We start from the raw sequence: 144,179 nt of genomic DNA on the forward strand, positions 1-144,179 counted from the left end.
CCTAGGTGGTATTTACATGCGTGCAAAATGGTGCCCTTATTCGATAAGTACTTATTGGAATAACACACCTAGGACCATATTTTTTTATGGTTGTGCATGACACTAAGGTAAAAACAATGTTTAATTCTTGATCGACCATACAAAGCATATCCGATGGGAACAATACTTTGCATGCACCTCAACCTAGGTGGTATGGACTTGTATGCAAAGTTGCACAGCCATACGATAAGTACTTGTTCGAATAACATACCTAGGACCATGTTTTTTTATGGTTGCGCATGATACTAAGGCAAAAACGATGTTTAATTCTTGATTGACAATACAAAGCATATCCGATGGGCACAATATTTTGAACGTACCTCAACCTAGGTGGTATTGAGTTGCATGCAATGTGGCATGCCCATCCGATAAGTACTTGTTCGGATAACACATGTAAGAGCGTGTTTTATTATGGATGAGCATCACATATGTAAAAATGGTGTATAATGCTTGATCGAAAATGGAAAGCCCATTCGATGGGCATAATACTTTGCACGTGCCTCAACCTAGGTGGTATTGACTTGGGTGCAAAGTGATGGCCCCATCCGATAAGTACTTGTTTGGACAACATAGCTACGAGTTTGTGAAGTTAGTAGTTTTAAAAAAGGCGTGATTCAATGGATAACCAATTTTGAGTAACAATTGACATTAGAAAATTATTTGTGAGGTTAGTAGTTTCAAAAAACTCATATTTATTATGTAAATAGTTGAGTCTATTTATTATGAAAATAATTGTGCTTAGGAGGATATTTATTGATCAAAAGAAAGAGAAGGGTGATGTTAGAAAACTATTTTTGAGGTTAGTAGTTTCAAAAAGAGCGTGTTTATTATGAAAACAATTCAGTATAATATTATGAAAACAATTGAGTATAATTACTTGAAAACAATTGCGCTTAGTATGAAAGAAAGAGAAGGGTGAAAGGAAAGGAAAAGGAAAAAGGCTAGTGAAAAGAAAGAAAAGAAAAAAGGAAAGAGAAGGGTAGAAAAGAAAAATCTTAATTTTTCCTAATTCATTCTTATCTCAATCAATTGGACGAAGAAGGAGAAAGACGAAGAATTAAGGAGAGTCTACATCCTATCTACAAAACCTTCAGCCAGCTTAGCCAGGTATGAAGAATTTATATTCATGTTTCCTTTTCTTAAATATTTAAAAAAGACAAATTGAGAGAGAAGAGAGAGGGGAAAATAATATTTTTGAGAAGGAGAGGGAGGCCATGGCCGACGGAAGAAGCAGGGATGATAGGAAAAGAGAAGAGAGGGGATGGAAGAGAGGAGGGGAAGGAAGACAAGAGTAGTGGGAGGGAGGGCGATGGGACCGAAGGAGACATGATGAAAGAGGCGACGGAAGGAGGGATGGGATGGGAGGGGGCATGACGAAAGGGACAACGAGAGGGAGGGGGCGCGATGTAAGAGATGATAGGAGATGACAGAAGGGATGATAGAAGGAAAGGGGGCACGATGCAAGGAGGGATTGCATCCCCTTCCCTTATTCCTTGGTGGCCGCGGCCGCCAGGGAATTAGGGAAGGGGATAATAAACTCCCTCCCCTCTCGGGTGGGCGATGTTGTGGTGATGTTGCGGTAGGGATGGACAATCGGACAGTGGGTGATGGACAATTGGATGGGTGGCGATGGACAATCGGATGGTGGGCGATGGACGGACATTCGAGCGATAGACGGTCGGGATGGCCGAACAGGCAATGGATGGCGGGGAGCGACGGACAATGCACGGGGATTGACGGGCTAACGAGCGATAGTGACGAATGGACGATTGGGCAATGATGATGACGGATGGGCAATTCGGCGACGACAGACGAATGGCGATGACGACGGGCATTCATACGATGCATGACGAACATTCGGGCGGCAGACGTAAGAGGCACATGTGTGACTTTAGGTCATGGTAGTGGAGGGAGAGGAGGAGGTGGGAAGAAGTTGGGATTGATGAGTGAGGTAGAAGTGTCGTACTATTTAAAAATATAAGAAAGAAAGAGTATCAGAAAGAGATCTCTTACCAGTGTACTATTGTCAGTAAGAGATCTTGGGAAAGAGAATGTTGTGCATGTTCAGGGGTGAGGAATGGATAAAATAATATAGGATGGAAGAATGTTTAGGAGAATGTTGGGTTTTTTGTTTAGGAGAATGTCGGCCCTTTTGTTTGTAGTTTAAATTCAAATCCTCCCGCACCTTTTGTTTACACTTCAAATTCAAATCTCTCGGGCAAATTTTCTCCTAAACTCTTCAAAAATTTGAATCCTTCTCATTCCGATTCTCACTTTCCTCTCCTCTTCTTCTCCTAATCGATGTTTTCCTCTCCCAATCTACTTCCCTCTTGATCTCCTCCTCCCCTAATCGACGTCCCTCTTGATTATCATCAACCCTAAGAGGTAGAGATTTTCCTCTCTCCTCCCCTTACTGCCACTGCCTTTCGCTCCAAACCACCACCCAAATATCCATCGACCTCTTAAATTTTCATCGCTTAAATGTCTGTCGCCCACCCGAATTATCGTCTCCCCTCCATCGCCCACCCGCCGTTAGGAGTGGGGATATTCCTGCACTTGCCATTAGGGGCTTCGCCCACCTGCCGTTAGGAGCGGGGATATTCCCCCACCCATTGCTGTAAGGGGTGTCACCCACCCGCCGTTAGGGGCATGGATATTCTCCCTCCCCTTATTTCCTGGCGATCGTGCCTACCATTAGGAGCGGGGATATTCCCCCACCCATTGCCGTTAGGGGTGTCACCGACCTGCCATTAGGGACATGGATATTCTCCCTCCCCTTATTTCTTGGCGGTCGTGGCTGCCAGGGAATAAGGGGAGGGGCATTATAGGGGGAGGGGGATTATAAGGGGAGAGGTTAATTAATTAGTTAGTTAAATAAATAAATAAATAATTTGTTAGTTAATTAATTATTAGTTAATCGAGTGAAAAGGGGAGAGGGAGGGGCTAATTAATTATTAGTTAATTTGAAACTAATTTTTTAAGTTTATAATTTTATTTTTTATTAGGTTGTATGTATTATTGAATTTCAATTTAAATATTTTTAAATAATGTATTTATATTTTTATATTTTAATTTATTTTAATATAAATATATATTTAAAGTAGTTGAATATATTTAATTTATTTTAAAATATTTTGCTAAATTAAATATACTTTAAATATATATGAAATGAATAAAATTTGTTTATAACTCTTGTGTTGGAGGCAACTTATTAAAATGTATATATATATATATATATATATATATATGCATATATATGTACACACACACACACACACACACACACACACACACACGCAAACACACACACAGAGTTATGGATAAATTTGACCAAGGAAAAAGGCATAAACATGTGTGTGTGCTTGTATGTGTGGCAATAGTATAGTAAAATATGGTGTGCATAGGGCCCAAGGTTGAGGTGGAAGGGCATGACCATGTGCCACCCTTCCACGTAAGAGGACCCATAAGGTGTGTTGTACATAATCCATGGTAGTAATATTATACAATGTTAAGGTGGCGTGGCACCTCCATGTGCCACCTAGATGGTCCCACACCTGCATTTAGTGAGATATGGCACAAAGTCCATGGGAGAAGTAATATAAAATAGGTGGAGATGGTTATTATATTGGGTTATTCCCTCCATGTAGGATAGACCTATGTGGGGGAGGTGTAGATAGTCCAAGAGTGCAAGTTAAATAATGGGGAAAGTAGGATGAGGTGGCAAGTTTCCTTATGCCAACCCTCCACTTGTCCTCCAAGATGTTTGAACGTACTACAAAATTGGGAGGAGATCAAGGGAGTATTGTAGACTTGGGATATGGGGGTTGGTATATGTGGAAAAATGAGGCCAAGGGTTGTCGCACACAATTTAGATTGCATAACCGCCAAGCCCACATGGGAGACTCTTCCACACACACCAAGCATGTGGGAGGATGCATTTGTTGGGAGAGACCCCCTCACTTGGCTATAAAAAGAGGGGGCTATTCCTTGATGGGACACACTCATTCTTGTAAAGCCACCTAGCTAGTACTTTGATTTCTTCCCCCCATCCTTCCTTTCAAATAAAGCATGACCCTCTTCCCTTGATGTCTCCTTCTCTACATTCCACCTCCCATCATGTATATGCTCCTCTTTCCCCTCTCCCTCTCCCCTTGTACCATAGTATCTCTCTTCATTCGCTCCCCTCTTAGTCCCTTTTCCCCACCCATGTTAATGCTTCTTCCCTCATGTTCCCTTTTCCTCCATGGCCTATGAGTGTCCCCATGTCTAGCATCTAGCCTCTTGTCTTGATTTCTTTTCTAGTTAATAGAAATGGTGTGGCTGCTGGGATCGAAATCTCCAGGGCTAGTGGTGTAAAATCTATTACTTCTATGATGGGGTGAAGTTTTGCGACATCTTCCGTGTGTGGTTCTCTGCTTCTGTGCCTCCAATTTGCGTGGCTTGTGCTCACGATTGCTTGTCTCTGCGGCTGCAAAACTTCTCTACTTTTGTGCGCCTTCTACTCGCAGTTCCTGCACATCTTCTGGTTGGTGGATCTTTTTGGTCATATCTATAAAACTGTAACATCCGCACCTCTGGGTTCCTGCGCACATCTTCTAGGTACACCCGTGCATCTCTTGTCTGCAACTATCGCTTCGCGCGTCTTTTGGTTGCGGAGCGCATTCGCGCGTCACGCATTTTTTGGTTGCCATGGGCTTCTGTAAAATAGTAACACAGGGAGACAGAACTCGCACCCCCCTCTTCTCTTCTTCTCCTTCTCTTTCTCCCCTTCTTTGTAATATGCCCCTTCTTTGTTTGATCTTTCTTTCCTCTTCCAAGAGGGATGCTTCAATTTCCACCAGACTTATCGATGATTCAAGGTGAAGAATTAGTGATACACTGGGAGGACTTTGATTTCAATTCTACTCATTGTGCGGTGATCGAGCTACTTGCTACATCAGAGGTAATTAAAAGGGTGTCCTTCTTTGAAGGGTGGGATGCTCCCCAAGCTTGGGGGCAGATTTGGTGCATCTGCCTATTAATTCGTGTGGATAAGCTCATCTTGAATGATTTCTTCTTGATCTCACCACAAAGGTTTCTAGGGCTCGGCTATGGTTGTTAATGTATTTGGCTATCTCACAGCATCGTGCACATCATTTCAGCCTTGTAAAGCCTCTTGGCTATTCTCGACATCATTGCCACAAGCCTTGTAATACAGATCAGATTTTATATATTGCAGTTTTATCTTCTTTGTACCTCATTTTGAGCTTCAAGTTGTAATTCTTTTTGGTCTAAAGATAAACTATCAACAAAGGATTGCAAGTTTATTTGGTGCTGAACGTCTTGCTCAAGTATTGAATTCTCCCCACCCTCTCCTTCTACCTATCTTGGACTATCGAGAAACTTGGGATGTCTGAATTTTAGTCTTGGTGTGATGACATCTTGGATCCTTCAATTTGACAGAGCTTACAAACCTTTGACCAAGGCTGTTGGTGTGGGTGTGAAGCTCACTTCATCGAGGGGTGAGGTGTATTGTTATAGCAAGTCTACACTTGCAAATACTTGCAACCAAGTTGAGTACTCGGCACTCATTTTTGGGCTACAAAAGGCACAAGAACATCACGTCAAGCAACTTGAGGTACAAGGAGATTCTCAACTAGTGTGTGAACAAGTTAGTGGAAGGTGGAAGGTGCAGAGCGAAGGCTTGGTTCCATGACATCAACAAGCTTTGGAACTTTTCAAACAATTTGAAGAGGTAAAAATTCAGCATATCCCTCAAGCTCAAAATTTAGTTGCTGATTTTTTGGCACATGAAGTTTGTACTTCAATCACTCATGAAACAAGTGGAAGCACCGCCCCAACAAAGTCGCAAGCCATGAATGAGGGTGATCATTTGTCAGGAATGCAAAGGTTGTGGTCATCATGAAATTAAGTGTTGTGCATATTTGATACGAGTTCACCGCCTTTGAAACATCATCAGAAAGGTCCTTAAGGACACTGCTCAAAAGAAGGATTCCAGACCGCACACCCCTTGAAGAAATAACATGGTGACTACAAGAACTGGAGGAAGCTGAAGGTGATGTGCAAGCTCTCCAACTATTGTCATTTGTGATGGCATTCTTGTTTGCCTTGATGAACAACCTCATGGAGTGCCGTGTCTCTAACCCTCGCTTGTAAATATGGATGAAATGTCATGCCTCGACCAATGAGGATTGGTCCTTTCAAGATTGTCTATGAGCTATTCTATGCTGAAGATTCTTCCAGTATAGTATTTTACAATACCCCAGTCACACCCTACCCTGCCTATGTGTGCTTTGTGGATGTATCTACACTTGATTTTTAGTTCAAGCTTCCTCTTTCCATTGTTTGCCAATAGATAAGCCTCATTTTGCCTCTCTCTTTTCCATTTTCCAAGCATGGTAGACATTCTTGTGTTCTGTGGATGGGTTGAAGAAAATCCAAGTGAGTATCTTGTGGCCTTCAAGCGCCGTTGTGTTTCTCTCAACTTTCTTACTGAAGAAAGATGGCTGTTGGTTCTTCCCACATTTCTAGAGGGTTTGGCTCAAGTGTGGTATGAGAAGCAGGCCGAAGACGTTTGCCAAAGTTGGATAAGGTTGACAGCAGCTATGATTAAGTATTTTGACAAAGAAGAGGAGCCGGAGAATGTGTACCTGCAGGTGGCAACAGTCAAAAGGGGAGACGGTGCATCGATATGTGGATCGAGTGACCGTGCTCCTAGATCGTTTAATTGCCATGCAGGAGAACAATGCCAGATTTTGAGTTGGAATGACTCAGCATGTGCTGGGCTACCTTGTAGTAGGAGTAAGTGATTAATTTCGCCTCAAGCTTAAATGGGAGAATCCAGAAACCATGGTGCTAGCACAAGAGATGGCTCTGAAGTTTGAAAAAGTACAATCTGACCTCGCTTCAAAGAAGACAATTGTCCCTCCACAGCCCCCTTTGCTCTGGCCACAACAACCTGGGGGGTCCAACTCAGGGGCATACCCCCACCCCCCATAAGGGATGTATCCACTACCTCCACCTCAAATGTATGGTCCTCTCTTAGATGCTTACCCTCAATAAGGTGTATATCCTCACCCTCTACTTGGAAGATTTCCCCAGCCACGCCCATGAGCCCCCATCCTTCCTACTCCCTCAACCCCTCCCGCTAAAAAGGCCCCTCCTGCCAAAGAACCCAGAGTCAATGACCTAGCCAAGGCCTTGAATGAGATCTTCAGCTTGAGATGGTGGGCATTAGAAATCAAGCCACTCGCCCTCCAAGAGAACGTGCCAATGTTGTATGCTATGAGTGCCACCAGAAGGGGCATTATCGCACCAAATGTCCCAATATTCCAAGGGTGAATCTTCTAAGTGAATGAGGCTCCGAGGATTCTGATGTAGAGGTCCTTGACCTTGGGAAGAGAAGTCGTACCACCTCAGACCCCTCTCTAATAGGCTGCCCTAGGAAGAAGGTCTCCTTCTCAGAGCCCTCAGATGCCGAGATGGCAGACCCACCAATAGAGAAGGCTAAAAGATCTCAAAGGAGTAAGTGGTCACCCTCGGATTTCCCTATTGGCTCAGGGCAAGAAGACTATTTAGTTGTTCAGGACCTTGCTCATCGGCCTTTGAGCATCATGCTTCCTCAACTAATAGCATTAAGCCCTAAGGTGAGACGTGAGTTGTAGCAAGGGATCTCAACAAGGAAGAGAAGGAAAAAGGGAAAGGTACGAGAGGTTTCTTCTACTTCTGAAGAAGTTGATCGGCACCCACATACAGTAGATATCATCATAGATAACTGCCATGTCAAAAGTGTGTGTGTTGATGGGGGAGTGCATGTAATATCATGGCCCGGGTATCATGGTGCCCTATATCATGAAGAAGTTGAATTTGAAATGCACAAGGCATTGCTCCACTCGAATCAAGGTAGCGGATGGGGTCGACGACTTGCCACCCTGGGAGTCATCGAGGATTTTCCCATCACTGTCAATGGATTGACCACCATCATCAATTTCTATGTAGTGGACATTGAAGATATAGGAGAGATATAGGCAGGAGTTACCCAGCCATACTCGAGAGACTGTGGTTGAGAAAGAGTGATGCAGTCAGCTATTAGAAGACAGGACACATGTCTTTTGGTGCTTCAAAGGAGAAGATCCTGGTGCAACCGAGGAGCAAGACAGTGATACTCTCTCATCCTCAGTGTCTGAGTCAATGGAAGATTCAGACAGGGGAAGGAGTTCTTAGAGGAAAAAGTTTACATGATGGAGGTGTCTCTGACCCCAACACCAAAGGTAACAGCTAGTCCTCAATATCTTGAATCTATGCTTTCCCCAAACCTCACTCCAAGTGAGAAAGATGAGATCCTAAAAATGTTCAAAGGTTTCCCTGACCTCTTCGCAACTAGCTACCACCACCTTCGCCATTTGACTGCCATAGAACACAAGATAGAGCTAAAGCCTGATGCCAAGCTAGTGGCTTAGAAGTTTCAGAGATTAGGGCCCCTACAGACCGACACTTTTGCGCTCAGAGTTGCAAAAGCTTGTAGAAGCTGGGTTTATTATTCCGGTTCACAATACTAAATGGGTTTCACTAGTGGTAGTCATCCCAAAGAAAAACAACAAGTGGCAGGTCTGCATCGACTATAAAAAACTCAATGTGGCCACCAAGAGGGACCATCACCCTCTGCACTTTCAAGACCTCATTCTTGAGAAGGTAAGTGGTCATGAGATGTATACTTTCTGTGATGGTTACTTCGGGTTTTATCAAATTAGAATTGCTGAAGAAGATGTGCTTAAAACCAGATTTGCCACACCCTAGGGGACGTTTGCATTCAAAGTAATGCCATTTGGCCTCACCAATGCTCCTGCTACCTTTCAAAGATTTATGCAGCTGGTGTTCGTTCCATATTTGGGGGATTTCTTGGAGGTGCTTTTAGATGATTTCTGTATATTCTTAGCATGTAAGGAGCATGTCGTGAAGGTTAGGTTGGCCTTCCAAAGGGTCAATAATGTAAATGGTAGTCTCAACCCTGATAAATGCACCATTGGAGCCACTCAAGGGAGGTTACTGGGACATATTCTCTCATCCGAGGGCGTCAAGCCTAACCTCAAGAAGGTAGAAGCCATCCTCAAGCTCTCCCCACCAACAACCAAACATCAGGTACGCTCATTTGCTAATCTAGTAGGATACTATCATCACTTCATTGATCAATATGCTGCTTTGACGCGACCCATGACTATGCCATTAAAAGATGGGGTTGATTTCTCTTGGGATGAGGATTGTGATCATGGGTTTGCACAAATCAAGAATGCTCTGGCTTCAAAACCCATTCTACACAATCCTGATTGGTTAAAGACTTTCTATATCAATCCTGGGTTTGGTGAGCATACTTTGGTAGGTATTCTTCTCCAGCAAGGGGAGGATCGGTTCATGTATCCTATTTGATTTGCTACTTGACAATTGCTCAAACTGAACAATGCTACTCTGAGGCTGACAAGCATGCCTTGTCTTTGGTGTTATGCATTAACAAATTTAAGCATTATGTGGCTGGGAAGTCCTTTATAATAATATCTAGCAATGGTCTTGCAAAGCAGGTTGGGCCGGTTGGCCAAATGGTTGGCAGTTCTACAAGAATATGATTTTTCTTTCAAAATTGTAAAAGGGGGTTGTTCCAACTTGAAGAATGCTTTGATTAATTTAGAGGAGTGCCTTGATGTAACCATTGTAGCAACCATAGAGGTTGGGGATCCATGGTATGGTGGTATCTACAGGTTTCTGACCGCTTTCTCTTTCCCTCCAGAAAGTACTAGCTATGAGAGAAAGAAGATCTGTAGAGATAGTAGGCGCTACATGCTCTTTGATGGAATATTGTACCGTCAAGGCATGGATGGGGTACTAAGATGGGCCATTGATGCAGATGAAGTACCTAAGGTATTGAAGCATTATCATAATGGATTTTGTGGAGGCCACTATGCCGGTGACTATATAGCTAAGAAGATTTTACATGCTGGATACTATTGGTTGACCTTGTTTAAGGATTTCACTATGTATTGCAAAACCCGTGAGCCATGCCAATTCTTTGGTAGGAAGGATTTGCGTCCTGGGAAACATCACCCAATGATGTCCATCCATCTGTTTCAGAAGTGGGGAATAGATTTTGTCGGGCCCTTGCCCATGACTGCTCGCAAAAAGAAGTATCTTTTGGTAGCCACTCAGTATGTCACTAAGTGGGCTGAAGCTACCGCCCTCTCTGCTGCAAATGGTAAGGCAGTTTCAAATTTCATATTTGAAAGTATCTACACAAGGTTTGGGACACCCATGGAAATAGTATCTGACCATGGGAGTCCATTCTTAAATGAAGGAGTGGAGTTGCTCATGGATCGCATGGGTATTGATCACCGCACTTCTAACATCTATTATTTAGCATACATGGGTCAAACGGAGCAGACCAATGGCCTCCTTTGTAAAACCATGGGAAAAATGGCCACAGGGAACAGGAGCCAGTGGGATCGGATGGTCACTGAAGCTGTGTGGGCTTATAACATCACGCATAAAATGTCTACAGGTCACACTCCTTTTGAGTTGGTGTACAGTAGTGAGGCAGTTTTACCACTAGAGATAGAGATTCTCGCCTTGAGATTGGCACAAGAACAGACGATGATAGAATATGAACATGAAGAGGCCAGGTTGGTACAACTTGAGAAGTTAGATGAAACCCGACGCCTTGCACAACATCAAACAGAGATCCAAAAGAATCGACAAAAGGCCCACTTGGATGCTAAGATTCACAAGGGATGGGAAAGACACTTTGCTGAGGGTGATGTTGTGCTATAGTTTGATAACAGATTAGACCACCAAATGGATAAGAAGTTCCTGCCACTATGGACTAGTCCATAAAAAGTCATCAAGGAATGTAGCAATGGGTCTATACAAGTTCAAGAGCTACATGAGCCATATGGCAAGAAGGTGATCAACAAGCGTTATCTCAAGCCCTTCTTTGTGCATGATGGTCCCATGCATGGAAATGTTATGGATAAATTTGACCAAGGAAAAAGGCATAAAGATGTGTGTGTGCTTGTATGTGTGGCAATAGTATAGTAAAATATTGTGTGCATAGGGCCCAGGGTTGAGGTGGCAGGGCATGTCCATGTGCCACCCTTCCACATAAGAGGACCCATAAGGTGTGTTGTACATAATCCATGGTAGTAATATTATAAAATGTTAAGGTGGCATGGCACCTCCATGTGCCACCCCTCCACCTAGGCGGTCCCATGCCTACATTTAGTGAGATATGGCACAAAGTCCATGGGAGAAGTAATATAAAATAGGTGGACATGGTTATTATATTGGGTTATTCCCTCCATGTAGGATAGGCCCATGTGGGGGAGGTGTAGATAGTCCAAGAGTGCAAGTTAAATAATGGGGAAAGTAGGATGAGGTGGCAAGTTTCCTTGTGCCAACCCTCCACTTGTCCTCCAAGATGTTTGAAAAGATTATAAAATTGGGAGGAGATCAAGGGAGTATTGTAGACTTGGGATATGGGGGTTGATATATGTGGAAAAATGAGCCCAAGGGTTGTCACACACAATTGAGAGTGCATAACCGCCAAGCCCACATGGGAGACTCTTTCACACACACCATGCATGTGGGAGGATGCATTTATTGGGAGAGACCCCCTAACTTGGCTATAAAAGGAGGGGGCTATTCCTTGATGGGACATGCTCATTCTTGTAAAGCCACCTAGCTAGTACTTTGATTTCTTCCCCCCATCCTTCCTTTCAAATAAAGCATGACCCTCTTCCCTTGATGTCTCCTTCTCTACATTCCACCTTCCATCATGTATATGCTTCTCTTTCCCCTCTCCTTCTCCCCTTGTGCCATAGTCTCCCTCTTCATTCCCTCCCCTCTTAGTCCCTTTTCCGCACCCATGTTAACGCTTCTTCCCTCACGTTCCCTTTTCCTCCATGGCCTACGAGCATCGCCATGTTTAGCGTCTAGCCTCTTATCTTGATTTCTTTTCTAGTCAATAACACACACACACACACACACATATATAAGAGAAAAAAAAGGAAGTATTTTTTGGACATATACCATTTCACCACCTAGGCTTTACTCCTTACATTATTTCTTGCTTAATAATTAGTTTATTTTTATAATTAAATTATTTTATGTTAGTTTAAAATTTCATCTTTAATTATATTACCTTAGTTTATAATTTATGTCCTTACATATATTTTTTATTTCATTAGTTTGTATATATATTTCTATTTAAATCAAAATTAATGAATTTAATATATAATTGTTTTGTATTTTTGAATTTAAGTTTAAATATCCTAAATAATACATTTATATTTTTAATTTTTAATTCATTTTAGATTAAATGTATATATAAAGTATATTTAATTTAGTTTAAAATATTTTGGTAAATCAAATATACTTTAATTATATATGAAAAGAATCAAAATTTGTTTATAACTCTTGTCTTGCAGGTAACCTATTAAAATGAATATGAAAAAGAAATTATTCCTTGCCTTTTTTTCGATTCGACGGTTGGTATAGCTTAGATTAGCATAGATTAGTTTATCCATAGAGGAGAGAACTCCAAAAAAACCAATCAAAGCCATGCTCAGAAATTACCAACTAGTTCCTAATTGGCATCAGTCCTATGTTTACATGCGGTTTAACACTCATAACACAACCCTATGAACAAAGTTTCAGAGATGGCAGATGACAGATCAGAGTCAGAGTTTGAGTGGGCACAATGTAATTGTTAATCATGGACACATCATAGTTCTATGTTTTCTCATCTCATTGTAAAGCCTTATTGGCTATTATTTTGTAATTTATGTAGATATATTGAGCCTTGTAAAGCCTTTGAGGCTATTTTTGATCATCCATTCAAAGATTTTGTTAAATGGACACACACATAATTGTATCAGTGGACACATTACAGCTTGGGCACATTATAGTATGATGGGAAAAATGCATTGTCTTTTAGCTTGGGCACATTATAGTATGATGGGTAGAATGCATTGTCTTTTAGCTTGGGCACATTACAGTATGATGGGCAAAATATATTGTCTTTCAGTTTGTACTTTAAAGCCTTATTGGCTATTTTATTGAAGCACTGTATCTAAAGTCTTGTGAATTATTTTTCATGTAGGGTTTTCAATTATTATGGAGCACTCTCAAGAGATTAGAGCTTTTGTCTCTAGCACCACCTTACATTTCAATGGGAAAGAGTATGCCTCTGATAACTTTGAAGGGAAGTAGACTCACATGCACATGGGAAGAAAAGTTAGGTTTCTCATTCAAGAAAAACTGAGCTACATCTTATAATGTCGAGGAAAGATATGGAGCGAAATGAGGAGCCATGGAATGCAAGCTTCTTTAAAAAAGATACAACTTCTAGCATGGTTGTGGTGCCTTATCCAAAATGGATGAATTCTCACACACAGTGAGAAGGGAAAAGGTTTCAATAGCGATGTCATGGAACTAAAGAGCCCATTCTTAGATATTTTTGTGAAGTTTTCACAACCTAATATTGGGGGCTATCATTTTATCTTATCAAGAGGTCTAAACAGGTTCGCAATGCCACCTCCTTCACCATCAAACTTTACAAAATTACAAACTCCATTATAGGCTCTTATGGATGAATGGAGTCCATTTTTGAATGCAGAGGCAAGTAGGTTGCGTCAAAAGATTATGGTTGAGTACTTTAAGACATCATCACTCAAGATAGACCATGAATTCAGTCAAGAGCAGGGAGGGCACAAGCAAGATGAGAGGGATGCTAGTTTTGTTCAAAAATAGAGAGGGCACGAGAAGGATCAGATGGATGCTAGTTTGGTTGAGAAACAAAGAGGACAAGAGTAGGATGAGAGAGCTCCTAGTTTGGTTCAGAAGCAGCCTTGAAAAGAAGCTCCACATCAAGGGTTTGCATGCAAACTGTTAGAGATAGAAACAGAAGTAGATGTTGCATTCAAATAGAAAAATGAAGATGCAACACAACCATTGTGGCCTAAAGAAATTCAAAAGATAGAGGAAGAGGAAGGACGACGAGAGCCACGACCACGTTGGTGCAACCTATGAAAGGAAAAGAAAGATGCAAAATATAAAACATTAATACTACGAGGGCCACAGTTCCAAAGGCTACTTTGAGAAGAAGACAATGTTCCTCCGTTTAGAAAGTACATATAAAAGATAAACATGACACAATTCCAGAGGCTACTTTGAAAAAAAGGCAACATTCCTCTGCTCAGAAACTTCAGGTATAAGAGAAAGAGAAGGACAGAGAAAATATAGAGGAAGAAGAGTCAGATCAAGAGGTTGAGCAAGATCAAGATGAGATCATGTCAATAAAGAATCTCAATCTGCATCTTAATGAGACAATCACAGAAGATGATGTCGGATATATATGGGGACAAAAGCCCTATGTTATGAATGCTTGAGATGTGGAGTCAGCAACAACTATTTTTACCAATAATAGGAATCTTGATATATCTTATGTGATGTAGATATTCAAGGCTTTGGTGGATGGCAAGAAACCCGTTGTCTCTAATGTAGTCTTACATCCAATCATGTTTAGTCGAAATATAGGTAGCCGTGATAGTGGAATTATGTTTGAAGGACCTACCCATCTTAAAGAGACTTTCAGCAAATTCTTCACACAAAGACTTCGACAAATTCCGCATGAACAGGATGAACAGGCAAATTCTAAGAAATTTTTGAAAGAGGCAAAGAGATTTTCTATTGCATGGTAAATTTGAGCCGATTGATGGTCAACATTATGCATATGCCTGTAATGAACTTGCCAGATAAGCAAGGGACTCCAAAAGACTCACTGCAGAGAAAATTTCAAAGGTTCTTCCGTTCAATTTTTATATGGACACAATATGTATTTTTAAGCATCCAACAAAATATTTGATTGAGTCTGAAAGACTGAGTCATGATATTTTTGCAAAACATAAGATAACCTCGACATCGGAAATCTTAATGAAAGTGAGGTGTCTATGGATGACACTTGGTTCTCTAGCAACACATTTAAAAAGAAATGCCACAAAAGCGAATGCAAACACATTAGTTAATTTTTATACATGTTTAAGTGCAGTCGTACCAAGGGGAAGTCAAGAACGGGAAGAATCTCTCACAAGCTTCAAGGTAGTGAGAGATAGATATGTAGACTACACAAGTATAATTTTTTGACCTGATGAGGTGTTTGAGAAAGTTGTGGTAGTTTGCTATGCATACAAGAAGGGTGAGGTTACTTATGATGGTCCTTTGTTACAATCACAAAAGTCAAAGATTGAGGAAAAGAGGTGACAGCAAGAATGTGGAGGCCCGTAAAGTATTTGTCGGATAGCTATGTAACAATGGCAACAGAGAAACTCCTCAAGAAAGAATGGTTTTTTGGTAGGAAGGAAAAAGATCATTGCATGGAGGAGTGCTTCAACATATAGGTGAAACATGATGCAGTGGATAGTGCAATTAGATATTTGCTCACAAAAAAAGATATCCCTACTGGTGAATGTAATATTGACCCTAATATTGTGAAGCACATAGCCACTTTATCTGTAGCTAAGGAAAAAGCATGGGCACATAAGTGGATGAAGAATCAAGAAGTAGTCACCTCATGCATGAGAGCCCAAATCCCACCACAGGTGATTGCATATGTTGAGAAGCTTGTGAATGAGCATAAACTGAGAATAATAAGTGCAGTCAACCATGGCTTTCAACTCAATGTGAACATCACTTTAGAAATTAGAAAGCTTGTAGCGTACAGGGGCATTTCAGATGAGGACTTTTTAATTGATGAAAATAGTTGGGATAAGCCCCAAGTATTCTTTATTAATGAGGTTTCTTCCAATGATATTCACCAATTCATCGATAGAATACTGTATACCACCATTAGTAGAGATGGAATTTGCAATATTGTTATTTTTGTCATTAAAGAACACAAGGAAGAGATACATAACACTTTGCAGAAAGTTTATGCCTATGATTTCAAGATCTACAATGGTGGGTATGCATCCGAGACAAGCAAGAGAGAATGTGGATAAAACATCCAATTCCTTGAATCATTCCTCTTATGCATGCAGAGTTCATATCCTGACCAGTCTCTACAACATAACATAAGGGGGACCTCCAAGAGTTTGCGTCTCATGCTAGAGGAGAAATAAATCCACAGGTCCTCTCATCATCAAGTGCACTCCAAAATCTATGAATGTCCTCCAAAAAGCGGAAGTTTTTTGATTACTATGCTGGAATACTTGCAACCACCTCATTGGGGAGGTCACCTCATTATGGATGGGATATCTTTTTGAAGATCTTCTCAGAAAAGGATATTCCACTAATATTATTGAAAGAAAGGCTTGCATGGCACACTTCCACTTGCAAGCTGATCTAATTGTCAGCTATGAGAAAGAGGTGGAACATAAGAGGATTGGAGATGATGACATGGAAGATCTTGATGGCTCCTAGGATAAAGACGAAGGTGATGCACAGATGATTGCAAACAATGACATGGATGATCTTCCGAGCTCACAAGATTACACAAAGAAATCATGGACACATATCCTAGTATGACCCTTTACTTTTCTTTTACAAGCATTACATTTAATATTTACATTTCTTTTACAAGGATAAAGACGAAGGTGATGCACATATGATTGCAGACAATGACATGGATGATCTTCCTGGCTCACAAGATTACACAAAGAAATCTTTTGTATTTTTTCTAGACAAAAGAGGGGAAGGAAGAAGAAATGAGTTCATGTGGATCTAAAATCAGGAAGGCCACAATATTTCCTTCAAGTTTAATCGATATGGTGATTGCTTGAAAAACTAAAAGTGAAATATTTAAGACAATAAAAGGATCACTGAAAGACTTTCCTAACATAGAGAGTTAACTACATTGCTTATATGGGAACTCAGAGCATATGATGATGGTGCACCTCACGCGGAAGAATTTTGAAGATTTGTCTAAGCTACAAGAAATAGGAAGCAACTTTGATGTTCAAGTTGTCATTGGACAGCAACCTCAATATCTATCATTTGGTGAAGAAGAGTTTCAAATCCTAAGATATCGAGGGAAAGAGGTTAATGATAAAGTTATAATGGCCGCCCTCAAGTTTCGCACTCAGGTTTAATACAAACTTTATCTTGGCTTAGTATTTATATATTGATTAAATCTAATGAGCTAGTGTTTGGTTAGTTTTTGATGCAGTATAATGATATCTTGGTTTCCTCTAAATTTTGGAAATTGTGTATATGTCATAGATTCCCTGCTTTCTACATGGCTCAATACTAATAAAAAGTCAATAGAAGATATCTGCACATGGCTGCAATCTCTCAATATGGACAATGTTCAATTATCATTTTTCCATATTATGAGGCGTAAGTGACACCACAACCTCATATTTACTTTTGCGAGAGGTAAGATGAAGTCAAATAATAAAGATTCTTAATTGGCCATGCAAGAAACATTGGAGTTTGGTGGCTTTGGACCTACAAGCCAAGAAATGCTATTTTGCCAATTCAATGGCAAGATATCATGGCAATGTGTTAGCATAAATATACTCTTAATGCATTGTAACTTTCGTGGTACACTTACTCTTAATGCATTGTAACTTTCGTGGTATGTATCTTTGGTGATGCACTTATTCATTCCCTTGTATGTTATGATGGATAGGTTTACATCAAGGTTAATAAGTGCAATTGTATAAGTTACAAATTATGATGGTGACTTGCAAGAAGCAATGGACTTACAATGATGCAAGGTTGTAGAGAAAAATGATCCATACAGTTGTGGGTGGAGAGTGTGCTACAGCTACAAGTTGCTCCTTGATGAAATATTTGATGTGAAGGGCTCACAATCCTCAATGTCTACATATTCTGATGCATAACTATATACATTTGTGGTTCATACCATTCGATTCGTAATTGCTCAATCTCTAAATAAAGTAATTGAGACACCCAAGTCTGTATCAAAGACTCTCGAGGAATTAGAGACTCAATATACTCCCAATCCATCACAGCCTTTAAAGGAGTATACTCTTGAAGCATCACAATCGAGTCCAGCCACCACAAAAGTAGAGATTCAATATATACTCGAGGAGTATAAACCCAAAGCATCAGAAGGGAGTCCATTCGCATCAGTAGAGACTCAATCTACAACCAAAGAGTCACACCATTTGTGGAAGTTTATGCCCAAAGCATCCAAGCAAAGTCCATGAGTGGAAGTAGAGATTCATTCTATGCCATAAGCATCACAGCCTCCCGATGAGTCTATGCCCAAGGAATCACCATCTATCCCACACTCAAAAGCAAAGATTCAATACATGCTTGGAGAATCACAACCTCCATTGGATTCTACTCCTAAACCATCACAACCGACTCCAAGCTTGGAAGTAGACAAAGTCTATGCCCGAAGGAAGAGTCCATATATGCCTAAAGCATCAAATCCTTGAGAGAAAGAGTCTACCTCTAAAGCATCACAATGGAGTCCATAGCAAACATTATAATCCACTTCATTGTGAAGCTTTATGATGGGGTTTAGCATGTACATGAGTTTTTTTTCAAGTAGAAAAAACTTTATTGGCAAGTGATGCATGTAAAAGTGTAAAGTCACAAAACTTTGTATTTGTGATTTTGTTGCTCATAATGTTATTTTGGTTGATTTTCTTATCTCATGATGAGAATCTAATAATTATATCATGCTTGTGTTCCATCACTTTATTTTATAGATTTCAATGTACTCAAAATCTATTGTCTCACATGTCTCGCATTACGATCTTGCATCTGCAGCATCTGCAAGTCTAACTTATTATATACAATAAATATCTCATGATGAGAATCTAATAATTATATCATTCTTGTGTTCCATCACTTTATTTAATAGATTTCAATGTACTCAAAATCTATCGCCTCACATATCTCACATTACGGTCTTGCATCTATTACTTCACATAATCTACTAGTCTAGTGTTCTCCAACCATCATCTTAGTGACATATCAACCTCTCCCAATTCTTTATTCTAAATCTTTCATCTCACATTATGAGTCTGTAGTTCTATAAATCCCTCGCTAGTCGTTCGTCTTCTACATCTTGCCCACAGCCTTACAACCAAACAATTCTTCTAGTTTGCTCTCATTACCTTCCTCATCTCCTCAAGCTTACTCCTTCCATCTTGCTTGTAGCCTTACAGCCAAACACTTCTTCCACTTTGCTCTCATTACCTTCTTCCACTCCTCAAGCTTACTCCTTCCATCTTGCCCGTAGCCTTACTCTGGAACTCGAGTCTACTCCCATTATCATTCTTGCACTCATCTCATAGCCTTACTCTCAAACTCTTCTTCCATCTCGCCTTACTCCCTCAATATCTCTTATTCCTATGGTCCATATTCTCATAGCTTAAAGCTTCATGGATCTTTCAATTCGGTGGAGGAAGTGATTAGCACCAACAAAGATTGGATTGCCAAGAATGAGGCAAACATAGAGCAGAGAAAGAGACAGCAAGCTCCATTAACCCAAGACAAAAATGAGGAGTTTGCTACTCAGAAGCACCTAGAGAAGGAGGAGAGAAGAAAAATCAATAGGTCTACTAGCAAAATAGATAGATTACTTTCATATAGGAGAGAGCTAATAGACTATCTAAGTGAGGTTACTTCTCGTGTGGCTCGTTATGGGAGATTTTCACCCTAGGAAGCGCAAGCCATACAGAATCAAGAAAGCTCTATACAGAAGAAATTTTATAATTCCTTGTATTTTGTATTTTTAACTACATCGATCATGATGAGATGGTCTCAATGGGTTGAATCTAGGATATCAATGGCAAATATTGATGCCTTCCAGTGAGAGGCTTATTGTAACTTTTGGTGGTAACACCATTATAAATATTGTGAGAGTTTGCTTAATATTGTAACTTTTGAAGGTGTTTGTTAACACCATTGTAAATATTATGAGAGTTTACATCCTTATGTTTTGAAATGTCTATACAAGGTTTGAAGTAGACATTTAGACTCATTATGCTTTAAATGAGAAAGAATATAGTTTTACAAAAGTAAGCCTTACGTTTTCAAATGTCTAGACAAGGTTTGCATTAGACGTTTAGACTAGTTTTGAAATGTTTTTGCTTTAAATAAGAAAGAGTATAGCTTTGCATAAGTAAGCATTATGTTTATAGTATTGCAAGAATCCAATTATAAGACTGTATTAGATAATTCAGGAAAAACCCAATTTTTAGAATGGCAGTTTTGGAAGAAATTGTAGCTCCCCTCAATGAAAAAATAGGAGAAATATGTGAAAATAGACTAGATAGCCATTCATGAAGTGTGAAATATCAACTACACTCTCAAATAACAAATAGAATATCAGTGTCTAAACTACGTTATCATCAACAAAATAATAAACTTTGAAACCCATTTGAGTTAGATTCATCTCGTGAGCCATAGTGATGTTCAAAAACACCTTCATAATAGCGAGTCTCTGGAATTTCCATTGATATTGAGACTCACTTTTGTTGTGAGCATTCTCATTTAAAAATATCCAAAACACCATTTAAAAAATGTAGAGTGTAATTAATAACCATGAGTATTGCAATGAAAACGCACAGGCTCTTTAACTTAGTAAGATATGTAGTTGATGGAAAATCAAGATATGTAGTTGAGGAGAATGAATGCAAGATATGTAGTTGATGGAAAATCAATGGGCAATGACAAGCATTTGATGTAATTTAGGTGGCAATGACAATCATTTATTGTGCACTTTCAATGTTTAGACTGACTAGCATTATTGTAAAACGATAACTTTACATGTCATGTTGATTACTCATTGCAAAGTAAAAAAGTACACTTTAGGATGAAAACATAACAACTTGTTGATACACCATTGAAATTCCTGAAATATATCATGATTCTAAAGAAACTCTCAATTTCTAGCCCCAAAGAGAATGGCACCAGAAAGATAATTCGGGAAAAACCTAATTCCCAGAATGGCAGTTTTGGAAGAAATTGTAGCCTTTCTCCACGAAAAAATAGGAGGAATATGTGAAAATAGACTAGATTGCCATTCATGAAGTATGTAATATCTACTACATTCTCAAATAATAAATAGAATATCAGTGTCTCAACTGCGTTATCATCAAGAAAATAATAAAATTCGAAATCCATTTGAGTGAGATTCATCTCGTGAGCCATAGTGGTGTTCAAAAACACCTTCATAATAGCTCTCTAGAATTTCCATTGATATTGAAACTCGCTTTGGTGTGAGCATTCTCATTTGAATGCAAAATATGTAGTTGATGTAAAATCAATGGGCAATGACAAGCATTTAATGTAAAATTAGGTGGCAATGACAATCATTTATCATGCACTTTCAATGTTTAGACTGACTAGCATGATTGTAAAAGGATAACTTTACATGTCATGTTTATTACTCATTGCGAAGGAAAAAATACACTTTAGGATGAAAACATAACAACTTGTTGATGCACCATTGAAAGCCTTGAAATAAATCATGATTACAAAGAAACTCTCAATTTCTAGCCCCGGCGGGGAGAATGGCACCGATGCCAGCTCTGCACAATCCATTGGAAAGAATGGCATGAGGGACACTCCGTCAAACTCCATTATGAATGTAGTTATGAACATGTTTGCATATTATTCACACACAACAATTATGCGCCAATTTACACAGCTAGAAAGAAAGTAGTAATTTCCATAAGTAATGATTGCACAAAGAAATACAATTTTATTATTCAAAACTCATTGTAGCTCCTCTCCTACATGTATATCATTTATGGATTCAATACAAATATGACCATATTCTACAATATCTATGTTCATCATGGGGTCATACCAAGGTGGAAAGTTAGGAGAAAATACATAACTAATGTTTGGCTTTGCATACAGTATTTTTATTGCTGTTAATAAACCCTGCCACATTGCCATATTGAACATCACCAACAATATGCACCATATACTTCATAGGGATAGTAGGGTCCTCTTAGATGGAGTACTTATTTAGCCTTGGATGAACTTGACATAATTCCTTCCAGTCTCTGTAGGAGTACTTGTCACCTCCATAATGGAGAATAGTAGTCCCTATCTTGATGAAGTCATGCACAAACAAGCCCAAGCAGCACCTATAATGGTTGACTCATGCACCTCGAAAGTCACATTTTTGATCCAGAACACTTCGTTGATAGGGATAGGTAACTTTGGTGGTCTGAATGGATCTCGTTCTGGTATGTACCTACTCAAGCATGATTTGAATGCATATCTCTCTACATCAAAAAAGACAATTCCAATTACCTACAACAACAGTTATATAGACTTGAGATAAAATGAAAAAACACTTTGACATCTATACCTACATGGAAATTATGCATTCTGTAGTTGGTTTATGTAGGCCTTAGAAATGTGTTTCTTGATATAGAGACCTTTGTACCCTAGGTCTATAGCTAATTGAGAAACTTGCATAGCATTCATGCTAGAGAGTTGTGGAGCATTCCTTAAAAGTCTTATTTGGGATGCATTGAGTTCAAGCACCTGGCCATCACCACCATGGGTTGACTAGGTTGTACACCCTTTGGTTCTGTATTTTCACCTATAGCCCTCTCTCTTAGTTGATCTACAAGAGGAAGATTTCTTGTTTTATATTCCATTCTTGACCATGCATGACTTTCCTCCCCCCATTCATCAATTACTTTCTGGACAAGGTTGAAATCCTTATGCCCCTCCATCACAGGTAATTGTCCATAGCGATCATGCTACGCACATCTTTAGCCTCATTGAGTTGTAGTAAGTAAGGCATCAACTCTCCTCTAAGTAGAGTATTATCATCCTTGTCTTGTACATCAAACGTTGAATAACACAAGCCTTGTATGGGGAGTCATCAACAAGGATTGTCTTTCTTGCATCACATCCAAATGCCTTTGAGATTTTTGCTAAGGGTCTGAACATTGCCTCAACACCAACCTTGTCGGGCCTATTTATCCTCGTCTTACTATAAGTGTAGCATCCTTGCTGAGACCATATAAAAAATAAAGGGAGGCTCTCATTTGCATAATTTTGTAGTCCTACCATATCAAGTACGTTATGCTCCATTGCAGTTGACTAGATACGTACATTAAATCTTTGTAGCAAGATTCTAAGGAATTCTATGCACCCAAGATGAACAACCGTATAAATATTTTTGTCATGCATAATAGATGGATGTATTGGCGACTTGAATAGGTAGTGACTCAATAGCAAGCCATTCAAGTCTAATATGATTGTTATTCTTGGCATATCCAAAGAAATTGTATGTGGATGTAGATCCAAATTCTCCTTGAAGTTGCTAGCTTTTGACTCATCCAAATTGTTAGGTGCTACGTTTTCATACATGTTTGCAACAACAATAAGATTATCTAGTCTTATCCCCAATGTTGAGATAGTATGTTCATCCATGTTCTCTTCTAAAAGTATAGGATTAATGATATTCCTTGCAATTGTCTCCATTTTTGTGTTATGTTTTCTTCTATACCTCCTGTATCGATCGCATCATTAATAGTCCCCATTTTGGATGGTATGTTGTCCTCTACATTGATAGTCCCCATTTTGGGTGGTATGTTGTCTGCTACAATAGCACCTGATGCACTCCTTGATGATGCCATGCTTCACAACCGCCTCTTCTTCATACTCATCATCCTCATCCTCATCCTCATCCATTGGTGTTATTCTCCAATTATTCGCATGAGGTTGTGGACAATGGCACCAGTGCCATTCATTACATGGATTGAAGAGAATTGCACTTAGAATGCCATTCCCCATTCTCCATGTGATGAATGTCAATAGTTCCATTCTACCCACCATAATTTGATTATTTGGAGAATGGCACCAGTGCTAAACTTCACAACTTCTTATGATCTTTTGGAGAATGACACTAGAGTCATCCTCCATGTAGACTTTTCACAAGATGTCAATAGCACTAATGCTAATGTTCATGTGAGTTTGTAGAGAGTGGCACTGATGCCATTATTCAGATGCCAAGGTTATCACGTGAGATTTTTCTCATAAAAAAATTGGAGGAACCTTAATAAATGATGATTAGAGATTGGTATTCGTTCCATTTCCCACAACATATGATGGTTGGACAATGGCAGCAGTGCCATTCTCCACAACATCATATGATTATTTGAAGAATGTTACAAGTGTTATTCTCTATTCTCCATGTGATGAATGACACTGGTACCATTGTCAACAACACCATATGATTATTTAGATAATGGCACCAGTGACATTCATCACATGGATTTTTGAGGATGGCACCAATGCCATCCTCCATCCTCCATGTGATGAATGGCACCAATGTCATTCTCTAAGTAACCACATGATGTTTTGGAGAATGGCACCAGTGCCATTATCCTCAAATTCATTTGAGCACTAATGCCAATCTCAATGGGAGTTTGTAGCCATACTCCATGAGAGTATGTGAAGAATCCTGCATGAGAGTTTGTGGATAGTGGAATTGGTGCCATCCTCCATGATGTTGGTTCCATTCTCCACAACACATGATGGTTGGAGAATTGCACCAGTGCCATTCTCCACAATATCATATGATTATTTGGAGAATGTCACCAATGCTATTCTCTGCTCTCCATGTATTGAATGGCACTAATGTCATTCTCAACCACATCATATGATTATTTGGTGAATTGCACTAGTACCATTTCCCACAACACCATTAGACTTTTTGGAGAATGGCACCACTGACATTCATCACATGGATTGTGGAGGATGGTACCAATGCCATTCTCCATTCTCCATGTGATGAATGGCACTGATGCCATTGTCAAGTAACCTCATGATGTTTTGGAAAATGGCACCAATGCCAATATCCTAAAATTCATCTGTGAAATAATGCCGATCTAAATGGGAGTTTGTGGAGAATGGCACCCATGCCATACTCCATGAGAGCTCGTGGAGATTGGCAGTGGTGTCATCCTACATGACCTTGTGGATAATGACACTAGTGCCATTCATCCCATGGATTGCCAAGAATGGAACAAGTTCCATTCTCTAGATATCAAAGTTATCCTACCAGTGGAACACAAAACATGATATCAAGGTTACCACATTAGAGTCTTCACAAATAATATGTATAGGAACCTAACACATGATGACTATAGAATGGTAGTAATGCCATTGGTGACAACACTTTATGATTATTTGGAAAATGGCACCAGTGACATTCATCACATGGATTGTGGAGGATGGAACCAATGCCATTCTCCATTCTCCATGTGATGAATAGAACTCATGCCATTCCCCAAATATTCATATAGTGTTGTGAACAATGGCACCATTGTCATTCTCTAAAACTACATTTGATCTTTTGGTGATAATGGTCCACTCATGATGGTAGGATCATGGTTCTAGTGTCATTTTTCAAAAAATCATTTGATGTTGTGTAGAATGCCCATTATCATGCTAGTGGAACATAACACATGATGGCTAGAGAATGGCACTGGTGCCATTGTCCAAAAAATCATATGATATTATGGAGAATGGCACCAGTGTCATTCATCACATGGATTGTGGAGAATGGCACCAATGACAATATTCATGCTCCATGTCATGAATGGCAGTAACATCAATCTCCATTACATCATATGATTCTTTGAAGAATTGGCACTAGTTCCATTCTCCACAATTTCATCTGATGACCTTGAGAGAATGCCAGAACAACATATCTCCATGTGAGTTTGTGGAACCAGTGACAATTACCGCATGGATTGTGGAGGATGGCACCAATGCAATTCTCTATTCTCCATGTGATAAATGGCACTGATGCCATTCTCCAAGTAACCACATGCCAGTTTTGGAGAATGGTACCAGTGGCATTCTCCTAAAATTCATCTGAGAACTAATGCCAATCTCAATGGGAGTTTGTGAAGAATGGCACCAGTGCCATTCCATGAGAGTATGTGGAGAATCATGCATGAGCATTTGTGGATAGTGGAATTGCTTCCATCCTACATGATGTTGGTTCCATTCTCCACAACACGTGATGGTTGGAGAATGGCAGTGGTGCCATTCTCCACAACATCATATGATTATGTTGAGAATGTCACTAGTGCTATTCTCTATTCTCTATGTGTTGAATGGCAATGATGCCATTCTCAACCACATCATATGATTATTTGGTGAATGGCACTGGTACCATTGTCCACAACACCATCTGATTATTTGGAGAATGGCACCAGTAACATTCATGACATGCATTGTGGAGGATGGAACCCGTTCTATTCTCCATTCTCCATGTGATGAATGGCACTGGTGTCATTCCCCAAATATTCATATAGTGTTGTGGACAATGGCACCAGTACCATTCTTTAAAACTACATCTGATGGTAGGATAATAGTATTAGTTTCATTTTCCAAATAATCATCTGATGTTGTGTAGAATGTTCATGATCCTACTAGTGGAACATAACACATGATGTGAGGTTATCAAGGTACAAATTATTGTTGGGATTGTTGTGGTCACCTCCCTATCTGTATTAGAGTCTTCCCAAATAATATGTATAGGAACCTAATACATGACAACTATAAAATGGTATTGGTGCCATTGCCCACAACACCATCTAATTATTTGGAGAATGGCACCAGTGCCATTCATCACATGGATTGTGGAGGATGGAACATGCCATTCTCCATTCTCCATTTGATTAATGGCAGTGGTGCCATTCCCCAAGTAACCACATGATGTTTTGGAGAATGGAATTAATGCCATTCTCCTCAACTTCATCTGACCATAATGCCAATCTCAATCGGAGTTTGTGAATAATGACACCGGTTCCATACTCCACGGGAATATGTGGAGAATCCTGCATGAGAGTTTGTAGATAGTGAAATTGGTGCCATCCTCCATGATGTTGTCAAGAATGGCACTAGGCTCATTCAACTATGGATTTAAGAGGATGGCACCAGTGTCATTCTCCAGGTGCCAACGTTGACACATGAGAGTTTTATCATAGGAAATTTGAGAGGAACATAACACATGATGGTTGGAAAATGGTAGTAGTTCCATTCTCCACAACAGAGTGGTCAAAACCTTTTCCATATAGTGATAACCTATGAAGAGTTTTATGGCCAAATCTTTTTCTTATGGTGGAAATCGGTTGCATGAGGCCAAAGGATTAAGCCATGGTGGCAAATGCTCAAACATTTAATGCCATATGATCCAAATATTATGGCCCTAAGGTTTGAAAAGGTCTAAAAATCTTAGGTCATAATGTCCAAAAATTAGGCTAGATGGTGTGACGCCAAAAATTGATATTTTTAATTTGGCATTGGTATTGTTTTTCTCTATGTTTGATAAGATAGCCTAGCGGCTCTCACTTATTTCTATTTTCTATGATATTGTATGGGATGGAGAGGATGAGTGGAATGGCTCATTGTAAATACCATAGGTATGAATTATAAATACCTTGGTATGGGGTAAGAGTTATTTGTGTATGGGATATTATGAGTTTTTTAGAAAATAGGAAGAGTGAGTCATATAAAGAGGTGGGCTCATGCCCATGTGTTCCAATAATATAAGAGAGGCCACATGCCAAGCGTGTGGAAGGCATGTGGAAGAGTGTGAAGTCAAGAGGAATCCTTCTAGAACTCCTATGTGGAATAAGGAGGATGTGGACATGTGGAAAAGAGAGGGTCCCTATGGGCTCCATGTGAGGAGACTCTTGACTTTCTTAATATTTTAAGAGTCTTGAGCATCTTTTGATGGGACACATGGCAAGAGTAGCCAAAAAGGACATGGATGGTGACATACGTGCTTATGTGATTGATGGGGAAAGGAATCTACAGGCAACAATTGTAAATGGGTAAAGGAGGGTAACAAAATCTCTATAAAAGGAGCCCTCCTCTCCCTTGTTCATCAGAATCTCTTCTACCATTAGGCCTTATGTTGCTGTAGTTCTAGTCTCCCCAAGCCTCTTCCATGAGCCTTCTCTTCCTCTTGTAGATATTCTCTTATGTAGACTCTTGAGTCCTCTCTCTAGTTTATTCTCTCTCTATGAGTAGTCTTGGAGCTTCTGCTCCCTCGTGTATGTATGAAACCTCTTCTTCTCCCTTGTGTTTGTAGTGTTGAGATGGATTCTCACTCTATTTGTAATGAAGGTTACTTTAGGTTCTCTCTCTCTTGAGTGTCTCTTCCCTTTTCTTTCTTTCAAAGCCTTAAAAGTTCTTTCTATTCGGCTGCTCACTGTGCACACATAGTCCATTTGTTTCCTGAGCCACTATGCAAACTTCTTCCTCTCTTCTAGGCGAAATCTATGAGGGGTGGATCGTTGATGAAGGTGGAGTCTTAAGGGAGCATCCTGCTCAGGCGAAATTAGCCTGGGTGGAGGGTAGTTTTCATGATAGTTTGACCCCCTGTTAGTGTTTTGCTAATAACTTTCTGCTCGGTAGTCCGATTGTAATGAAATTTATATCAGCGCGAAGCTCTCTTCAAGGCGCATGTTCTTGAATAATCAGATCTTGAATCAAATACAGCTACAAAAAGTTATGAGTCTCTGTGTTTGACAGTCTGTTTTCATGATAGTTTTTACCCCCTTCTAGTAAACTGTCCATATCTCTTCAACCATCTGTCTGTTTTCAATGAAACTTATATCAGCGCGAAGCCCATCTCAGGGCGCATCTCTTTGTGTACTTGAATCTTTGATATCGTGTTTCTACTAAAAGTTATAGAACTCTGTGTCTAATGACAGTTTGTAGAGTGTTTTGAGCTAAGTATAAAGGTGTCTATGAAGGAGGTGCAATGTTTCCTCGGAATCTACCCATCCGACCTAATCAGCCCCTTCAAACTCCTCGATATATATCAGTTCATGTCATGATGAGATGCAAGATCTTCTTTCAACAACGTATCGCTCTTCTCTTTGGTGTAGACTGGCTCGCTGAGATTATGGCCTCTGCTGATCCTTTCCTTCTCCCTATGCTTAACTACAACATCACTTGGGATGTTACCATCTTCATTCTCATCTAAGGGAGGAAAGTATGGTGTGGTATCTTGGCATAAAAGCTTCTTTCTGATGTCTCATTCTCGATGATAAGTATCTTTGGCAGTCAGTTCGAATGCTACAGGAAGTGAAGAGGTGCGTGAAGTTTATTACCCCCAACTTCATGTCACATCTTTTGGTGGAGACGCCAGGTACGTTTGGTATTGGATTCATCCCACCTTACTAAACGGTCTCGGGTATACTTGATTGCATGTTATGCCTAGAAGAGGCATGTGTTTGTATGAGATAAAGAAGATGCCTGGAAGATCTCCGTTAGAAGAGATTGCAACCCGTTTAAGAGAACTTGAAGATTGTGAAGGTGATGCTCAAGCTATTCGCACAGTCACCATGATCATATCCTTTATGTTTGCATTGTTGAATATGTTAGTGAATCGACAACGCCGGCAGCAGGCACAATGATAAATTGGGGATTGATCCATGCACTGGCAGCTTGGTGTGAAGAAGAGTTGAGTCTTTCGGTAGTTTTCGACTATAACAGTGGAGTGGTGATTCTTAATAATTTCGACTTCTTTTGCTATGCAAATGATGAAGATTACAATATCTTGAAGCTTTTATGTGCACTTCCTATTGTGAGAAGGGTGATTCTAGAATGCATGTATACACAATGTTTTCATGGTGCTGGTTGGTCACTTATTTTTGAAGATTTTGTTGAGGATCACATTGTGGAGGGTTTTCAACAAGTGGTTATGCATAATAAGTTGGTCTTGGTATACTAAGGCTCTGTGGGATCTTGTTCGGATCTTGTTTGGGATATTATTTGGATCTTAGTATTTCCTTTTTGTGTTTCATCATGGTGAAGATTCCAGTGTTTCGAGGGACCCAAGGGGAGGACCCGGAGTCTTATCTTCGGGATTTTGTTCGAGGATGCCGGCTTTCTGGATGGTCCATGAAGGATCGGGCGGAGATTTGGCCTGATTTTCTTGAAGGTGTAGCCTTGAGTTGGCATGAGACCTTGCTGAACTCTACCAAGGAGGACTGGGACCAAGTGGTGGCAGCAATGAAGCAGAGATTTGGGGCAGTGGAGTCGCCAAATTCTTTGATGTTGCAGTTGGACCGGTTCTGTCAAGGAGAGGGTGAGTTGGTCTCTGCATTGGCAATCCGATATGAAACTTTATGGACAAAGTATGAAAGGGTAGCTTTGCGAGCTGTGGCATCTGCATCATCGGCCCCTCAAAGTCTCTCAGGGATGGAGCACTTAAAGATGAGCAAATTTGTTATGGCTTTAGAGCCTCGTCTTCGCTCAAAGGTAATGAGTAAAGATCCAACAACATACGTGGAGGCACTTTGCATTGCGACCAAGAAAGAAGCTTCTCTAAAGATTGAATCCTCTTTTGTGTCTTCAACAGCTTCAACTTCTAAGGTGGAGGTAATGGGCACTTCTCAGGTACCAAAGTCCTCTGAGTTAGATCATAATATCTCCCAATTGATGGCAGAGTTTGCTGATTTGAAATTGCATTTGGTTAATGCACGACAACCTAGAGCACCAAAGAGTGAAGATAGGCCTCGAGATAGGAGTGGGGTCACTTGCTATGAATGTAATGAAAAAGGTCACTATCACCCCGAGTGTCCTAGATTGAGAAAGAAAGAAGAAAAACAAGTATCCTTGTTAGAAGCTTCTTCAGGGGATGAGGAAAGAGAGGTAATGATGGCTAAACGGGGGCGTGGTAAAGCAAAAGAAGAAGAAGAAAGCAAGGAAGAAGTAGATGAGGAACATCAGGAAGAGGAACACCGTAGTAAGAAAAAGAAGGCATCTAGAAGGAGAATTAGCCAGTCAGACTTTCCTTTAGGACAAGGAATTGGAAGCTATGACTTGTTGTCCGACCTTAAAGAAAAGGAAGCTCATATCACCTTTGGTCAATTACTTGCTCTGTCTCCAAAACTATGGAAGGAATGGGGAAAACTAGTAAGCACAAGGGTGTCAAAGAAGAAAAAGAAGAAAAGTGCCAATCCTATTGTTCAAAAGGTAGATATAGATGTTGGTGATGATGTACCTATGGTTGATGTGATCATTGATGCTCAAGTGATTTCTAATGTGTACATTGATGGAGGTGCATCGATTAATGTCATGAGTGAGAAAACCATGATTGATGCTGATTTAAAATACTCTAGTACTACCTCTCCTTATCGCATCAAATTGGCTGACAACACTAGGGTTAAGACCTTGGGAGTTGTGAAGAATCTAGAAGTGGATGTATGTGGAATTTCTGTGCCGACTACTTTTCAGGTGATCCCTACCAAGCCAGATGCACGTGCCTATCCATTGATTTTGGGAAGGCCTTGGCTACGCAAGCTGAAGGCTGTTCAAAAGTGGGATACTAGAGAATTGATTTTGTAGGGAAATGATAAGAAGGTGCGCTACAACATCAGAAGCCGCAAAAAGGAAGTTGTCAAGGAGGAGTCTTCAACATCAGAGAGTTCAAGCTGTGACTTAACCGATGAAGAAGAAGAGACAGGGTGTAGCTTCGAGGAGTCCAACTCAGAGGGTGAGGTGGAAGGAGTGGCCTTTGGTCTTTGTCTTGGTGCTGATCGGGATGAGTCAGGAAGGAACAAGGTGGTGGTGCAAGAAGATCCTGTAGAGACACTTCATGTGGAGGATGTGGAGCACATTAAACGACGCCAACACAATGAAGAGCTTCTTGGTGATTCTCTATCAGGTAGTGAGAAGCTCCAGTACTTAGATATGCTAGATGATTTTCCATGTCTCTTTGCAACAAGCTATTCACAGGTTCGGCCAGTCTCTCTTGTGGAGCACAAGATTGAGTTGAAGCCAGAAAGCAAGCCAGTTGTGCAACGCTTAAGGCGATTGGGGGTGATCCAAGCTGAGGCACTAAAGAAAGAGGTAACACAACTACTTGAGGTGGGATTCATCTTTTATGTTGATGATTCAGAATGGATATCTCCTGTAGTTGTCACACCAAAGAAAGGAAATAAGTGGCGAGTTTGTGTGGAATTTCGTCCTTTGAATGCATGCACTAAGAGGGATCATTTTCCTTTGCCATTTCAAGATGAAATACTAGACCAAGTAGCAGGGCATGAGATGTATTCTGTATGTGATGGGTATTCTGGATACTTTCAAATTCGTATTCGGGAGGAAGATCAAAAGAAAACATCATTCGTCACACCTTGGGGAGTTTTTGCTTACAGAGTGATGCCTTTTGGGTTGACCAATGCACCAGCTACATTTCAAAGGTTCATGAGTCAAGTCCTAGAGCCTTACTTGGGAAAGTTCATACGGGTGTTTTTGGATGATTTTTGCATTTATTCTCAGCGCATAGATCACATGGAGAAGTTAAAGATGGCCTTAGCTAGGATTGATGAAGCAAAAGGGTGTCTAAATCCTAGCAAGTGTCATTTGGCTCAAACAAAAGTAGTCTTGTTGGGGCATATTGTGTCTCAAGAAGGCCTGCAAATGGATCCTGACAAGGTCCAAGCAATCATGGCATTGCCAAATCCTGAGAGTGTCACTGGTGTTCACAGAATTCTAGGAAAGAGCAAGTATTATCAATGCTTTTGTGATGATTTCACAGAGATAGTGCATCCCATGAAGTTGTTGACAAGAAAAGGAGTTTGTTTCCAATGGGGTGTGGAGCAACAAGAGTCTTTCCAGCAACTTAAGGAGGCCATGAGTAAGGGCCCAATATTGAAGCCCCCTGATTGGTCTCAAGACTTTTATGTAAATCCAAGTGTATCTTTGCATTCAGTTGGTGCTGTATTGCTACAAAAAGGAGAGGCAAGTAGAATGTAACCCATCTATTATGCCAGCCGACAGCTTATAGATGTGGAAACAAGGTATGAAGAAATGGAGCAGCAAGCTCTCTCTTTGGTGTTTTCCATCAGAAAGTTTTGCTTGTATTTATTACCTCGACCATTTTTCTTCCTTACTTCTTAGTCTGTGTTAGCATATCTAGTTTGCAAGCCTAATCCTGGGGGGAGATTTACAAAATGGTTGTCAGAGCTTCAAGAGTTCTCTTTCTCTTTTGTCATTGAAAATACCACTAGGTCCACTATGGCAGATTTGCTCACAGGGCGGGAGGATCTAGGAGAAGAAAAGAAATGTAAGGAGAACATTAAAGATGAAAGGGATACACCATCAACAGCTTTTGTTTTGTATTTTTATGGGGCTTTTAGTCCTTCATGCCAACAAGGAGCCGGGGGGATAGTCTTGATGAATCCTGAAGGTCAAGAGGTATGGGCAAGAGGACAAGAGTTTCCAGGTATCACAACTAACAATGCAGCTGAGTATAATGCTTTGATTCTTGGTTTGGAGGGTTGTCTTCAAAGTCAAGTTAAAGAATTGGAAGTAAGAGGAGATTCTCAGCTTATTATAAAGCAAATGCAAGGGCATTACTAGACAAGAAGTCCTCATTTGAAGGAGCTTAATCAAAAGGCTATGGTACTATGTAGTCAGTTTGATTTTTGCAAGTTTGTTCATATAAACAGAAAAGAAAATCAAAGGGCAGATGAGTTAGCTAAAGCCATTGTAGTGCCAGACCGGGGGGTGGTTTCTTGGGTAGACACTGGATGGCCAAAACTACAAGATGTTTAGCAATATGTGGAAGAAGGCATGTTTCCTCAAGGGTTAACTCCACAACAGAAGCAGAGATTGGTTACTTTTGGCCATGCCTCCATAAGGATGTATATGAATGTCACGAATGGAACCTATCAGCTTGAGGACATTGATGGCATGGTGATACCCGGATGCACCAATGAGTATCACCTTAAATTCTTCTATGCTCAACCACCTTGAGGGCCAGCAGACCCTCTCTGTACTAGAGAGGATCTGCTGGGCGGGGAAAGATGTGACGCCCAAAATTGATATTTTTAATTTGGCATTGGTATTGTTTTTCTCTATGTTTGATAAGAGTTTGAGTATCAAGTGACAGCCTAGTGGCTCTCACTTATTTTGATTTTCTATGATATTGTATGGGATGGAGAGGATGAGTGGAATGGCTCATTGTAAATACCATAGGTATGAATTATAAATACCTTGGTATGGGGTAAGAGTTATTTGTGTATGGGATATTATGAGTTTTTTAGAAAATAGGAAGAGTGAGTCATATAAAGAGGTGGGCTCATGTCCATGTGTTCCAATAATATAAGAGAGGCCACATGCCAAGCGTGTGGAAGGCATGTGGAGGAGTGTGAAGTCAAGAGGAATCCTTCTAGAACTCCTATGTGGAATAACGAGGATGTGGACATGTGGAAAAGAGAGGGTCCCTACGGGCTCCATGTGAGCAGACTCTTGACTTTCTTAATAATTTAAGAGTCTTGAGCATCTTTTGATGGGACACATGGAAAGAGTAGCCAAAAAGGACATGGATGGTGACATACGTGCTTATGTGATTGATGGGGAAAGGAATCTACAGGCAGCAATTGTAAATGGGTGAAGGAGGGTAACAAAATCTCTATAAAAGGAGCCCTCCTCTCCCTTGTTCATCAGAATCTCTTCTACCATTAGGCCTTATGTTGCTGTAGTTCTAGTCTCCCCAAGCCTCTTCCATGAGCCTTCTCTTCCTCTTGTAGATATTCTCTTATGTAGACTCTTGAGTCCTTCTCTCTCTAGTTTATTCTCTCTCTATGAGTAGTCTTGGAGCTTCCGCTCCCTCGTGTATGTATGAAACCTCTTCTTCTCCCTTGTGTTTGTAGTGTTGAGGTGGATTCTCACTCTATTTGTAATGAAGGTCACTTTAGGTTCTCTCTCTCTTGAGTGTCTCTTCCCTTTTCTTTCTTTCAAAGCCTTAAAAGTTCTTTCTATTCGGCTGCTCACTGTGCACACATGGTCCATTTGTTTCCCGAGCCACTATGCAAACTTCTTCCCCTCTTCTAGGCGAAATCTATGAGGGGTGGATCGTTGATGAAGGTGGAGTCTTGAGGGAGCATCCTGCTCAGGCGAAATTAGCCTGGGTGGAGGGTAGTTTTCATGACAGTTTGACCCCCTGTTAGTGTTTTGCTCATAAATTTCTGCTCGGTAGTCCGATTGTAATGAAATTTATATCAGCGTGAAGCTCTCTTCAAGGCGCATGTTCTATATAATCAGATCTTGAATCAGATACAGCTGCAAAAAGTTATGAGTTTCTATGTTTGACATTTTATTTTCATGATAGTTTTTACCCCCTTCTAGTAAACTGTCCATATCTCTTCAACCATCTGTCTGTTTTCAATGAAACTTATATCAGCGCGAAGCCTATCTCAGGGCGCATCTCTTTGTATACTTGAATCTTTGATATCATGTCTCTACTAAAAGTTATAGGTCTCTGTATCTAATGATAGTTTGTAGAGTGTTTTGAGCTAAGTATAAAGGTGTCTATGAAGGAGGTGCAATGTTTCCTCGGAATTTACCCATCCGACCTAATCAGCCCCTTCAGAATCCTCGATATATATCAGTTCATGTTATGTTGAGCCGCAAGATCTTCTTTCAACAATGTATCGCTCTTCTCTTTGGTGCAGACTGGCTCGCTGAGATTATGGCCTCTGCTGATCCTTTCCTTCTCCCTATGCTTGACCACAACATCACTTGGGATGTTACCATCTTCATTCTCATCTAAGGGAGGAAAGTATGGTGTGGTATCTTGGCATAAAAGCTTCTTTCTAATGTCTCATTCTCGATGATAAGTATCTTTGGCAGTCCATTCGAATGCTGCAGGAAGTGAAGAGGTGCGTGAAGTTTATTACCCCCAACTTCATGTCACAATGGTCAATATTTTAACCATATAGTGATTAATCTCATGGATTGACACAATGGTTCAGGTCTGATTCCCTAGATGTCAATGTTGTCAAAAATGATGGTTAGAGAATGGCACTGGTGCCATAGTCCACGACACCATATGATTATAATATTGAGATTGACACATGTGCCATTAATCACAAGGATTGAGTAGAATGGCACCAGTGCCATTCTCCATTCTCTATGTATGAATGGCACTAGTGCCATTCTTCAAATATGCATATGATGTTGTGGAGAATGGCACCAGTGCCATTCTCCAAACTTCAACTCATATAGAATTCAAATTATTTCATGTATGTCAAATTATCACAGATGATGGTTAGAGAGTGGCACTGGTGCCATATGATTATATTCACAGTGGCACCTATGCCATTAATCACAAGGATTGAGGAGAATGTCACAAGTCCCATTCACCATTCTCTAGTCTCCATGTGATGAATGGTATTGCATTGAGGAGAATGGCACACATGGTTTGAGGAGAATGACACACATGGATTGAGGAGAATGACACCAGTGCCATTCTCGATTTTGCATGTGATGATTGGCATTGGATTGAGGAGAATGACACCAGTGCCATTCTCCATTCTCCATGAGATGAATGCCATTGGATTAAGGAAAATGACACACATGGATTGAGGAGAATGGCACTAGTGCCATTCTCCATTCTCTATGTATGAATGGCACTAGTGCCATTCTTCAAATATGCATATGATGTTGTGGAGAATGGCACCAGTGCCATTCTCCAAACTTCAACTCATATAGAATTCAAATTATTTCATGTATGTCAAATTGTCACAGATGATGGTTAGAGAGTGGCACTGGTGCCATATGATTATATTCATAGTGGCACCTATGCCATTAATCACAAGGATTGAGGAGAATGTCACAAGTCCCATTCACCATTCTCCAGTCTCCATGTGATGAATGGTATTGCATTGAGGAGAATGGCACACATGGTTTGAGGAGAATGACACACATGGATTGAGGAGAATGACACCAGTGCCATTCTCGATTCTGCATGTGATGATTGGCATTGGATTGAGGAGAATGACACCAGTGCCATTCTCCATTCTCCATGAGATGAATACCATTGGATTAAGGAAAATGACACACATGGATTGAGGAGAATGGCACTGGTGCCATTCTCCATTCTCTATGTATGAATGGCACTAGTGCCATTCTTCAAATATGCATATGATGGTGGAGAATGGCACCAGTGCCATTCTCCAAACTTCAACTCATATAGAATTCAAATTATTTCATGTATGTCAAACGTGGATTATTCTTCAAATATGCATATGATGTTGTGGAGAATGACACACATGGATTGAGGAGAATGACACCAGTGCCATTCTCGATTCTGCATGTGATGATTGGCATTGGATTGAGGAGAATGACACCAGTGCCATTCTCCATTCTCCATGAGATGAATGCCATTGGATTAAGGAAAATGACACACATGGATTGAGGAGAATGGCACCAGTGCCATTCTCCATTCTCTATGTATGAATGGCACTAGTGACATTCTTCAAATATGCATATGATGTTGTGGAGAATGGCACCAGTGCCATTCTCCAAACTTCAACTCATATAGAATTCAAATTATTTCATGTATGTCAAATTATCACAGATGATGGTTAGAGAGTGGCACTGGTGCCATATGATTATATTCATAGTGGCATCTATGCCATTAATCACAAGGATTGAGGAGAATGTCACAAGTCCCATTCACCATTCTCCAGTCTCCATGTGATGAATGGTATTGCATTGAGGAGAATGGCACACATGGTTTGAGGAGAATGACACACATGGATTGAGGAGAATGACACCAGTGCCATTCTCGATTCTGCATGTGATGATTGGCTCAAAATATTCATATCATGTTCTCTCTCTCTCTCTCTCTCTCTCGCTCTCTCTCAATTGGTCAAAACCTTATCCATATAGTGATAACCTATGAAGAGTTTTATGGCCAAATCTTTTGGTTATGGTGAAAATCAATTGCATGAGGCTAGAGAATTAAGCCATGGTGGCAAACGGTCAAAAATATAATGCCATATGGTCCAAATATTATGGCTCTAAGGTCTAAAAAGGTTTTAAAATCTTAGGACATAATGTCTAAACATCAGGTTAGATGGTCAAAACTTTAGCCATATATTGATTAATCTCATGGATTACACACAATGGTTCAGGTCCCATTCCCTAGATGTCAATGTTATCACAGATGATGGTTAGAGAATGGCACCAGTGCCATTGTCCACCACAACATATGAGTAAAATATTGATATCGGCACCTATGCCATCAATCACAAGGATTGAGGAGTGTGGCACCAGTGCCATTCTCCATTCTCTATGTATGAATGGCACTAGCGCCATTCTTCAAATATTCATATGATGTGGAGAATGGCACCAGTGCCATTATCTAAAGTTCAACTCATATAGAGTTCAAATTATTCCATGCATGTCAAATTGTCACAGATGATGGTTAGAGAATGGCACTGGTACCATTGTCCATCTCTCTCTCTCTCTCTCTCTTGGTCAAAACCTTATCCATATGGTGATAACCTATGAAGAGTTTTATGGCCAAATCTTTTACATATGGTGGAAATCATTTGCATGAGGTCAAAGGATTGAGCCATGGTGGCAAATGGTCAAAACTATAATGGCATATGGTCGAATTGTTATGGCCCTAAGGTTTAAAAATGTCTAAAAATCTTAGGTCATAAGGTCTAAAAATCAAGCTAGATGGTCAATTGAGGAGAAATTCCCTATGTGATGAATGGCATTAGTGCCATTCTTCAAATATTCATATGATGTTGTGGAGAATGGCGCCAGTGCCATTCTCCAAACAATGCCATTCTCCAAACTTCAACTTGCCTTGTGAAAAAAATTTAAAATTAGGCGGGGAATTTGAATTTAGAATTTAAAACTTTCTCAAATTTAAAAATTTAAGTTCAAAAAATTATAATGTTAAAATGGAACATTTCAATTTTGAATTTTGCATTTGCAATACAATTTCAATTTGAAGTTGAGAGGTCTCTCTCTCTCTCTCTCTCTCTCTCTCTTTCTCTCATGCAACTCTCACGCCGCTCACGCTCTCTCTCACCTAGAGAGAGCGAGAGGGCGAGAGAGAGAGAGAGAGAGAGAGAGAGAGAGAGAGAGAGAGAGAGAGAGAGAGAGAGAGAGAGAGAGTAGTTGCAGAAAAGAGTAGCTTTTAGAGAGAAGGGAGTGTAGGAGGGAGAGGAGAGCATCATAGGAGAGGAGAGCATAGGAGGAGGAATTTGATGAAACCAAGTCGTAGGATGAGAGTCAAGAAAGCAAAATCCCAAGATGCCAAACCTACGTAGTATCGATTCACCTCTTGCCAGATGGATCGTTATCGCCTTCCTTCGGTTTCTAAACTTCTTGTGGATTGCACGTACGAAACCAGCAGCTCTCAAATCTCGTGAAGATTTGACATGACAAGCAGCACATATCGATTCCGAACTGTGGATGCAGATTTCGAGAGGAGGATGACGATGATGAATTTCAAGAGCAGGCTGGACAGAGGTGCGAGAGGCAATGGAGGCAGCCTGGGGATTACGGAGCCCGAGGGCAGAGATGTGATGCAACTTCAATGCTCTCAAAATTCAAGATGTTGAATTTTGAGAGCAGAATGACGATGCCGTGAGCTTGGATGATGAATTCGAGAGCCAATTTTAATTCATTGAAGGGAAGCGTGGATGACGAAATTGAGATGTTGCTAGAAGTTGCAAGGGGAGGCCCCGGGCTGCGTCATATTAGAAACAGAGGTCGTCATCGTATTAGAAAGAGAGGCCGTGCAGGTTTTGACCTTGGAGGGAGAGGATGAGGTAAGGTCTTTTGATTTTTTTAGGGTTCTTTTTTTTTATCATTGCTTTTTTTTTTTGCTTTCGTTTTGTTTTCATAAAACATTGCCTAAACTAACAGTGGGCCTACGCTTGGGATTTGAGCAATCATAGTGGCCACTAAAGGAAAATTCAAAATATTATTCTTCAAGCTATGTTCAAGAGTAATACTTGGACCCTCATCTTGAAAAATCTTTGACTTTGCCTCTTAAGAGGTGGATTACGGTAATTATCCAAATTGATTACCACTTCTTTACACTTTCTCATCTAGTCATCGAGAACATTTGGACACCTCCTAGAAACTACTCCTCTCTTGGTAATACTCTTCTAGTTGTCTTTCTAGGAATTTTTCCGGCTTGTTGTTGCTCATCTAAATGTTGATCCTCCTAGGTATTGGATCTCTACCTCCACCAACTTAATGGAACGGACTACTCACAGCTCTCCAAGGCATAAACTATCCTTTTAATTGTGGAAAAGTACCTATGGATAGATGCCAAGTACAAAATATTCAAGCTTCCTTGCCTTAATTGCATGTAGCCCAGAACAAAATTTTGCTTATATGATGGCTACGTGCACCTTACTAGGCCACTGAACCCACTATACTCTTGTTCAACTTCACCCACTAGTGGTATTCACCATCTTGGCCTGATAAGATTCATGCACTCCGTGAGTAGCTAATTCAGCATTCAATGAGTTCCTCAATTGAGAATGCTTCTTACACACCCCTTGTACTTAAAATCCCCTCATGCACAAAGCATAGGTGCTAGTGAGTGGAGTGGATAGGAGGATCCTCTCTAATGGAATTCGTTCTCTTGTGGTTGGTACAACCTTGCTATCTATAAAACCTAAGTGGGAGAGCCTCTAATGGACTTCCTTCTCTTGTGCTTGGTACAACCTTGCTATCTCTAAAATCTAGCTGAAGTCAATCTTAGGGTATTCAAACTTAACAAAGTGTCAAGGTTTGACTCAACAAAGTATCAAGGTTTGATTGAACAAAGGATCAAGGTTTAACCATTGTAGCCATCCATTGACTTCCCCCTTGTGACCAAGGGGTTTGTATTGATGGAAGTTTTCAACTATAGTGAGACACTTGCTCCCATAGCTCAAATGAAGGCAATACCAATGATAATTGCAATGGTATCTTATTCAAAGTGGAGATATCAAGGACATTTATATGAGAGAAGCCACCTAGATTTTGAATGTAGGGTGACCAAATGGGGAAAGTGTGCATAGTCTCAGAAACATTGTATGACTTGAAATAGGCCCCTTGAGCATCATACCAATGGATCTATGACTCCTTTGGAAGAATCATCTTGATATAGAGTGCATAAGATGTAAACATCTATCAAGAATCATCTTGATATAGAGTGCATAAGATGTAAACATGAATCTTCATTCAAAGGGGCCCAAGAAATAAATGATGATTTTATACATTGATGATTTGATCATAAAACAACCCACTAAAGGGATATTAGGTTCTTGACCATGATTACACTAGCTCACCATGTCAATGATATTGATATCCATGTCACGGTAAAACCTAACCGTTCCAAAATTCTTGATCAAAACCCTCATCCTCATTCTCACAATGTATATCTCATAGAAATTAGAGTATCCAAACTATGCAAGTAATTAATGAAATATCACATGCAATGTAAAAATCTGATTATGTAGAAGATTAAAGAGAAACTTACATTAAAGGAGGGGTGGCCCTCTCTCTCTCTCTCTCTGTGTGTGTGTATATATATATATATATATATATGAAATTCTTACCAACAAATAATACCTACACACAAACAAATGCAAGGTCATGATGATGGTGGAAATAATTCATGCTTTAGAAAAAAGTTCTATCAAAATACCAAAATTTTTAGGGACTCATTCATAGATTCTAGAGATTGGCACTAGTGCCATTCTCCAAAAACCCATGAGGGGATTGGCATCACTGCCATTTCTCTATGTGGGTTTGGGGAGAATGGCACAGGTGCCAATTTCCATAAACCCACATGGAGATCAGCACTAGTGCAATTGTACATAGGAAAGCTAGACTCATATGGAGAATGGCACCGGCACCATTCTCCACAATCCTACATGGAGAATGGCAATGGTACCATTCTCCCCCACTTCAGGGACATCTTTGTTGATCTTATGAAATTTTGCACAATCCCACATGTCTCCCCCACTTCAGGGACATCTTTGTTGATCTTATGAAATTCTACACAATCCCACATGGAGAATGGTACTGGTGCCATTCTCCATAGGAAAGCCGGACTCACATGGAGAATGGCACCAGTGCCATTCTCCACAATCCCACATGGAGAATGGCACTGGTTCCATTCCCCATAGGAAAGCAAAACTCACATGGAGAATGGCACTAGTGCCATTCTCCACAATCCCACATGGAGAATGGCACTCGTTCCATTCTCCATAGGAAAGCCAGACTCACATGTAGAATGGCACTGGTGCCATTCTCCGCAATCCCACATGGAGAATGGGACTGGTGCTAGACTCACTTGGAGAATGGCACCAGTGCCATTCTCCACAATCCCACATGGAGAATGGCAGCGGTGCCATTCTCCCCTGCCACAATGACATCTTTGTTAGTCTTATGAAATTCTTTGGTTGTAGTTTGTTCATAATTAACATCCTATAATTGTAATGAGAGGGGTTGGCTATCAGATGCGGTGACAAGGTCATGATGATGGTGGAAATCATTCACGCTTTTAAAAAAAGTTTTATCAAATTACCAAAATTTTAGGGACTCATTCATGGATCTTGGAGATTGGCACCAATGCCATTCTCTAGAACCTACTAGGGGAATGGCATCAGTGCCATTTCTCTATGTGGGTTTGGGGAGAATGGCATTGGTGTCATTCTCCATAAACCCACATGGAGATCCGCACTAGTGCCAATGTACATAGGAAAGCCATACTCATATGGAGAATGGCACCAGTGCCATTCTCCACAATACCACATGGAGAATGGCAATGGTGCCATTGTCCCAAACTGCAAGGATGTCTTTGTGTTGAGATATCAAGCTCTACTCCCGATATATCTCCTGGGTGACTATGATTTATGTCACCGCCTATGTTAGTTGTACTTGTGGTGTAGTTAGACTACCACGTATGTTTTTGGTTTGGGTTCACATATGAACCACGTATTCTAGGTTTCGACATATAGGGTATTTCCCTCTTCTATTGTATTGTTGTTGTGTGCAAAAGTGAAGAAAGGCTTCACCCTCCAACCTTGTGTCCTCTCTCTTTTGTGTGTTGTGAAGAAAGCTGAACTTGAGTCTCCTATCTCTCTCCCTCATTCTTTACATGGTATCAGAGCCTTGTTCGTGGTAAGGAGCTCAAGAAAGAAAGCCAAGTTTGTGGTGTCCTGGTAAGAGGACCAGTGTTGCTTTCCTATTTCGAGTTTGGGAGCAAATCTCTGCAGGTAGCACAGCCAGAAGTGCAGGAGTGCACTGCTTCAGATTGAGAGGCCCTTTCGGGGCCCGTTTTGAGGCCTTTTTGAGAGGCCCTTCGCGGTGACTTTATTTTTTTGATTTGAGGCCGTTTCGGGGCCCGTTTTGAGGGCGGAAGTTCTTCGCAGGCACTCAGAAAAAGGCCCTGTTTTTGCTGTGCGACCACTGCACGCGGTCAGTCGGTGGAAAGGTGCCACAGAAATTGCATCGTATGCCTGTGTGCAGAGATATTGGGAGTTGCAGATTCATGCCTGTTGCCTGTTGATGCAAAATCGTCACTAGGAAGTGACTGTGTGGTGAAATACCACTTTCGTCAGTGTTGCAGATCTGCCCCTGTGAGGCTTTTTGAAGAAGTTTTACTATTTGCCCTTGTGAGGCATTTGCTGTGTTTACAGGTTGCTGCTGCAATTCGTGATTTGTAAAATGTCTGAGAATCTGTCTACCATTGTCAGTGAGAAGCTTGACAAGAACAACTTCCAAGCATGGAAGTTCAGGATGACAAACTTCCTTATGGGAAAGGGAGTTTGGGATTACATCAGTGGTGAAACTACAGAACCAGTTTTGGGTGCTGCTCCCACTCCTGCTGAATTGAAGGCCTTTAAAGAATGGCATGAAAAAGCCAGAAAATGCTTGTATTGGCTGTCTGTTAGCATTTCAGATTCTATGATTGTGCATATACAGGATGTAGAGACACCTAAGGAGGCATGGGATACATTGGTGAAGCTGTATAGCACAAATACCAAAGCACGAAAGATGCAGCTAAAGCAGGAGTTGCACAATGTGCAAAGGAAAAATCTGAATATAAATGAGTATTCCTTGAAGGTGAAAGGCCTTGTAGATTCTCTTGCCTCCATTGGAGCACCTGTTGATGATGAGGACTTAGTGTCCGTGACCTTGAATGGTCTTGGGAAAGATTATGCACAGTTTCGGACATCCATTGGAGTCCGTGAAACATTTCCTGATTTTCAGGAACTTATTGCTCTCTTGCTGAGTGAAGAGCAAAGGAATGGTGGTTCAGCCACCTCAACGTCTCAAGAGACTGCTTTCTACTCGAATACAGGTAGAGGCAGGGGTAGAGGAAGAGGCCGTTTTGGTGGCCGTGCAGGAAATCAGAACCAACAGCAACAACAGGAAAACCAGTCCTATGGAGGAGGACGTGGTAGTTCTAGAGGCAGGGGGAGCCAAAGAGGCCGTGGTTCATGGCAAAGGAACCAGCAAGTAAATAGCAGCACAGAATGCTATTATTGTGGAAAGCCTGGACACAAGGAGAATACATGCTATAAAAAACAGAATGACATCAAAAGTGGGAAGTTGCAGCAAAGCAACTATGCATCATCAAGTGGGCATGGTGATGACAGAAATGAGCACCTTTTTGTGATGCAGCATATGGTTAACTCCATGTCAGGAGATGCTGCAGCTTGCAATGATGTTTGGTATGTTGATTCAGGTGCCTCTAACCACATGACCAGTCATGGTGAGTGGTTTCATGATGTTAGAAATTTGGATAAGCCAGGTTATGTTGAAACAGGTGATGATACTGCGCACCCAATTACGCAGGTTGGCAAAGTGCCATTGGCTATGCAGGATGGCAAAACGAAGTACTTGGCAGATGTACTTCATGTTCCAAAAATCACTAAGAACCTGGTTTCAGTTGGCCAGATGGTTGAGCAAGGTCTGCAGGTTAGATTTAATCCTGATGGATGCTTCGTTGAGGACTTGAAAAATAAGTGCCGCTTGGTTGCGAAAGGCAACAAAAATGGCAGAATGTTCACCTTGGATGTTGATATGCCTGAGGTGAAAGCTGCTATGTTTGCGCATGGGAGAGGTGTCATTGCAGATATTGAGATATGGCACAAGCGCATTGGGCATGTGAATATACAAAGGCTGAAATCTATGCAAACGAAAAACATTGTTGCAGGTTTGCCTAAATTCAGAGTTGAGGGAATGCAAAAGGTATGTGAAGCATGCCAAATGGGTAAGCAGGCCAGACATGCATTTCCCAAAAATGCTAAGGTGAGCAGAAGACCTTTGGAAGTGATCCATTCAGATGTTTGGACAACCAAAGCTGCTTCTATTGGTGGATGCCATTATTATGTGACGTTTATTGATGACTACACTAGGAAGGTGTGGATTGATTTTATGAAGCACAAAAGTGAAGTGTTCAGCCATTTCAAGGCTTTTAAGGCCATGGTTGAAAAAGAGAAAGGTGTGCATATTAAAGTGCTAAGATCTGATGGAGGGGGAGAGTACTTTTCAGAAGCTGAAATTCTTTCGCTATGGCTTGTTCATAATTAATTTCTTTTAATCGCAATGAGAGGGGCAGATGCGGGGACAAGGTCATGATGATGGTGGAAAGAAGTCATGCTTTAGAGAATAATTTTAGGGAAATAATTAATAGTTTCACAAAAAAATTGTATAGACTCATTCATGGATTCTGGAGATTGGCACCAATGCCATTCTTCAATAACCCACTAGGGGGTTAGCATTGTTGGTAAACTGAAAGGAAAGCAAAGAGTGGACACAAACTCAGAATACTTGCATTATAGAATGAAGAAGAGTGAGGTCCTTAAGTAGGCACCTCATACATGCTCACTGACATCACTGATGACTTCAGAGCTCCACAATCATCTCCTCAATCTGCTCCTAGATTCTCTCAATCATCCTATGTGGATTTCCACCAGCTAATTGTGCTTATGGGCACCTAACTGGGCCTCTCGCACTCACACATAGAAACCAAGGTGTGCCTGAGGCATGCACCTTGAGATATCCCAACATACCCCCCCTCAAGGGAATGCCTCAGGCTATGTCAAGGATACATCTAGTCTCATAGTTTCTCATGCCATCTCATGGTGGTCAAGGATAAATCTATGGCTAGGTTCTCATGCTAGCAAGGGTTCCCATGGAACAAAAGGGATACTAAAAGACCTTCCAATGGTTATCTCCCCTGCATGTACATGCACACAATGTCTACAGGAGGTACTGTGACGCTAAAAATTGATATTTTTAACTTTGCATTGATATTGTTTTTCTCTATGTTTGATAAGGGTTTGAGTATCAAGTGATAGCCTAGCGGCTCTCACTTATTTTTATTTTCTATGATATTGTATGGGATTGAGAGGATGAGTGGAATGGCTCATTGTAAATACCATAGGTATGAATTATAAATACCTTGGTATGGGGTGAGAGTTATTTGTGTATGGGATATTATGACTTTTTAGAAGATAGAAAGAGTGAGTCATATAAAGAGGTGGGCTCATGTCCATGTGTTCCAATAATATAAGAGAGGCCACATTCCAAGCATGTGGAAGGCATGTGGAGGAGTGTGAAGTCAAGAGGAATCCTTCTAGAACTCCTATGTGGAATAAGGAGGATGTGGACATGTGGAAAAGAGAGGGTCCTTATGGGCTCCATGTGGGGAGACTCTTGACTTTCTCAATATTTTAAGAGTCTTGAGCATCTTTTGATGGGACACATGGCAAGAGTAGCCAAAAAAGGACATGGATGGTGACATACGTGCTTATGTGGTTGATGGGGAAAAGAATCTACAGGCAGCAATTGTAAATGGGTGAAGGAGGGTGATAAAATCTCTATAAAAGGAGCCCTCCTCTCCCTTGTTCATCAATCTCTTCTACCATTAGGCCTTATGTTGCTGTAGTTCTAGTCTCCCCAAGCTTCTTCCATGAGCCTTCTCTCCCTCTTGTAGATATTCTCTTATGTAGATTCTTGAGTCCTTCTCTCTCTAGTTTATTCTCTCTCTATGAGTAGTCTTGGAGCTTCCGCTTCCTCTTGTATGTATGAAACCTCTTCTTCTCCCTTGTGTTTGTAGTGTTGAAGTGGATTCCCACTCTATTTGTAATGAAGGTCACTTCAGGTTCTCTCTCTCTTGAGTGTCTCTTCCCTTTTTCTTTCTTTCAAAGCCTTAAAAGTTCTTTCTATTCGGCTGCTCACTGTGCACACATGGTCCATTTGTCTCCCGGGCCACTATGCAAACTTCTTTCCCTCTTCTAGGCAAAATCTATGAGGGGTGGATCGTTGATGAAGGTGGAGTCTTGAGGGAGCATCCTGCTCAGGTGAAATTAGCCTGGGTGGAGGGTAGTTTTCATGACAGTTTGACCCCCTGTTAGTTTTTTGCTCATAACTTTCTGCTCGGTAGTCTGATTGTAATGAAATTTATATCAGCATGAATCTATCTTCAAGGCGCATGTTACTATGTAATCAGATCTTGAATCAAATACTGTTGCAAAAAGTTATGAGTCTGTGTGTTTGACAGTCTGTTTTCATGATAGTTTTACCCCCCTTCAAGTAAACTGTCCATATCTCTTCAACTGTCTATCTGTTTTCAATGAAACTTATATCAGCGCGAAGCCCATCTCAAGTGCATCTCTTTGTGTGTTTGAATCTCTGATATCATATCTCTCTACTAAAAGTTATAGGCCTCTGTGTCTAATGATAGTTTGTAGAGTGTTTTGAGCTAAGTGTAAAGGTGTCTATGAAGGAGGTGCAATGTTTCCTCGGAATCTACCCATCCGACCTAATCAGCCCCTTCAAACTCCTTGATATATATCAGTTCATATCATGCTGAGCCGCAAGATCTTCTTTCAACAACGTATCGCTCTTCTCTTTGGTGCAGACCGGCTCGCTGAGATTATAGCCTCTGCTGATCCTTTCCTTCTCCCTATGCTTGATTACAACATCACTTGGGATGTTACCATCTTCATTCTCATCTGAGGGAGGAAAGTATCATGTGGTATCTTGGCATAAAAGCTTCTTTCTAATGTTCCATTCTCAATGATAAATATCTTTGGCAATCAGTTCGAAAGCAGCAGGAAGTGAAGAGGTGCGTGAAGTTTATTACCCCCAACTTCATGTCACATCTTTTGGTGGAGACGCGGGGTACGTTTGGTATTGGATTCATCCCACCTTACTAAACAGTCTCGGGTGTACTTGATTGCATGTTATGCCTAGAAGAGGCATGTGTTTATATGAGATAAAGAAGATGCCTGGAAGAACTCCGTTAGAAGAGATTGCAACCCATTTAAGAGAACTTGAAGATTGTGAAGGTGATGCTCAAGCTATTCGCATAGTCACCATGATCATATCCTTTATGTTTGCATTGTTGAATATGTTGGTGAATCGACAATGCCGGCAGTAGGCACAATGATGAATTGGGGATTGATCCATGCACTGGCAGCTTGGTGTGAAGAAGAGTTGAGTCTTTGGGTAGTTTTTGACTATAACAGTGGAGTGGTGATTCTTAATGCTTTCGACTTCTTTTGCTATGCAAATGATGAAGATTACAATATCTTGAAGCTTTTATGTGCACTTCCTATTGTGAGAAGGGTGATTCTAGAATGCATGTATACACAATGTTTTCATGGTGCTGGTTGGTCACTTATTTTTGAAGATTTTGTTGAGGATCACATTGTGGAGGGTTTTCAACAAGTGGTTATGCATAATAAGTTGGTCTTGGTATACTAAGGCTCTGTGGGATCTTGTTCGGATCTTGTTTGGGATATTATTTGGATCTTGGTGTTTCCTTTTTGTGTTTCATCATGGTGAAGATTCCAGTGTTTCGAGGGACCCAAGGGGAAGACCCAGAGTCTTATCTTTGGGATTTTGTTCGAGGATGCCGGCTTTCTGGATGGTCCATGAAGGATCGGGCGGAGATTTGGCCTGATTTTCTTGAAGGTGTAGCCTTGAGTTGGCATGAGACCTTGCCGGACTCTACCAAGGAGGACTGGGACCAAGTGGTGGCAGCAATGAAGCAGAGATTTGGGGCAGTGGAGTCGCCAAATGCTTTGATGTTGCAGTTGGACCGGTTCTATCAAGGAGAGGGTGAGTTGGTCTCTACGTTGGCAATCCGATATGAAACTTTATGGACAAAGTATGAAAGGGCAGCTTTGCGAGCTGTGGCATCTGCATCATCGGCCCCTCAAAGAGCACTTAAAGATGAGCAAATTTGTTATGGCTTTGGAGCCTCGTCTTCGCTCAAAGGTAATGAGTAAAGATCCAACAACATACGTGGAGGCACTTCGCATTGCAACCAAGAAAGAAGCTTCTCTAAAGATCAAATCCTCTTTTGTGTCTTCAACAGCTTCAACTTCTAAGGTGGAGGTAATGAGCACTCCTCAGGTACCAAAGTCCTCTGAGTTAGATCATAATATCTCCCAATTGATGGCAGAGTTTGCTGATTTGAAATTGCATTTGGTTAATGCACGACAACCTAGAGCACCAAAGAGTGAAGATAGGCCTCGAGATAGGAGTGGGGTCACTTGCTATGAATGTAATGAAAAAGGTCACTATCGCCTTGAATGTCCTAGATTGAGAAAGAAAGAAGAAAAACAAGTATCCTTGTTAGAAGCTTCTTCAGGGGATGAGGAAAGAGAGGTAATGATGGCTAAACGGGGGCGTGGTAAACCAAAAAAAGAAGAAGAAAGCAAGGAAGAAGTAGATGAGGAACATCAGGAAGAGGAACACCGTAGTAAGAAAAAGAAGGCATCTAGAAGGAGAACTAGCCAGTTAGACTTTCCTTTAGGACAAGGAATTGGAAGCTATGACTTGTTATCCGACCTTAAAGAAAAGGAAGCTCATATCACCTTTGGTCAATTACTTGCTTTGTCTCCAAAACTACGGAAGAAATTGGGAAAACTAGCAAGCACAAGGGTGTCAAAGAAGAAAAAGAAGAAAAGTGCCAATCCTGTTGTTCAAAAGGTAGATATAGATGTTGGTGATGATGTACCTATGGTTGATGTGATCATTGATGGTCAAGTGATTTCTAATGTGTACATTGATGGACGTGCATCGATTAATGTCATGAGTGAGAAGACCATGATTGATGCTAATTTAAAATACTCTAGTACTACCTCTCCTTATCACATTAAATTGGCTGACAACACTAGGGTTAAGACCTTGGGAGTTGTGAAGAATCTAGAAGTGGATGTATGTGGAATTTCTGTGCCGACTACTTTTCAGGTGATCCCTACCAAGCCAGATGCACGTGCCTATCCATTGATTTTGGGAAGGCCTTGGCTACGCAGGGTGAAGGCTGTTCAAAAGTGGGATACTGGAGAATTGATTTTGCAGGGAAATGATAAGAAGGTGCGCTACAACATCAGAAGCTGCAAAAAGGAAGTTGTCAAGGAGGAGTCTTCAACATCAGAGAGTTCAAGCTCTGACTTAACCGATGACTTAACTTATGAAGAAGAAGAGACAGGGTGTAGCTTCGAGGAGTCCAACTCAGAGGGTGAGGTGGAAGGAGTGGCCTTTGGTCTTTGTCTTGGTGCTGATCGGGATGAGTCAGGAAGGAACAAGGTGGTGGTGCAAGAAGATCCTGTAGAGACACTTCATGTGGAGGATGTGGAGCACATTAAACGACGCCAACACAATGAAGAGCTTCTTGGTGATTCTCTATCAGGTAGTGAGAAGCTCCAGTACTTAGATATGCTAGATGATTTTCCATGTCTCTTTGCAACAAGCTATTCACAGGTTCGGCCAGTCTCTCTTGTGGAGCACAAGATTGAGTTGAAGCCAGAAAGCAAGCCAGTTGTGCAACGCTTAAGGCGATTGGGGGTGATCCAAGCTGAGGCACTAAAGAAAGAGGTAACACAACTACTTGAGGTGGGATTCATCTTTTATGTTGATGATTCAGAATGGATATCTCCTGTAGTTGTCACACCAAAGAAAGGAAATAAGTGGCGAGTTTATGTGGACTTTCATCCTTTGAATCCATGCACTAAGAGGGATCATTTTCCTTTGCCATTCCAAGATGAAATACTAGACCAAGTAGCAGGGCATGAGATGTATTCTATATGTGATGGGTATTCCGGGTACTTTCAAATTCGTATTCGGGAGGAAGATCAAAAGAAAACATCATTTGTCACACCTTGGGGAGTTTTTGCTTACAGAGTGATGCCTTTTGGGTTGACCAATGCACCAGCTACATTTCAAAGGTTCATGAGTCAAGTCCTGGAGCCTTACTTGGGAAAGTTCATACGGGTGTTTTTGGATGATTTTTGCATTTATTCTCGGTGCATAGATCACATGGAGAAGTTAAAGATGGCCTTAGCTAGGATTGATGAAGCAAAAGGGTGTCTAAATCCTAGCAAGTGTCATTTGGCTCAAACAAAAGTAGTCTTGTTGGGGCATATTGTGTCTCAAGAAGGCCTGCAAATGGATCCTGACAAGGTTCAAGCAATCATGGCATTGCCAAGTCCTGAGAGTGTCACTGGTGTTCGCAGAATTCTAGGAAAGAGCAAGTATTATCAACGCTTTTGTGATGATTTCATAGAGATAGTGCATCCCATGAACTTGTTGACAAGAAAAGGAGTTTCTTTCTAATGGGGTATGGAGCAACAAGAGTCTTTCCAGCAACTTAAGGAGGCCATGAGTAAGGGCCCAATATTGAAGCCCTGTGATTGGTCTCAAGACTTTTATGTAAATCCAAGTGTATCTTTGCATTCAGTTGGTGCTGTATTGCTACAAAAAGGAGAGGCAGTAGAATGCAACCCATCTATTATGCCAGCCGACAGCTTACAAATATGGAAACAAGGTATGAAGAAATGGAGCAGCAAGCTCCCTCTTTGGTGTTTTCCGTCAGAAAGTTTCGCTCCTATTTATTACCTCGACCATTTTTCTTCCTTACCTCTCAGTCTGTATTAGCATATCTAGTTCGCGAGCCTAATCCTGGGGGGAGATTTGCAAAATGGTTGTCAGAGCTTCAAGAGTTCTCTTTCTCTTTTGTCACTGAAAATACCACTAGGTCCACTATGGCAGATTTGCTCACAGGGCGGGAGGATCTAGGAGAAGAAAAGAAATGTAAGGAGAACATTAAAGATGAAAGGGATACACCACCAACAACTTTTGTTTTGTATTTTGATGGGGCTTTTAGTCCTTCATGCCAACAAGGACCCGGGGGGATAGTCTTGATGAATCCTGAAGGTCAAGAGGTATGGGCAAGAGGACAAGAGCTTCCAGGTATCACAACTAACAATGCAGCTGAGTATAATGCTTTTATTCTTGGTTTGGAGGGTTGTCTTCAAAGTCAAGTTAAAGAATTGGAAGTAAGAGGAGATTCTCAGCTTATTATAAAGCAAATGCAAGGGCATTACCAGACAAGAAGTCCTCATTTGAAGGAGCTTAATCAAAAGGCTATGGCACTATGTAGTCATTTGAGTTTTGCAAGTTTGTTCATATAAACAGAAAAGAAAATAAAAGGGCAGATGAGTTAGCTACTCAAGCCATTGGAGTACAAGACCGGGGGGTGGTTTCTTTGGTAGACACTGGATGGCCAGAACTGCAAGATGTTCAGCAATATGTGGAAGAAGGCATGTTTCCTCAAGGGTTAACTCCACAACAGAAGCAGAGATTGGTAAGGAAGGCTTGTCCCTATACTATTGTTGATGACATTCTTTATAAATTGGGAAAAGATAAGGTGCTCCCTCGGGTGGTCCATCCCATGGAGACTAGGAGAATCCTAGAAATGTGTCATGAATGCTCTGGTCATTTTGCTTCAGCAAGCACAGCTAGGAGAATTCTTAATGCAGGGTACTTTTGGCCACGCCTCCATAAGGATGTATATGAATGGTGTCGAAGTTGTAAAGTATGCCAAAAGTTTGAAAGGCGACAGTTGATTCCTGGGCCCTTGAAGCTATTCCAGCATATGGACCATTTGAGAGGTGGGGGTTGGACTTTGTGGGACCACTCCCTCGCTCATCTCAAGGCAAGCATTATTTATTGGTGGCCACAGATTATGTGACTCGATGGGCAGAGGCCAAGGCCAGAGTCAATAGTAAGGCAAGCACAGTTGCAAAATTTCTCTTTGATCAAATTTGTTCACGCTTTGGTTGTCCTTTGGAAATTCTCACTGATGGAGGAACCTCTTTTAGAAATGAACTAATTGAAGATGTGGTGCATAAGGTAAAGATAAATCATAGCATGTCCACGCCATACTATCCTCAATGTAATGGCTTGGTTGAGAAAACAAATGGATTGTTGTGCAATTCAATGGGAAAGCTTATTGACACCAAGAAAAGGCATTGGGATAGGCACTTGGCAGAAGTTTTATGGGCTTACAGAACCACACATAAGCTAGCTATTGGGTTTACTCCATTCCAACTAGTGTATGGAATAGAAGCCATTTTACCCATTGAATTGGAGATACATAGTCTTCGCATAGCTGTTGCAAGAATAGAAGGACAGGAGGATGCCTATGCTCAACGCTTGGTACAGCTAGAAGCCTTGGATGAATGTAGATTACAGGCCTTACAAAACTTGGAATCTTCTCAAAGAAGGCGCAAGGCCCGTTTTGACACCAAATTACGCAAGAAGAAAGATATTGCAGAAGGAGATTTGGTAATGAGATTTGATAGCCGTCTAGACAAGCGGCTAGACAAAAAGTTTATCGGCCGATGGGAGGGACCATATCGAGTCAAAAAGAAGTTCACGAATGGAACCTTTCAGCTTGAGGATGTTGATGGCATGGTGATACCCGGACGCACCAATGAGTATCGCCTTAAATTCTTCTATGCTCGACCACCATGAGGGCCAGTAGACCCTCTCTGTACTAGAGAAGATCTGCTGGGGGGGGAAGATGTGACGCTAAAAATTGATATTTTTAACTTTGCATTGATATTGTTTTTCTCTATGTTTGATAAGGGTTTGAGTATCAAGTGATAGCCTAGCGGCTCTCACTTATTTCTATTTTCTATGATATTGTATGGGATTGAGAGGATGAGTAGAATGGCTCATTGTAAATACCATAGGTATGAATTATAAATACCTTGGTATGGGGTGAGAGTTATTTGTGTATGGGATATTATGAGTTTTTAGAAGATAGAAAGAGTGAGTCATATAAAGAGGTGGGCTCATGTTTATGTGTTCCAATAATATAAGAGAGGCCACATGCCAAGCATGTGGAAGGCATGTGGAGGAGTGTGAAGTCAAGAGGAATCCTTCTAGAACTCCTATGTGGAATAAGGAGGATGTGGACATGTGGAAAAGAGAGGGTCCCTATGGGCTCCATGTGGGGAGACTCTTGACTTTCTCAATATTTTAAGAGTCTTGAGCATCTTTTGATGGGACACATGGCAAGAGTAGCCAAAAAAGGACATGGATAGTGACATATGTGCTTATGTGGTTGATGGGGAAAAGAATCTACAGGCGGCAATTGTAAATGGGTGAAGGAGGGTGATAAAATCTCTATAAAAGGAGCCCTCCTCTCCCTTGTTCATCAATCTCTTCTACCATTAGGCCTTATGTTGCTGTAGTTCTAGTCTCCCCAAGCTTCTTCCATGAGCCTTCTCTCCCTCTTGTAGATATTCTCTTATGTAGACTCTTGAGTCCTTCTCTCTCTAGTTTATTCTCTCTCTATGAGTAGTCTTGGAGCTTCCGCTCCCTCTTGTATGTATGAAACATCTTCTTCTCCCTTGTGTTTGTAGTGTTGAAGTGGATTCCCACTCTATTTGTAATGAAGGTCACTTCAGGTTCTCTCTCTCTTGAGTGTCTCTTCCCTTTTTCTTTCTTTCAAAGCCTTAAAAGTTCTTTCTATTCGGCTGCTCACTGTGCACACATGGTCCATTTGTTTCCCGAGCCACTATGCAAACTTCTTCCCCTCTTCTAGGCGAAATCTATGAGGGGTGGATCGTTGATGAAGGTGGAGTCTTGAGGGAGCATCCTGCTCAGGCGAAATTAGCCTGGGTGGAGGGAGGGTGGAGGGTAGTTTTCATGACAGTTTGACCCCCTGTTAGTGTTTTGCTCATAACTTTCTGCTCGGTAGTCCAATTATAATGAAATTTATATCAGCACGAAGCTCTCTTCAAGGCGCATGTTTGTGTATAATCAAATCTTGAATCAAATACTGTTGCAGAAAGTTATGAGTCTCTGTGTTTGATAGTCTGTTTTCATGATAGTTTTACCCCCCTTCTAGTAGACTGTCCATATCTCTTCAACTATCTATCTGTTTTCAATGAAACTTATATCAGCGTGAAGCCCATCTCAAGGCGCATCTCTTTGTGTGTTTGAATCTCTGATATCATATCTCTACTGAAAGTTATAGGCCTTTGTGTCTAATGACAGTTTGTAGAGTGTTTTGAGCTAAGTGTAAAGGTGTCTATGAAGGAGGTGCAATGTTTCCTCGGAATCTACCCATCCGACCTAATCAGCCCCTTCAAACTCCTCGATATATATCAGTTCATATCATGTTGAGCTGCAAGATCTTCTTTCAACAATATATCGCTCTTCTCTTTGGCGCAGACCGCCCGGCTCGCTGAGATTATGGCCTCTGCTGATCCTTTCCTTCTCCCTATGCTTGATTACAACATCACTTGGGATGTTACCATCTTCATTCTTATCTGAGGGAGGAAAGTATGGTGTGGTATCTTGGCATAAAAGCTTCTTTCTAATGTTCCATTCTCAATGATAAATATCTTTGGCAATCAGTTCGAAAGCAGCAGGAAGTGAAGAGGTGCGTGAAGTTTATTACCCCCAACTTCATGTCACAGTACCATGGAGCAAAAACACATACACATGGCCTACATCATATGGTGACCAGAGGTGTTTACAAAACACACAAAACACAATAGTTTATTTCATTCATTTTGGAGGACTATCCAGGCTGAGTACCTTGACATAAAAAGAGAGATCTGGAGCATACATATGATTTAAAATGCATAATCTTCAAAGGATGCCTCATCTTGTGGAGGCTCATGAACTGAAAGTAGATTTGCATTTTCTGTCTTTGCTTTGGCTCTGCAAAATTTCTCATGATGGTTGTTCTTGCCACAGTGTTTGCATGGATTAATTTTGAAGTAGTCTTTTGAAATGTGATTTGTCTTTCCACAGTGATTGCAAGGGGTAAACTTGCCCTTCTAGAGTTTTACAGCATAAACAGTGTCATTGCCTTTCCTAAGCTCCATATGCCTTTCTTCTTCTTGGAGAGCAGAGATAATACCTTCAAGATTAGGATTAGGAAGATTTTTCAAAGTGGTAACTATATGATCATAATCTTCAGGCATACTCTTAAGTAACACTGCCATAGCATCATCTAGAGTAATAGGAGAGTTGATAGAAGCTAATTGAGTCATAAGACTCCTCATGTAGTTGACATGAGCTGCCAAAGTAGTGCCACTAACCATCTTCAATTCAAAGAAAGAGATTTTGAGTGATAATTTAGAGATGTGAGAGCTAGCACCAAAAATCATGTCAAGCTTCTGCCAAGCTTCTGAAGGAGACTCTACATCAGAGATGTGGTGAATATAATCATCTCCTAAAGCAAGAGCATTGAAAAGAAAGAACAAATTACAAGAAGTGGGTCTTCTATGCAAGATGCTAGCTCTCTCAACCTAGTTAAGTGTCCCATCAAGCATATTACCTTACTTGATGGAAGCCCATTGCAACAATATGTGCCCATGGACCACGTTGCTGGCATGGATGAGGTGGTCAATGATCGAATGTTGAAAAGGGGTGATCCATCTTCAAAGAAAAGAAGGTACACTTTCATTAATAGGGTGCCTAAACAAAGAGACCCGAAGTCTGTCACGGATGCCATAACTTCCATTGCAAGGGCTACATACACATGTACGAATTTGTTGCTGTCAAATACAAGAGAAAACCCACCCTCTTCAGAGGGAAGTGTTGTTGTTGAGCTACCATACCAAATGTTTCCAGAGAACTTGCTACTCCAACTAGATAATTGTGGGTCTGAGAACAAAAATTGTTTGCATACCTTTCTCTTCTTGTAGTAAGGGGCATTTTCAAGACAGTTCAATTGGTCTTCTTGATGGCAAGACACACCCATGAGGACATTGATGCAATGTTCAGTAGGCTCTATGAGAGCTTCCAAGTGGGGACAAACATTCACTTTCCCTCATTTGATAGATACATTCAAAAAATGTACATCATCTTCACCAGCACCATTTCTTCTTACATGGGTTCCTAACTTCAAGGATTATGTGGATTGCTACCTATGTGATGGGAAAGAAATGCTAGTTGGTCATGCAAAGCCATTACAATTTCGATTTTATATGCAAGGTGACAGACCTATGATGTAGTACAAGGTGCATCCAAAATCACCAAATCGGATGCCCACCACTGAAGGGGGAATTGAGATGTGGAAGAAAGATAGTGAGGGTCGACCATTGTTGCCAACAAGTTGTCTAGATATACTGCCAATGGCTGCATTTGTGAGAGATAACTTGCAATTAATATCAAGCATAAAGGATTACAGTAAGTTTTGGGAGAGATTTGCAAGTGGAAATAATGCATCGTATGAGTCCTACATTAGGCCAGTGATAGACTACTGGAAAACCATGATTGTTGAGCTCGAACATGAAAACATCTCAGAGATAGGAGTGTACAGAGACTTTTGGCCAAGAACACAATCGCCTCATGAGGAGGATGATATAGATGCTTGCATTAATGAGTTCCAAGGCTATGAGGAATGGAATGATCACTATTGCAGGCCGCTACAAGGTAAACCAAGGGAAGAGTTTAGACCAATGGTGGATGTTAAGCAAGGCGACTTCGTGTTGGTGAGGCCATCAGACCCTATATACCCCATATGACTTGGGGTTGCCGTATCAAGTGCCAAGATGTCCTAACTTTAAGAAATTATTAATTCAGTATTGGACACCATCAATTAAGAGAAAGGGGCTCAGTGATGCAGATGCCTATGTTGACTACTAGAACAAGTATTGGGCATAGAATAGGTTGGATCTATAGGTATGGGAGTGTATTGATGCATTGGTCTAGTCATGGACATTAAAAGCCATAAATAAACCCAAGAAGATTAAGATTCCATGGAGTGTATATATCAAAGCATAGGAGAGTTTGCTTGGTATCAGAGCATAAAAAATGGTGATGATTTTCTCCCTCTTGATCTCCCAAACTTCCGTTGTAATATGTGTTCTCATGTGATGTTTCTCAATTGTTGTTATCTTATCAAGGGATATTTGCATATTATTAATATGACAATTTTTAGAAGTTGTCTTTCACCACCAACAACTTTGTTTGTAGTGGTTCACTTTGCACAGTGTTTGTTAACACCACCAACTGGTGTTTATTAACATCTCAAATAAAATATACATGTTGTCCGCAAACAGTGTTTATTAACACCACCAAATACATGATTTTCAAACTCTACCACAAATGCATGCTTTGTTTTGGTTATTATACCCAATGAAACTTTTCACAACCAATGAAGTTTTTCATAACCATTGAAATTTCGAAATATCAGCATATTCAATATTGGAAAAAATCCCACAATCAATGAAAATTTTCCCAAATTTAATGAAACCTTTCCCAAATTTAATGAAATCCACCTAATTTCAAAATTCCCAAAATGCAACTTTTGTCCCACTTTATCTAATACAGTGTTTTATATATTATAAGCTTTCTCCTTGCTTTTCCTATTTAATAAGCTTTCTCTTTACCATCTGCATCCATGTTGAGCATATTTTGCAGTTAGAGCAAACTTATCCATGAAGAGGGATGATATTCTATAATTGGGGAGTGTATCCTTCAAGGGAGGGAGACAGACACCATGGGGCCTTAACAAGTGAGAGGCAAAAGATGGGAGTGAAAGGGATAGGAGACCACATGAGCAAAAGACTATTATATATATATCTATATATATATATATATATATCCCGACTGAAAAGATAACTCATATTAACAACAAAAAATATTTACAATAGTAAAAAAAAGGTAAAAAGTTTGCCGCTTTTAAGGGGACAAAGGCTATTACATCCATAGTTTCCCTAGAGTATTGAAAACCTTGTTTTCCTTCCAAAAAACTATATTGTTTTCTTAGCTTGCTTAATGATCCTTTGGCCTAAGGTTCTTCCATAATGTGGTCTCTAAAAAACAACATCGTTCCTATACCTCCAAAGATACAAAATCATTGTTCCCCTTACAATTATCCACACCTCCCATATGGAATCATTGAGATTGCCCCAGTCCCCCAAAAGAGCAATCTTCCATCTGACCTTTATTTGTATCTCCACTATTTCTCTCCAAATTTCTCTAGCAAAGAAACAATCCCAGAGCACATGAAAGTGCATTTCCTTGCATTTCTCCGGCCTGAGTCCTAGACTTGATTGAATGTCTTGAGCCCCTTGTCATAAAGTTTTCTTACCAGTCATGGATGAGAGCTTATGAACGGTGGACCACTGTTGAGAGGCCAGTCAGTCAACCACAATGATCTTCCAAGGGAGGCATCATTGCTTAAGGCTCTAAGCCTACCCCAGTAGCAACCATGTATCTTTATTTTCCATATTTTCATCAGCCTTGACATTTACTTAGACTACTTTATTTTGATAGCCTCTTCTGAAAAGAGGACGTCTTACCCTGGGAAATTAACACCCCTAGGAGCATTCAAGCAGATCAAGGATCATGACACTTTAGCCCATGACTGTGAGAAGTCCATCTATAGCAGCCAATTAGTGCATAGCCTCTCATTTTTATCTTTCATGGGGCTTAGCCCCAAACCACCATCTCTTTTAGAAGCTGAAAGCATGCCCAAATTGATCGCGTGCCATCTGTTCTCCCATAAAAAGTTAGTAATTGCCTTATCAATTTTCCTGAGATTCGTTTTTGTGACTGGCATAACTAAAAGTATATAAACCGATAGCTCTAGATTCAAGCACATGCTTTGCTATTGTGACCCTTCCCGCCAGTGCTATCATTTCTCTTGACCACTTTGCCAGTTTTCCTTTGATTTTCAAATAAGCCCAATCGGATTTCTGCTTGTTGAAAGAAACCCCAACTCCTAGTGGGCATCCTAAATATCTTATTATTTGTCCCTTTGGGATCCAATTGAGCTGAAAATTCTGTGTCCACTGAGGTGGATCACCCCACCCAAGCCACAATGCGGTTGTCTTCTCTTGGTTGATCCTTGAATCTAACAAGGCAGCAAATTCCTTAAGTAACTCCATAAATCTGTTGACATTGTCTTCTGTCCCAGCTAAGAAATTGGTGTTATCATCAGCAAAGAACTACGAGCAAAAATCAGGGTTATCTGGTAGCCTCAACCCTCTAATGCTCCCACTACTTAGGTGCTAATCAATCTAAACCAGGACAGGCTAAGTTACTAAAGCAAAAAGAACGGTGCCAATGGGCATCCCTGCCTTATTGACCTTCGTAATGAAAATTTCTGGAAATGATAGCCATTAAGAGATATTGTGGCCTAGGCATTGGAGAATAGCATCTTAACCAACTTGCAGAAACCACTTCCAAAGCCAAGTGCCTGCATGGTGTGAATGACAAACTCCCAAGTCACCCGTCATAAGCTTTCTCTAGATCAAGGTTTAACATTACAACCCTTTCATTATGAGTCAATGCATAATCCACAGCAATTAAGGCATTCAGCACAACCTCATGGATGTTTCTGCTTGCTACAAATCCGAACTATTTAGGATGAACCAATCTTGCGAGTATGAACTTAATCCTGTTAGCCAATGCTTTGGCAATAACCTTATTGGATGTGTTTAGCATAGAAAGTGGCCTCCATTGATTTTGTTTGAGTCTGTTACATCCTTTTGGGATCAATTTGATTACTCCTGTGTTGATCATGCTAGGGAGCTCGCCCTTACTACAACACCAGTTGATTAAACGCACAATCTGATACTTGCATGTGTCCCAATAGTTTTGAAAGAAATCCACAGGCATCCCATCTGATCCTGGCATTTTTTCTCTAGCCATCTGCATCATTGTGTACTTTATTTCAGATTTTGAAAAGGGCCTCTGTAGCATCATTACTTCATGCCTAAATACCTTCCTTGGTAGGTTTGCCAGAAAATGCGCCATTCTTGACTCATAATCTACAGGCACCTTTGGTTTCTTGCCAACAATATTCGAAAGATGATAAGGTTGCATTGAGGCTAAAGGATGTACAAGGATTCAAAATCGATGGAGCCTATGTTTCCACAAATGTGAGGATGAGAGCATGTTTGAGAGTGTCCCACATCAAGCAAGAGCCCCCATTTTTGTTCCCTCATTAATTGGCATCCCACATGCACAAGACGTAAGAGCTTAACAAAATATGAAGAGGGGAGAGGAGAAGAGTGGAGATGAGGAGAGAGGGCACAGCTAGAGAGCACACCACAAATGACTAACTGTACAGTAAATTTAGTTGAAAAAATAGAATATATACAAACCCATTTAGGGTTAGGGTTAGGGGATCTAACCCTTTCCTTTATAGCACTCTATAAGGTTAGTGCTATGCACATATCACGTGATGGTGCTATGCACACATGATCACATGATGTTGAGCATGAACTCTCAACACCTTCCCTCTAGATCAACATCATGAAGTAGGCCTTCCCTCAAGATGATGATTCTAGGGAATCGAAGACTCAGGGGGGTCACTATGTATAAACCCTCTATATCACGTGCGTTCAAGGCCTATATTTAAAATCCCTTATCTGTAAATTTTTTCATTAATAAAATGTACCCCTTTTCTATACAAATCTGTAATTTTTTTCCAAAACTATTTTAAATAATCCCTTATGTATATTTATTTCTGTAAATTTTAGAAATAAAAAATATTCTTCTGTTGAACTCACGTGATAGGGTTACATATGATGAGTGACCCCCCCGAGATCGAAGAAGGAGTGAGCATTACATTCCATCACACCCCTTTAATGGGAATGTCCTTCCTCTGCATCAAACCAAGAGCTAGTCGGTGTTTCTCGAATAGGTCTTTACCGAGTGGTTTGGTAAAGATGGCTGCAACATTCTCTTTGCTATCACAATGCTGTAGTGTGATGTCACCAAGTACACTCTTTCTCTGATGAAGTGCTCTCTGACATCAATGTGCTTTGTCCTGGAGTGATATATTGGATTCTTGGCCAATGCTTGAGCCGATTGATTATCACAGTTTATTGTTGTTGGCTTTGACTCATCAAAGTAATCTATTTCTGACAATAATATTTTGAGCCATATAGCCTCACATGCACCTGTAGTGAGTGCTCTATATTCTGTTTCTGCTAAAGACAAAGAAACACTTGGCTGTTTGTTTGACAACCATGATATAGCACCTTGACCAAGGAAAATGCATATCCTTGTGTCGATCTCCTGGTCTCATGATCTCTAGCATAGTCACTATCATAGTATCCATGCAACCGTGGATGAATTCCTTTGTATTCTATCCCAAACTGTCTTATACCTCTGATGTATCTCAAGACTCTTTTGGCTGCATTCCAGTGAGACTATTTTGGATTTGCCATAAACTGTGCTAGTGAGCTTACTGCATAGCAAATATCTGGCTGTGTGATTGTCATATATATAAGAGATTCGATGAGTTGCTTGTAGTATCTGTCATTGACTGTAGGCTTTTCTGAATCTTTAGTAAGTCTCAAACTCTGTTCCATGGGAGTGGTTGCAATCTTGCAATCTGCCATATGAAACTTCTTCAGGAGACTGTCAACATACTTGAGCTGACTCATGAATGTGCTATCTGAATCTCTCCAGAACTCAATTCCAAGACAATAGTGCATAAGTCCAAGATCTTTCATGTCAAAATTTGCACATAAGTCTTGTTTTAGTTTTTTGATAAAGCTATCCTTGCTTCTTGTCACAATCAGATCATCTATGTACAAAAGTGCAATAGTAATGTCTTCCCCTTGAACTTTGTAGTAGAGAGCATGATCTGCATTGGACTTCATGTATCCCAGATCAATAAAATACTTGTGAATTCTGTTGTACCAAATTTTGGGTGCTTGCTTTAAGTCGTAGAGACTTTTCTTAAGATGGAAAACCTTATTCTCCTTTTTTGGTTCAACATAACTTGCTTGTTGTTTCATGTAGACATCCTCGTCTAGATAACCATTGAGAAATGCATTCTTGACATCGAGTTGATACACATTCCATTTGCTGAGTGTCGCTAGTGATATCAAGAACTGTATGGAATCCATCTTTGCTACTGGAGCATAAGTCTCTGTTAGAGCTATATATAGCTTGCCCTAACTTGAACTAGGTCTCACCTATATATATGTAACTAGTGATCAATATGAATCAGTCTTTGGGAGTCTATTTGGTGTGTCTATCATCTCTTCTTCTTCTCTCTCAACATGGTATCAGAGCTACAAAGGTTTTGCTATTGTATGCTCATTGTAATGAAGAAAGACAAAAAGTATTAGTTGTTGATTTGATTACACAGCGCTTTCAGTATCTCATCGCTTATTTTCTCTTGTCGATTTCGACATGTCTAACTTGATGTAGTTTTTTGGAGGTCTTCTGGTGCAAATTTGAGAAAGTTATTAGTGGCAAATGGATCATATATAAATTTGCCAAGCGTATCTCTCGTCGTGCTCTTCGTTTTGAGCACTTAAACGCCCTAATTGGACTTTGGAGCAGAAAGTTACTTCAGTTTTCGTGACGACTACTTTTTTTCTTGGTTTCGTGATCGGCACGCTTGTACTGCTTTTTGCCAAGAATCTCGTGGCTTTGTGATAAATGTATTGGTTTCATGATCAGCACGATCATAGTGCTTTTTGCCAAAAATACCTCTGTTTCATGATCAACAAGTTTTGCTTTTCTCCAAAAATATCGTGGTTTCGTGATCAACCAGCTCAAAGCGCTTTCTTGGCATGCATGCTATTTCTAGTATACTCCCATCTCACGTTCTATCCTTTTTTAGGGTATCTCGAGTTTTATATTTTTAGAGTGACCATTGTATTCTTGATCATTGACGTGAGCTCTAACAAATGTATTCTGCCGAAGTATGATGGCAATGTCTATAATCGTCAATGGCTTTCCTTCTAGCCAACGATCTGTTCCTCTATTTCAAGGACATGGTTTTCCTGGTTGGAAAGTGAAGATGTTTTTGATACTCGAAGGTGATAATATTTTAGATATTGTTCTTGATGATCTCGTTTGTCCACCCCAACCTATTGATGCAACTCCGAATCAAGCTCTTGTGACTCAAGGCCCTCTCTTTAAGCAATGGAGATCTGACTTTGCTGATTGGCGTTCTCGTGATAAAGCAGCTCATCAGTATATTTTATCTGCTCTACATGATTCTCTTATGCTGGATGTATTTGCCCTTCCTTCTTCTCATGCAATATGGGAATATCTTGTTTCTACTTTTGAGAAGAAATTTGCCATACAGATTCTTTATCTTCATAATCTTTTGAGCACTCCGTACAAAGTTGGAGCTCCTATGACAACTCATATTGACTCATTCAAGAATATCGTCAATCAACTTGCTGCTACTGGTGCACCTGTTCCACGAAATTAATTGGTGACCTATCTTCTCGACACAGTCCAGGATCCATTATATGATAATATTGTTACCATCCTTTCCAACAAAAACGAGATTGATTTTGATCAAACATGTATTTCTTTGATTTAGTACGCTCAACGGCGCGAGCGTCGTAAAGACCCTCATGAATCTGTGATGATAACATTGGATGATGCAGATTCAGAGACAGCTTGTGTTGCTCACAAGCATCCTTTCTTTAAATATGGACGTGGTAGTTATGGACGTGGTGGTCATCCATATAGAGGTGGCAATTCTTCTCATCTCAAATATCCTGAGAAACATTGTTCTTACTGTGATAAGCATGGTCATGTTATCTCTGATTGTTGGGCTCGGCAATATGATGAGGAACATGATGTTACCACTACTTGCAACCCCGCTTATCCAATAATTCTCCTTGTGAATATTGTGGCGGAAATCATCCTTCCTTTTAGTGTTACAAGAGGCGTTATGATCGCAAACGTACTCAAGCATATGCTGCACAACAACAAGATGCCCATACACATCAAGAGGCAAATCATATCTGTTCTGATGTCTCTCCAGAAAGGATACTTCATGTTCGAGATGGTTCCACTTTTATTATTGATTCTGGTGCTACTGGTAATATGACATATCAATCTCAATGGTTACATAATTATCATGCTCTTCCTCACAAGAAATTGGTTTATCTTGCTAATGACACTACTTGTCAAGTCATGGGCATTGGAGATTTATATCTTGGCACTTTTTCTTCAACAAGAGTCTTGCGAGGCATTCTCCATGTTCCAGATCTTCAGAGAAATCTTCTTTCTGTTGCACGACTTGTTGATCTTGGTCTCTTTATTGGCTTTGACCACACGCAGTGTCGGATTGAAAAAGATGGACATACCATAGCAGTTGCTCCTCGGAATGGTAACCTCTTTCAACTTTCCTTAAATGATGATATTGCTAATGTGGTTACAACCCTTGGTGATTTGGACTACAAGCTATGGCATCATCATTTTGTTCATTCGGATTTTGCCAAGCTACTTGCTATAAATCGTCATGATCTTGTGGATGGTATGAATCTCCGAGCTCGTCCTCACATGGGCCTATGTGAATATTGCACTCTTGGCAAGCATCATCGAAAACCCTTTCATGCATCTACTTCAACTCATTCATATGCTTTATTGGATCTTATTCACACTGATATATGTGGACCTTTTCCTCCATCCAAGTCTTTCTACAGGTATTTCATCACTTTCATTAACGATTGGTCAAGATATACAACTGCATTTCTCTTGTGACATAAGTCAGAGGCCTTATCAGTCTTCAAGCAATATAAAACTGCTGCAGAACTTCATACTAGTTTTCAGATCAAGGCCCTTTGTAGTGACAATGGTGGAGAATATATTTCTTATCTTTTTAATGATTATTGCATTGAGTGTGGCATTCATCGTGAATATACTGTTCCATACTCTCCTCAACAAAATGCACATACAGAGCATAAGAATCGCACTTCTCTTGATGCTATGCGATGTATGCTCCTTCATTCTAGATTATCTCGAAGCTTTTGGGCAGAAGCACTTGTGACAGCCATCTTTGTGCAAAATTTTCTTCCTACAACTGCACCTTCTGGTCAGATACCAATCACAGCTTGGACAGGGGAGACTCCTTCTGTATCACATTTTCGAACTTTTGGTTGCATTTCTTATATTCATGTACCAAAAGAGACACGGAAAAAGCTAGATCTTCTTGGCAAAAAGGTCATATTCATTGGATATTCTCCGAATTCTAAAGGTTATAAATTCTATGATCCCTCTTCTAAGAAGGTGATAATCAATCGTGATGCCATATTCAATGAGTAGTTAATGGGAGGGGCATGGTCTACCGAGGATGCAAAGGACACTGAGTCCTTACTTTCTACCTTTCCTTTTCTATTTGATACTGATTCCACTTCTGATGTCATTACTACTCCTTTATCTGATGGCATCACTGCTACTCCATCTGCAGAGCAATGTGTTGACAATCTTGATTTGGATCCTGCACATACACAGGCCTTTGATGATAGTGTTGATATTTATGTTGATCTGCCTATTGATTTTGAACATGGTTCTACTCATGATTGTGTTGATGAATTTGAAATCATTGATCATGCAATGGTTGCTCATGAAGAACCTACTACTTATACAGAAGCTATCTCTTTTGCACAAAAGAGTAAATGGCAAGAGGCAATGGAAGCTGAATATGATTCTTTGATCTCTAAAGGTACATGGGTTCTTACTGAACTACCTCCTGGTCGCACTCTTATCAAATGTAAGTGGGTTTATAAAACCAAAACTAAAGCTGATGGTTCTTTTGACAAGTTTAAAGCTCGTCTGGTTGCAAAAGGATACTCACAAATTACAGGAGTTGATTATCATGATACTTTTTCACCCGTTGTAAGCACAAGTATTCGGGTACTCTTGGCTTTTTCTACTCAATTTGATTTGGAGATTCATCAAATGGACGTGAAAACTGCTTTTCTTAATGGAGATCTTAAAGAGGAGATTTATATGGAGCAACTAGAAGGGTTCATACTTCCCGGTCAGGACCATCTTGTTTGTCACCTTCATCATGCTCTTTATGGTCTAAAACAAGCTTTCTGAGCTGCTAGAGAAGCCGCTACATACTCAGATTCTGTGGTAGAAACAGCAACACAACATTGCTTCTTACTTGCCCAAGAGACCAAGCAACCATTGATAAACAAGCAATTACTGCTTGTAGACTGCATAGAGAAGTGAGAGCTTGCCCAATCTGCATCTATATATCCCAAAAGATCAAGAGACATCACACAAGATGATTCTGTATGACGTCGATAAACTAATCCAAAATCAGAAGTGCCTTTCAAATACTTTAGAACATGTTTTGCTGCAGACCAATGTTGCATTGAGGGAGCAGCCAGATATTGACCTAGAAAATTGGCAGTAAAAAGAATATCTGGTCGAGTGTTCAAACTGACAAACTGTAGGCAACCAACAAGATTGGCATAGGGTTGATGTGAAACCTCAACATCATGAGTCAATCGAGTATTTTTGACAGAGCTCACAAGACAAGGAGTGGTCGCAGAGTGAGCATTCGTCAAGCCAAACTGTTGAACTGCATCTTGAATGAATTTTGTTTGTCGAAGTAGAAAAATTCCCTTGTGATGAAATCATTGAACTTGAATACTAAGACATGAATGAATGTCACAAGATCAACCATATCAAATGCTGAGGATAAGATTTTCTTAACATGTTGCAAGAGATCGAGATTGTTGGAAACAAGTATGATGTCATCCACATAAAGAGCAAGAATGAAAAAAAGAGCACCATCATGTTTGGCATATAAGTTAGGGTCAGAGAAACAAGAGTTGAAACCTTGAGATGTTAGAAACTGATCAATTTTCATGTACCAAGAATGGGAAGCTTGTTTTAGACCATAAAGAGCACGATGAAGGTGACAAACAAGATGGTCCTGACCAGGAAGTATGAACCCTTCTGGTTGCTCCATATAAATATCCTCTTTAAGATCTCCACTAACAAAAGAAATTTTCACATGCATTTGATGAATCTCCAAGTCAAATTGAGTAGCAAAAGCCAAGAGTACCTGAATACTTATGCTACGAACAACGGGTGAAAAAGTATCATGATAATCAACTCCTGCAATTTGTGAGTATCCTTTTGCAACCAGACGAGCTTTAAACGAGTCAAAAGAACCATCAACTGTAGTTTTGGTTTTATAAACCCACTTACATTTGATAGGAGTGCAACCAGGAGGTAGTTCAGTAAGAACCCATGTACCTTTAGAGATCAAATAATCATATTCAGCTTCCATTGCCTCTTGCCATTTACTCTTTTGTGCAGAAGAGATAGCTTCTGTATAAGTAGTAGGGTCTTCATGAGCAACCATTGAATGATCAATGATTTCAAAGTCATCAACACAATCATGAGTAGAACCATGTTCAAAATCAATAGGCAGATCAACATAAATATCAACACTATCATCAGAGGCATGTGTATGTGTAGGATCCAAATCAATATTGTCAACACATTGCTATGTAGATGGAGTAGCAGTGATGCCATCTGATAAACGAGTAGCAATGACTTTTGGGATATACAGCTGCAGATTGGGCAAGCTCTCACTTCTCTATGCAGTCTACAAGCAGTAATTGCTTCTTTATCAATGGTTGCTTGGTCTCTTGGGCAAGTAAGAAGCAATGTTGTGTTGCTGTTTCTATCACAGAATCTGAGTATGTATAGCGGCTTCTCTAGCAGCTCGAGAATTGGTTTAGCTATGACAATTGCTTGCAGATATTGGTCATCCTCCATCATCTAGTACTCCTGTCAGATGTGATAATCAAAGTGCCATAAGTCTGGCTAAAGACTATGTTCAGCATAACAAATCCAAACATATTGCTGTTCATTACCATTATGTCAGACATGAAGTGAAGAAAGGGATTATAATGATTGAACATTGTCCCACTTCTCAGATGATTGCAGATATTCTCACTAAAGGACTTAGTGAGGCATGCTTCACAGTACGATCAGAACAGTACGATCAGAACTTGGAGTTCTTGCAGCTTCTGTCTTCCAAGATTAACACACCTATGGGTGACCTTTTGTATATAAATGCACATTTTCATTATATACTTGTAAATAATTGTACAAATGATCAACTTGTGTACTTGTACATAGGAGCTCAGGTTTTTCCCTTGTGCTCCCCAAGGGTTTTTTCATCCGTAGCTAGAGACCTTTGTTTGAGTGGGGGTGTTAGAGCTATATATAGCTTGCCCTAACTTGAAGTAGGACTCACCTATATATATGTAACTAGTGATCAATATGAATCAGTCTTTGGGAGTCTATTTGGTGTGTCTATCATCTCTTCTTATTCTCTCTCGATAGTCTCATCATAGTCCTGACCACATTGCTATGCAAATCCTTTTGCAACTAGTCTGGCTTTGTATCTCTGAATACTTCCATTTGGATTGTACTTCACTTTGTATACCCATTTGTTTGATATGGCCTTCTTTCCTAGTGGAAGGTCGCATAATTCCCAAGTATTATTCTTATACAAAGCATCCATTTCTTCATTCATAGCAGTTTGCCATTCTGGCTTGTCTACTGTGTCTTCAAAGTACACTAGCTCTTCTGTAGCCATGATGGTAGTCATAAGAGCATAGTTGGTGGTTTCCACCTGAATTGCTTTGCCTTTCTCAGCATATGTCAATCTGGCTGGAGGTCTGCTTTCCCTAGTAGACCATCTGAGCTACTGTGGCTCTGCTTGGGGTGTTGCTGGCAATTCTTGCTCTTCTTCATCAACCTGTTCTGTAGATGACTGTGAAGTTGATTCTTCTATCTCCTATGTAGGTGAGGTTTTCCATTTTGATTCCTCATCAAAGATTACATCTCTGGAGATAATGACCTTGCGGTTGATGGGATCATACAATTTGTATGCTTTGCTTTCTTCATTGTAACCAACCATGTTACAGCTCAAATAGCTGATCAGCCACACCGATAGAATCGTCGGGCGGTTGCAAGAAGAGGCTTGTATGTTGTTGGATTCATAGGCGGCTGCAAGAAGAGGCTCGTTGCTGTTGTTGAGGCTGGAGGAGCCTTAGGCTCGATGTAGAAGTCGCCTTGAGAGGCCTTGAAGGCCATATGCCATAGAAGCCGCTTGTGGGGAGATAGCCTTCGTAGAAGTCGCCCTTTGGAGTCTCTTTTTCTCACAGCAAAAATCTCTCAAAGATAAAAACTCTCAAGCCAAAACTCTATGTATCTCTCACAAAATGAATGGACAAAAAATTTCTCTCAATGGACAAAAATTTCTCTCTTACTCAACGGAAGTGAAAGAACTCTCGATCTCTCAATCTCTCAATCACTCTCAAGAAGGATCTCAATGCCTCAGCAGAAGGCAAGGGAGCTCTGATACCATGACAAAATATGAAGAGGGGAGAGGAGAAGAGTGGAGATGAGGAGAGAGGGCATAGCTAGAGAGCACACCACAAATGACTAATTGTACACTAGATTTAGTTGAAAAAATAGAATATATACAAACCCATTTAGGCTTAGGGTTAGGGGATCTAACCCTTTCCTTTATAGCACTCTATAAGGTTAGTGCTATGCACATATGATCATGTGATGGTGCTATGCACACATGATCACATGATGTTGAGCGTGAACTCTCAACAGAGCCCCCATTTTTGTTTCCTGATTGATTGGCATCCCACATGCACAAGGTTGGGGAAGCAAGAACTCCCATTTTTGTTTCCTCATTAATTGGCATCCCACATGCACTTGGGGGGTTCGCTCAATAATTTATGTGACTATCACGTGAGTTCAACATAAGGAAATATTTAATTTCACTTTTTCTCACTTTTTCACAAACAGAAGGGTGTCAAAAAAGGTATTTTGGAAAAAAAATGACAGACTGAATAGGAAAAGGGTGCATGTTATTAATGAAACAAGGTCAATGATATTCAATCATTCATAAGGCCTGTGGCAAGATTAGAAAAGTAAGCAAAAAGGAATCCACTAGAAATGGTGTGGAGGAAGAATTGAGGAGATAAAGGGGGGAGAGAGAGAGAGAGAGAGAGAGAGAGAGAGAGAGAAGGAGGGGTGTGGGAGATAGTGTGTAAGAAGACTTGAGGAGATAAAGAAGGGAAGAGAGAGAGAGAGGTAGGTGAGAGAGAGAGAGAGAGAAAGTCAATTACTTTAAAGTTTGCATTCAAGTCCAATGAAGAAGAGCCAATAGGAAAAATGCACTTTCAAAAATTCAAGAAATGCCTAATTTTTGCTTTTCCCAAATTGCATCATTGCTAAGGCTACCCAGAGGAGAGACAAAAAATAAGGGGTTTTATAAATAGTGTTAGCCCTCTCTACTCTGAAGACTAACTCGAAACGCACTACTGCGACAGATTTACATGCGTAATCGAACTTCAGAACTGCGTATGAAAATTCATAGAGTAGAACAGTGATCGACAGAATCATTCATGATAAAACAATAAGGTAGATGCAATAGAATATCTGTATTACACTTCTCCGAGCAGTACAACACCGTACTCTCTGATACATAACAATGTTCCTCTTCTGATCACACTGATCCTTGCTCCGATCCTCATCAATGAGCCCCCTGAATGATCGCTCTCTTCTCTTTTATCTAACCGGCACACATAACTCCTTCACGGTTGCCGTGACGGTTGCCATGATGGTTGCCGTGATGGTTGCCGTGCCTCTTCAGTTCTCCGCCTGGTCCTAGAACTTTCGTCTTTTCATATCTCACTATAAACTAGATACAACGTATTAATGATAATGATCTAAGGACTCCCCCCCTAGTTCCTCTTTGCTGTTGCTGCTTTTGCCCTTAACACTTGGCACTCCCGGTGAATCGGATTCCGGATCCGCATCGGAACCCACCGGTTCTCCGCTACGGTTCATCCTCGACGTCGCCACCATCATCGTCCGCCACCGCCGCTGCTGCCGCTGCCGCCGCCGGAACGGCTGGAGCCGCCGACGCCGGTACTTGTACTGCCGGAGCCGCTTGCGCCGGTCGAAGTAAAGGTAGCTGCTGCGGGTTGAGAGCATGGGCATCCACAAAAATTTGGAGCTGTCCATAGAAAGGTGGTGCCGCCGCCCCCGCCTGCTGAGCTACTGCCGCCATCCGATGAATATAGCGGCATGCTGTCCGCAGGTCGACCAACATAGCTGCTCTCTCAACATGACTCGTTCTCCGCAGCTGTTGTAGCTCCTCTTCATGCAGTCGGGTCTTCGCAGATAGAGTGAGTTCGAGATCGGTTACCCGCATACTGCGATCTGCTTTCTTCGCCACACCATCCATTCGTTTCATTACCCGCCCCAATTCCTTGGTTTGGGCACCTGTTGATTGTTCTGCCGTAGTAGCTCTGATCTTCAGCAAATCTGCCATGAGGCTCTTCACCTCAACTTCATGTTGATGGTGCTCTTCTTTCCGGGCGAGCTTGAGTGCCAACAGCTGAGATCTGGCATCGTCACACTGCTGTTGCACCACCGCGACGTGTTCTTGCAGCTGCAAAAATTGCCTTGCGTCAAAGGATTCCCCGTCTGCTGGCTCCGGAAAAGCTGCCACAAAAGCGGCTGCTGCGTCCGCTTGGGGTCGTGGCTTCATTGCGGGAACCTGTGCGATCTCGGGTCTTTTTCCTCTGGCCTTCGCTCTTCGGAGGGCTTCTTCCAGTTCGGCGATCCGTTTGACATAGCCTTCGGAAGAATCCACCGGTCCCGCCGCTGTCTGCTTCCCGAGAGTATGTGCCGATGTAGAACTTCCACCCTCCAGTTGTGCCGCAGTTTCCATCACCGGTACTGGTGGTAAAAATGCTGTTCCTGTGCCCCCTCCCGCCGGATCATCCTCATCCCTCCGGGCCAACCGTCGATCGAGAGGCCTGCAAGCCCGCTCCAGCTCTACTCGCAATTGACGTTGATGATCAAGAAAAATACCCTGCATCTCTGCGACGAAGGCTTCCGATAAATCCAACAAAAGTGCCTCGTCCAGCATGCGTGTAGAGCTAGAGGGTTGCCGGTACCCCATCACTTCCGCTTCCAACAACTGCACCCTGGCGGTCGCAGTTGTAGCCTTCTCCGTCAATTGTTCCGTCAGCCGCAGGTGTTCTTGAGTTTGGGCGACAATCGCCGTCCTTGCTTCCTCCATATCCTGCTGTCGCCGTGCATCCATCTGTTGGAATTGTAACAACTGCTCCTGCAGCTGTTGATTGCATACGAGCAGCCTGGCATTTTCCTGGCGCAACTTCGCCTCATTCTCCTCCAGCTGCCCCTTCTGAAAACATTGGAGCAAGCGCTCCGCCAACCGTCGTGCCGTGACCAGATCATATGTCTCCACCGGCGGAGATAGCTGCAGCTCACCACTCCCCCTTGGGACTACACGGGTTTCCTCCTGACATGCCTGTCTCCCCGAACTGTCCTCCCGAGTGTGGACTGAGCTTTCCCCTTGCAAGGCCTCCGCTTCCGGGCGGGTTTTCTTCAACATTGCTCCTTCCGGCACAAGAGCCAACTTTCTTTTCAATAAACTGGCCATGCGGCTCGATGTTGCTGAGACCGCTGGCCTACTCCTCTGGCTGCCCTGTGGAACTTCTGCCGGAACCACCACCGCAGGTACTACCGCCGTAACCTCCACCGCAGGTACTACCGGAGTCACCTGGTTCCTTGGCGTCAGAGCTCCCTCCGTTGTTGATCTTGCTGGTTCCACCTCCTTGGACTCCTTGTCCGAAGCATCGTCTGTGGACTCCTCCACCTCCACATACGACCCTGGGACTACCGGTTCCGCATCTGGTCCGAACAAAAGAAATAAGACTTGCCCCATCCGGGATGTTGCCGTGGGCTTCAAGAGCTTCTTGGCCACCTCCAGAATTCTGTCCGCCATCAGCTTCGCCCAGGGAACCGGTTTCCCTTGCTCCGCCCTCTGGAAATAGGTAAACTGGGCCTGTCCCAGTAGCTCTGCTTTCACCTTCTGCCAGAGTGCCTCCGCAATAAACTTGTAGCATGTCTTCTTCGAAGCATCCAGCTTCTTCATGTTGTACTCCCCCTTGCAACCTGCGCCGAGAGCTGCCTCCATGGCACTGCTGGTAAGCTTCGTGACTTTGCATGGACCATCCACCGGCAAGTGCAACCGGGCCGCTACCAGCTCCTTGCACAAGGTGAAAGTCTTTCCATACACCACGACCTTGCGCCCGCGTGCAAGCTGCGCCAAGATATCTTGCGCCAATGGATGAACTGGTGTCGTAGCCCATGGCAAACCCGCGAACTCCACCAGACGAGTTCGTGTCAGCCAAGACTGCACAGCCTCATCCCCAATAGGTAACGGATTGATCAGATGGAAGACCACCATAGCGGCGAGAAGCTGGGATGCGAGGGAGAAGAGTTCTGGAAAACAAAGAGTTGGAAATAAGCCCCCTTTTGCTTCCAAATTGCCTTTTGGATGCCCTGGTGAACTCCTTGTTTGCATGCAACGATCAAGTGTCCCATCATCCTGATAAAAGCCCCACTTCGAAGATTCAGTAGATTGCATGGCGGCGTCCTCGCTCCGCGACACGAAGCTTGGCTCCCACCGTTTCTCGGAATAAAGTGAGTGATACCACACGTGCGTACTAATAGCCCCCATCATCGGTTTCTCCACCGAAATGGCTATAAATACATTGGAAATGATCATCACAGGTGGTATCTCCGGAAATGGGTAAGGTGGCATGGGCCCTGTATATGGTCGGAGACGAAATCCATTTACCGGCTTCTGCAACAGCTCCCCCTGTACTGTTCCTAATCGGAACGTGCCGTCACCATAACGCTCCACCACCCAATACGGACCTCCCCATCGTAACTTCAGCTTACCCGGATGCGGACCCATCCGAGTGTTAAACAATATCACGGCATCTCTCCGTTTGAAGGTCTTCTTCTTTGAATGACGGTCCACCCAGACCTTCCGTCTGTCCTGGACTACCTGTGCAAGATACGCACTGTTGAACCGCTCCTCACCCAGCCGATCCAACTGTTCAATCCTCCGGTCTACGGACTCGTCCCAGCCCAATTTCTCTGCCGCTGCAATCCGCAGACTCGGTACTAGGAATTCCATGGGGACCACTGCTTCAACTCCGTAAACCAACTTGAATGGCGTGAACCCCGTCGCAACCTTATAGGAAGTCCGGAACGCCCATAATGCGGAGTAAAGTTTTTCATCCCAATCTGTCCGATTTTCATTGACCAGCTTTTTCAGAATGACTAGCAACACCTTATTCGAGGACTCCGCCTGTCCGTTTGCCTGAGGGTAATACACTGTGGACTTCTTATGAATGATTAGGTGCCGGGTAACCAGTTCCCGTAACACCGCATTAATGAAATGCCCACCTTGATCCGTGACGAGCTCAACCGGACATCCGTACCGTGTCATAATGGCTTCATAAAGGAATCTGGCCACAGCCTTTGCCGAATTATCCTTCAGTGCTCTGGCCTCCACCCATTTGGTACAGTAATCCGTCGCCACCAGGATATACCGGTTACCTGTCCTCCTCGCCGGCGGCGAAAACGGACCTACAAAGTCCAGCCCCCACTTCATGAATGGTTCGAGGGCCAGTATGGGATTATGCGGCATCCGGTCCCGACCTGATGGCTGGCCCAACCTCTGGCACACATCGCATCTTTTGACGAACCTATGCGCATCCCCCATTAATGTTGGCCACCACAGACCTCCTTGGAGTACCTTCCGTCCGGTTACTTCTCCTGCGAAGTGTCCACCGCTGATTCCTTGGTGAGCCTCTTCCAGGATGACCTCCTGCTCATGTGGGTACACACACCGTCGCAACACACCATCTAGCCCCTGCTTATACAATTGGTCAGCAATGATCCGGAAGTCTCTGCTCTTGAGCGCGAGCCATTTCCGCTGGTCTCGCGACATTCCGTCGCGCATCTGGCCCGTGTCGACAAAGTGAAACATGTCGTCGTACCACGTCTTTGGAGCTGCCGGTACCACCGCCTCCAGTTCGAACAGCTGGGCATCCGGAAAATCGTCTTCCACACCCATCGGGTCTTCGCCAGATTCCAACCGCGAAAGGTAATCCGCTACGGCATGTGTACTTCCTGGTCGATGGACCACCGTGAAGTCGAACTCCTGTAAAAGCAGCATCCACCGGGCCAACTTTCCAGTGAGCTCGGGCTTGTGTACCAAATACAACAAGGCGGAATGATCCACATGAAACGTGAACCGATTCCCCAACAGGTAGTGACGAAACTTTGTTACGGAATAAATCATCCCCAATGCTTCCCGCTCCGTCGTAGAGTAATTCCGTTCGGCTTTTGACAACCTGCGACTTGCATAATACACCGGTCGGAACCACTTGCTTGTCGCTTCCTGCATGAGGACACTGCCAATAGCCACATCCGAGGCATCCACGAAGACATGAAACATCTTCGTCCAATCTGGCGGCTGAACCATTGGTGTTGTCGCCAACATCAGTTTGAGCCGTCGAAAAGCTAAGTCACAAGCAGGAGACCAGACTACCGGTACTTTGTTGAGTTGGTCATACAGTGGTGTCGCCACATCCGCCAGATACCGCAGCATTCGGCTGTGCCATTTAACCTGCCCTAGGAATCTCCCGAGCTGCTTACCGTTGCCAGGAACCTTTGCCTGCCGAATCGCTTCGACCTTCGCCGGATCTACCGCAATGCCTTCCGCCGAGACAATGCAACCCAGCAGCATACCGCTGCCCACGGCGAATGCACATTTCATAGGGTTCAGACACAACCGTGCCTCCCTACACCGGGTTAAGCATTTCTTCAGATGCTCAAGGTGCTGCTCGCGACTCCCGAAAACACTGAAATCGTCCAGAAATACCTGCATAAAGATTAGTAAATAATCATCAAATATTTCTTGGACCATGCGTTGAAATGTTGCCGGAGCATTCTTTAGCCCAAATGCCATCACCAGGAAAGCAAATGCTCCCCACTCCGTGATGAAGGCTGTTTTCTCTCGATATTCTGGTGCCATCTGCACCTGGTTATACCCACTGAAGCCATCCAGAAAAGAATACATCTCGTGACCTACCACTGTATCCAGCATAGTATCATTAAACGGCAAGGGAAACGGATCCGTGATTGTCGCCGCGTTAAGCTTTCTGTAGTCAACACAGACCCGCAACTTCAAATTCTTTTTCGGAACAATCACTATTGGCGAAAGCCACGTTGCACGGTCAACCGGGGATAGATAAACCCGACCTTTAGCAGCCTGTCCAGCTCCTCCTTCACCCTCTGGGCATAGTTCGGGTTCATTCTATACCGTTGTTGCCGAACCGGTATCGCATCCTTCTGCAGATTGATCCTGTGCTGATAGAATTTGGGATCGATGCCGAGCAAATCTGTATAGTCCCAGGCGAACACGTCTTTGAAGGATTTCAGCAATGTCTCCAATTTTCCCCGAAATCCTTTATCGAGCTTCGCACTGACACGGACGTTCTTTGGCTCCTCCTCCGTCCCGAGGTTAAGATCCAGCAGCTCGTCTTCTTTGACCCTCCGCGAGCGACGGAGTTCCTGCTCGAAAACTCTTTCCGCCTCCGCCACTCCTGCTTCGTCCGGCATGTCTCCTGTGCCTTCCGGTAGACTCCCTTCGACTGGTTCTTTCGTGGAACTGGATGACTCCTGCGTAGCCGAGGGAATCTGATGCTGATATTGCTTTAAAACGGCAACCACATCGACCTCGAACAAGCTTACCAGCTCCGTATTCCTACTGAAGTAGTCATCCTCCTCTTCGACCCCCATTCCGTCCATCATATGGATACCTTCCACCATCGTCGGTCGGAATGGTGTCCTCAGCCCTTGTTTGGTATGTACCGAGAGCTTCAGCTTCTTTTTTCCTTTCCGAATGGTGATGCGGTCTGATTGCCAGTCTTGTTTCACACGGGCCTGCCGCAACCACGGTCTTCCGAGCAATAACGGGTATGACCCGCTAATATCCTCCATCCGGAGAATCACCGCAGCGATTTCGAACTTCACGCCGCAAACCTCCATTTTCAATCCACGGAGCAATCCTAACGGCTGCACTCTCCGTTGGTCTGCCATCCGAACGGCGAAGGGTGCTGATTCCCATTTTGTGATACCCAATGGCACCAGCATTTGTTCGGACAGGATGTTGACCCCAGACCCTCCGTCCAGCAACACCCCTCCCACACGGCTGTTCTCCAGTGTTACGGAAATTACCGGGACCGCTTCGTCAAAAACAGGAGGCTGTACTTCCGCTGCAGGCTTTGCAGATTCGTCTGACGACACTTCCATTGTTACCGCTTCCATCTCCGACTCCATCGCCCTGACTGGTTCCGTCAATTGTTTGATGAGAGAACTCCGGAAATTGGGTACCAATGCTAACAATTGCTCCATTGTCATGTGTATTTGCTGTTTCCGCAAATCCTGCCATAAATCATATGGTTCAACACCCTCCTCGCCGGTCATCAGGCTGTCCTTCTGACTGGTAGGTAGACAAGTCGCTTCTGGCTGCTCTCCTTGCAGGCGCCTTGCCACCTTCGCACCATTCTCTGTCACCGAGACTGCCTTTTCCGCGCTCGGCCTAGGTAACACCGTTGGGGTTTTCTGGACCCATTCACCGACCGTCGACCGCACCTTTTGTTGTGCCTGCCAGTCCAACGCCGTAGGTCTCCCCTTCTCTTGCTGGGCCTTGTATTCCCGCACCTTTTCCTGGGATCGTGTGACCACGAGCACATCTCCGCTCGCACTTCCTCCCACTTTGCCTTCAACAGGGACACCCGCCGGTACTTCCGGTACTTCTTCAGACTTCGGACTAGGCTCCTTGCTATCCTGTTGCTGACTGGCATCATCGCATTCGATAATCAGAACCGCATTCACTGCTGGTGCGGACTTGCCTTCTCCGGATCCCCGGGTTGCTTCCTTTTCCGCCTTGTGGCGCTTAAATAATTCGCAATCTACCTTTCGATGTCCGGGTTGATTGCAATAAAAACATAGGAATGTCCGTTCCCCTGCTGGTTCATCTGCACCTGTTCCAGCCGTTCTCGGCCGCCAAGGTCTTTTCGCCGGTGCGGCTGGTACCGCGGCTGGTGCTGCGGCTGGTGTCGCAACTACCGCCGCCACCGCTGGTGTCGGGGCTATTCGTGCGTTATAGCGGTAGATCTCCGTGGTATGCGTCGCTGTTTGGCAAATCGCACACCACCACTCATTCAAACCGCATTCCTCTGCTAAGTGTCCTGCATTCCGGCACCGATTACACCAAGTATCCTTGTGAACTTTTGAAGAGGACCCTATTCCACTATCCCGGCTTTTGGCTTCGGCAGCAGATCCTTCCGGAAATAACTTCCCTGCCGCTTTTCCAGCCTTCCGCCTCATGGAACGTTTGTCCTCCTCCTCATCCGACTGATCCGACTCCTCCTCATTATCGGTATCGGAGTCTCCCTCAGCCTCCTCATACTTCACTTTTCCTTTCCTTCCCTTGGAAGTAAACAGAACTTGTTCCGCCCTCACCGCTGCTTGGACGACTTCTTCCAATGAAAGAGCTTCCAGATCCAACGATGCCAGGGACCTTTTCAATCCTTTAATCAGCCCCTCCATGAAGTAAGCATTTTGGATGGGGACTGCCGGGGTAGTTGCTGCATCGAGGCGGCGGATCAACGACCGAAACCTGGCCGCATACGCCTCCACTTCTTGGTTCTTCTGTTCCAGTCTCCCCAGTTTGGCCAGGACATGAACACGGGTCTTGTCCTCCCGAAACCGGAGCAAAAAGGCATCCCGCAGTAGATCAAACGTGGCGAAATGGGTAGCTCCATATTGCGCGATCCATACTGCCGCCTGCTTCTGCAGTGTCGGGATGAAAGTCGCCATCTTCATAAGATCTGTCGCCTGCACTGGTGGAGCCGTATTCACCATCCATGCCATCTCAAATGACAGTATATGTGCATCCGCATCCTCCTTATCCCGTCCCGAAAACTTGGGGTACTTCACCGTCATCCTGGGTACCAGTGGTGGAATAGCCGCGCTACTTACCGCCAGAACTCCACCCCCGCCTCCGCCTCCACCGCCTCCACCTCCCCTACCGGGATCTGGTGACGGACCTGGGGCTCCGCTTCCTGCAGGCACACCACCCCTCCGTCTCCTGGGACTCGGTGGTGGGGAATTCCGCAACGGTGACGCTTCGTCTTCCGGAGGAGTACTTGTTAAATCGAACGGACTACTGCGTCCGGAGGATTCGCCTTCCTCCTGAACACCGGAAACGACTGGACCTTCCTCTCCTGGGATCAGCGGAGGTGTGTTAGAGCGGCTACTACTCTCACTATCCGTGAAGAAGCCGAAGAGAAGATCACGTTGAGCCACATATCTGTCATGCCGTTCCTCGCGGGTTGTACGTGCCGATACTGGAGGTACAGGCTCCCGAGGCCGTTCCGGAGAGCGCGATGTTCCCCCTGGCTCACTCCCAGCGTCATTCATGCGCTAGTCCACGCACCGAGGAATCAGAGTATTACAGATGGGGAGCATCCAACCTCTCCGGGGTATCCACCGCGACGAACATAGAAATCTTCCGTGGTCGCCAAAGTGTTAGCCCTCTCTACTCTGAAGACTAACTCGAAACGCACTACTGCGACAGATTTACATGCGTAATCGAACTTCAGAACTGCGTATGAAAATTCATAGAGTAGAACAGTGATCGACAGAATCATTCATGATAAAACAATAAGGTAGATGCAATAGAATATCTGTATTACACTTCTCCGAGCAGTACAACACCGTACTCTCTGATACATAACAATGTTCCTCTTCTGATCACACTGATCCTTGCTCCGATCCTCATCAATGAGCCCCCTGAATGATCGCTCTCTTCTCTTTTATCTAACCGGCACACATAACTCCTTCACGGTTGCCGTGACGGTTGCCGTGATGGTTGCCGTGATGGTTGCCGTGCCTCTTCAGTTCTCCGCCTGGTCCTAGAACTTCCGTCTTTTCATATCTCACTATAAACTAGATACAACGTATTAATGATAATGATCTAAGGACTCCCCCCCTAGTTCCTCTTTGCTGTTGCTGCTTTTGCCCTTAACAAATAGACCTTGAATGTATGCGATATATAGGGTTCATACATAGTGACCCTCCCTCGGGGGGGTCACTCATCACATGTAACCCTATCACGTGAGTTCAACAGAAGGATTTTTTTTATTTCTAAAATTTATAGAAATAAATATACATAAGGGACTATTTAAAATAGTTTTGAAAAAAATTTACAGATTTGTATAGAAAAGGGGTACATTTTATTAATGAAATTTTTTACAGATAAGGGACTTTAAATATAGGCCTTGAACGCACGTGATATAGAGGGTTTATACATAGTGACCCCCCCGAGGACCCTCCTGAGCACATGCATAAGTGTCATGGGCGCAAGATGTTGCTGATGGAGTGGGAGTTCCTAAAGTAGCTTTTTGGCCAATGTCTGCACGGTTCCATTCCACAATCCATTATTTACAACCTCTGCTCACATCTGACCGACGATCCCTGCCCATGTGTATGAAATAGAAAGTAGTTCCGTTGATGCTCTTCAACAAGAACTTCCTATTTACATGGTAGGTCCTCTTCTGGCTCTCAATCCCAATAGCCTTAAGCCAAGGCTTTTTGATGAGGATGATGAGTGTTTACAGTGGCTCAACTCTCAAGCTCCCTCATCTGTTCCTTATATATCTTTTGGCATAAGTGGATGTTGGCTGAGGCTGAAGTCAAGGAGTTAGCCCTGGGGTTAGAGGCTAGTGAGCAACCTTTTCTTTGGGTGTGCCGTCCAAAGTTGGTAGTAAAAAAGTTCACTGTCTCAATATCTGACATCTTTTCAGGTCAAAGGAAATGATGCAGCAGGATTTTGTTGTGGGCACCTCAACATTCTGTTTTACAACATCCCTCTATTGGAGGATTTTTAACCTACTGTGGCTAGAATTCCACCATCGAAAGCATGTACATGGGAGTTCCAATGATTGGGTGGCCTAAAGTAGTTGACGAAATGGTAATTATGAGGTTCGTTTCTCAGGTGTGGAAGATTGGGCACAATAGTAAGAAGTGTGGCAATAGAGGAGGCGGTGAGGGCTTTATTCAATGGTCAGGAAGGAAAGGAAGCAAGGAGAAGAATCTCAAACCTGAAAGAGATAGTTAGAACATCTGTTGGGGATGGGGGGAGCTCCAAGAAGAATCTAGTACATTTCCTGAAACTTATGACTAAGAGAGCAAATGAAGCAACACATTGAACGAAAATCAGCCAACCATCCTCATGGAAAAATAAGTCTACGCTCAAAAATTCCACAACAAGGTTCTTGTTGCAAGGTCTAGCCAAAACGCTCTTGGTTGGCTCCATGAGGTGATTTGATCCCTTTTTTCAGCCTTTCCTATTGGAATAAGACGTACCCGGCCATGCACGCAAGGGACATTAGACAAATCTCTATATAGGAAATTGCTAGGTAACTAGGAAATTTCAGCGTATTTCCTAAATAGGAAGAGAAATTTTCTCCTCTTTATTTAGATGCGATATTCCAACCTTGGCTTATATGGCCAAATTAATTGGTTAATGATTTTTTTGGGTGCGCTTTGTTTCGAAAGCTTTTTGCAACGATACTTTGGGTAGGTCCTTCATGTTTGTCGGTGCTTTGGTGCTTGTTATCCCTTGGAGTCTGACCTTCTCTATGGATGAATTTCTATACCATGGCTATCTAGTGTGGGTGGATTTTTCAAATCTCCTACCTTGGTTGGGTGAGTCCATCTAAAGGATTGCTACAACACAGGAGAAAGTGTTGCTTATTCCTCCGACTATGCATTCCCCTTTTGTTCGTAAGAGGGCTTGGATCTTATGGGATTGCACCCAGCCAGTTTCAGATTTTATTGAGGTTAAATTCCCAAGCAAGATTTTGTTTGCTCAACAAGTCACATATGGGCCATTCCCAGATTCCTGCTTCATTTGTAACCAGATGGGTGATTTCACCAAAGCTTGTCCAGAGAGGCTAGCTAGCACGGTCCTTGCGAGAGCAAACAAGGTCTATTCACCATTGGATTCGAGCATGCAAGAGAGTGCACCGAATGCAATCATGGATCCATGGGGGCCAATACACAGTCCGATGATGACCAACAGAGGGTGGTGGGTAAAAAAGGTAACTCCAAGGTGGTCGACTCCAGTGAGAAGCCCATTCAGAGTGTTGGCCCATTGCATGAAGCCCTCATAGTTCATGATAAGGAGTTATTAGTGTTGGATTCAACAACTGTGGTCTCTCAAGTTCCAGACACTCCACAGATTGCCTTGCATGGTGATCAAGATCTTCCTAGCACCAACCATAAAAAAAGACTCCTCGGCAAAAAATCTCAACCAAGCCTGCATGAAGATCATCATGAAATCATAAGTAGGTGAGACCATCATTGCCACCCATCAGCTAAAAACTTCATGAAGAGAATATAAGAAGTTGCGAGGTCCATTGTGTAGGGGAAAGAGAAATTATTTAATTTCTTTAGAGAGGCCTACACAGTCCTTCTAGGCTAGTTGTCATTTGTTGATGCTTGGAGTTTGATGCTTGTAGAGTCATGCTTTGTAGTGCCTTTGCTTAGCTTAGTTGTTACCGATCGTGCTAAAGCTGTCTTAGAGTAGATGTTGTTGAGCAGTCGGGTGGGGTGTTGTTTGTTATTGATGCTCGCTTAGGTTGTTGTAAGAGTCATTTCTCAATTTGCGGAGCATATGAGTCGATGTATAGGAAGGAGTCCTTGCTTGTATCTATACTTACACTAGAATAGGTTGAGTCACCCTTTTTTTCTCTTAGAGTCTATCTTAGGGAACGTCACAGAATGCTATTCTACGAAATGAAAAAATCTCAAAGAACTCAAGGAATGAAACCTCACAACCTCAAAGCTCTCATAGAATAAAGAACTCTCAATGAATATATCTCTCTCTTTTTCAATTGGAAAAGAAATGAGTGGAATGAATACCTCTTTTTCTCTCACAGAAGAAAGAACTCTCAGTGAACAGAAATGAATTACGGAAATTTCTCTCACCACAATGAACTGAAATCTTTCATCATCAGAATCAAAGGTAGAACAATCAATCTCACTATCGATCTCTCACACTCTTGCAATGATCACGATGCCTCAACAGAAGGAAAAGGAGCTCTAACATAGTGAAAAAATATGGAGAGGGGAGAGGAGAAGAGATTGAGATGAGGAGAGAGGGCACAGCTAGAGAGAACACCACAAATGACTAACTATACACTAGATTTAGTTGAAAATAAAGAATATATACAAACCCCTTCATGGTTAGGGTTGCTTAGCATAGAAATGTGATAAGGTGGTACATTAGCTACCAGATTTTGCAATGGTAGCTACCAGTACTAACCTCCATTAAAAAATAAGAAAGGGGCATCAAGCATTCACCAAAACCCTATGACATGACTATTAGTAGAAAGAGTTGATGAAGCACATTCATATGAGCTATTAAGCACCAAATTGAAAATTTGTATGATAAAATACATGAGAAAATTGAGCATCTAGTAGAAAGTTGTCCCAAACATAGGTATCAAGTTGAGCTTCTGATTACATGAAATATCACATGAGTGTATGTCTCCGACATCGTAGGTTGGACATAAGAGAAAGGATTTACTGTGGTAGATTAGGCCTTCATGGGCACACAAAGGCTATTGGAAGTTTATGTAGAAAGAGTTTGGAGACATGCCGAAGAAGTTTGATAATTAAAGGGTGCATTGGGGCAAGACGGTTGGACACTGTAGGTACTTCGCACCTCGGGGCAGGCAGAAGGGAAGGCTACAAGGCATGGGTGGTAAGTTTGTTTCTCTTATTATTTATTATTCTATTTGTTTACTTACCCATACATGGCACTTAATCTAAATATCTTAATTTGGTTCCAGTGGAATCTGTGATTGGTTGTCCTCCTATAGACACATGGCAAGTAGGGCCGAAGCCATTTTTCTAGGAGCTAGAGCATCAGGGGTACAAGATAGATTGGGATCCAATGATTGCTTGGCATGTAAGTCTACTCCAATAATCATTGTTCTCAAGCATGTTTGATCGTACCATTTATTTAATAATTAAGATGTAATCTCATTTTTTACATTGCTTTATTCTTAGGGTGGACATGTGGAAACCCTAGGCGACACAGGAGGAGGAGCTCGCTGGTAGAGACCCAAGGGAGAGAGAGGAGATTGTGGGATCAAGAAGAGGTGGAGAGATCAAGGGATCTGACAGAGGTAGAGGGGCTGAGGGATCAAGCAAAGGCATGGGGACATTCTAGTATTTCAGAGGAATATTAGTAGTCATTTTTCCTTTTGTATTTAGCATATCTTTGGCAATTTCACCATTTTGTATCTCATCTTCAAATTTTATACTACCCTCTTTGAAAGGGAAATTTTATAACAATACATGATGATTTGATAGTTTTAGGCAATTTTGCATGTTCCTACATCGGTTGTTGGCATGTTGTAACTCTTACCTTTTAATAAAATACATACAATAGTGGAGTAGAATGGGGTTGAAACAAGCCCTATTCTACCCCATAAATGTTTTTTAGGCTTTTGTAAAGTGTCAGTATATACTGATGCTTATTAGTGTTGGTATATACCGACACTAATACTGATGCTCATTTGCCGATACATATATTGATGATTTTTTGATGCTTTGTGATATGAAAAAAAAAGTGTAATTTTTGTCAGTATTAGTGTCAGAAACCAACCAATACCTTTTAGTGTGTTCTCCTTGCTCCTCCTCACATCCCTGAGTTCCCATGCACATATCTTTGTGTACCATTCTCAAATTTCTTGTTGTATCGATAAATGATGTCCTTGGTATTCAATGCATCTTATACCATGCTCTACAACACCCCACCTAACCATTCACCCTGAAGTTGTAGCATATTCTCCAAGCCAAATCATGATGCCAACCCATTGACAACACATCATATACAAAGTTAGTATGAGACTCAAAGGAGATGCCCCAAATATTATTCCTTATAGACATTAAGAAGTCTCCCTCATAATGTTGGCACCATCTACTCCCACAACGATTGTTGGAAGATACTTGCAGCATCAATTCTAGTGACATTTTGTACATTGATGCTAGAGGATTTCTTTGCTTAGGCTTCCATTGAATGAAAGTGTGTCTTCATTTCTTTGAAGTTGGAGCATTCATTTCCAACATTCAATCATTGACCACCTCATCTATGCTTGCATCCTGATCCATGGGCACATATTGTTGCAATGGGCTTCCACCCAGTTACTGTAAGGTAATCTGGTTGATGGGCCACTTAACTAGGCTGAAACAACCAACGTCTTGCATAAAAAAATTTAAGCCACTTCTAATAGTTTGTTCTTTCTTCTCAATACCCACACAATGCAATTGTTACCCAATTGATCAAAGTTTATAGAGTAATCTAGAAAAACATCCAAGATCACACCTAGGCCCCATGCTTTTCTTTTTTCTCTCATCCCACGAGACACCTTTTTCTCCTGCCAAGATTCATGAATGCGGTTGTCAATTTCTAATAAAGAAACTAGCATAGGCTTAACACATGGTCGCTCAAGCTCCTTTGGTATATATCCTTGGGATATTGATTTATCTAAAGCATCACCAACGTGTTTTGTAGAGGCCTTAGGCCATCTGACAACACTCCAAAGTGCTTTATTGATAAGCACTGCATGCATAGTGCAAAATGGCAAGAGCGTGTCATTATTGATAGAATTCTATACTTCTATCGATACCTTTTTTGCCCCAATCTTCACACCACTAGAGTAGCCCTCTGGGTCTATCAAACACAAGACTGCAACCACTTCATTCCCTGCCATCATCGTGACTTTGTCCCCACATCAGGTGGCCATTCCCTACCATTCCAAGTATGTAAAATAAAAATACGAATAAATTACAACCAAATGATTTCATTAGACAATATCAAACAAGTTGAATTGATAAGTCCAGAATCCTATCGGGTGTGGTTGTGGAGCATGGAACTGGTGCCATTCTCTCCATCAGCTGTTAGGAAGTGGCACTAGTGCCATTCTCTTATCTCTCTATGAGGTTGTGGAGAATAGCACTGTAGACATTCTCAATATGAGGTATGAAGGAAGACACTCATAGTCACAAGCCCATAGGGAGTTTTCCATTGCCCCCCTTGCAAGGGAAGCATGGCATCAATACCATGGTCCCCCTTGTAGGGGAAGCATGTCATTCTCAATATGAGGTATGAGGTAAGGCACTCATAGTCACAACCCCATAGGGAGTTTGCTATTGCCCCCCTTGCAAGGGAAGCATGGATTTACTATGTTAACTAACACACGCATATCTAGACCAATTAACTAACTAGTTAACTAATGAATTAGTTAACTAAATAATTACTTAACTAACTAATTAGCTGACTAAGTAATTAATTAAATATACTAATCAATCAAGTACTAGCTGGTACACATTCCATTTGTTGAGTGTCGCTATTGATATCAAGAACCATATGGAATTCGTATTTGCCATTAGAGCATAGTTCTCATCATAGCCTTGACCATATTGCTATGCAAATCCTTTTGCAACTAGTCTACTTTGTATCTTTCAATGCTTCCATCTAGATTGTGCTTCACCCATTTGTTTGCTATAGCCGTATTTACTGGTGGAAGGTTGCATAATTCCCAAGTATTATTCTTGTACAAAGCTTCCATTTCTTCATTCACAGTAGTTTGCCCTTCTGGCTTGTCAACTACGTCTTTGAAGTACACTGGCTCTTCTGTAGCCATGATGGTAGTCATAAGAGAATAATTGGTGGTTTCAACATGAATTGCTTTGCCTTTTTGACCATATGTTAATCTGGATGGAGTTCTGCTTTCCCTAGTAGACTGTCTGAGTTGCTGTGGCTCTTCTTGGGGTGCTCTTCTTCCTTTCAGCTCTTGCGTTCTCCTGAGGAGTATCTGCACATGTGAATTGTCTTTGAATGCCATGACTTTTCCAAAAGTTCATGAATGCTAAAGACATGTGTTCACCTCCTCTGTATGATCTCATGACTTTTATCTTTCTGCCTGTCTGGTTTTCTACCATGGATTTGAATTCTTGAAATTTGGATAAGACTTCAGATTTCTCTTTTAGAAAATAGATCCAATAATATTTACGATAGTCGTCGATGAAAGTCAAGTAGTAAAGTGAACCATTGATGCTGTGGGTTTGGGCATAACCCCATACATCTGTATGTATCAAATCAAGAATACCTCATGCTCAAGAGGTGCTTCTGTCAAAGTTGATTTGATTTTGTTTATCGAAGCAGCATGCTTCGCAAACTTTTCCAAGAAATTGAAGCTTAGGAATTCCAATTGCCATATTCTGATTTTCAAGCTCTCTCAAGCTTTTGAAATTGACATGTTCATATCTCTTGTGCCATATTGCAAAAAGTGGCATCTTTTGAGTTTAAGCTGACATGGCATGCAAATATGGTACTGGGAAGTAGCAAGCTAAGGGTGTCCACTTTTTGTTCACTCCATAATCCTTAGGAGGTGGAAAAACAAGCTTTTTAGCACACAAAAATACAAATCTCACGTACTTCCCTATGGATCTAGTCTTTGAAGTCTTCAGACACAACGTCACACATGCTATTGTGCATAAAATGGTATAGTCTAATCGAAAATTTGATGCACACACAAAAAATTTCTTTGTGTCACATGGCATGGTTCCAGGGCGGTCACACCTTTGTCACGAGCAAAGAGTGTCATATTAAATTCTAAATTTCTCACTCATTTTAGATTAAATGTTATTGAAACTTTGTAGATGGTCCTATTACATTATGTAGAGCTTAACTTGATTTATTGGTAATTATTTGAATGATTTATCTAATTATAAATAATTATTTATAATAAAAAAAGTCATAAAATACATGCATTTTAGTAGCACACCACATTTTTTAAGTATTTTGAATAATTAAGAAAATCCAATTCGGTGGAAGGTTAGTAGGCACATAAGGGTGTGTGGTTCAATCATCAAATCCCAAATCCAACGGTTAGATTTAGGAAGATTGAAGTTTTATTTTTACTTTTACTCCTTAGAAGATCAACAAAGAATATTAAAAATAAATCTAGTAATTCTCAAACATGACCAAACATTTCAAAAATGTCAATATTTTTAGTCCTCCTTATGATGAATAAGAGGAAAAAAATTTGGTTAAATTTGAGTAAGGGAAATGTACAATATGGCCTCCAAGAGTGAAATCTCCCTTTTGTGGGGGAAAAAGGGCCACCCAAGCCTAATACCAAGACAAGGTAGGCTTGGTATTAGGCTTGGTGAGGTAGGCTAGGAGCATCACCGACCCTAGTGGCAAGCCATTGGAGTGTGCATCCTACCCATGTGGAAGGCTGAGTCATCTATGTTTGCCTTGCAACCATGCCACGTTGTTAGACCGCATGGTGCCATGTCATCAAGGAGATGTGACATCACTCCTTGCCATGTCACCTTAGATTGCCACACATGCTGCCACATCAGCCACATGTGCCACCTCATCATTCCACATCATAGGAACTCTTGGAGCCATGTCATCACACCTTGCCACCTTGGCATACCTCGTCAACATTGCCACATCACCAATCCCTCCACCTCAATTTGCCATGTCAATCTACCACCTCATGAATGCCAACTCACCATGCCACATCACATTTCCACATCATGGAAGAGACTCATATATTCCACACCATATTGCCACATCATCACCATGCATGGTGCCACATCAGCCACATGTATACACATCATGATGATGGCAAGCCACATCATCAACATGCATGGTAAGTTATACATGCATGTGATTTGAGTGAGTGAGGCATAGAATACCACGATCAAGGTTTATGATCACGATGTGCATGAGGCATACAATACCACGATCGAGGTTTATGACCACGATGTGCGTGAGGCATAGAATACCTCGATCGAGGTTTATGACCGCGATGTGCATGAGGCATAGAATACCTCGATCGAGGTTTATGACCATGGTGTGCATGAGGCATAGAATACCTCGATCGAGATTTGTGACCGAAGCATAGAATACCTCGATCGAGGTTTGTGACCACGATCGAGCTATTTGGAGTAACCACAAAAATTAGTTTCAAAAAAAATTCCAATGTAATTTAGTAGCCAATTATTTTCAATCTTAGCACCTTCTCCACCAATAATAATCAAGAGCAATCTAGTGGATGAGTTGAGGCTCTCTATAAGACACCCATTTTTGGTTCATTTCACCCATTCTTAGCCATTCTTGCCTCCCCATCACTTTGTCACACCTTCCATCCTACTTTCATTGAGAATGGGTTCTCAAAGCCGTAGAGCTAGTAGATGTGAAAGATGTAGGAACCTCCCCCCCCAAATCTCATTGACGAGGAGCGCAAGCGGAAGGCTCATGAGTGCAAGAAAGCCTCTAGAGCTAGAGCTCGCGCTGCCACCACCGATCCACCTCCACCTCTACATCCCACCTCCACCTCCACCCCCACCCCCACCCCCACCCCCACCTCCATTTTCCCGCCCTCCACATCCTCATTCGCTCCCCTGCCTCCAGCCTTCGCCCTTCTCGTAGCCACCTACATTTTGCCCTCCACCTCTACCTCTTCCCCCTCCACCCTCTCCTGTCCCCCTCCCCCTCCCCATCCCCCCCTTCCCTTGGCGCCTCCTTTCCCGCCTCCACCCTACCATCTCCCATTGATCCCCTTGCCCCACCTTGCAGCAGCAGTGTTGCTTCACGACGTGACTTGCTGAAGTCCACTATCCGTCGTCATACTAGCAAGATCGTGCAGTCTTTTTTTAGTGACCTCATGCTAGCTTTGCAGTCTGCTCTTCTCACATCCCTGATTGATCACCCTGACTTGGTAGAGTGTAGGAGGCTTGCTGGTCTTGGTGCACGTAGAGATAAGGTTGTATGTAGCGAGGTCCTTAGCAGTGTTCAACATTCCTATGCTTCTATTAAGCATAGGAACTCCAGTGATGCCTTGGTAGCACGTCGTGCTAATGTGGCTACCATTAGTAGACCTCATATGACAGGCCATGTGCGCACCCCTTCACGTCTTCTTCAAATTGCACCATGCACATTGCGAGCAGGCATGATTAGGAGGCAGAGTCTAGAGGATAGTGAGACTGATGCTCTTTGGGCTTCAAGTGGGTCATGCACCTCGTAGCGATCGATTGTTGAATGATTCGACTAGGTCCTTCATACAACAGTTTTGGGAGGAGCATTACAGAGCATCCCCATTGTTCAAGAAGGCATTGTGGAAGAGGGTGTCACGCGGTGTGTACATTGATCATGGTGCATGTTTTTTGGGGTGTACCCACACTAAGTTATACACTCAGTTTGTAGAGGCACACCCGGAGTTCAAGATTGGGCAGAGGTCATTTGAGCAATGCAAGCCATGGTTTGTGTGATGCTCTGAGGAGCATCACACATGTTGTTGTCGCTACCATGTGGATTTTGGATAGATGTATGACGTATTCGGTTCCCTTAATGGTCATAGGGGAGTGGTTCCTACTAGCCCTCATGACTTCATTCATTCCATATTGTGTACACGAGATGGCGATGCTTTATTCCACTCCCTTGATTGTGTGGAAGGCAGGTGTACCTTGTGTGGTGACTTTGCTAGAGTGCCACGAGTTGCACTACATACTTGTGACATGCAGATGATTCACTGGCAGCAGTACGAGTACAGTACCCTGACATTAGATGGTGGTGCAAGTCGAGGAGGTTGCAGCTTGTGGGGAAGGAGACAGCACGTGTTGTATTCATTGATAGTTTTCAAGGGAAGCTATACCACTACATATGCCACTTGCACACTGCAAAGTGGGAGGATCATCAGTTTTGTGCATGTTTGAGGACATTTCCTATAGGGGTGGTTGTCTCAGCGGTGGACTTTGTGGAGAATTATACCTTTGCACCACAGCATGAGATTCAATCGGAGTATTATTTCTTGGAACAAGTGATGTGTGATTGAGTTTTGGTTTTTTAATGGCCTCATTATATTGAATTATTTCAATACTCATATTTTTTTCAATGCCATATTGCAGGTTGCTATATTTGTGCACATTAGCTATCGTCATGCACAGGCTCATGTGGATGGCATTGATAGCACCATGGACTCATGCATCATTGTGCGAGAGTATCACTTCTACATTAGTGATGATCGATCGCATGATGCCCATTTTGTGTAGCATTGCTTCACTTTGCATGATAGTTTCTTGAGGGATCATGGTGTCACATGGAAACGACACTGGATCTGGTCAGACGACTATTGTGGTTAGTTCAAATCTGCTAGACAGTTTTATTGGTTTTGCAGATGGCACCGTGAGACAGGCATTCTGATCACATGGAGCTACTTCGAGACAGGGCACGGTAAGGGAGAGCATGGTGGTGCAGGTGCTTGTGTGAAGCGTGCTTTGCGTCGATACCAGTTGCGTCACAGTGTCGATCCCTTCAAGGATGCACATGATGTGGTGTGGTGGTGCACAACCAGCACTTATCCACTAGTGCTATGTCCTCGTTTCAGTCGTGTGATGATAGGGTGGTGAGCCGGTATTTTTGGTGCATGGACATTGGGAGTCTTGAACGGTCTAGGCCTTTTGATTGTCGTTCAGTGTCTAGCACTCTTGATTTCCATTCCATCAGGAGCATAGGTGAGTCTCACCTCGTGATCTTTTCTCGACAGTTTGCATGTTTTTGCTCTGCATGCATTGACGATGATTGGGGAGGGTGCTCCATGATACCATGGGCCGATCCATGGGCACGGCGAGTGCTTTCTCCCTTCCAGCCTTGGGAGGAGGTACATGATGATCAGGATGCGGGATTCAATTCCTCTAGAGATTATGACTAGCTTACATATATTTTGTGTATTGGTGATATCTTCACGGTCATTGCTTCAGAGGGCAATGAGGAGGGTGTGGATTATTACTTGTTGCGATGCTCTATGTTGAAGAGTGTGCTGAATGAGGATACAGTGGATGGGCATGGGATGCACTTCAATCCTCATAGCATGATCGTACGTGGCCAATATTTTCAGCAGATACAGAGGCGTGGTCGCTATATTGAGTTCTAGGAGTACATGGCGGACCAGGAGGCATACATGTATTCTCATCTTGTTGTTGCGATCAAGATTACTTTGAGTCGTGTTCGCACTCGCAAGGTGACGTCCACTCCATGATGGCGCCTTGCAGTGGAGGATCATGAGAGCATACTTGCAACTATTGGCATGAGAGCCGATCTTGAGGAGTAGCACATTACATATCATAGTTTTGGGATCATCAGTTGATCAAATAGATTTTTTTTGGGTATCACTAGTTGATTACATATTTTTGTATTCGATATGTATAGGCTCACTGTGTGACCGTACCATTATAATTTTCATGGACTCATATTTTGTATTTCACTATGATGGTTTTATACACATTCATACACATCATTGTATTAGATTCTATTTTATACATGACGTCTGTTGTCTTCTCAATGGCATTTGTTGTTTTTGTAAAACAAAAAATTGTTTATTAGTAGCAATGTTGAATATTGTAATTTTGTTTTGTGCTTTAGAACATTTTAAAAATGTGACTAAGAAAACTCGCGCATGTACTAACCAAATACGCATGTGGACTTATCTGTTGGGGATGAAACTTCACACGGCTCTTAGGCTACCCTAGACCTACATCCATGCAAGATTTTGTCTCCAACTAATTTGGTATGTGCCACATGGAAGGTATAATGCATACATTTTTACAATCCCTACTAGTGACTACGTATGAAAAATGGCACATGTACTAACCAAATATGCACGTGGACTTATCTGTTGGGGATGAAACTTTGCACGGCTCTTAGGCTACTCTAGACGTACATCCACGCAAGATTGGTCTCCAACTAATTTGGTATGTGCCACATGGAAGGTATAATGCGTACATTTTTACAATCCCTACCAGTGACTATGCATGAAAAATGGCGCACATACTAACAAAATATGCACGTGGACTTATCTGTTGGGAATGAAACTCTGCATAGCTCTTAGGCTACCCTAGACATACATCCATGCAAGATTTGGTCTCCAACTGATTTGGTATGTGCCACGTGGAAGGTATAATGCGTACATTTTTACAATCCGTACTAGTGACTACGTATGAAAAATGATGCACATACTAACCAAATATGCACATGGACTTATCTGTTGGGGATGAAACTCTGCACGGCTCTTAGGCTACCCTAGACGTACATCCATGCAAGATTTGGTCTCCAACTAATTTGGTGTGTGCCACGTGGAAGGTATAATGCATACATTTTTACAATCCCTACTAGTGACTACACATGAAAAATGGTGCACGTACTAACCAAATACGCACGTGGACTTATCTGTTGGGGATGAAACTTTGCATGGCTCTTAGGCTACCCTAGATGTACATCCATGCAAGATTTGGTCTCCAACTGATTTGGTATGTGCCACATGGAAGGTATAATGCGTACATTTTTACAATCCCTACTAGTGATTACATATGAAAAATGGCGCACGTACTAACCAAATATGCATGTGGACTTATCTGTTGGGGATGAAACTTTGCACGGCTCTTAGGCTACCCTAGACATACATCCACACAAGATTTTATCTCCAATTGATTTGGTATGTGCCACGTGGAAGGTATAATGCGTACATTTTTACAATTCCTACCAGTGACTATGCATGAAGAATGGTGCACGTACTAACTAAATATGCACGTGGACTTATCAGTTGGGGATGAAACTCTGTACGGCTTGTAGGCTACCCTAGACCTACATCCACGCAAGATTTGGTCTCCAACTGATTTGGTATGTGCCACGTGGAAGGTATAATGTGTACATTTTTACAATCTGTACTAGTGACTATGCATGAAAAATGGCACACGTACTAACCAAATACACACGTGGAATTATCTATTGGAGATGAAACTCTGCATGGCCCTAGATGTACATCCATGCAAGATTTGGTCTCCAATTGATTTGGTATGTGCCACGTGGAAGGTATAATGTGTACATTTTTACATTCTGTACTAGTGACTATGCATGAAAAATGGCGCATGTACTAACCAAATACGCACGTGGACTTATCTGTTGGGGATGAAACTCTGCATGGCTCTTAGGCTACCATAGACATACATCCACGCAAGATTTGGTCTCCAACTGATTTAGTATATGTGCCATGTGGAAGGTATAATGCGTACATTTTTCTCGGGGGGGTCACTATGTATAAACCCTCTATACCACGTGCGTTCAAGGCCTATTTCTAAAATCCCTTATCTGTAAATTTTTCATTAATAAAATGTACCCCTTTTCTATACAAATCTGTAAAATTTTCCCAAAACTATTTAAAATAGTCCCTTATGTATATTTATTTCTGTAAATTTTAGAAATAAAAAATATCCTTCTGTTGAACTCACGTGATAGGGTTACATATGATGAGTGACCCCCCCGAGACATTTTTACAATCCCTACTAGTGACTACGTATGAAAAATGGTGCACGTACTAACCAAATACGCATGTGGACTTATCTGTTGGGGATGAGACTTTGCATGGCTCTCAAGCTACCCTAGTACATCCAAGAAAGATTTGGTCTGCAACTGATTTGGTATGTGCGACGTGGAAGGTATAATCCCTACTAGTGACTATGTATGAAAAATGGCACACATACTAACCAAATACGCATGTGGACTTATCTATTAGGGATGATTTTGGACCAATTGTACATAATCATTTGTTTCCTTAGGTGTTTCTTGTTTATTTGTCGTTATTTAAATGCTTTATCCAAATCTTTCTATTATCAATTTTTTATTAATTGTTTTAGATTTAGTCGTTTGGTTTTTTAATTCCTCTTTCACAACAAGACAAAGAAACTATAGATGCACTTGACAAACACGCAAAATAGTGGGCGCATCAATAAGCATTGCTAGAATAGTAAAAATATGGGTGCATCTAATAACGCGTCTATTTGTGCATCTATTAGCACATCTATTAGTGCATCTGCACTCTGAATTTAGACATGGATTTAGACGCAGATTTAGATGCAAAATAGAGAATACAGAAAGTGAGATTTTGGTGCAGGCTGATAAATGTACATCACTGCTTTCCAAACATTGCCTATGATTACCAAAGCATGTAATTTTAACAAAAATATCAATGCTTTTTGGCAAACCCACATATACAAAATTAAGTGAGGTGAGAAGAATGAGACAATATGTAAAATAGTTTTGCCAATATCAATGATGGGCTACGGTTCACAATCTCATCCTCAATGAGATCAACCCTTGCCAAAATCTCTACTTTAAAATCCAAACCAGTGTTGAGATCTACAAATACATTCAACCCACTACTACTTGTGCTACTCATGTGCTCATCAAAATCAGCATCACCAATGGTAGGCTCGTCCTCATAGGTAATGGCCTCAATATCTATATCTCCTATCTCATGATCATCCTCCTCTCTCGTATCATGGTCATCATCACCTCCATGGCCATGATCATCCTCCATACGCTCCATATTAGTCAATGTACTGTACATCACTTTGGAACATGGCGTAATAGGTATGACATGCCACCACCTATTATTATCCACCATTGGTTGATAGACAACCTAATTCAAACACAAATACAATCATGTTATTTTCCTTGCATCAAAGGTATCAAATATTTAAAGGTGAGTATTTTTATATGTGTGTACAATACTTGTTCACATTGTTGTGGTAGTACTAGTATGTCCTTCTTACTTTGCCAAAACTTTGTGGAGTCAATAGTTACAAAGCCACTTGCATGGCATTTGATTGTTGCATTACGGCCTCTTTCCACCATGTCCTTAAACCACTTTACATCCAAAACATACACAAAGAAGTGTTGAAAGTAAAGCTTAATAATATCTTGGTGGGATCTATTTCCTTTGAGCTCACATACCTAGAAAGGAAAAAGTATGCAATATTAGCAATATGAACACCTTGCATCCTGTAAAGTACCTCACAAGCTCACCCATCTTGTAAATACAATATTCACATTTTGTATCCTGTAAAGTACCTCACCAGCTCACCCATCTTGTAAATACAATCCTTCACATCCTTTGATGCACTGCGAGAAATGCTAGTAGGTAATATGAACTGAACACATGAGGAATGGTTGATTAGTTGCTTCTAATTCACTCACAAATTTGGAAGGAAAAATATATTATGCATGTAAAGTACTTGCTTGGAGCATCTTGTGCCAATCATGAGATTTCAAGCCATATAATTGCTCTACACCTCTTTTCTTGCTCTTTGTGAAGGCCCCCTTCAAACACTGGCATGCATCTAGTGGGAGTACGAATTGTAGTGATAGCTCACTTCACCGCCACCATCTCTAGCTTTGATAACCTCCATGGTGCACGAGGTAAAAAGACACACCCATTTATCCTCTCTTGTGGCCAAGCTTCATGCATCCTCCTTATGGTGCGTAGATCCTCCCTTATGCCTGTGGAATTTCGTGTCCCATTCAAATGTTCCCAAATGGTAGATGCCACATTCTTGAAGATATGCATGGGATCAAGCAGGTGATTGATCTTGAGGTGGGACCAATATGGTAAACGATAAAAGATGGAGTATCTAAACAAAAGATGGTGTTAGCGGGCAATCTTTATTTCCTGCCAATATAGCACACAATAGTTACAAACCCTTACCGGCTCATTACAAGTGGTGGAGTCATCGTGGAACCGTCTCAAATTCTCATCCAATCTCCCACAATGACTGTGGAGGTACATTCCAAGGGGCGACATATCTAGGATGATCAAGTGGGAGAAATCGATGGTGATTCTGATAGATGACCTTATTCAATGTGTCTTCCCGTGAGGCAACTAGTGAAGGGCAACAAATAGGACATGCATGGTAACCCGATGTAGTGAGACCTGAACAACAGATGCAATTAAGAGTTAAAGGTGGGTTTAGGGTGCCACATCGATTGCCTACTCATAATTAAAAGTGCAATGCGCTTACCTAAACACTCGCCATAGCGTGGGAAGTTATGCACACCAAGACTGCTTTGCAGTTGAAGTATCATGATGAGGGTGGCCTACTCACATCATGCACCTCGATACCTTTCCAAAGTATCTCTATCTTGTCAATCAAAGGCTCCAAATAAACATCAAGATTTTTGACTTTATGTTTCCCTGGAATTAGAAGGGATAACATAACATGTCCTTTCTTAATCGCCATAGAGGGTGGAAGAGTATAATTCACCTATATCACTAGCCATACACTGTAAGAGGTCCTTTTGAGACCAAATGGGTTCACACCATCTATACCCAATCCAAGTCTCAAGCTCCTAAGTTCTTCCTTGAAGCTTGGCCATGTGTCTTCAATATCCTTCCACACAAGAGTGTTTGTGGGAGTTCTCCACTTGCCATCGATTGATCGATGGGAGGAATGCCATGACATGAGCTTTGCAATGGATTTGCACTTGAACATATATTGGATGCGAGGGATTATGGGAAAATGTCGCAAAACCTTACGAGGCACATCCAAAGTTTTGAGATCTGCTCTATATCTTGCCTCTTCACAAGTAGGACACTCTCTTGCATCCTTATGTGGTCCATGAAATAGAACGCAATTGTTGACACATGCATGGATGCACTTGTAACCTAATCCTCCAAGAGAGGTCACATGTTGCCTTGCCATATCTCTTGAGGTCGGTAATTTATTCTCCCTTGGAAGCATTTTACACAATAGCCGACACGTGAAGACCATAAATGAGAAAAATCATTCGAGTAATTGACCCACTAGCATAATTCACCATGTTTGCAAAATAGACTTTAAAGCTTACTTGAGTAAGGCATTCAAACTTGCATTGCTCCATCCATAGATGGTCTGCAAGTTTGGTAACTCAAGGGAGGCACGTAGAACAGAGAATGTACAACCCTTAAATAGTGGAGTTGATGTTGCAGTAAAAAGATCTCATCCTGCTCCATGTTATCATCCCTACCTGAGGATTGGTGGACATATAAATCCCGCACCATATCATCAATGAGGTAAAGGTGGAGGGCTACTGTCCCCATCACTCCATGCATCTGTAACAGTCCCTCCTGAAGATCCCACCTCATATCAGTGATGCTTCGCCTCCTTACGATGAGCATAGGGCAACATATGCGGGTTGGCACTATATCCTATATCAAATTAAAACAGGATCATAACTCAAACACATGAACACCCATAGGTATCTCAATCAACCTTAACTCTTTAACACTTACCATGTTTACGGTCGCATCCCATTCTCCATACTTTGAGACGTGATTGAGTGTAATTCTACGTGCACGATACATGTTTCCTCGACATCGATCACACATACATTTGATTTTTTGCTCCAACCACATTTCGCGATGGTGGATACAGAGGGATTCATCCTCACTAGAGCTACTTGTTGAAGATGAAGACATCCTATAGATAAACAACCCAAAAAATTTGTTCTTGCATGAGTTCTAAATGTCAAAATTCTATGAAGCGTCTAAAAGCCCCATCTAACACTACATTTGTACTATGGAGAGCGTCTATAAGCACGCCTAAAATGTAGTCTAGATGCATTGATAGATGCACATTTAGATGCACTTTTAGACGCGCAGATTGCGAGCTGATTTTTGAACCTACTTTTAGCGCGCTTGCTTTCCTTCACATACTTTTAGCATTGCACGACTTGCTTTACTATTAACAGACACAACTTCGGGCATGCACACTTATCACCAAGCACCCACACTCATCTCCAGGCTTACACAATCATCCCCAAGCACACAAGAGTCGAGGGTGAACAAGGAAGAGAAGAAAGAGAAGCAGCTTTGAAGAAGGACAAGAAGCTTCCATACCTCTATCCAGGTAAGTCTCTTGGCAGTTGATCATTTTTGGAAGTTGCTCTCTTTGGATTCATCCTTTGTCGTATGCAGGGAAGGGATGTTTTTGGTACTAGTATTGTTCTTTTTGGGGTTGGGTACATGTCCTTTTCAGTTTCTTTGAAAGAGGCATCTGTCGGAGCACATTTATAAATGCATCTAACAGTGCGTCTGTCTTTTGGAAAAACAGACAGCCGCACCTATAGATGTGTCTATAGACGTGCTCCAACAGTCTTTGTTATGTGTTCTTCCCTTTCACCTTCCTTCATTAGGGGAGAATCGAGGTCTCAAAAAGGCCTCCAATTAGTATTTCCTAATTTCAAGTGATTAGAGAGTGATTTGAGGTGTACCAATGAGAGTGCTAGAAGGTGTGGGGCAATGGTATGTTGAGGTGGAGGGTGGGCAGGCCTGCAGAGAGCCCCTATTGGTTGCACTCCTTACGCTAGGGACCACCCAAACCATCCCCCCCCTTTTAACCCATGTTTGATCCTCCTACCAGGTGCACCTCCCCCATATGAGCCCAAAACTGCCTTCAATGGGATGGTAGGGCCCTTGTGGCAAATTTTTATTCTCTCCTTCCTCTTTCTAGGGCCTCTGCGCCCCACTGTTCCGGTCTAGCCTACCAAATCACTCAGATTTGAACCAAATTCCACGCATTTTCCCTCTTCCCCCTCTTTCTCTGCTGCCTCTTGCTCTGGCCTGCTTGTTGCAGTTCCACTCTCTCTCTCTCTCTCTCTCTCTCTCGATACGCTGGTGAGACCTGCAGTCATGTATGCTAGCCCCTTTTGGGTAGGAGATCTCAGGGTTGCAGATTGGAGACGAGTAGAGAGGTTACAGATCATCATGTTCTCCAGATTGATCAGAGCGAAGCCCACGGTACTGCATCAGATTACGTTCGCAGAGTTCGGAGCTACACCCCTAGCGCTAGATGCAGCATTTCAGTTAGTTACGTACTTGCATAGGATCAGGGCGCTCGGAGACTCAGCAGCAGGCAGAGCACGATTACCGTGGCTAGCACTGACATCCTCGCAGATGTTAGCGGAGAGAGGTCATACTTTTTGTTGGTACCACACACTCTCCACATGGCTCACCTCGCTGGGCTTGGATATGGATAGGCTGCCACCATTTCGATACAGCATAGATGCCCCTCGCCTCCCTCTCACTCGACATGAGCTCAGCCAGGTTATCAGGGCAGATTTGTTGCAGCTACACACGTTTCGCACTTGGGTTCATCCCACGGAGCTTCCTACGAAGATGACCACATATCGTGACCATTTTCTCAGGATTTCAGAGGATGGCTTCATCATATCCCCAGGATATATCGGCGTTCATATGTCGCACTCACTCAGGATTGCCTTGGGCCAGCTCAGGGTATCTTCCCACAGATTAGACATTGAGGCCGGCAGGATGCGTCGTACAGCTACCGGACATAGACCCAGGCGAGAGACTAGGATATGCCCTTGTTGCACTATGGGGGAGGTGGAGACTGAGGAGCACTTTGTTTGCAGATGCCCTTTATATTATGAGATCCGTGGCAGATTTCACTGTTTATTTGGGCACGGATTTGGACCTCTCTCTCGGATTATGGAGTATGAGGATCAGTATTGCTTAGCGTTGTTCATCAGGGAGATCACCAGATACAGAGAGAGATTCCTCAGAGAGCACCGTCGCATCCCTGCCAGAGAGACCTGGTTATTCATGAGGAGCAGGACGAGGCGCAGGACCATGAGCACAGAGATAGCCCATCTTGCCAGAGAGCACCGATGGTTCCACCCTGAGGATGTACATATGACATGATCCGGCAGCACCGCAGGATGATCTTACACAGAGGCCGTACCCGTCGCTTTATTTCTAGACGACGGAGGATGATGGCAGATTTTCGGAGGAGATTGCTCCATGGAGACTTGGCACCGCCAGCAGCCCATTTGACACTTGCCCAGATCTTCACACTCATGGCAGGAGGCATGGTCGATGGCCATGACTTCCATCATTTCTTTGGATCACAGACCCCTTAGGGAAGACGATGTTCCTCATATTTCATATTTTACATTTTGTATCTAGGCAATTTTGGTACTCTATTTCATTTCATTTTGTATCTAGGATTTTTGTAGCCATTTTTGGCATCTTAGCGGTATTACGATGAGGCCACCTAGTTGGCGCATCGTTGATGATGTATTTTCCTTTCGGATGATTTTGTGTCCCATAGGCCATGTATGGCCTTCCGTGGACCTTTAATAAAATTTCTTTCTTTCTTTCTTTCTCTCCCCTCTCCCTCTCCTGTGCCTCGGTTGTAGCTGCCCTATTCCTCTCCTTCTCCCTCTCTTGTGCCTCTGTTGCTGTTGCTCTGTCCCTCTCCTTCTCCCTCTCTTGTGCCTCTGTTACTGCTGCTCTGTCCTTCTCCTTCTCCCTCTTTTGTGCCTCTGTTGGAGCTGCTCTCTGTCCCTCTCCTTCTCCCTCTCTTGTGCCTCTGTTGTTGCTGCTCTATCCCTCTCCGTCTCCCTCTTTTGTGCCTTTGTTGGAGTAGCATTGCCTTGTGTAGGAGTCCCATTCTTGCTGTTGCAACCTCTACAAGCATGGTGAGGAGAAAGGCTATAAGACCATGCAATGATGTGACCTCTTGTGTCTCATTCCACCTTCCAAATGGAACATCACACAGCACCTGGTTCCATCAACATTGCAAATGAGGAAGGGATAGAAGCCGACAACGCTGTAGTGGTAAGTTCAAACAATATTTTTTATTTTGATGTTCTTTCAGTATAATTTGTTTTGTCGGTCTTCTAATGTTTGTTGAATTGTTGCAGAATGCGTTCGAGCTTGATGAATTCTCATCTCGACGGGGTAATGTTCGCAACACATTTGGGCAAGATCATTCTTTGGCCCATTACCTTGGCAAAGTTGCAAAGCATATCATGGTATTTCATGGCAAATTTTCTCCTCAAGGTCCTTCGGAGCTGCTGAAGTGCAAGGCATTGTCGCACGCTATCGGATACTCCAACATTACTCAGAATGCTGACAAAGTCATTTTGGTACATCGCCTGGCTGCTATCAATGCCTTTGGATCGAACATTCATGGCAGGGCATTGACAGCAATGACTATGTCTTTGCCAGCATGAGAGGAGGATGTTAGTGCTGTTGCAGCTAGATTTATATCTAGGAATCCACTAGGGGATTCAAAGACCCCTATTCTTGATATGCTCAAACTAGCCAATAATAAAGATAGCCTGTGAGGCCTTTTGTATATGTAAACATATATTTAAATGGATACATGACTACATGTCTTTATTATTTGTTTTAAGTTATCATTGCTTGTCATGAATTCCATTGTATTTTGTTTAAGTCATTGATGATATATTTTCTCCATCATTTTAATTGTGTTAATTTAATAAATTTCTAGCCAATTTAGTATCATTTTCACTAATTTTGGGTATTGAGAGTTCATTTCTGTCAAATCTTGAAGGAATTTCACCGTCGTGCAGAAGGGAAAAGTGTTCAGCATGTCACCAGGACCCTAGAAAGCCCAAAACCCACCACGATGCAAATTTGGGCATTCTGGACTTGCCAGAATACCCAAATTTGCACCGTGGCGGGTTTTGGGCTTGACCCCAGAAAGCTCAAAACCTACCACGGTGTGAATTTGGGCATTCTGGACTTGTTAGAATGCCCAAATTTGTGCCATGGTGGGTTTTGTGCTTTTTGGGGTCCTGGCGACATATCGAACACTTTTCCCTTCTGTGCGACAGTGAAATTCCTTCATGATTTAATAGAATTCAAAACTTACATCAAAATGATCATTTACTCCAAGCATTGAAATGGAAAATATACAACAATGTGATAGTGTAGAGAATGTCGATATATTTTATTAAAAGAAATAATCCCTTGGGCATTAGATACAAGATAGTGCCTTCAAGGGCAGGGGGTGGTCTAAGTCCTAAGAGTGGGTTGCAAGAGAATCTAGGGCTTCAAACTTGGGTCACTCCGTAGCCGCTTTGCCAGAGCCATGTCCTTGTCCATGATCGTGATGCGCTTTGCATGGATGGCACACAAGTTGGCATCCTCGAAGCAGAGCAGTGGTCACTTGCTCTACAGCCTCCTAGAGTCCCCCCATAGCTCTTGTGCTGAAGCGTATGTCGTCCTTGTATTCCTGTGCTATCTCCCATACCACACATTGGAAGGGAGCACACGGGATCAATTTGTTGGTGGTCTTGTGCATTTGCCTTATCTCCCTCAAGGCTCGCGCTCCTGGCTTTGCTCTGTATGGCTTCCTAACTCTTGGTGGGGGCCTTACAGGTACTCGAACACCTTCCCACTGCCTCCTGTCTACCTTGAACTTCTTCTACTGATCTTGTCTGCATTCGTGGTCCTCCTCGGAGTCGTCCTCTCGCTGATGTCTATAGCTTTGGTCTTCTTTGGGATGGGGCTTCCTCGGAGTTTGCTTTACCCTCGTCATGGGCTCAGGGGTCATCTCTGTGATGGGTTGTATCTCCGACCCTCAGGAAGCCTCTCTATATCCAGGAGGTTATCGAACACATTTTGTTCAATTGGGAGAGGGCTCTCATGGGGAGGGGAAGGCCGAGGGGAAGGCTGAGGGGAAGGTTGAGAGTAAGGCTAAGGAGAAGGATAAGGGTCAGGAGGGGAAGGCTGAGGGGTAGGTTGAGGGTTAGGCTAAGGCTAAGGCTGAGGGAAAGGCTGAGGGGAAGGCTAGGGAGAAGGTTGAGGGGAAGGATCATGTTCTTTGGGCTGGGGAGTGGGCTCATGGGACTTGGGAGGAGGAGAAGGCTCAGGAGACTAGGGAGTGGGCTCACGGGACTTGGGGGAGTTGGGGGAGGGGTCACGAGAGTCGAGGGAGGCACCATCAAACCCGGATAGGTTCACATGTGCACATATGCCATGGAGGTGGTGGCGCTAGAGGAGGAAGGGAGGGCGACGAGGGTGGGGGGGGTTGGAGGGGTTAGGGCGGGGCCAAGGGGCACGATGAAACCCTAAATGTAATTAGAAGGATGTCAAAACATGATGGGCCCTTTTAAAATGTTAAAAAAAACCCTAACTCTCATTATTCAATGGCAAGAGTGAAGAACACTGCTAGACCCACTGGACGCTGCCTCCCTTGCCCTCCCCCTACTTGCCCTGCCCACACCCATCACCCTCCCCCATAACCCCCCTCCCCCTACCCTTGCTACCACTCCACCCCTCCCCTTGCCCCTTGCCCTGCCCCTCCCTTCTCTCCCCCCTCCTTCACCATGTCCCCACTTTCCCCAATGTCATGTGAGGACAAAAATTGTGGTCAAAATAAGAAAGATATTAAAGAGTGAGTACACAAATTGTGGTCAAAATAAGTAATATATTTATTTTATATTTGTATACGATTACACCATATCTTTTGTTGGTGGTTGGACCCATCTGCTCCCTTGTCTTACTCTAGCTTGCAACCAACGTGTGACTCCTCGACTCCCTATGGATGCTTTCCAAGCACTATGCCTTCTATTATTTGATACAATTTGAACTGTTTTTGCAAGTTCTGATGCCTTTGCCTTTTCAGACTTCAAAGTCCTTCCTAGTAAACATCTAAAAAACTAGTCGAACATCTCATGCAATGCATTGTTGCGAGTAACACCACCACCATGCCTTGAGTTCTTGAAGTAGGCTGCCTTGGCTCTATAGTGCGACTTCTCCATGCCTTGTGTATTCCAAATTGACAATGGACCCCAATTTTGTACAAACCATGGTCTGTGTGCATAGAGAATATGCTGCAAACATGATAAGAATCAAATCAGCAACAAAAACTGTTTATAAAAGCAAGTGCTAAATATTATGATGGTGCCAAGATTACCATGTAATGCATAATGTGCGACTCCCCCCATGCTTTCACCATTAATTGCATAATCTCTTTCACAGCCATCCTAAACCTTTCATAATACATCTCATCGATTTGAACTTGGCGAAGCAATTTTATCAATGCATCTACCTTTGTTCATACTTTAGCTCTCAAAATTGCTACTTGAGGATGAGAAGCCTTATTGGTCGCGCATACACACAATGCTTTCCACTATTATCAACCCAAACTACTTTGAGACAATGTATGTTTGTCTTTGTCAAGATTGTGGTTCGATATAAATCTCCTTGCCTTCCCTCCACCCATGGACACTTTTGTAGAAAGACTTTATGTTGCCCCAAACATTTTCTTATCCTCCTTAAGTTTGACATGTCCTCCATGAAATCCCATCTCTGACAACAACTTCGCAGCTTCTGCAATGCACCATGTGGATACTTCTTGCAAAATTAAATTCCAAGCATAAACAAGATGCAAATACAACAACTTATCAAGTATGCGCAGTTCTGCATGTAAAGTACATATGTGTACTCTCTCAAGTGGGATGGGCAAGATGGGATCCCACTTTGGATCCTTCTTGTCACGATTGGGATTAGCACCTATGTGCTGGGAGTGTAGGGTGACACTTTAGGTGTAGGCCCGGGGCACTTTTTATGGGTTACTTCTTACTGACCCATGACACAACTCCAGATCCAAGTGAGAAACAATACCCTGTCATTGATCTCCTACTGTCCACGTCTCCTACCCAATCCGAGTCACAAAATCCAGTCAAGATGTTGCCCTTGGTATAGGTGATGCCATAATAAAGTGTGCCTTTGATGTATTTCACCACCCGCATCCCTGCTCTCTAATGGTTCTCCCGGGGCTTATTGGAAAACCTGCTTAGTACACCAGTTGCAAAACTGATGTCCGGCCATGTGTTGCACAGGTAAATCAAGTTGCCCACAAGCCTTCTGTACTTCGCTTTGTCCACCAGTGGTGATGAATCTTTGTTTGAGAGCTTCGCGTCAACCTCCATAGGGGTACCAACTATCTTGCACTCAGCCATGCCAAATGCCTTCAGTATCTCTCCAGCATACTTCAGTGGTGAAATGAAGATCTGTTTTGGCTCTTGCCAAACTTCAATCCCCAAATAGAAATGTATCAGCCTGAGGTCTGTCATTTCAAAGTCTCTTCCTAGCAAATGCTTCGTCTGCGAGATCTTCTCTTCATGGTTCCATGTTATGACAAGGTCGTCCACATAAAGGACCATGATCATACACCTGTCTCCTTCTCTGAAGATATACAAGTTTGCGTCTGATGGGCTCCTCCTAAACCCATTTTGTAGAAAGTAGGCATCAATTCGCTGGTACCATGCTCGTGGGGCTTGTTTCAGCCCTAAAGTGCCTTCTTCAGTTTGCAGACTTTACCTTTTGAACTGGGGATCTCAAAACCTGGTGGTTGTTCCACGTATACCTCCTCCTTAAGATCTCCATTCAGAAAGGTGGATTTTACATGCATCTGAAACACGGGCCAACTTCCTTGGGCAGCTAAATCCAAAATACTGCGAATTGTGGTTAGTCAAGCTATGGGAGCAAAAGTATCTTGATAATCAAAACCGTATCCAATGTGCCATCGGACTTGTACTTGGTCTTGTACACCCACTTGGTTCCGATTACCTTGCATTTTGGTGGTCGATCCACAAGGTCCCAAGTGTTGTTCTTCATTATGGAGCCATACTCCGACTGCATAGCCTCCATCCACCTATCATCACCCTGTGCCTCTTCAAGACACTTGGGTTCATCAGCACGGATCACTTCGGTCATCAAAGCATAGTTGACCAAGTGTTCCTGCGCTCTTCTTTGCTCCTCTAATCTCTTGGACCGGCGGTGTTCGAATGGTTCCTCCTCAATGGCTGGAGGTTCTCTGCCATCCAAAAGCTACTTTACCCACTTTGGGAATGGCTGTTGCCATTGTGGTTTTGCAGGCTCTTCTTCATCTTCTTTGTCTTGAATCCTCCCAAGCACCATTGGGGGAGTTCGGTTTGCTGTTGGTGGCGGTACTGGATGGATATCCTGGTCCTGGTTATCTGGGAAGGAAGTATCCTCCTCCAATTGATGCAGCTGTTCTGAGAAGACCACATGGTGACTTACAATTACCTTCTTGGTAACAAGGTTATAGAGATAGTAACCCTTCGCCTCTTCACTATAGCCCAAGAAAATACACTTTCGGCTCTTCAGTTCCCATTTGGTCCTGGTAGCATCAGGGACATGCACAAAACATACACATCCAAAAACTCTGAAATGTGTAGCTGAAGGTTTCTTACCAGAAAAGGCTTGCAGTGGAGTCATTCCATTCACAGCCTTCGTGTAGCTATGATTCAGGATGTAAACTGCCGTGTGACATGCTTCAGCCCAAAAAGTCTTTGGCAAATCTTTCCCTTTCATCATACTCTGGCCCATTTTGCAGATGACGCGCATCTTGCGTTCTGCTACTCCATTTTGCTATGATGTATGTGGCAGGGGTTTCTGCCTATTGATCCCGTGACTTTTGCAGTAACTTTCGAATTCAGTCGATGTGAACTCTCCACCTCTGTCTGATCTCAGCTTCTTCACCTTCCTCCCTGATTCTTTCTCGACCATTATATGCCATTCCTTGAACCTACTGAAAGCCACATCTTTCATCTTTAAGAAGTAGTCATCGATTAGCGTCATGAAGTAGTAGGAACCACCCAAAGCTTCCGTCTCCATCTTTCCCCTACCTTGTTGCAATAGAAGCACTTGATCTTCTTCTTTCTCTTTTTGTCATCAGAAGAAGATGGGTTACCAGAGTCCTTACCCTTACCTTTCCTTGATCCGGTCCAGAAAGCCGAATCTTCTCCAGTCCTCATCTTTTGACACATCTCCTCCTCCAGAAGCATTGCACTGAAATCCTCAAAGTTGAGGGGCGGATTTCTGTTCTGTGTATTCAGTGCCATAACAAGACCATCGTACTTTGGTGGGAGAATCTGTATGCACCTTTGTGCTAGATTCTCGCTGGTGATGGTGATGCCAATCGAAGTCATCTGATCGCGCAGATTCTTCACACTGGTGATGAACTTCTTTGCCACTTCAGACTCAGACAACTTCTCGTTTGTGAGTTGAGTCTCTAGATTTTAAATCCGCATCTGATTCATGGTCTCATACTGATTTTTCAAGACCGTGCATGCCTCTTCCGCTGTGGTGACATGTTGAATTAACGCCATGACGGAATCACTAACACTACAGACAATAGAACACATCGCATCTGCATTTCTTCTTGTCCATGCGAGAATGTCATCCGCAGTTGGTACTATCTGTTGTCCTGCATTGGCTATGGATCCGGTCTTAGAACTGGCCTCACATCCACCCCAGTAGCAGTGTCCCAAAGCTCATATGTGCTTAGGATGGTCTTCATCTTGAACTTCTAGAGAGGATAGTTAGAGCTGTCCAACTTTCCGCTTTCACCGAATGGTGGGATTCGCAGTCTTGCGGGCTAGGCCATCTCTCACAATCTGCTCGCAAATAGAAACACACTACCAAATCTTCTTTCTAGATTCCAGGCTCTGATACCATGTAAGAAAATAATACAATGTCTATGCTCAACAGATAACAGGATCTCGTACACAAGAGAGAAAACAAGATAGTATGGAGAATAAAAAATTTGATTACTGTAGAACCGTGCGCTCCCTCCCAACCGTGCGCTCCTGTGAAAGAAGCTTCGATGGCATGCTAGAAATAGTAGAAGACGGAGGCTGAATGCTAAGGAATCAGGGTTGCTGTAGCTAGTGATGAAATGGGCTTCACAGGCTTGCTCTTATATAGCCACCAGTCGGTTAGGCTCAATTGGGTGACCGACCCAATGCACCCAAAATGGTCAATTGGGGGTCTAGGCCACCGACCATACAATAGAATGGGTGCACAAAATAGAGCAACTAACCTACGGTCTCCGTTCACCAGAGCCATCCGAGATCATTTGAGGCTCCAAACGGGCCCCACAACCTGAGAGTGGGCTGCCTCGGGAAATGCTCCATCTACCCTCAGTGCAGTCAGTCAAGGGATGCCTTCCCGCACTTGCATGTAGCCTAATTAGTGGTGTGCCAACTCTCTCTGAAGCCGTCCAGCCATCAGGCCACACATGGCTCCCATCTTGTGTCCAAACCAGGACCTACCAGATAACCGAGCTACTCAAATGCCTTCTCCTCATATGGGGGGCTTACAAGTAGAGTTAGTTGGTTCCCGCGTAGTTACATGAGAGTGGAGCATTGATATCTAACACAAGGTTGGTATATAGAATGTTATGCATAAATTAGGAGCTTTCAACAATTTAGATTGCTTATTTAATTGATTTTGTGTTGGTGTAGTGTACTATGTTCAATGCTATATGGTGTGAGGGCAAGAATTTTCGAACACAACAGATTGATGATAAGAGAAACACACAAGATTGCGGCGTCATTGCTAGCTTTGAGGGAGCCAATGGAGCCATGAATGATTATTGTGGCATAATCCAAGATATTATTAAGCTTGACTTTCGACACTTCTTTGTGTATGTTTTGGATGTAAAGTGGTTTAAGGATGTGGTGGAAAGAGGCCCTAATGCAACAATCAAATGCCATGCAAGTGGCTTTGTAACTATTGACTCCACAAAGTTTTGGCAAAGTAAGGGCACACTAGTACTACCGCAACAACGTGAACAAGTATTGTGTACACATATAAAAATACTCACTTTTAAATATTTGATACCTTCGATGAAAGGAAAATAACATGATTGTATTTGTGTTTGAATTAGGTTGTCTATCAACCAATGGTGGATAATAATAGATGGTGGTATGTTATACCTATTAGGCCACGTTCCAAAGTGATGTATAGTACATTTACTAATATGGAGCATATGGAGGATGATCATGGCCATGGACGTGATGATGACCATGATACGAGAGAGGAGGATGATCATGAGATAGGAGATAAAGATATTGAGGCCATTACCCATGAGGACGAGCCTACCATTGGTGATGCTGATTTCAATGAGCACATGAGTAGCACAAGTAGTAGTGGGTTGAATGTATTTGTAGATCTCAACTTTGGTTTGGATTTTGAAGTAGATAGTTTGGCAAGGGTTGATCTCATTGAGGATGAGATTGAACCGTAGCCCATCATTGATATTGTGAAGAGAGTGGGAGAGAAGGAAGGAGTCTCACTAGTAGCTTTCTCACATACACAATGGGGGAATACACACAAAGGTGGAGGCTGAAAACAATTTTCCTCTTCTTAGTTGTGAAAGCCAAAAGAACTCTTAGCACAAAAGGAATAGATGAACCCTATATGTGGGTCTCAAACCAAACTCAGCTAACTAAGGTGGCATACTAACTGAGCCATGAACTAGAGTACATAAAGATAGTTGTCATCCAGCTATTATTCATGGGCGGTGTACCAACTGCATCTGCAGCTAACAAGTCGGTGACATAAATGCACAACGGTTACCCTGGCATATCACGAGTGGAGCTCGATATCTCAACATTCCCCCTTGAGCTCAATCCCAATTCCTGCACACCAAGCAGGTCTCTGAACTTGTGCAGCTTCTCTGTGCCCAATGCTTTCATGAATATGTCAGCCACCTGATCCTCTGTGCTGACATAAACTAGATCAATAAGACCTAGTAAAACCTTCTCCCACACATAGTGATAATGCACCTCAATGTGCTTTGTTCTAGCATGATAGACTGGGTTATTTGCCAAGTGTATACTGTTCATGTTGTCACAATAAATGCCAACTAGCCCATCTGTAGACTGATGCATATCATAAAGTAGCTTATGCAACCAAGCTACCTCACATGCAGCCACTGCTGCACCCCTGTACTTAGCCTATATGCTCGACAAGGCAACTGTAGGTTGTTTCTTGCTGCTCCAAGTGACTGCAACACTCCCAAAAGAGAACACATATCCACTCGTAGATCATCTATAAAAACTACTACCAGCCCAATCAGCATCAGTGTATCCAGGCAACTGTATCTGAACCCCAGTCTCATAAAACAGTCCATACTGCAATGTGGACATCACATACCTCAATATGCATCTAGCCGCATCCAAATGCGGTTTCCTTGGAGCCTACATAAACTAACTTACCAATCCAACAGCATAGCTCAAATCTGGCCTGGTAATAGTCATATAAATCAAACTTCCTACTATGCGTGTGTACATAGTAGGGTCTTCCAAAAGCTCACCTGCATCTGCGCTCAGCTTCACATTCTGCTCCAAAGAAACTAAAATAGGCTTGCAGCCTATCATCCCATATTTGGACAGAATGTCCAATCCATACTACCTCTGCAAGAGCCATATCCCACTTGGTGATCTAATCACCTCAATGCCCAAGAAATAACGCAGCTCTCCCAAATCCTTCATCTCAAACTTCTGCTTCAATATCATTTGCACATGAAGGATATCTTCATCACTATCACCTGTGATGATCAAATCATCAACATAAATGACAAGCAGCATAATACCTTTCTCTGTTTTTCTCACATAAAGTGAGAAATATGCCTTGGAAATCTGAAAGCCAATAGTGACAAGATACTGTCCTATCTTGTCAGACGATGCTCTGGGTGCTTGTTTCAAGCCATACAAGGCTTTCTTCAACCTGCAAAGTCAGGATGAACATCATGAACATAACCTGGTGGCTGCTCCATATAGACCTCTTCTTGCAAATCACCATGCAAGAAAGCATTCTTTACATCCATCTGATGTAAAGACCATCCCTTTGATGCAACCATAGCAATGACTGCTCTTACGGTTGCCATCCTTGCAACTGGACTGAATGTTTCAAGTTCATAATCAATGCCATATGTCTGTGCATACCCCTTGATAACTAATCTTGCCTTGTATCTGTTCACAGAACCATCTACATTGTGCTTCACCTTATAAACCCACTTGTAGCCAATTGCATTCTTGTCTTTAGGCAAAGGCACCGATTCCCATGTAGCATTTGCTTCCAAGGCATCTATTTCTTCATCCATGTCTTTCTCCCATTTTTCTTTTCCCATGGCTTGCTCAAAAGAAGTGGGTTTTGGTTCCTGTATCACTTTGACCATATAGGCATAGTGAATGGCTGTAAATCCATCATATTTTAGCCTATCCACAGGATACCTAGCTCTCGTAGACCTACGCAAAGTAGGCTCACTACTAGGTGCTCTCAAAACATCCCTAGTCTTCCTTACTCTAGGTGTAACAATAGAAGGAATACCCAACTCATCATCAATGCTCTGTTTTGAGCCATTGGATTCACCATCCACATAAGAGTGACCTGCATTCACATCATCCATGGGCTGATCTACTTTCTCTTTTCCTTTTCGTGAGACCTACATACCACTATCTGCATTGCTTTGAGGAGATTCTCCTGATCTCAATCTGCCTGTCCATGGCAAAGTATGTGAACCACTGCTAGAGAACACTATAGGTCCACTAATATTTTGTGATTGCTGCTGTGAATTCTGTGTAGCATTACCATTTTGTGCATCTACATCATCAATCACATTTACTGGTTTATACCAGCTACTCATCTCATAAAAGACAGCATCTCTACTCACTGTAAACTTACGAGTAGAAGGGCTATAGCATCTATACCCTTTCTGTTGTAGAGAATAACCATTAAAGATGCACTTCTTAGCCTTTGGATCCAACTTGGATCTCAACTCATCTGGCACATGAACATAGGCAATGCAACCAAAAACTTTCAAATGAGAAATATCTGGTTTCCTACCAATATACCTCTCCTCTGGCATCATGCCATGTATTGCTGCAGTGGGAGTTCTTTTCATTATATAGACTACTGTAGCAACTACTTCAGCCCAATAATAATCTAGTAGGTATTTTTCATTTAGCATGGCACAAGATACCTCTCCAATATGCCTGTTTTTCCTTTCTGCAAGTCCATTTTGCTGTGGGGTATGACTACATGAATATTGTTGCTTTATGCCATGCTCATGCAAGAACATTGCAAACTCATTTGAGAGGTACTCTCTCCCTCCATCTAACCTTAGGCAATTTATTTGCAGGCCTGTTTCTTTTTCAACCATAGCTTTAAAAGCTTTGAAATGCCCAAACACTTCACTTTTCTTTTTCATAAAATACACCCAAACTTTTCTGTTGTAGTCATCAATAAAAGTGACAAAATAATGACAACCTCCAATAGATGTAGCTTTAGTCGTCCACACATCAGAGTGGATTAATTCTAATGGCTTCTTACTCTCTTGAACATGTCTAGGAAATGGTTTCCTTGCCTATTTTCCAAATGGACAGGCTTCACATACCTTATGCATTTCTGCAACCTTGAACTTAGGCAATCCTGCAACAATATTTTGGGCCTGCATTAATTTAAGTCGCTGTACATTAACATGACCAATGTGTTTATGCCAGATATCAATTTTTGCAACTACACCGGTCCCATGTGCAAACATTGCTACACTCAATTGAGGCATGTCCTCATCCAATGTAAATATCCTGCCCTTCTTCTTTCCTTTTGCTATCAAGCGACCTTTATTTTTCATATCCTCAACAAAGCATCCATGAGGATTAAATATGACCTGCAAGCCTTGCTCAACCATTTGACCAATAGAAACTAGGTTCTTGGTGATATTCGGGACATGAAATACATCAGACAGGTATTTCTTTTTCCTTTGAGTTATATGATCTACTTCTTGTACAAATGTATCATGCTTTTTTTTAAATGTACTCTAGTTTTAATAACATGTCACGCCATTTTTTCTAATTTGATTTTTTAAAATCTTACTTTTTGTCTCTTTTAACAACATGAAGTCCTCTTTTTTTAATGTACTCTAGTTTTAATAACATGTCACGTCATTTTTCCTAATTTTATTTTTTAAAATCTTACATTTTGACTCAAACTTTTGTTTTATAAGAGCCTCTTTTTTTAAAATGCTTTATCTAAAATTATCTCACAAAATGAATTTGGATAGTGCACCAGTCCAAAATTAATGAAATAGGTGTTATGAGGAACTTAGTCATGACTTCTAGCCAAAGAGCTAATGAAAAGATACCTTGGATGATGATAAAGTGGATATAGAAGATGCTGAGACTATGGGTTTAGAAAACCTAGAGGACCATTACTATGGCCCTACAGGTAATAAGCCAAGAGAAGAGTTTAAAAGAGATAGATGTGAAAAAATGATTTCCTTTTGGTAAGGCCAAGTGATGAAATATACCCTATTTGGCTAGGTGTTGCATTGTTAGATGTGGACACAGAAAAGAGATCTAGTAATTATATGAAGGTGTTTGTGCAGTATTGGAGTCCAATTCATAGAGGAAGATGTAGCGATGCAATACGATATGAGTACAATATGCAAATTTCTGGAACAAAAATTGGCGATATATGGGGAATGAGGACCCGTTGGGAGCATGTGGATTCAATAGTATGGAGTTGGAGCATCGTAAAAGTTCCAAATAAAAGAAGTAAGGTTAGAATCCCACAGAATGCAATCTTGAAACCACAAGAGAATCTTCAAATGGCAAAGAACAAGAGTAGGAAGGATGGTATGAGTATTGATGATTTCTTGGATGATTTGTGAAAGATAAAGTCTATTTGAGCAAAAGGCCAAAGACAATTTGTAATGATTGGATGATCTATACTTTCTTTAATGTTCAAATTAATCAATCCACTTTCATGAATGTTTGTTAGATTTAACCTTTGCATTCTACTTTTTTGTACTTATTCATTAGAACTTGGTATCATTTTATGAGAGCAATTTTTATAATAATATTATATTTAAAAAAATTAATTATTAATTATATTAATTAAATTTTTTATCTTAATTAAGAATAATTATTTTAATTATCTTGATTTAAAAAATCAATATACAATAAATTTTCTAATCAACTACGTCAATGAAAATGCTTAGAGCAATGTACACATTGCATATCTACCGCATCATGAACATGGAAACTAATCACAAGAGGTTTCAAAAAAGTTAGTAGCATCGAAACCAAATCGACCTCAGCTCATTTGAATGCACATAAATGCCTTCAACCCAATTCAGTTGTAAGCATTCCAAAATCATAAGAAAACATGCAAAAAGCCACTTACATAAAAGAAACATATGAGGAAATCTCCAATGAACAAAACATATCTAAAAGTACACATTTTCTTGCTCCTTAACCAATTTGAAGCATTCCATTTTCATGAGATTTTCCCACTTTTCCTAATATGGCCTTTGATTCAATCTTTCAAACTCAATCAAATATTTTGTTGGATGCTTAAAAATACATATTGTGGCCATATAAAAACTAAAGGGAAGAACCTTTGAAATTTGCTTTGCAGTGAGTCTTCTGGAGTCCCTTGCTTGTCTAGCAAGTTCATTGCAATCATATGCATAATGCTGGCCATCAATCGGCTCAAATTTACAAATTACAATGCAGCAATAAATTTCTCTGTCTCTTTTAAAACTTTCTTGGAATTTGCTTCTTCACCCTGTTCATGTGGAATTTGTCAAAGGCTTTGTGTGAAGATTTTGCTGAAAGTCTCCTCAAAATGGGTAGGTCCTTCAAACATAACTCCATTGTTAGGGCTACCTATATTTGGACAGGAAAACATGATTGGATGTAAGACTACATTAAGATCATGGGTTTCTTTCCATCCACCAAAGCCTTGAATATTTGCATCGCATAAGATATATCAAGATTCCTATTATTGGTAAAAATAGTTGCCGACTCCACATCTCGAGCATTCATAGCATAGGGATTTTGTCCCCATATATCCAACATCATCTTCTATGATCGTCTCATTGAGATGCAAATTGAGATTCTTTATTGACATGAGCTCATCTTGATCTTCCTCAATGTCTTGATCTGACTCTTCTTCCTCTATATTTTCTCTATCCTCCTCTTTCTCTTGTACCTCAAGTTTCTGAGCGGAGGAACGTTGCCTTTTTTTCAAAGTAGCCTTTGGAATTGTGTCCTCTTTATCTTTTACCTGTACTTTTTGAATGGAGGAACATTTTCTTTTTGTGAAAGTAGCCTTTGGAAATGTGGCCCTTGCAGTATTAATCTTTTCTATTTCACGTCTTTCTTTTCCCTTGATAGGTTGCGCCAACGTGGCTGTGGCTCTCGTCCTTCCTCTTCCTCTATCTTTTGTATTTCTTTAGGCTACAATGGTTGTGTTGCTTCTTCATTTTTTAGATCAAACACAGCATCTCCTTCTATTTCTATCTAAAAGAGTTTGAGTGCAGACCCTTGATGTGGGGCTCCTTGTCTAGGCTGCTTTTGAGCCAAACTAGGAGCTCTCTCATCCTGCTTGTGTCCTCTTTGTTTCTAAACCAAAGTAGCATCCATCTGATCTTACTTGTGCCCTCCATGCTCTTGATTGATTTCATGGTCTATCTTCAGTGAAGATGTCTTAAAGTACTCAACCATTATCTTTTGACGCAACCTACTTGACTCTGCATTTGAAAATGTACTCCATTCATCCATGAGAGCCTGTAATCGAGTTTGTAATTTCTGTAAAGTTTGATGGTGACGGAGGTGGAATTGCGAACCTGTTTAGACCTCTTGATAAGATAAAATGATAGCTTCTAATACTAGGTTGTGAACACTTCACAAAAATATCAAAGTATGGGCTCTTTGGTTCCATAGTAATTCCCACAACCATGCTAGAAGTTATATCTTTCTTAGAGATGCTTGCATTCCATGCCTCTTCATTTTGCTCCATATCTTTCCGTAACATCATAAGATGTAGCTTAGTTTTTCTTTGAATGAGAAACCAAACTTTTCTTCCCATGTGCATGGGAGTCCACTTCCCTTCAAAGTTATCACAGGCATACTCTTTCCCATTGAAATGTAAGGTGGTGCTAGAGACAAAAGCTCTAATCTCTTGAGAGTGCTCCATAATAGTTGAAAACCCTACATAAAAAATAATTCACAAGACTTTAGATACAATGCTTCAATAAAATAGCCATTAAGGCTTTAAATTAAATTACAAACTGAAAGACAATATATTTTGCCCATCATACTCTAATGTGCCCAAGCTGAAAGACAATGCATTTTGCCCATCATACTATAATGTGCCCAAGCTGAAAGACAATGCATTTTGCCCATCATACTGTAATGTGCCCAAGCTGTAACAAAATCTTTGAATGGATGATCAAAAATAGCCTCAAAGGCTTTTACGAGGCTCAATCTATATACATAAATTAAAAATAATAGCCAATAAGGCTTTACAATGAGATGAGAAAAAATAAAACTATGATGTGTCCATCATTAAAAACTGCATTGTGTCCACTAAAACTCTACCCACTGAAACTCTGACACTGATGTGTCATTTGTCATCTAAAACTTTGCTCATAAGGTTGTGTTATGAGTGTGAAACTGCATGTCAACGTAGGACTCTGATTAGGAACTAGTCGGGAATTTTTTAGCATGGCTTTGATTGGTTGTTTTGAATTTCTTTCCTCTATGGATAAACTAATCTCTTCTAATCTAAGCTATACCAACCGTTGAATCAAAGAAAAATCAAGAAATAATTTCTTTTTCATTATATATATACATTTTAATAAGTTATCTTCAATACAAGAGTTATAAACAAATTTTATTTTAATTTAACAAAATATTTAAACTAAATTAAATATATTAAAATTATTTAAATATACATTTATATTAAAATGAATTAAAAATTAATAATATAAATACACTATTTAAAAATATTTAAATTTAAATTTAATAATACATACAAATTACTTTAACTAATAATTAATTAAACCCTCCCTCTCCCCTTTACACTGGATTAACTAATAACTAATTAACTATCTAATTAATCAACTAAATAATTAGCTAATTAATTAATTAACTAATTAATTTACTAACCCCCTCCCCTTATTCCCTGGTGGCTGCGGCCACCAAGGAATAAGGGGAGGGGGTTTACTAACTAACTAACTAATCAACTAAATAATTAGCTAATTAATTAATTAACTAATTAATTTACTAACCCCCTCCCCTTATTCCCTTGCAGTCGCGGCCGCCAGGGAATAAGGGGAAGGGGGTTTACTACCCTTCCCTTATTATGTGGAGGCCGTGGCCATGAGGAATAAGGGGAGGGATAAAATCCCTCAATTGCTCCGTGCACCCTCGCCTTCGCCTTCTGTCATCTATGCGCCTCCTCATTCCATCATCTAGGCGACAAAGATTCGGGCGGGGCGACGTAAGTTTGGGAGGTCGACGAAAGTTTGGGAGGTGATTGGAAGCTAAAGGTGGTGGTGGCAATTAAGGGGTGGTGTTCATTGCATCCCACCTCCCTTCGTCGTTGCATCCCCATCCTTCCATCGCATCCCCGTCTTGTCTCTCCTTCCCATCTCCTTCCATATATCCTTTCTCTCTCTTCTCTTGCTTCTTCCATGTGCCATGGCCTCCCTCTACTTCTCAAAAAGATTCGTTTCCCCTCTCCCTTCTCTCTCAATTTCTAGTTCTAATATATTTAAGAAAAGGAAACATGAATATAAATTCTTCATACCTAGCTAAGCTGGCTGAAGGTTTTGTAGATAGGATGTAGACTCTCCTTGATTCTTCCTCTTGCTCCAATTGATTGAGATAAGAATGAATGAAGAGAAGAAGACCTTTTTATACTTCTTTAGGGCAAATTAAGATTTTCATTTTCTACCCTTCTCTTTCCTTTTTGCGTTTCTTTCTTTCACTATTCTATTTCCTTTTCCTTTCCTTTCACCCTTCTCTTTCTCTCATACTAAGCACAATTGTTCTCAAGTAATTATAATCAATTATTTTCATAATAAACACGCTTTTTTTAAAACTACTTACCTCACAAATAGTTTTCGAATGTCATCCTTCTCTTTCTTTTGATTAATAAATATCCTACTAAGCACAAACGATTTCATAATAATTAGACTCAATTATTTTCATAATAAATACAAGTTTTTTGAAACTACTAACCTCACAAATACTTTTCTAATGTCAATTGTTACTCAAAATTGGCTATCCATTGAATCACACCTTTTTTTAAACTACTAACTTCACAAACTCTTAGGTGTGTTATCCAAACAAGTACTTATCGGATGGGGGCGCCATTTTGCACCCAAGTCGATAGCACCTAGGTTGAGACACTTACAAAGTATTGTGTCCATTGGATAAGCTTTGCATTGTAGATCAAGCATTAAACATCGTTTTTTCCTCAGTGTGATGCACATCCGTAAAAAAACATGCTCCTAAGTGTGTTATCCGAATAAGTACTTATTGGATGGGTGGGCCACATTGCGTGAAACTCAATACCACCTAGGTTGAGGTGTGTGCAAAATATTGTGCCCATCGGCTATGCTTTGTATGGTTGATTAAGAATTAAACATCATTTTTGCCTTACTAGAGTCATGCACAACCACAAGAAAACATAGTCCTAGGTGTGTTATTGGAACAAGTACTTATCGTATGGGTGCCCAACTTTGCACGCAATTCCATACCATCTAGGTTGAGGTGTGTGCAAAGTATTGTGTCCATCGCATATGCTTTGAATGGTCGATCAAGAATTAAGCATTATTTTTGCCTTAGTGTCATGCACAACCATATAAAAACATGGTCCTAGGTGTGTTATTCCAGCAAGTACTTATTGGATGGTCACACCACTTTGCACTCATGTAAATACTACCTAGTTTGAGATGCGTGCAAAGTATTGTGTCCAGTGGATATCATTTGCATGGTCGATTACGCATTATACACCATTTTCCCCGTAGTGTTATGCACCACCATATAAAAACACGGTCCTAGGTGAATTATTTTTTAAAAAGTACTTATAGGATGGGGGCGCCACTTTGCTTGCAACACAATATCACCTAGATTGAATCACATGCAAAGTATTATGCCCATTGGATAGGCTTTACATTGTCGATCAAGCATTAAACACCGTTTTTGCCTCAGTGTGATGCACATCCATAAAAAAACACTCTCCTAGGTGTGTTATCCGAACAAGTACTTATCAGATGGGCGCGCCACATATGGAAGTACTTGGAGATGTTATGCCTTATAATGTTTGCAATAAATTATTTATTGCATGGGATAGAGATGAGACTTATCCAACACGTATCATCGGGAATACAAAGTGCAATTCTTTGGATTTTAGTGTGGAAGATATTTTGCAAATGATATCATTTGCAAATAAGAACATAGTGGAAGGTCAAGTTTTGGGGTTTGAACACTAGGATCAGTGGTCATTTGCGAAGATGAGGATTGTGAAAGTTACTAATGATGGTATGGATGATAACACAACGTCATTGGATGGTCCCTATTATGTGGAAGGAAAATATTTGAGATGGAGCATGCAATTTTTAAGGGACGTGGTTTTCAATGACAAAGATAGAGTATACTACAATTTCAAAGGACTTAAAGAATATGCCTACAAGCTAAGCTTTGTTCCTTCAGACGTGGATGATTTCAATGAACTCAAGTATAAAAGTGACATCTTATCAAGAGTGGATGAGTTCATTGATACCGAGAAAGATAAAGAATTTAGAAGCAATGCCTGCTCTAGAGAGGATGAACTCTTGCATATTGAGAAAGGCAAAGGCATCAAAAGTATTGTCTCTTTAGAATTATATGATTTCAATGAAATCCTCTATAGAAGTGACATCTTACCAGGAGTGGATGAGTTCAGTGGTATTGTGAAGGCAAAAGACTTCAGAAGCGATGTCTTATCTGGAGTCTATGAATTCATGCATGTCGAGAAAGATAAAGATATCATTGGTGAGCTCAATGGTAGTGTGAAGGGAAAAGACTTCAGAAACGATGTCTTATCTGGAGTCTATGAATTCACGCACATTGAGAAAGATAAAGATATCATTTGTGTTGTCTCCTCAACTTGGATGATTTTAATGCACTTAACTATAGAAGCTTGTCCAGAGTGGATGAGTTCATTGGTACCAATAAAGCAAAAGGTTTTAGAAGTGATGTCTCATCAAGAGTGGATGAATTCATACACATTGTCAAGGAGTGCAAAGAGTTCGAAAGTGTTGGCTTATCAAACATGGACGACATGGATATTGACTCAAATGGTCTAACGATTACTACAAAGACAAGAATGAGATCAACAAATGACTATTCGGTATTTGACTTTGACAGTGATAAGATAAACGATGCCACATCCCATGAAAACATGATGACAAATAAATTCAACGTGGAGAAGTGTACAATTTCCAAAAACTTGGATGTACAGAAGAAACCAACAAAGGACTATTTGGTATTTGAATTTGATTATAATAAGATGAAGGATGCAACATCCCATGAAAAGAAAGTGACGAATAAATTTGATAGGGAGAAGTGTACAAACGTACAGAAGAAATGGACATACATATGCATGAAAAGAAAGCGAGTCCAGGCAGATGTAGAAAAGAAACCAAAGAGAATAAGAGTAATGAATGAAGATGTTATGCTAAAAGCAATGTGATCTACATGTTGCAAGCGAAGTTGTATGCATTCCATTAACTTGACATCAAGGGATGTAGAGAACACGTGTGGCAAAGAAGAGAGAGCAAAAGAAATGAATACCTACTCACGAGGCTCTCTTGCTTTCTAGTAAATGACACGAAAAAGCCAAATTTCGAACAACAGATAAAGCCTCGCATAAATGAAAAAAGTATTTGCAATAATGCATATCGCATTACTACAGGATTATCACATGGCACATACTAGGATTTGGCAAACAAAGCAAAGTATGGAGTAAAGTTTAACATTCATGGAAACACAAGAAGGCCCAAAATAAGAGCCTCAACGGTCTCGGCACTAGAAAGTTTAAAAGACTACATTCATGAAAATGCTTTACCTCAACCCCATCTATCTGAAATGCATCTTCCGATAGGTTTGACAAAAAAAGAAGTGTTTAAGTCTATTGGAGAAACATAGACTCCAAAGAGGGCATGCTCCGACTTCTTTTCACAATTTGTATACTCTTTGGAAGAAGAGCTTTGTACATGTTAAAATATCAAAAAGGCAAAAAATGTCAAAGTGTTTTGGGACTTCAAGAGTGTTATAGTTTTCTACATCAAATTTTAAGTGCATTCTTTTGGAATAAATTATATTAATAAGTCTTTATTTTGAAAGTGATTTTTCGTGGATTTAAATTAATAACTCATGATTGTTTTAAAACGCGAAAGGATTGTTAAAAACAAGAAGTACAAAAGTAGGATTTAATCAAAGTTTTTGCATTAGTAGTTCACCATTATAGAGACAGATTTTGAAATTTATTATGTGGGAATGATAGTGCCAAAAAGTAAACTTTTGATTCTCGAATGATATTTTCATAAAGTAAACTTTTCATTTGGGAAGGATTTTTGGGATTAGTCCAAGAGTAGACATATGAGTCCAAAATTAATGAAACAAGTGTTGATAGCAGTCATCATTCCTTGCAGGGCCACTCTGATGGTGCCCATCTAATATAAATATACCACAGGAGTTTCTGGTCTATAGCTCCTTAAGCACCTCCTTTGCAACCTTGGTCCACTCACAATTCCCCCCATACTTGCCAAAATCTGATTTTGTATCCGTTACCTGAGGGATCTCATCATCCAGACTTTCAGGAGGACAGAAGCCTTCATTCCTCGCAACCCCACTCTTATGGTGCCCATATAACCTAGGTGTGGGAAGGGCCCTTCTCATTCCTAGCTCCTCTTCTGCAAGCTTGAAGCCATACAAAGCCAACGCACCATATAGCTCAGTGCGCATAGACGTAGAACAAGGGGATGTTGATGTGGCATGTTGGCCATTTTAACACTAATACCTAAATGAAAAGTGCTATGTACTAAATGCAAAGTTTTATATCCCAAACTCAAATTTCTACATGCTATATGCAAAAATCTATATGCAAAATGCAAAATGATATGAACCCAAGGAAGGGCACATTACTTGGTCTTATAATTTTTGGAGAGGAAATGTGCTGACTCTCCCCCCCCGCTATACGTGTGGTAATGTGGTAGATGCAAAGTACCACATGCAAAATGCAAAGTGCTATTTGCAAAATTCAAATTGCTGAGAACCATATTGAAACTTCTTTGTGCTAAGTGCAAGTTGAAAGTACTATGTGCTAAATGAAAAGTCCTATATACCAAAATACTCTGTGCTAAATGAAAAATCATATGAACCCAAGGAAGGGCACGTTCCTTGGTCTTATAATTTTTGGAGAGGAAGTGTGCTAACTTTCCCTCCATACTATACGTGTGGAAATCTAATAAACGCATAGTGCTATGTGCAAAATTCAAATTGATAATTGCTAAAATAAAACTGCTTCATGCTAGGTGCAAGTTGAAAGTAATATGTAATAAATGAAAAGTGCTATATCCCAAATTCAAATTGCTACCAAATATATACAAAGTGATAAATGAAAAGTGCTATATCCCAAATTCAAATAGCTACAAAATATATGCAAAATAATATCTACTAAACACAAACTCCTATGTGCAAAATGCAAAGAGCTATTTACCATGTTATATATTTGAAATGCTTTATGCTACATTCACATTTCCATATGCTATATTCAAATTGCTTTTAACATAAAATAGAGATGTTATAAATTTGGTGTGTGAAATATAGTGTGTTAAATTTACTAAATACAAATTGATATGAGTCCAAACAAAAGGATGTTCCTAAGTCTTATAATTTAACAAGAAGTGTCCTACTTCCTCCCACACAAACATATAATTTTATGTTAAATGAAACATTATATGTGCCAGATGCAAAGTCTTACGTGCTAAATTTAAATTCCTATGTACTAAATTTAAATTCATATGCCTTGAGTGCGATTCAAATGAACCTTAGAAATTGCACCTTCCTTCGTCTTATAACTTTAAGAAAGAAACTATGCAAACTCTATCATCACAAAAACGTATAGTTATGTGATAAATACAAAATGCTATATGATCTTATAAAATTAGAAGAGAAATCATGCAAACTCTCCTTCAAGGAGACATTCCTCCCACACAAACATATAATTTTATGTTAAATGAAACATTATATGTGCCAGATGCAAAGTCTTACGCGCTAAATTTAAATTCCTATGTACTAAATTTAAATTCATATGCCTTGAGTGCGATTCAAATGAACCTTAGAAATTGCACCTTCCTTCGTCTTATAACTCTAAGAAAGAAACTATGCAAACTCTATCATCACAAAAACGTATCATTATGTGATAAATACAAAATGCTATATGATCTTATAAAATTAGAAGAGAAATCATGCAAACTCTCCTTCAAGGAGACATTCGTTGGTGTTATAATTTTAAGATAGGAAGTGTGCTAGTTACTTTACTACTAGCTAAATTTAGTTTTTTAAAAACAAAAGCTATGATTTAATGATATGTACAAATTGTTATTTACAAATTCAAAGTTTATATCACATTACATAATATAGTCACACCTTATCTCATTTCTAATTAATTACAACCTTTGTAAACAACCTTGATATTTTGTTTGCAAATTATTCAAATTGGTGAATTTCAAGTCATTCATATTACTCTGATCTACAACAGAAAAATAAAGTAGGTATGTCTACTTTAACATATAATTTACTTTACAAATATGAAAAGGTCACTTATTGAAAGGAGAGAATGTGCTTCTCACATTAGCATAGAAAACAAGAAAAGATGATTATAACCGAGTTCTCTTCATGGCTATTCATCGATAAATTTCTAAAAGAATGCAACCGGATTACTTCTCAATATATTTCAAAGATGCAGCATTGTGTGTTTTGTGGTAGAATAGAATTTGACACACGTTCTTTCACAAAGTTAAAATCACCAATATCACTACTAGAAGCAAGTATCACACCATATGACTTATCCAATATGTTCATAAGTTTGCATGTAGAAAATGGCCTAGGACATATAAATGGCTTGTAAAGCATGCATAGATAGTCCATTTAGAAAGTTGTACTCGGATCCCTATGATACAAAATGTATTAAGAGTGGACACATTTCAAATGCAAATGCTTTCTATAATCGATATATCCCTAAATGTTTTTAAAGGTATTATGCATTATTCCCATTCCTCTATCCTTTTGGATATGGTGCCCATGATGGCAAGATGTTCTTCAACGTATACTTCAAAATGAGAATATCAACATTGTTCTCTGTGTTCATTCTTTACAAACCATACTTGATGTTGATGTACCAAATACATAAATCTATATAATACCAAGCTGAACTCAAACTACAGTATTACAAAGAGATATTGCCCAACAAAGACTACAAGATCCAAGAATATTTAAACAGGCAATAATTAGACGTATTCTTAAGTTTCAGATACCAAGTTCTATTCTTGGATCTCCTTCGTGGCACCATGGAAACTTGAAAGATCTAATGGCAATGGTTGACACATGGGGCCTTCCCATTATATTCCTTACACATACTGTAGATGAGGTATCAACCACGTCATAAGAGAACTCAACACAACCGGCTCAACATATGGCTATTGTGACATGAAGTTGGGGGTAATAAACTTCACACACCTCTTCACTTCCTATTGCTTTTGAATTGAGTGATAAAGATATTTATCATTGAGAAAGAGACATTAAAAATAAGCTTTTATGCCAAGATACCACTGTGACATGAAGTTGGGGGTAATAAACTTCACGCACCTCTTCACTTCCTGCTGCTTTTGAACTGACTGACAAAGATATTTATCATTGAGAATGGGACATTAGAAAACAAAATCTTATGCCAAAATACCACACCATACTTTCCTCCCTCAGATGAGAATGAAGATGGTAACATCCCAAGTGATGTTATAATCAAGCATAGGGAGAAGGAAAGGATCAGCAGAGGCCATAATCTCAGCGAGCCGGTCTACACCAAAGAGAAGAGTGATACGTTGTTAAAAGAAGATCTTATGGCTCAACATAACATGAACTGATATATATCAAGGAGTTTGAAGGGGCTGATTAGGTCGGATGGGTAGATTCCGAGGAAACATTGCACCTCCTTCATAGACACCTTTACACTTAGCTCAAATACACTCTACAAACTATCATTAGACACAGAGGCCTACAACTTTCAATAGAGACATGATATCATAGAATCAAGCACATAAAGATATGTACCTTGAGATGCTCTTCGCGCTGATATAAGTTTCATTGAAAACAGACAGACGGTTGAAGAGATATGGATAGTTTACTGGAAGGGGGTAAAAACTATCATGAAAATAGACTGTCAAACATAGAGACTCATAACATTTTGCAGCAGTATCTGATTAAAGATCTAAGAACATAAAGACATGCGTCTTAAAGAGAACTTCACGCTGATATATGTTTCGTAAGAAAGAGAGAAGCAGCCAAAAAGTTATGGATAGTTTACTAGATGGGGGTAAAAGCTATCATGAAAACAGACTGTTAGACACAGAGACTCATAACTTTTTGCAAAAGTGTCTAATTCAAGATATGATTACATATAAACATGAGCCTTGAAGAGAGCTTTGCGCTGATATAAATTTCATTACAATCGGACTATCGAGCAGAAAGTTATGAGCAAAACACTAATAGGGGGTCAAACTGTCATGAAAACTACCCTCCACCCAGGCTAATTTCGCCTAAGCAGGATGCTCCCTCAAGACTCCACCTTCATCAACGATCCACCCCTCATAGATTTTGCCTAGAAGAGGGGAAGAAGTTTGCATGGTGGCTCGGGAAATAAATGGACCATGTATGCACAGTGAGTGGCTGAATAGAAAGAACTTTCAAGGCTTTAAAAGAGAAAAGGGACGAGACACTCAAGAGAGAGAGAACTTGAAGTGACCTTCATTACAAATAGAGTGAGAATCCACTTCAACACTACAAACACAAGGGAGAAGAAGAGGTTTCATACATACAAGAGGGAGCGAAAGCTCCAAGACTACTCATAGAGAGAGAATAAACTAGAGAGAGATGGACTCAAGAGTCTACATAAGAGAATATCTACAAGAGGGAGAGAAGGCTCATGGAAAAGGCTTGGGGAGACTAGACCTACAGCAACATGCGGCCTAATGGTGGAAGAGATTGATGAACAAGGGAGAGGAGGGATCCTTTTATAGAGATTTTGTTACCCTCCTTCACACATTTACAATTGTTGCTTGTAGATTCCTTTCCCCATCAATCACATAAGCACGTATGTCACCATCCATGTCCTTTTTGGCTACTCTTGCCATGTGTCCCATCAAAAGATGCTCAAGACTCTTAAAATATTGAGAAAGTCAAGGGTCTCCTCACATGGAGCCCATAGGGACCCTCTCTTTTCCACATGTCCACATCCTCCTTATTCCACATAGGAGTTCTAGAAGGATTCCTCTTGACTTCACACTCCTCCACATGCCTTCCACACGCTTGGCATGTGGCCTCTCTTATATTATTGGAACACATGGACATGAGCCCACCTCTTTATATGACTCACTCTTTGTATTTTCTAAAAAAGTCATAATACCCCATACACAAATAACTCTCACCCCATACCAAGGTATTTATAATTCATACCTATGGTATTTACAATGAGCCATTCCACTCATCCTCTCAATCCCATACAATATCATAGAAAATAGAAATAAGTGAGAGGCGCTAGGCTATCACTTGATACTCAAACTCTTATCAAACATAGAGAAAAACAATATCAATGCCAAGTCAAAAATATCAATTTTTGGCGTCGCATCTTCCCCCCCCATCAGATCCTCTCTAGTACAGAGAGGGTCTGCTAGCCCTTAAGGTGGTCGAGCATAGAAGAATTTAAGGCGATACTCATTGGTGCATCCGGGTATCACCATGCCATCAATATCCTCAAGCTGATAGGTATTATTGGTGACATTCATATACATCCTTATGGAGGCATGGTCAAAAGTAACCAATCTCTGCTTCTGTTGTGGAATTAACCCTCGAGGAAACATGCCTTCTTCCACATATTGCTGAACATCCTGTAGTTTTGGCCATCCAGTGTCTACCCAAGAAACCACCCCCCGGTCTGGCACTACAATGGCTTTAGCTAACTCAGCTGCCCTTTGATTTGCTTTTCTGTTTATATGAACAAACTTGCAAAAATCAAAGTGACTACATTGTGCCATATCCTTTTGATTAAGCTCCTTCAAATGAGGACTTCTTGTCTTGTAATGCCCTTGCATTTGCTTTATAATAAGCTGAGAATCTCCTCTTACTTCCAATTCTTTAACTTGACTTTGAAGACAACCCTCCAAACCAAGAATCAAAGCATTATATTCAGCTCCATTGTTAGTTGTGATACTTGGAAGCTCTTGTCCTCTTGCCCATACCTCTTGACCTTCAGGATTCATCAAGACTATCCCCCCGGCTCCTTGTTGGCATGAAGGACTAAAAGCCCCATCAAAATACAAAACGAACGCTATTGGTGGTGTATCCCTTTCATCTATAATGTTCTCCTTACATTTCTTCTCTTCTCCTAGATCCTGCCGTCTTGTCAGCAAATCTGCCATAGTGGACCTAGTGGTATTTTCAGTGACAAAAGAGAAAGAGAACTCTTGAAGCTCTGACAACCATTTTGCAAATCTCCACCCAGGATTAGGCTTGCGAACTAGATATGCTAATACAGACTGAGAGGTAAGGAAGAAAAATGGTCGAGGTAATAAATAGGAGCGAAACTTTTTGACGGAAAACACCAAAGAGAGATCTTGCTGCTCCATTTCTCCATGTCGGCTGGCATAATAGATGGGTTGCATTCTATGTGCTTCTCCTTTTTGTAGCAATACATCTCCAACTGAATGCAAAGATACACTTGGATTTACATAAAAGTCTTGAGACCAATCAGGGGGCTTCAATATTGGGCCCTTACTCATGGCCTCCTTAAGTTGCTAGAAAGACTCTTGTTGCTCCACACCCCATTGGAAAGAAACTCCTTTTCTTGTCAACAAGTTCATGGGATGCACTATCTCTGTGAAATCATCACAAAAGCGTTGATAGTACTTGCTCTTTCCTAGAATTCTGCAAACACCAGTGACATTCTCAGGACTTGGCAATGCCATGATTGCTTGAACTTTGTAAGGATCCATTTGTAGGCCTTCTTGAGACACAATATGCCCCAACAAGACTACTTTTATTTGAGCCAAATGACACTTGCTAGGATTTAGACACCCTTTTGCTTCATCAATCCTAGCTAAGGCCATCTTTAGCTTCTCCATGTGATCTATGTGCCAAGAATAAATGCAAAAATCATCCAAAAACACCCTTATGAACTTTCCCAAGTAAGGCTCAAGAACTTGACTCATGAACCTTTGAAATGTAGTTGGTGCATTGGTCAACCCAAAAGGCATCACTCTATAAGCAAAAACTCCCCAAGGTGTGACAAATGATGTTTTCTTTTGATCTTCCTCCCGAATACGAATTTGAAAGTACCTAGAATACCCATCACATACAGAATACATCTCATGCCCTGCTACTTGGTCTAGTATTTCATCTTGGAATGGCAAAGGAAAATGATCCCTCTTAGTGCATGCATTCAAAGGACAAAAGTCCACACAAACTCGCCACTTATTTCCTTTCTTTGGTGTGACAACTACAGGAGATATCCATTCTAAATCATTAACAGGAAAGATGAATCCCACCTCAAGTAGTTGTGCTACCTCTTTCTTTAGTGCCTCAGCTTGGATCACCCCCAATCGCCTTAAGCCTTGCACAACTGGCTTGCATTTTGGCTTCAACTCAATCTTGTGCTCCATAAGAGAGACTGGTCAAACCTGTGAATAGCTTGTTGCAAAGAAACATGGAAAATCATCTAGCATATCCAAGTACTAGAGCTTCTCACTACCTGATAGAGAATCACCAAGAAGCTCTTCATTGCATTGGCGTCGTTTAGTGTGCTCCACATCCCCCACATGAAGTGTCTCTACAGGATCTTCTTGCACCACCACCTTGTTCCTTCCTGACTCACATCCCGATCAGCACCAAGACAAAGACCAAAGGCCACTCCTTCCACCTCACCCTCTGAGTTGGACTCCTCGGAGCTACACCCTGTCTCTTCTTCTTCATCGGTTAAGTCAGAGCTTGAACTTTTTGATGTTGAAGACTCCTCCTTGACAACTTCCTTTTTGCGGCTTCTGATGTTGTAGTGCACCTTCTTATCATTTCCTTGTAAAATCAATTCTCTAGTATCCCACTTTTGAATAGCCTTCACCTTGCGTAGCCCAAAATCAATGGATAGGCACGTGCATCTGGCTTGGTAGGGATCACCCACTACAAGGCATAGGCCATTTTTCGACGGAAATATCCATGCTTTTTACATTAAATTTTTTTTTTTCACGGGCGCAAACGTCGCTATAAGTGTCGCGAAAAGCATCGGAAAAGGAGCGTCGCTATATAGCGACATTGGCAAACGTCGCTATATAGCGACGATGGAAACGTCGCTATATAGCGACACTGTTAATCGTCGCTATATAGCGACACTGGTAAACATCGCTATATAGCGACGATTAACAGAAGTTAAAAAAAAGGGTTAGTGGGGCTAAACAGGGCTTCCTTTTGGCCCTGTTTAGCCGCACTAATCCTTTTTTTTTTTGTAATTACAAAAGAAAGTTTTTTATAACAAAATTTCCCTTGCTTGCAGGGTGATACAAAATTGTTCTTGTGAAATGATGAGTAACAAATGCATATACATGTCGGACATATACAATAGTGTTTGTAACAAAATTACCCTGTCGAAAGGGCGATACAAAATTGCTCAAACGAGCGGATATACAAAATGCTACTACCACTACTCATTCGAATCCGAATCATCTTCATCTTGTTGGCCTGTTCCTTGGTCCTCGACACCTGTGTCTTCTCCCTCGTCCCGCCACCTGCGTCCGATCCTTGGCCTTGTTGATCGCTTGCCTCCGATGATGGGACACTTGAGCTTTGACCCTAAGAGTGAACCATATAAATCGAAAATTAGATTGGAACTTAAATTAAAAAGTGAGATTAAAAGTAGGAGTAAACTTATACCGTGCGAGCAGCCACCTCAGCCCAATCGACTGTCGCTCCCATTGCCTCTTGTTCAATGAACCACGGCTTTGTTTCTATCCAAAATGCGCGCCACGTCTCTGCATCTGTAGGAAGACGACCCATCGCAGATTGCTGTGGATCCAATTTACGAGAGTTAGAGTTAGCTAAAGTGCATGTAATATGTAAGTAAAACAAATAGAACAATACATTAAATGGGAAGAAGTAGACTTACCACGGTTGCCTCGAACGCATACCGTCCGCCTGCACCAAAGTGCGAAGTACCTACGACGTCCAGCCGTCTCTTCGTAGCCCTCCTCTGACCCTCGAACATTTCGGGATGGTCCCTATGTTGCTTCTTGAAGTACTTCAAATCAGCTTTGTCTGCCCAGCTGGGTTTAGCCAACCCCTTTGTAATGGAAGTACACAAGGTTGATCTACGATGCTTCAGGACCAAACCCATGCGCTCTTGCATATAATCATCATTAAACTCCACATTTGGCGGATTAGGGTATCTTTGTTTTAACTCATCGATCACCGCCTGCTTCTTTTGGGCATCTTGATACTGCCAATCGGTATTTATGCCGCTCTTGAAGTAATGACTCATCAACCTCCTCATGGTGGCCATCACTGCTTTGCCCTTTTTATCTTCTATTATCTCTTCGACAGATGTGATTTGATAGGAGAGATCCCCTGATGAGTAAGGGGGACTGACGGTAGTAGAGTCTGAAGGAGTGGAAGCTGCGCGAGCGCTTCCGGAGCGAGGAGTAGCAGGGGGAGTAGGAGAGTGAAAGGGACTTGACTGATACTGTGTCTCCGGACCAAGTGGAGACCTAAAGGAGCGTGAGTGTGCTGACTCGTCGTCTACATCTCCCGAGTAAGCACAACATGAGCCGCCCATCCTACTCTTCCTTCCCTTGCGAGAGGCATGCACAGGTGATGATCCCGCGATCGAAGGGGTGCAAGGGGATGGCTGGGCAGTACGTCCACCCGTCGGTGTAGGGGAAGGAATTACAGAGGTCCTCTGAGAGAGCAGAGAGAAGAATCTCGCTGCCTCCTCATCGCTCATCTACGCTACAAACTCGTCAGGACTCCCGACAAAGCCATGCGCAGCTAGCAAAGGAGTTCCCCGAGGGGTAGTCGTAGTGCTACGTGGAAGAGGGGTCGGACCAGGGGTAGTCATAGTGCTAGGTCCGAGAGGAGTCGGGGTCCTTGGGGTAGTCGCCTGAGAGGAATCAAAGTCCTTTGGAGCATATAGATCGTGAGCTCCCCTCCTGCAAGGCTGTCCATACTCGTCGGATGAGCGACGTGATCCCATGTCTAACATAGACACAAACACGAAAACAAAAAACAAAAAAACAAACATAAGCATTCTCGTAGGCATAGGCATAGGCAAGAAGAAAGAAGAGGGAAAGGAAAGAGGGAAAGAAGATGAAAAGGAAAGAAAAGAATGAGAATGAGGAAATAGAGAATGAGAGAAGGGGGAAATAGAGAAGGGGAAAGAGATGAGGGGAAATGAGAGAAGCATAAGCATAAGCTTATGCGGAAATAGAGAATGAGCTTATGCAGAGATAGAGAAGGAGAGAAGCATAAGCTTATGCTTATGCTTCTCTCATTCTCTATTATGCTTCTCTCCTTCTCTATTTCCACATAAGCATAAGCATGAGCTTATGTGGAAATAGAGAAGGAGAGAAGGGGGAAATGAGAGAAGGGGGAAATAGAGTGGGAAATAGAGAATGAGCTTATGCGGAAATAGAGAATGAGCTTATGCTTCTCTCATTCTCTATTTCCGCATAAGCTCATGCATAAGCATAAGCTTATGTGGAAACTTAAGCATAAGCTCATGCTCATGCATGAGCATAAGCATGAGCTTATGCTTATGCTTATGCTTAAGCATAGGCATCAGAAATAGAGAAGGATCTTATGCAGAAATAGAGAATGAGCTTCCGCATAAGCTTCTCTCATTCTCTATTTCCGCATAAGCTCATGCATAAGCATGAGCTTATGTGGAAACTTAAGCATAAGCTCATGCTCATGCATGAGCATAAGCATAAGCTTATGCTTATGCTTAAGCATAAGCATAAGCATAAGCTCATGCTTATGCTCATGTGGAAAAAGAGAAGGAGCGTATGCAGAAATAGAGAACGAGTTTCTGCATAAGCTTATCTCATTCTCTATTTCCGCATAAGCTCATGCATAAGCATGAGCTTATGCGGAAACTTAAGCATAAGCTCATGCTCATGCATGAGCATAAGCATAAGCTTATTTCCACATAAGCTCCTTCTCTTTTTTCCGCATGAGCATAAGCATGAGCTTATGCTTATGCTTATGCATAAGCATAAGCATAAGCTCATGCTTATGCTCATGCGGAAAAAAGAGAAGGAGCTTATGTGGAAATAGAGAATGAGAGAAGCATAAGCATGAGCATATGCTTCTCTCATTCTCTATTTCCGCATGAGCATGAGCTTATGCGAATGAGAGAAGGGGGAAATAGAGAAGGGGGAATGAGAGAAGAGGGAATGAGAGAAGGGGGAAATAGAGAAGGGGGAAAGAGAGCAGGGTCAAACTTATGCATAAGCTCATGCTCATGCATGAGCATAAGCATAAGCTCATGCTTATGCTCATGCGGAAAAAGAGAAGAAGCTTATGCGGAAATAGAGAATGAGTTTCCGCATAAGCTTCTCTCATTCTCTATTTCCGCATAAGCTCACGCATAAGCATGAGCTTATGCGGAAACTTAAGCATAAGCTCATGCTCATGCGGAAAAAGAGAAGGAGCTTATGCAGAAATAGAGAATGAGAGAAGCATAAGCTTCTCTCATTCTCTATTTCCGCATAAGCTCACACATAAGCATGAGCTTATGCGGAAACTTAAGCATAAGCTCATGCTCATGCATGAGCATAAGCATGAGCTTATGCTCATGTGGAAAAAGAGAAGGAGCTTATGTGGAAATAGAGAATGAGAGAAGCATAAGCTTATCTCATTCTCTATTTCCGCATAAGCTCATGCATAAGCATGAGCTTATGCGGAAACTTAAGCATAAGCTCATGCTCATGCATGAGCATAAGCTCATGCTTATGCTCATGCGGAAAAAGAGAAGGAGCTTATGTGGAAATAGAGAATGAGAGAAGCATAAGCTTATCTCATTCTCTATTTCCGCATAAGCTCATGCATAAGCATGAGCTTATGCGGAAACTTAAGCATAAGCTCATGCTCATGCATGAGAATAAGCATGAGCTCATGCTTATGCTTATGCATAAGCATAAGCATAAGCATAAGCTCATGCTTATGCTCATGCCGAAAAAGAGAAGGAGCTTATGCGGAAATAGAGAATGAGAGAAGCCTAATCTTATCTCATTCTCTATTTCCGCATAAGCTCATGCATAAGCATGAGCTTATGCGGAAACTTAAGCATAAGCTCATGCTCATGCATGAGCATAAGCATGAGCTTATGCTTATGCTTATGCATAAGCATAAGCTCATGCTTATGCTCATGCAGAAAAAGAGAAGGAGCTTATGCGGAAATAGAGAATGAGAGAAGCATAAGCTTCTCTCATTCTCTATTTCCGCATAAGCTCACGCATAAGCATGAGCTTATGCGGAAACTTAAGCATAAGCTCATGCTCATGCATGAGCATAGGCATGAGCTTATGCTTAAGCATAAGCATAAGCATAAGCTCATGCTTATGCTCATGCGGAAAAAGAGAAGGAGCTTATCCGGAAATAGAGAATGAGAGAAGCATAAGCTTCTCTCATTCTCTATTTCTGCATAAGCTCACGCATAAGCATGAGCTTATGTGGAAACTTAAGCATAAGCTCATGCTCATGCATGAGCATAAGCATAAGCTCCTTCTCATGCGGAAACTTAAGCATAAGCTCATGCTCATGCATGAGCGTAAGCATAAGCTTATGCTTAAGCATAAGCATAAGCTCATGCTTATGCTCATGCGGAAATAGAAGCATAAAGAAGGGGGAAACTTAAGCATAAGCTCATGCTCATGCATGAGCATAAGCATGAGCTTATGCTTATGCTTAAGCATTAGCATAAGCATAAGCTCATGCTTATGCTCATGCATGAGCATGAGCTTATGCGAATGAGAGAAGGGGGAAATAGAGAAGGGGGAAAGAGAGAAGGGGGAATGAGAGAAGCATAAGCATAAGAGAATAAGAGGGAAAGGAAATAGAGAGTAAGAGGGAAAGGAAAGAGAGAAGGGAAAAGAGATGAGGGGGAAAGAGAGAAGGGGGAAAGAGAGAATAAGAGAAGAGGGAAAAAAGAGAAGGGGGAAAAAGGAGAATAAGAGAAGGGGGAAGAAGGAAAGAGTGGGAGGGGAAGAGAGGGTTCCTACACCCATCACTACAGCTAGCGCTTAAGGCGCTAGCTGCAGGCCAATGCAAATAACAAAAATAATAAATGGAAAAAAGAGGAAGCACTTACCTGAAAAAGTATGTCCCGCTCGGTGTAGTGGACTGGCCCTACAAAAGAGAGAAAAGAACCCATTTTTTCAAATAAGATGTTAGTGGAAGGAGGAGATTACAAATGCAGCTTCTTGAAGGGAGGAGATTGAGGAGACAAGGAAAGGAGGAGATTGAGGAGACAAGGAGAAAGAGAAGGAAGAGAAATACAGAAAAAAGAGGTGAGTTTTCTTTCTTTCTTGAAATCTCGTTTTTTGTTTCAATCCTTTCAAAACAAGCATGAAAACTAGTTTACAGGTTTGGCAATACAAGAAGAAACACTCACAAAACTAAAGCTAACAAACAAACAACCTACATTGTTGAAACAAACTCACCTCTTGAAGAACTTTCTTTCAAGAAACCAAAGAGGGAAAAGGATAGAGAGGGAGTACAAGAGGTAGAAGGGTGAGGAGTGGAAAATAGAGTGGGAGGTTGCTTGGAATAGGTGGGAGGTCATCGAAAATAGGTGGGAGGAAATTTTGGGTTGCTTACTTGAGAGATTAGGGAATAGTTTGAAGAAAACGCCGTGCGTTTAGCATTTCAGGTTTTAACCCACAGCGTCGCTATATAGCGACACTTATTTATCGCTATATAGCGACGGAACAGAGCGCTATATAGCAACAGAACAGAGCGTCGCTATATAGCGATACTTACTGTCACTTTTTTAATGTGGCCTCAAGAGAAGCTCAAACATGCTATTTTATAATTGTCAATATCTCCTCTTCATGCTTATGTTGTGATTTTATAAGTGTAGATGGAAGGGACGAGTGGAAGCTCGTCCGATGATGCACCAACGCCCGGGAGCACGAAGTGGCTTACGGAGAGGTTATACTATCATTGCACTCATTGCAAGCGAGAAGTACGACATCAACATCGTATTATCATGCGCCACTTGCGGATGTATGGGGAGGAGCCAGAACCAGTACCCCCCGTTGGTGTTGCACATGTTGATGGATCATCGGTAAGTCAAAGCTATCTAAGTTCACAATCTTATTGTATACGAGGAAATAGAAGATCTTATTTTTACACGAAATCTTAAAACAAGATGAGGAGGGTGATGAGGGTACACATATACTTTCTCACTTTCAACAAGACTATAGTCTCCCGGATGACGACGAGGGTATGGTCGACATGATGGATTCCATTTTTAGGGGCACTACATCCCACGTACACGTGATGTCAGAGTCTGAGGTCAAAATGCGAGAGTTGCAATCAACACAATTGTACGAGGGTGCTAGGATGTCTAAACTATGTGCTTGTCTCTCAATCTTGAATCTACAAGTATAGTATGGGTGGTCGGATACAAGTGTCTCAGCCTTAATGAGGTTAGCCCTTGCATTAATTTGACTCATTATTTGGATATTGTTTGTTTTGAGAATCATCATTTGGATAGTGTCTTTGTCATAGGTTGCTCTAGAAGATGTTGCTTGCACCAAATACCATGCCCGCATCAAGAGATGAAGCGAAAAAGATGCTAACAACAGTGGGTATGGATTATGATACCATCCATGCTTGCCTAATGATTGTATTCTCTTTCATCGTGAGCATGGAGATTTGGCTAGTTGTCCAAAGTGTGGGGAACAACGATATAGAGATGACTTGCAGGGTGAGCGGATACCGGTAAAGGTCTTAAGACACTTTCCCATCATTGCAAGAATACAACACATGTTTCGATGCAAATCCATAGCGGACTTGATGACATGGCATGCATCTCATCGGTCCACTGATCACACATTGAGGATTCTCGTAGATTGTGCAGCTTGGAAGCACATAGATAATCAGTGGCCGGACTTTGCGAGGGAGCCACACAACTTACATCTTGGGCTAGCCATGGACGGCATGAATCCTTTCGGGTTACGCTCGACATCTTGGTCGACATGGCCCATAGTCGTGGTGAATTACAATATCCCACCATGGCTAACAATAAAAAAGGGACACCTCATGCTTGCACTACTTGTGCCAGGAAAGTACAAGGCAAAAAACATGGACGTGTACATGGCACCTTTGATAGAGGAGTTATAGATATTATGGAGAGGAGTGCAGGTCTTTGATATTTCCAGAGCTCCTAGACATACCAATGATATTTTGGTCAGGGGTATCTTGATGTGGACCATGCATGACTACCCAGGATATGGAGAGTGCGCAGGTACGTGGTTGTGTCTTTACATGTACAATGAGGGATTATGCTTTTTTTACTCTCTTTTGCACGCATGTCTTGTACTAACACATTCATGCACGCGTGCAAGACTTGTTACAAGTGGGTACCATGCTAATGAAAAATTTACAGATAAGGGATTTTAGAAATAGGCCTTGAATGCATGTGGTATAGAGTATTTATACATAGTGACCCCCCCGAGGATTTAGCTCCTTCAAGTGAGGACTTCTTGTCTTGTAATGCCCTTGCATTTGCTTTATAATAAGCTGAGAATCTCCTCTTACTTCCAATTCTTTAACTTGACTTTGAAGATAACCCTCCAAACCAAGAACCAAAGCATTATCCTCAGCTGCATTGTTAGTTGTGATACCTGGAAGTTCTTGACCTCTAGCCCATACTTCTTGACCTTCAGAATTCATCAAGACCATCCCCTTGGCTCCTTGTTGGCATGAAGGACTAAAAGCCCCATCAAAAGACAAGACAAAAGCTATTGGTGGTGTCTCCCTTTCATCATTAATGTCCTCCTTATATTTCATTTCTTCTCTTAGATCCTCCCATCCTGTGAGCAAATCTACCATAGTGGACCTAGTGGTATTTTCAGTGACAAAAGAGAAAGAGAACTCTTGAAGCTCTGACAACCATTTTGCAAATCTCCCCCTAGGACTAGGCTTGTGAGCTAGATATGTTAATATAGACTGAGAGGTAAGGAAGAAAAATGGTCGAGGTAATAAATAGGAGCAAAATTTTCTAAATGAGAACACCAAAGAGAGAGCTTGTTGCTCCATTTCTTCATACCTTGTTTCCACCTCTGTAAGTTATCGGCTGGCATAATAGATGGGTTGCATTCCACCTACCTCTCCTTTTTGTAGCAATACAGCACCAATTGGGTGCAAGGATACACTTGGATTTACATAAAAGTCTTGAGACCAATCAGGGGGCTTCAATATTGGGCCTTTACTCATGGCCTCCTAAAGTTGCTGAAAAGACTCTTGTTGCTCACACCCCATTGGAAAGAAACTCCTTTTCTTGTCAACAAGTTCATGGGATGCACTATCTATGTGAAATCATCACAAAAGCATTGATACTACTTGCTCTTTTCTAAATTATGCAAACACTAGTGACACTCCCAGGACTTGGCAATGCCATGATTGCTTGAACCTTGTCAGGATCCATTTGCAAGCCTTCTTCAGACACAATATGCCCCAACAAGACTACATTTTTTTGAGCCAAATGACACTTGCTAGGATTTAGACACCCTTTTGCTTCATCAATCCTAGCCAAGGCCATCTTTAACTTCTCCATGTGATCTATGTGCCGAGAATAAATGCAAAAATCATCCAAAAATACCCTTATGAACTTTCCCAAGTAAGGCTCAAGCACTTGACTCATGAACCTTTGAAATGTAGCTGGTGCATTGGTCAACCCAAACGGCATCACTTTATAAGCAAAAACTCCCCAAGGTGTGACAAATGATGTTTTCTTTTGATCTTTGTCCCGAATACAAATTTGAAAGTACCCAGAATACTCATCACATATAGAATACATCTCCTGCCCTGCTACATGGTCTAGTATTTCATCTTGGAATGGAAAAGGAAAATGATCCCTCTTAGTGCATGCATTCAAAGGATGAAAGTACACACAAACCCGCCACTTATTTCCTTTCTTTGGTGTGACAACTACAAGAGATATCCATTCCGAATCATCAACAGGAAATATGAATCCCGCCTCAAGTAGTTGTGTTACCTCTTTCTTTAGTGCCTCAGCATGGATCAACCCCAATTGCCTTAAGCATTGCCCAACTTGCTTGCTTTCTGGCTTCAACTCAATCTTGTGCTCCACAAGAGAGAGTAGTCAAACCTATAAATAGCTTGTTGCAAAGAGATATGGGAAATCATCTAGCATATCCAAGTACTGGAGCTTCTCACTACCTGATAGAGAATCACCAAGAAGCTCTTCATTGCATTGGCATCGTTTAGTGTGCTCCACATTCTCCACATGAAGTGTGTCTATAGGATCTTCTTGTACCACCATTTTGTTCCCTCTTGACTCATCCCGATCAGCACTAAGACAAAGACCAAAGTCTACTCCCTCCACCTCACCCTTTGGGCTGGACTCCTCGGAGCTACATCTTGTCTCTTCTTCTTTATCGATTCAAACTCTCTGATGTTGAAGACTCCTCCTTGACAACTTCCTTTTTGTGACTTCTAATGTTGTAGCACATCTTCTTACCATTTCCCTACAAAATCAATTCTCCATGCGTAGCCAAGGCCTTCCCAAAATCAATGGACACAACAAGACAAAGCACCCATTGACGCGCGCACAGACGTGTTTCATGAACTAAAAAAAAAACTTACGGGTGCGCCTATTTGCGCATCTATTTGCACGTCCGGAGACCCGCGTCTAATTGCATGTCTATATATCAGACTCACACACGTATAGACACGTAGTTAGACGCATAAATAGACGCACTTATAAACGCGTTTATAGATGCACATATAGATGCAAGTCGAACAGACAGACGCGAATATAAATGCATTTTTAAACGCACGGATAGACACGCTTTTTTTAAAAAAAAAAATTTTTACAGAATACTGTGTATGTTGTGTATGCTATATAGTTACAAGAATCCCATATCCACATTCTGTAATTCAATTCTTACAGCCAACCGCATTTTAATTGCAATTCCAAATAAAATATTACAACTCCAAAACGCAATAAAATTGAAAGCTCAAAAAGTGCTTGTATATACATATAGCACGAAGCTAAGCCACGTCATGTGGCTTCAAGTACAAAAAATAAGGAAGCTAAGCCATGTCATGTGGCTTCAAGTACAAAAAATAAGAGGAGTCTATATACAAGAGGCACGAAGCCAAGCCAGTGGCTTTAAGTACAAAAAAGCGTAGCTAGCACTACTTCTACGACTAATCCTCGCTGCCTTCCACACTCCCTTCTGCACTCCCTTCTGTGCTCCCTTCTGTGCCTCCTTCCTCATCTTCCTCGTCGTCTTGTGCATGGGCCTGTAAACAAGGGACAACATATATCAATGTATGAAAAATCAAATCTTTACTTATAATTTTGGCATTATTTAATTACTTTCAAATACCAGGGGGGCCGCTCCAGTAGCTCGGGTATACTGCTCCTCAGTAATCAACCCGTCATCATAGAAGTGCCTCCATGTATCTCCTCTGCGATGGTGGCGGTGGTAGGCTGTCTCCACTAGAGTAGGGTATCTGCCCACGATCTCAAGCTGCATGACCGCGACACACTTTGTGGAGGGATTAGTACAAAGAAACAACCAACCTCCTAATGAACTACATAAGCAATATAATTTGAGATCGATACTTACAAATTGGGCCTCCCATGATTCAACACCCCCTGCTCCAAAATGCGCGCTTCCATATTCCTCCATCTGGATCCTTCATGCCTCCACGTGCTGCAGACTGGGGTTCTCCCTCGTTGGCTTCATTGCCTTCTTCCACTCACGCTTGTGAGTGGTGTGGGGCGGGCCCCTTAGTGGTTGACCTGCCTCAAGCCTGGCAAGCTCCGCTAGTGCCTGCCTCTTAAGCGAAGATCTTTTATTGCTAAGTATCGTAACAATCTTTGACTTTCCCCATTTATCTGTGAACTGGCGATTGGGGGGGTTAGGATACCTAGAGCGAACAATAGCGAGGGTCTCATCAGCCAACCTCTTTGGGTGGTCTTTATAGTGGATAAAGCAATCTCTGTAATTGTTAGCAATTACAGAGCGCATGAAGGCCATGATGTCCTTCCCCCGCGCATCCATCAAGATGTCTCCTGTCTAAGTGATGTCATAATAAATCGTACCATCACCTAGAGGCACGTCTAAATCATCTGAATCATCATCTTCCTCACCGCCACATGGCCCAAAGCACTGTGCCATGCATCCCCCACCGCTCTCCCTGCTACTAATCCTACTACCCTGTCGTGTCGAGCTCGTACGCTGGCCACTCGTAGCTGGGGACTGCACGGGACTACGTTGACCACTCGTAGCTAGAGAACCGAGTCTCGACAGTTGGGGAGTACGTCGATGGCTCACCGAGATAGAAGGACCTCCTGACGGCATGGGGGAAGGGGCATAAGATGGGATGGCAGAAGGGACATAAGACGGCATGGGGGAAGGAGCATAAGATGGTACGGGGGAAGGGGCATAAGAAGGGGCATAAGACGGCTCTGCTGACTCTGCTGGGGTGATCTCAGGCGGTGTGGGGTGGCTTGGAGTCTATAGTGCCGACTCCTGGGGAGTGTTTAGAGTACCTGTCATATACCCGTATAACTCTGCAGGACTAGGAGGGTGCCCTAAAAGGTTATATAAGTCCTTCCAAATAGATTCCCGGGGATCAGGTGAGCTAGAAGCGCTTCCTGGCCACATGTTGAATTGGAAAAAAGGAAAAAAATCTATTACTGATGAGCTGAGAAGAAAGGAGAAGAGAAGAGAGGCTTACTGTCAGAGCGCGTCTATAGACCCGTCTGATTTACGCGTCTATAGACGTGTCTAACAGAGTGTCTAACAGAGCGTCTAACAGAGCGTTTAACAGAGCGTCTAAAAGAGCGTTTAACAATGCATCTAACAGAGCGTCTATAGATGCATCTGTGTGTGTCTGCAACAAGCCAGACGCGTGGTTAGACGCGCCTGTAGATGCGCTTTTAGACGCGCCCTGAGACGCGCCTATAGACGTGCTCAGATAGACGAGATTTCTAAAAAGTCGAAAAGGACGTTGCGCCCAACACAAAAACGTGACACTCATACCTAGATCCTACACTTCCTGGATACGAGAAAGTACAAAACTGGAGAGAGCAAACTTCCAAACAAGATCAACTTCAAAAAGACTTACTTGGATAAAGGTATGGAAGGTTCTTCTTTCTTTTTCAAACTTGCTTCTTCTCCTTGTTCGTCCTCCTCTCCTTTAAGCTTAGAAGTAAGTATAGGTACGGTCCCTTTCTCTTGAGTGAAAGCTTGGAAGTAAGTATGGGAGGCTCTCTCTTAAGCTTCGAATCTATGGTTCTACTAATAAAGAAGGAAGGAAGCCGCACCCAAAGTTTAAGTAATGTAAAGAAAAGCAAAGCGAGCGGCATGCCGAAAAGCAGGTTTAAAAGCCGTGTCTATAGTCACGTCTACTAGCACGTCTAAATACACAGAGTAGACGCGCATTTAGATGCACCGTTAGACGCGATGTTAGACGCGACTATAGACGCGGCGATAGACGCAACACAGAGTTTAAATTAAACATTTGAAGAAGAGCAAATTTGGTGGGTTGTTTGTTTGTAGGATGTCTCCATCTTCAACAAGTAGCTCTAGTGAGGATGAATCCCTCCGTATCCACCATCGCAAAATGTGGTTGGAGCAAAAAATCAAATGTCTGTGTGATCGATGTCGAGGAAACATGTATCGTGCACGCAGGATTACACTCAATCATATCTCAAAGTATGGAGAATAGGATGTGACCGTAAACAGGATAAGGGTTTGTAAGTTAAGGTTGATTGAGATACCTATGGGTGTTCATATGTTTGAGTTATGATCCCGTTTTAATTTGATACAGGATGCAGTGCCACACCCACACATGTTACCCTATGCCCGTCGTGAGGAGGCGAAGCATCGGCGATATGAGGTGGGATCTTCAGGAGGGACCGTTACGGATGCATGGAGTGATGGTGATAGTAGCCCTCCGCCATTACCTCATGAAGCCATGGAGGAGGAGGTGTTTGATTATATGGTGCGGGATTTATATGTCCATCAAGGGAGGGATAATAGCATGGAGCAGGATGATCTTTTTACTGCAGCATCGATTCCACTGTTTGAGGGGTGCACATTCTCTGTTCTACGTGCCTCCCTTGAGTTACTAAACTTGCAAACCATCTATGGATGGAGCAATGCAAGTTTGAATGCATTACTCTAGTAAGCTTTAAAGTCGATTTTGCAAACATGGTGAATTATGCTAGTGGGTCAATTACTCGAATGCTTTTCCTCATTTATGGTCTTCGCGTGTAGGCGATTGTGTAAAATCCTTCCAAGGGAGAATAAATTACTGACCTCAAGAGATATGGCAAGGCAAC

At 41.7% G+C, this 144,179-nt stretch overlaps 1 pseudogene; it reads left to right on the forward strand.

Annotated features, from left to right (window-relative positions):
• Window positions 1–39,260: 39,260 nt before the first annotated feature.
• LOC147903533 (uncharacterized) lies at window positions 39,261–115,140 on the forward strand (annotated as a pseudogene).
• Window positions 115,141–144,179: the final 29,039 nt, after the last annotated feature.

The sequence above is a fragment of the Dipteris shenzhenensis genome, chromosome 3, assembly GCF_047967505.1.
Source record: "Dipteris shenzhenensis isolate YYH24624 ecotype China chromosome 3, Dip_SZ_1.0, whole genome shotgun sequence".
NCBI classification, from domain to species: Eukaryota; Viridiplantae; Streptophyta; class Polypodiopsida; order Gleicheniales; family Dipteridaceae; genus Dipteris; species Dipteris shenzhenensis.